General features: G+C 39.4%; 2 protein-coding genes across 9 annotated transcripts; both read right to left on the reverse strand.

Annotated features, from left to right (window-relative positions):
- Positions 1–20,855: 20,855 nt before the first annotated feature.
- LOC106577443 (uncharacterized) lies at positions 20,856–55,145 on the reverse strand. Of its 8 annotated transcripts, none has more exons than XM_045701270.1 (4): positions 54,392–54,833; positions 37,547–37,637; positions 31,986–32,038; positions 20,856–22,045 (listed from the first exon to the last, which is right to left on the reverse strand). In XM_045701270.1, exons 3-4 carry the CDS (start codon positions 32,015–32,017, stop codon positions 21,256–21,258), a joined length of 822 nt encoding a protein of 273 aa, XP_045557226.1. In that variant the 5' UTR covers positions 32,018–32,038; positions 37,547–37,637; positions 54,392–54,833; the 3' UTR covers positions 20,856–21,255. The 8 variants fall into 8 exon arrangements, with proteins under 8 accessions (XP_045557226.1, XP_045557228.1, XP_045557227.1 ...); XM_014155418.2 differs by having other exon boundaries at positions 20,857–22,051; positions 54,392–54,832; XM_045701272.1 differs by lacking the exons at positions 37,547–37,637; positions 54,392–54,833 and adding an exon at positions 54,873–55,145.
- A 17,930-nt stretch (positions 55,146–73,075) lies between these two features.
- Positions 73,076–95,529, reverse strand: LOC106577465 (NACHT and WD repeat domain-containing protein 2-like). The gene is given in 5 exon segments (XM_014155477.2): positions 73,076–77,878; positions 85,260–85,849; positions 92,477–92,627; positions 95,031–95,234; positions 95,509–95,529. Coding segments are annotated over 5 exon segments (4,866 nt in total). The 3' UTR covers positions 73,076–73,978.
- Between the last annotated feature and the right edge of the window lie 48,650 nt (positions 95,530–144,179).

The raw sequence follows: 144,179 nt of genomic DNA on the forward strand, positions 1-144,179 counted from the left end.
CTTACCTCTTCTCTATAGGCTGACTCGTCGTTGTTGGTTATCAGGCCTACGACCGTGGTGTCGTCAGCAAACTTAACGATGGAGTTGGTGTCTTGAAAAGCCACGCAGTCGTGGGTGAACAGGGAGTACTGCAGAGGACTGAGGACACACCTCTGGGGGGCTCCTACATTAACCTCTATGGGCTACGTGGTGCACTCCATCAACAGCAGGTGCATTTCAAGAGCGGCAAATTTGAATCCAAATAAATGTCAAAATTCAAACTATTTTACACCCTTTGAAAGATAAACATCTCCTTAATCTAACCACGTTTTACGATTTCAAAAAGGTTTTACGGCGAAAGCATAAATTTAGAGTATGTTAGGACAGTACATTTACAAGAGTTGTGTGTAATGTTTTGTCAATTCAAAGACAGGGTCACCAAAACCATAAAACCAGCTAAAATGATGCACTAACCTTTTACAATCTCCATCAGATGACACTCCTAGGACATTATGTTAGACAATGCATGCATTTTTAGTTCTATCAAGTTCATATTTATATCCAAAAACAGCGTTTTACTATGGCATTGATGTTGAGGAAATCGTTTCCCTCCAATAACCGGCAGTCAAGTCAGTACCACAAATTAAATAATTAAAATTAGAAAACATTGGTAAAATATTATATTGTCATTTAAAGAATTATAGATTTACATCTCTTGAACGCAATCAACTTGCCAGATTTAAAAATAACCTTACTGGGAAATCACACTTTGCAATAATCTGAGCACTGCGCCCAGAAAAATACGCGTTGCGATACAGACTAGACGTCATGTTGGGGAGATCTAAAATCGAAAATACTATGTAAATAATCCATTACCTTTGATTCTCTTCATCAGATGTCACTTCCAGGTATCACAGGTCCATAACGAATGTAGTTTTGTTCAAAAAAGCTCATTATTTATGTCCAAAAATCTCCGTCTTGTTAGCACATGATCTAAGCCAGCCGGACTTCTCGTCATGAACGAGGGGAAAAAATATATTTACGTTCGTTCAAACATGTCAAACGTTGTATAGCATAAATCATTAGGGCCTTTTTTAACCAGAACATGAATAATATTCAAGGTGGACGAATGCATTCTCTTCTATAACGTATTGGAACGAGGGTACCCAACATGAACTCGCGCGCCAGGTGTCTAATGGGCCATCATCGTTCCATGGCTCTTGTTCGGTCAGATCTCCCTCCAGAAGACTCAAAACACTTTGTAAAGGCTGGTGACATCTAGTGGAAGCAATAGGAAGTGCCAAAATATTCCTCAGCCCCTGTGTTTTTCAATGGCATAGGTTTAAAGGTATCCACTTCCTGTCAGAAAATGTCTCAGGGTTTTGCCTGCCAAATGAGTTCTGTTATACTCACAGACACCATTCAAACAGTTTTAGAAACTTTAGAGTGTTTTCTATCCATATATAATAAGTATATGCATATTCTCGTTACTGGGTAGGATTAGTAACCAGATTAAATCGGGTAAATTTTTTTTATCCAGCCGTGCAAATACTGCCCCCTAGCCCTAACAGGTTAAGAGTCAGTGTGGAGGAGGTGTTATTTGCAATCCTCACAGCCTGTGGTCAGCCCGTCAGGAAGTCCAGGATCCAGGTGCAGAGGGTGGTGTCCAGACTCAGGGATCTAAGCTTGGTGTCGAGCTAGGTGGCAACAATAATGATGAATGCTGAACTGTAGTCAATGAACAGCATTCTCACATAGGTGTTCCTCTTGTCCAGCTGTGTTACGGAAATTGCATTGTCAGTGGATCTGTTGCAGCGGTAGGTAAATTAAAGTGGGTCCAGTGTGCCTGGCATGCTGGCGTTGATGTGGGCCATGAGCAGCCTCCGTGAGCACTTCATGATGACCAAGGTGAGTGTGACGGGGTGATAGTCATTTTGGCATGTCACCTTGTTTTTCTTGGGCACTGGTACGATGGTGGTCTCTTTAAATCTTTGCCTAAAATGACATACCCAAATCTAACTGCCTGTAGCTCAGGACCTGAAGCAAGGATATGCATGTTCTTGATACCATTTGAAAGGTAACACTTTGAAATTTGTGGAAATATGAAAGTATTGTAGGAAATGATAACACATTAGATCTGGTGAAATATAATAAAAAGAAAAAAACATGTTTTTTATATTTTTTAGCATCTTTGAAATGCAAGAGATAGGCCACAATGTATTATTCCAGTTTAGGCGCAATTTAGATTTTGGAAACTACACAGCAGCAGTGTATGTGCAATGTTTTAGACTGATGCCTAATCAAATCAAATCAAAGTTTATTTGTCATGTGCGCCGAATACAACAGGTGTACACCTTACAGTGAATTGCTTACTTACAGGCTCTAACCAATAGTGCGAGAAAAAAAAGGTGTGTGTGTGTGTGTGTGTGTGTGTGTGTGTGTGTGTGTGTGTGTGTGTGTGTGTGTGTGTGTGTGTGTGTGTGTGTGTGTGTGTAGGTAAGTAAAGAAACAAAACAACAGTAAAAAGACATTTGAAAATAAGCAGACACCGGTTAGTCAGGCTTATTGAGGTAGAATGTACATGTGGGTATGGTTAAAGTGACTATGCATATATGATGAACAGAGAGTAGCAGTAGCGTAAAAAGAAGGGTTGGCGGGTGGTGGGACACAATGCAGATAGCCCGGTTAGCCAATGTGCGGGAGCACTGGTTGGTCGGGCCAATTGAGGTAGTATGTACATGAATGTATAGTTAAAGTGACTATGCATATAAGATAAACAGAGAGTAGCAGCAGCGTAAAAGAGGGGTTGGGGGGGCACACAATGCAAATAGTCTGGGGGGTAGAAACTGTTGAGAAGCCTTTTTGTCCTAGACTTGGCACTCCGGTACCGCTTGCCATGCGGTAATAGAGAGAACAGTCTATGACGGGGGTGGCTGGGGTCTTTGACAATTTTCAGGGCCTTCCTCTGACATCGCCTGGTGTAGAGGTCCTGAATGGCAGGCAGCATTGCTCCAGTGATGTACTGGGCCGTACGCACTACCCTCTGAAGTGCCTTGCGGTCGGAGGCCAAGCAATTGCCATACCAGGCAGTGATGCAACCGGTCAGGATGCTCTCGATGTTGCAGCTGTAGAACCTTTTGAGGATCTCAGGACCCATGCCAAATATTTTTAGTTTCCTGAGGGGGAATAGGCTTTGTCGTGCCCTCTTCACGACTGTCTTGGTGTGTTTGGAACATTCTAGTTTGTTGTTGATGTGGACACCAAGGAACTTGAAGCTCTCAACCTTCTCCACTACAGCCCCATCGATGAGAATGGGGGCGTGCTCGGTCCTTCTTTTCCTATAGTCCACAATCATCTCCTTAGTCTTGGTTACGTTGAGGGATAGGCTGTTATTCTGGCACCACCCAACCAGGTCTCTGACCACCTCCCTATAGGCTGTCTCATTGTTGTAGGTGATCTGGCACTGTTGTGTCATCAGCAAACTTAATGATGGTGTTGGAGTCGTGCCTGGCCATGCAGTCGTGGGTGAACAGGAGGGGACTGAGCACGCACCCCTGGGGAGCTCTAGTGTTGAGGATCAGCGTGGCAGTTGTGTTGCTACCTACCCTCACCACCTGGGGGCGGCCCATCAGGAAGTCCAGGATCCAGCTGCAGAGGGAGGTGTTTAGTCCCAGGTTCCTTAGCTTAGTGATGAGCTTTGAGGGTACTATGGTGTTGAACGCTGAGCTGTAGTCAATGAATAGCATTCTCACATAGGTGTTCCTTTTGTCCAGGTGGGAAAGGGCAGTGTGGAGTGCAATAGAGATTGCATCATCTGTGGATCTGTTTGGGCGGTATGCAAAATGGAGTGGGTCTAGGGTTTCTGGGATAATGGTGTTGATGTGAGTCATTACCAACCTTTCAAAGCACTTTATGGCTACGGACGTGAATGCTACGGGTCTGTAGTCATTTAGGCAGGTTGCCTTTGTGTTCTTGGGCACAGGGACTATGGTGGTCTGCTTGAAACATGTTGGTATTACAGACTCAATCAGGGACATGTTGAAAATGTCAGTGAAGACACCTGCCAGTTGGTCAGCACATGCCCGGAGCACACGTCCTGGTAATCCATCTGGCCCGCAGCCTTGTGAATGTTGACCTGTTTAAAGGTCTTACTCACGTCGGCTATGGAGAGCGTGATCACACAGTCGTCCAGAACAGCTGATGCTCTCATGCATGCCTCAGTGTTACTTGCCTCGAAGCGAGCATAGAAGTGATTTAGCTCGTCTGGTAGGCTCGTGTTACTGGGCAAATCGCGGCTGTGCTTCCCTTTGTAGTCTGTACTAGACGAGCGTCGGAGCCGGTGTAGTATGATTCAATCTTAGCCCTGTATTGACACTTTGCCTGTTTGATGGTTCGTCGCAGGGCATAGCGGGATTTCTTGTAAGCTTCCGGGTTAGATTCCCGCACCTTGAAAGCGGCAGCTCTACCCTTTAGCTCAGTGCAATGGTTGCCTGTAATCCATGGCTTCTGGTTGGGGACGACATCCTCAATGCACTTATTGATAAAGCCAGTGACTGATGTGATGTATTCCTCAATGTCATCGGAAGAATCCCGGAACATGTTCCAGTCTGTGATCGCAAAACAGTCCTGTAGTTTAGCATCTGCTTCATCTGACCACTTTTTTATAGACCGAGTCACTGGTGCTTCCTGCTTTAATTTTTGCTTGTAAGCAGGAATCAGGTGGGTAGAGTTGTGGTCGGATTTACCAAATGGAGGGCGAGGGAGAGCTTTGTGTGGAGTACCGTTGATCTATAATTTTTTTCCCTCTGGTTGCACATTTAACATGAACGAAATTTGGTATAACTGATTTAAGTTTCCCTGCATTAAAGTCTCCGGCCACTAGGAGTGCCGCCTCTGGGTGAGTGGTTTCCTGTTTGCTTATTTCCTTATACAGATGGCTGAGTGCGGTCTTAGTGCCGGCATCTGTCTGTGGTGGTAAATAAACAGCCACGAAAAGTATAGCTGAGAACTCTCTAGGCAAGTAGTGTGGCCTGCTATTTATCACAATATACTCTACTTCAGGCGAGCAAAATCTAGAGACTTCCTTAGATTTTGTGCACCAGCTGTTGTTTACAAATATGCACAGACCGCCCCCCCTCGTCTTACCGGAGTGTGCTGTTCTATCCTGCCGGTGCAGCGTGTATCCCGCTTGCTGAATATCCATGTCGTCATTCAGCCACCATTCCGTGAAACATAGGATATTACAGTTTTTGATGTCCCGTTGGTAGGATATTCGTGATTGTACCTCGTCTAGTTTATTGTTCAATAAATTGCACGTTGGCGAGTAATATTGACGGTAACGGCAGCTTTCCTAGTTGCCTTCTGCAGGTCCGGACGAGACATCCGGCTCTTCTTCCTCCGCGTCGCTTCCTTTTGCGAATAATTGGGATGTCTGCCCTGTGGGGTGTTCGGAGAATATCGTGTGAGTCCCGCTTGCTGCTGCTGTTGTTGTTGTTGTTGTTGAAAAAATCTTTGTCTAATCCGAGGTAAGTGATCGCTGTCCTGATATCTAGAAGCTCTTTTCTGCCGTAAGATACGGTTGCAGAAACATTATGTAAAAAATTATTTACAAATATTGCGAAAAAAACACATAATAGCACAATTGGTTAGGAGACCGTAAAACAGCGGCCCACTCCTCCTGCGCCATTTTTGATTGGTTTATTGATACATTTTCAAGTTCATAACTGTGCACTCTCCTCAAACAATAGCATGGTATTATTTCACTGTAATAGCTACTGTAAATTGGACAGTGCAGTTAGATTAACAAGAATTTAAGTTTTCTGCCCACATCAAATATGTCTATGTCCTGGGAAATGTTCTTGTTACTTACAACCACATTAACCACAATCACATTAGCTCACGTTAGCTCAACCGTCCTGCGGGGGGACACCGATCCTGTAGAGGTTAAAACCTCTTTGGACTAGGGGGCGGTAAACACTCTAAAGTTCCTAAAACTGTTAAAATTATGTCTGTGAGTATAGCAGAACTGAAATGGCAGGCGAAACCCAGAGGACAAACCACCCAGGAAACCATCCTTTTTTTGAGGTGGTTTTCTATGTGAATCTAGATTTCTGAGGCATCTGGTTGCAGTACCTACGGATTCCACTAGATGTCAACAGTCTTTAGAAATTGGTTGATGTTTTTCTTTTGATTAATGAAGAAGTAACCCTTTCCTTTCTGGGTGTCAAGCCTAGTTTACTCTTTTGTCTGGGGCGCACGACCTGGGGCTCGCTCCACTTTCAGTTTATCCGCTATTGAACACAGTTTATTCCGTCTTAAATTTTATCGATTATTTACGTTTTAAAATACCTAAAGTTGGATTAGGAAAGTTGTTTGAAATGTTTGGACAAAGTTTACAGGTAACTTATTAGATCATTTCTAGTCATGTTGGGCGAGTTGGAACCGGTCTTTTTCTGAATGAAACGCGCCAAATAAATGGACATTTTGTAGATATAACGACGGAATTTATCGAACAAAAGGACCATTTGTGATGTTTATGGGACATTTTGGAGTGCCAACAGAAGAAGATCTTCAAAGGTAAGGCATGAATTATATGGTTATTTCTGAGTTTTGTGTCGCGCCTGGCAGGTTGAAATATAATTGTCATGTGTTTGTATGATGGGGTGCTGTCCTCAGATAATCGCATGGTTTGCTTTTGTCGTAAAGCCTTTTTGAAATCTGACACGGTTGCTGGATTAACGAGAAGTTAAGCTTTAATTTGGTGTATTGCACTTGTGACTGTATGAAAGTAAAATATTTCTAATCATTTTATTTGAATATCGCGCTCTGCAATTTCACCGGATGTTGTCGAAACGTTCTCCCTATTCTCTCTTCTCTCTCTTTTTCTTTCTGTTCAATGAACTAAGTTCACATGATATGTTATGGTACATAATTGCAATGGAAGTAGAAATAGGATACTATTAAAGGCCCAGTGCAGTCAAACGTGATTTCCTGTTTTTTATATTTCCACACTGAGGTTGGAATAATACTGTGAAAATGTGAAAATTATGATAATGTCCTTTCAGTGTAAAATCTGTTTGATCTAGAGTTCCAAACCTCTCTGCCAATACGTTTTCAGTTTTCCCCTCCCCACTCATATCTCTCCGAGGCAGTCCTAGCAAAATTCTTCCTGGAGAAATTGCTCTTTGCTGAGAAGCAATTTTTTGTTTGTTTTTGACCATTTTAATTGAAAATAATCCCATTAATTTACTTAACTGTTACCCGGAAATTATTTAATATTGACATAAATATGGCTGCATTAGACCTTTTAAATGAACAACATTGAAATAATGTTAGGAATAATGTCTTTCGTTCTCTCTCCAGTGCTGCCTGCTGTGTTACTACAGAACATGTGGTTCCTGTTGAGATGCCATGTTGTGTTACCCAAGGGGAAGAGGTTTTCATCCCCCGGGGGGGACTTTAAAGGTCCAATGCAGCAGTTTTTATCTTAATATCAAATCATTTCTGGGTAACCATTAAGTACCTTGTGCGTGGCCACCTAGTCGCACTCAACCGACCCCTGTGTTGAGGGTCAGCGTGGCAGATGTGTTGTTTCCTGTGCTCACCACCTGGAAGCATCCGGTCAGGAAGTCTAGGATCCAGTTGCAGAGGGAGGTGTTCAGTCCCAGGGTCCTTAGCCTAGTGATGAGCTTGAAGGGCACTATGGCGTTGAATGCTGAGCTGTAGTCAATGAACAGCATTGATGTTCCCTTCATCCATGTGAGAAAGGGCAGTGTGGAGTGCAATAAAGATAGCATCATCTGTGGATCTGTTTGGCGGTATGCAAATTGGAGTGATGTCACCAGGCAAGCCAACCCTCCATCCCACCAAAACTGGCTGAAATTTCTGGCAATCTTTTCAAACAGCTCTACACTAAATGGACATTATCATAATTGTCACAATTTCAAAGTATTATTCCAACAGTGTGGAAGTATATATAAAACACTGGGAAATCATGTTTTTGAATGCACTGGGCCTTTAAACTTTAGAAAAACTTGTCTTGTTTGATTAACACCTTGCTAAAAGTGTCACAACAGCAACCCTAATGACCTTGTAGTGCAACGGAGGTGGTTCAGTGAAGCACGCTCACTTGATGAAGGTAGTTTATCTGAGACCTGAATACTTGTGTTCCAGATACTGTACGTGCTTAACAAACTCCTATAGCCTACAACAAGGATAGGCAAAGAAGTTGGCACATGTGCAGATCTGGGACCAGGCTCACAACTCTACCATTTTGTTTGAATCCCAAACATAGACATTGTATGAAAAGTTAATCTCAAATCATACAGCCTCAGTGCATACATGGTTCATAGGACTGAAAGTTAATGACTCATAAGTTAAAATAACAAATGTACACTGTGTTTATTTCTCAGGCAGTATTAATAGTTCACTTCCTTAACTGATACCCTCCTCTAAGTGTTGTGTATTTAACTCTGGTGTGAAACATTAATCTGTAAATACAAAATAAATGCTTTTCCTGGTTCCTCGTGTGCTGTTCACACTATATCTCCCAGAGGGAAGTTTACCAGGGATGTCATGTAGGTCACATGACTAGGGAAGTGTAACTCATCCTTAGGCAGAGCTTCAATGGTTATAGTGGTTACTTTCTGTTGTTAAAAACTGATTTCAGATCAGCTCTCCTCTAAATAATATATTCTTAATATACAATGCCTTCGGAAAGTATTCAGACGCCTTTACTTTTTCAAAATGTTGTGAGGAGTTTCTCCCATTCTTCTCTGCAGATCCTCTCAAGCTCTCTCAGGTTGGATGGGGAGCGTTGCTGCACAGCTATTTTCAGGTTTCTCCAGATATGTTAGGTTGGGTCAAGTCCGGGCTCTGGCTGGGCCACTCAAGGACATTTAGAGATTTGTTCTGAAGCCACTCCTGCTTTGTCGTTGCTGTGTGCTTAGGGTTGTTGTCCTGTTGGAAGGTCAACCGTCGCACCAGTCTGAGGACCTGAGCGCTACGGAGCAGGTTTTCATCAAGGATCTCTCCGAACTTTGCTCCGTTCATCTTTGCCTAAATCCTGACTAGTCTCCCAGTCCCTGCCACTGAAAAACATCCCCACAACATGATGCTGCCACCACCATGCTTCATCGTAGGGGTAGTGCCAGGTTTCCTCCAGATGTGACGCTTGGCATTCAGGCCAAAGAATTCATCCTTGGTTTCATCAGACCAGAGAATCTTATTTCTCATGGTCTGAGGGTCTTTAGGTGCCTTTTAGCAAACTCCAAGCGGGCTCTCATATGCCTTTTACTGAGGAGTGGCTTCCATCTGACCACTCTACCTTAAATACCTGATTGGTGGAGTGCTGCAGAGATGGTTGTCCTTCTGGAGGGTTCTCATCTCCTTAGAGGAATTCTAGAGCTCTGTCAGAGTGACCATTGAGTTATTGGTCACCTCCCTGACCAAGGCCCTTCTCCCCCGATTGCTCAGTTTGGCCCGGAGGCCAGCTCTAAGAAGAGTCTTGGTGTTTCCAAACTTCTTCCATTTAATAATGATGGAGGCCACTGTGTTCTTGGGGACCTTCAATGCTGCAGACATTTTTTGGTACCCTTCCCCTGATCTGTGCCTCGACACAATGCTGTCTCGCAGCTCTACGGACAATTCCTTTGACCTCATGGCTTGATTTTTGCTCTGAAATGCACTGTCAACCTTATATAGACAGGTATGTGCCTTTCCAAATCATGTCCAATCATTTGAATTTACCACAGATGGACTCCAATGAAGTTGTAGAAACATCTCAAGGATGATCCATGGAAACAGAATGCCCCTGAGCTCAATTTCAAATCTCATAGCAAAGGGTCTGAATACTTATGTAAATAAGGTATTTCTTTTTTTTTTTTAATACATGTGCAAAAATTTCTAAAAACTTCTTTTCACTTTTTCATTATGGGATATTGTGTGTAGATTGCTGAGGATTTATTTATATTTAATCAATTTTATAAGTAGGCTGCAACGTAACAAAATGTGGAAAAAGTCAAAGGGTCTGAATACTTCCCGAAGGCAAATATCCCATTTGCAGACTCTTATTCAAAACAGTCATGCATGCATACATTTTAGGTATAGGTTGTGCAATGAATCAATCCTACTATCCTGGTGTAGACTACCAGGGTATTTAAGTTATGTGAGCTATCCCTTTAAGTAACCACACCATAATTATTGATGACACCACTCCAAACCCAACAGCCTTGAGAAAAACAAGCATTTTTAAATGTACACCCCACACCTCTCTAACCCAATGTACATAAGGAACTAAGAACTAATTAAAACACCATACATGGAAATCAACCATATACCACCAGTGCCAACAGTTATTTTCATGGCCATTTTATTTATGCAAATTTTACAGAGACCGTACAATGTACACACATTTGAAAGAAGAACCCTTTATTTATCCACTGAAATCTGTCTTTCTTCACAATGTGTGCTTCATCTCAAGGATACTGTTTTGTTTATAATGGGAAGTAGACAATCTGCTGTACAGGTTGGACAGAGAAAGCTCCATTCACTCTTCAACATACAGATTTCTGTCTGACCTTCAACCCCAGGTATCAGAGTTGAAACTGTACACCTCTGTCTACTGTTCATACACACACAAACATACACCTAAAGTAAGATCCCAAGATGGTTGAAGGGGTAGTAGCTAGTTTATTCCACTGTGTGTGACATTGCAGTCAATTATGAAGCCCATACTGTCTGTCATTCAGTAGTAAGATGAAGTTTTTGGTTCTGTTGTGTGAGATGTGTAATAACAGCCTCCACATCATGTGATCTCTCTCTGGGAGGATTTAGTAGTTAAGTCACATTTCAGTTTTCCTTCTAATAAAACAAGCAACTTTACACTTCAATCACCAGATGAGATGATAACCTGTCTGTCTGAGCAGTCACTTTGAGCACTTTGAAAAAGGAGTTGAGCCAGTAAGCTGCTTCACTTTGTTTCAGTAATTAATTACCAGCCAAGAGAGAGGACTTCCGGTCACAACTTGCAGACTTGTTTACGCTGCTGTGCGTTTTTGTTGCCGATCTTACTTTGATACCTGACGGTTTTTTACTTTTTCATTACCGTATATTTTTACTTTTTCCCTCACTCAACTTTTTTCCTCACTCAACTTTTTTCATTCATCCCCGGAGGTTTTATCTGGACATGGTTCGTCAGGACTTCAAACAGCCGAAGCTAAGTAACATTAACATGATGCCTTCTAATTGCAGTCGTTGTACTTATAATATACAGGAGAACGATCGCCTTACGGCAAGGATAGCTGTGCTGCAAGCCCAGCTTCAGACGCGATCGTTAGGCAAGGGTAATTTCAGTGTAGGAAAGGATGAAACAGCGTCTGTGCCACCAGTAAGTACAGATAGTAACGTTAGTATAAACCCCCTCGCACGGTCCCCGCGGCCGGACATCTTTCTCATGGCTTCTGGAGGGAAACGCTGTAGGAATGCTCAACCGGTGTCGCTTATTCAGCCGACAGAAACTTTCAACCGGTTCTCCCCATTAAGCGAGTCGGAGTCGGAGGCCGAGACTTCTCTGGTCTCTACTCCTCCCGTTGTGGGGTCTGAGACGCCCGACGGCTCCCACCATTAGCTCTGACAAATTGAAAACCCTAGTCATTGGCGACTCCATTACCCGCAGTATTAGACTTAAAACTAATCATCCAGCGATCATACACTGTTTACCAGGGGGCAGGGCTACCGACGTTAAGGCTAATCTAAAGACGGTGCTGGCTAAAGCTAAAACTGGCGAGTGTAGAGAGTATAGAGATATTGTTATCCACGTCGGCACCAACGATGTTAGGATGAAACAGTCAGAGGTCACCAAGCGCAACATAGCTTCAGCGTGTAAATCAGCTAGAAAGATGTGTCGGCATCGATTAATTGTCTCTGGCCCCCTCCCAGTTAGGGGAGTGATGAGCTCTACAGCAGAGTCTCACAACTCAATCGCTGGTTGAAAACTGTTTTCTGCCCCTCCCAAAAGATAGAATTTGTAGATAATTGGCCCTCTTTCTGGGACTCACCCACAAACAGGACCAAGCCTGGCCTGTTGAGGAGTGACGGACTCCATCCTAGCTGGAGGGGTGCTCTCATCTTATCTACGAACATAGACAGGGCTCTAACTCCTCTAGCTCCACAATGAAATAGGGTGCAGGCCAGGCAGCAGGCTGTTAGCCAGCCTGCCAGCTTAGTGGAGTCTGCCACTAGCACAGTCAGTGTAGTCAGCTCAGCTTCCCCCATTGAGACCGTGTCTGTGCCTCGATCTAGGTTGGGCAAAATTAAAAATGGCGGTGTTCGCTTTAGCAATCTCACTAGTATAAAGACCTCCTCCATTCCTGCCATTATTGAAAGAGATTGTGATACCTCACATCTCAAAATTGGGTTACTTAATGTTAGATCCCTCACTTCCAAGGCAGTTATAGTCAATGAACTAATCACTGATAATAATCTTGATGTGATTGGCCTGACTGAAACATGGCTTAAGCCTGATGAATTTACTGTGTTAAATGAGGCCTCACCCCCAGGTTACATTAGTGACCATACCCCCCGTGCATCCGGCAAAGGCGGAGGTGTTGCTAACATTTACGATAGCAAATTTCAATTTACAAAAAAAACAACAACAATGACGTTTTCGTCTTTTGAGCTTCTAGTCATGAAATCTTTGCAGCCTACTCACTCACTTTTTATAGCTACTGTTTATAGGCCTCCTGGGCCATATGCAGTGTTCCTCACTGAGTTCCCTGAATTCCTATCGGATCTTGTAGTCATAGCAGATAATATTCTAATTTTTGGTGACTTTAACATTCACATGGAAAAGTCCACAGACCCACTCCAAAAGGCTTTCGGAGCCATCATCGACTCAGTGGGTTTTGTCCAACATGTCTCTGGACCTACTCACTGCCACAGTCATACTCTGGACCTAGTTTTGTCCCATGGAATAAATGTTGTGGATCTAAATGTTTTTCCTCATAATCCTGGACTATCGGACCACCATTTTATTACGTTTGCAATTGCAACAAATAATCTGCTCAGACCCCAACCAAGGAGCATTAAAAGTCGTGCTATAAATTCTCAGACAACCCAAAGATTCCTTGATGCCCTTCCAGACTGCCTCTGCCTACCCAAGGACGTCAGAGGACAAAAATCAGTTAACCACCTAACCGAGGAACTCAATTTAACCTTGCGCAATACCCTAGATGCAGTTGCACCCCTAAAAACTAAAAACATCTGTCATAAGAAACTAGCTCCCTGGTATACAGAAAATACACGAGCTCTGAAGCAAGCTTCCAGAAAATTGGAACGGAAATGGCGCCACACCAAACTGGAAGTCTTCCGACTAGCTTGGAAAGACAGTACCGTGCAGTATCGAAGAGCCCTTACTGCTGCTCGATCATCCTATTTTTCCAACTTAATTGAGGAAAATAAGAACAATCCGAAATTTCTTTTTGATACTGTCGCAAAGCTAACTAAAAAGCAGCCTTCGCAAATGGAGGATGGCTTTCACTTCAGCAGTAATAAATTTATGAACTTCTTTGAGGAAAAGATCATGATCATTAGAAAGCAAATTACAGACTCCTCTTTAAATCTGGGTATTCCTCCAAAGCTCCATTGTCCTGAGTCTGCACAACTCTGCCAGGACCTAGGATCAAGGGAGATACTAAAGTGTTTTAGTACTATATCTCTTGACGCAATGATGAAAATAATCATGGCCTCCAAACCCTCAAGCTGCATACTGGACCCTATTCCAACTAAACTACTGAAAGAGCTGCTTCCTGTGCTTGGCCCTCCTATGTTGAACATAATAAACGGCTCTCTATCCACCGGATGTGTACCAAGCTCACTAAAAGTGGCAGTAATAAAGCCTCTCTTGAAAAAGCCGAATCTTGATCCAGAAATTATAAAAAACTATCGGCCTATATCGAATCTTCCATTCCTCTCCAAAATTTTAGAAAAAGCTGTTGCACAGCAACTGACTGCCTTCCTGAAGACAAACAATGTATACGAAACGCTTCAGTCTGGTTTTAGACCCCATCATAGCACTGAGACTGCACTTGTGAAGGTGGTAAATGACCTTTTAATGACGTCAGACCGAGGCTCTGCATCTGTCCTCGTGCTCCTAGATCTTAGTGCCGCTTTTGATACCATCGATCACCACATTCTTTTGGAGAGATTGGAAACCCAAATTGGTCTACATGGACAAGTTCTGGCCTGGTTTAGATCTTATCTGTCGGAAAGATATCAGTTTGTCTCTGTGAATGGTTTGTCCTCTGACAAATCAATTGTAAATTTCGGTGTTCCTCAAGGTTCCGTTTTAGGACCACTATTGTTTTCATTATATATTTTACCTCTTGGGGATGTCATTCGAAAACATAATGTTAAATTTCACTGCTATGCAGACGACACACAGCTGTACATTTCAATGAAACATGGTGAAGCCCCAAAATTGCCCTCGCTAGAAGCCTGTGTTTCAGACATAAAGAAGTGGATGGCTGCAAACTTTCTACTTTTAAACTCGGACAAAACAGAGATGCTTGTTCTAGGTCCCAAGAAACAAAGAGATCTTCTGTTGAATCTGACAATTAATCTGGATGGTTGTACAGTCGTCTCAAATAAAACTGTGAAGGACCTCGGCGTTACTCTGGACCCTGATCTCTCTTTTGAAGAACATATCAAGACTGTTTCAAGGACAGCTTTTTTCCATCTACGTAACATTGCAAAAATCAGAAATTTTCTGTCCAAAAATGACGCAGAAAAATTAATCCATGCTTTTGTTACTTCTAGGCTGGACTACTGCAATGCTCTACTTTCCGGCTACCCGGATAAAGCACTAAATAAACTTCAGTTAGTGCTAAATACGGCTGCTAGAATCCTGACTAGAACCAAAAAATTTGATCATATTACTCCAGTGTTAGCCTCCCTACACTGGCTTCCTGTTAAGGCAAGGGCTGATTTCAAGGTTTTACTGCTAACCTACAAAGCATTACATGGGCTTGCTCCTACCTATCTTTCCGATTTGGTCCTACCGTACATACCTACACGTACGCTACGGTCACAAGCGCAGAGGCCTCCTAATTGTCCCTAGAATTTCTAAGCAAACGGCTGGAGGTAGGGCTTTCTCCTATAGAGCTCCATTTTTATGGAATGGTCTGCCTACCAATGTGAGAGACGCAGACTCAGTCTCAACCTTTAAGTCTTTACTGAAGACTTATCTCTTCAGTAGGTCCTATGATTAAGTATAGTCTGGCCCAGGAGTGTGAAGGTGAACGGAAAGGCTGGAGCAACGAACCGCCCTTGCTGTCTCTGCCTTGCCGGTTCCCCTCTTTCCACTGGGATTCTCTGCCTCTAACCCTTTTACAGAGGCTGAGTCACTGGCCTACTGGTGTTCTTCCATGCCGTCCATGGGAGGGGGTGCGTCACTTGAGTGGGTTGAGTCACTGACGTGGTCTTCCTGTCTGGGTTGGTGCCCCCCCCCTTGGGTTGTGCCATGGCGGAGATCGTTGTGGGCTATACTCGGCCTTGTCTTAGGACGGTAAGTTGGTGGTTGGAGACATCCCTCTAGTGGTGTGGGGGCTGTGCTTTGGCAAAATGGGTGGGGTTATATCCTGCCTGTTTGGCCCTGTCCGGGGGTATCATCGGATGGGGCCACAGTGTCTTCTGATCCCTCCTGTCTCAGCCTCCAGTATTTATGCTGCAGTAGTTTATGTGTCGGGGGGCTAGGGTCAGTCTGTTACATCTGGAGTATTTCTCTTGTCTTATCCGGTGTCCTGTGTGTATTTAAATATGCTCTCTCTAATTCTCTCTTTCTCTCTTTCTGTCTTTCTCTCGGAGGACCTGAGCCCTAGGACCATGCCTCAGGACTACCTGGTATGATGACTCCTTGCTGTCCCCAGTCCACCTGGCCGTGCTGCTGCTCCAGTTTCAACTGTTCTGCCTGCGGCTATGGAACCCTGACCTGTTCACCGGACGTGCTTGTTGCACCCTCGACAACTACTATGATTATTATTATTTGACCATGCTGGTCATTTATGAACATTTTAACATTTTAACATTTTGACCATGTTCTGTTTTAATATCCACCCTGCACAGCCAGAAGAGGACTGGCCACCCCTCATAGCCTGGTTCCTCTCTAGGTTTCTTCCTAGGTTTTTGGCCTTTCTAGGGAGTTTTTCCTAGGGAGTTTTTCCTAGCCACCGTGCTTCTTTCACATGCTTTGCTTGCTGTTTGGGGTTTTAGGCTGGGTTTCTGTACAGCACTTTGAGAATATCAGCTGATGTACGAAGGGCTATATAAAAATAAATTTGATTTGATTTGATTTGATATTGTGAAGGAGTTGATATGAAGGCAATATTAAGGGCTTGATTCAATCCGTAGCACTGAAGATCTGCATTGTAGCGCGATTGAAATAAAATTGTAATTTCAATTGAGCCGACATATGCAACGTTTACCAGGAATGCAGTTGCCTTTAAATTACAATCACGCTATAGCGCAGATCTTCAGCGATACACATTGAATCAAGCCCTAAGAGGAAGGCCACTGGCAGAAGCAATCACTTTACACCTTAAAGACCTGGCAAAAAGCACATGACCCTGTAATGCCACAGAAACAAAGATAGGTTGGAGGGTAGATGCTCCATTTAAACTTACCTCCCCAACCCCCCAAAACAACGTCTAATGGTGAGAGAGATGGTGTGTGATTATACCAAGACAGAGACACAACTTGAGGAAGAAAATCAAAAAGGGATTGGCAAGATAAAGCAGCTAAAAAATAAACATTACAAGATCTACTAAAAAGCTCTCCTCGTCTACTGCAAGGGGACATTGGGAGAGACACACTAACAGCTATCATGTGGTCAGCCAAAGTTAGCATGTTATCCGCCTTAGCCGGGTGTTGTACTTAAGTGGGTGTTTGTGAGTCCCTGGCGTCTTCTTTTGGCCTGTTTAATGCTCTGTGGCCTTCGTTAAGCCTGGCCCTAAGGCTCTGCCTGCAAGGCACATCAGAGGATTGTCAGCGGAACATTTCAGCTACCATCACCTAAACACACACTCCACATTCAGACCTCAGAGAACAAATGAATGAGGGAAGGAATAAAAGAACACAGGCACACACGCACACATTTGCACATACTCACATACACTGTCTACACAGGTGTTACAAGCTGGGTTTTGTCTTTATTGGAAACTGGGATGGAAAGAGATGAAGAAAGAAAGCAAGCAAGCAAGAAAGACAGAATGGAAAAAAGAAAGAGTTTGAGAATAAGGAGAGGGGTGTGTACGAGCTGAATTTAGGGATTTTTGAGCAACAATATAAACATGACCAATTATTTTCCATTAAAATATTGTTCCCCTGAAAATGTCTGTGTTTTGATGAAAAATGAAAAAATTATTTAAGGCTACTTTGCAGTACATATCATAGAAAATTAAACATCTAAATATATTATGTATATATACACATTGGAATATAAATGATTTTGGCAAACAAACAATGACTTTAAAAGGATCGTCCTGATAAAAAAAAGAATGTTCCTTCATTGAAACAAAGACCCTTCACAAATGTATAATGTTTACAAACAATATGCACAGATGCTAAGTATATCAGTGATATAATTCCTTCTTTTCATAGGGTCTTATGTAATCATCTCCGCCCTCGGTCAACTCAGTATGCTTCACAATGGGAGGTTTTAAGCTGATCTAATGTCACTGGTCAGACAACAGACAGGAACAACAAACAACCCCTGTGGTTACCTCTCACTATGGTCTTTTTCTTCACATGTCTAATTATTTTCTCAACACTTTGGGCAATGCCTCTGAAAGGTCTGGGCCAACCAGTCAGGATATAAATAACATAGGAAAAACTGGTAAAAAAATAACAACAACATGGATACAATACAAAAATAGATAGCTGGAGATGACCAATCAATGTGTGTTCATAAAATGAAGCACAGCAAGCTCTCTGAAGACAAAGCCATGGCAATAACCTATCTAGAACCTAAAAGGGCTCTTTGGCTGTACCCATACGAGAACCCTTTGAAAAACATTTTTGGTTCCATGGAGAACCCTATCCACAGTGGGTTCAGCCAAAGAAACCTTTTTCTCTAAGAGTGTACTTAATGTACGTCCACTGAATAGAGCATGTAAAGAACAGAATATATAAATATAAATTATATAAGCACTGTAGAACTATGTTGGTGGAACATTGAAATGTAGAACCATACACTGAGTGTATAAAACATTAAGAACATCTGCCCTTTCCATTACATACTGAAAGGGCGATACCTAGTCAGTTGTACAACTGAATGCCTTCAACTGAAATGTGTCTTCCACATCTAACCCAATCCCTCTGAATCAGAGAGGTGCGGTGGCCTGCTTTAATCGACATCCACAGCGCCTGGGGAACATTGCTCAGGGGAAGAACAACAGATTTTTACCTTGTCAGCTCAGGGATTCGATCCAGCAACCTTTCAGTTACTGGCCCAACACTCTAACCAGTAGGCTACCTGCCGACTGCCCAGGTGTATCCAGGTGAAAGCTTCTGTAAGATCCCTTATTGATGTCACTTGTTAAATCCACTTCAATCAGTGTAGATGACGGGGATGAGACAGGTAAACAAATGCATTTTAAGCCTTGAGACACATGGATTGTGTATGTGTGCTATTCAGAGGGTGAATGGGCAAGACAAAGGATTTAAGTGCCTTTGAACGGTGTATAGTAGTAGGTGCCTGGTGCACCGGTTTGTGTCAAGAACTACAACCCTGCTGGGTTTTTCACACTCAGCAGTTTCCCGTGTGTTTCAAAAATGGTCCACAACCCAAAGAACATACAGCCAATTTGACACAACTGTGGGAAGCATTGGAGTCAACAAGGGCAGCATCCCTGTGGAACACTTTCGACACCTTGTAGAGTCCATGCCCTGACAAATTGAGGCTGTTCTAATGGGGGGGGGGGGTTACAACTCAATATTAGGAAGGTGTTCCTAATCTTATGTATACTCAGTGTAGACCAAAGAGTGTAAAACGTACTGTAGTTTAGGAATTAGGATTAAGACACTGGGAATATTCACATCGAGTGTCAAGAGTATTATTCTCTCTTGCTCCTGAGAGTACAACAAACATTGAGACAACAGACTACCATTATGTAACCCAATACTTGGCAAAATAGTCACACATACTGTACCAGTCAAAAGTTTGGACACACCTACTCATTCCAGGTTTTTCTTTATTTTTGCAATTTTCTACATTGTAGAATAATAGTGAAGACATCAAAACTATGAAATAACACATATGGAATCAGCTGGACACAGTCCATCTGTAAATAGCCCATCCAACTACGTACGTCATCCCCATATTTGTTTTTGTTTTTCTGCTCTTTTGCACACCTGTATTTCTACTTGCACATCCTCATCTGCACATCTATCACTCCAGTGTTAATTGCTAAATTGTAATTACTTCGCCACTATGGCCTATTTATTGCCTTACCTCCTTACTTCATTTGCACACACTGTATACAGATTTTTCTATTGTGTTATTGACTGTGCGTTTGTTTATCCCATGTGTAACTCTGTGTTGTTGTTTTTCTCGCATTGCTTTGCTTTATCTTGGCCAGGTCGCAGTTGTAAATGAGAACTTGTTCTCAACTGGCCTACCTGGTTAAATAAAGGTGAAATATATATATTTTTTAAAAGACAGCTTTGCACACTTTTGGCATTCTTTCAACGAGCATCATGAGGTGGTCACCTGGAATGCATTTCAATGAACAAGTTGTTAAAAGTACATTTGTGGAATTTCTTTCCTTAATGCGTTTGAGCCAAGCAGTTGTTTTGTGACAAGGTAGGGGTGATAAACAGAAGATCGCCCTATTTGGTAAAAGACCAAGTCTATATTATGGCAAGAACAGCTCAAATAAGCAAAGAGAAATGACAGTCCATCATTACTTTATGACATGAAGGTCAGTCAATCCAGAAAACGTCAGGAACTTTGAAAGTTTCTTAAACTGCAGTCTCAAAAACCAAGATGAAACTGGCTCTCATTAGGCCTGCCACAGGAAAGGAAGACCCAGAGTTACCTCTGCTGCAGAGGATAAGTTCATTAGAGCTCTCTGCACCTCAGATTGCAGCCCAAATAAATGCTTCACAGAGTTCAAGTAACAGACACATCTCAACATCAACTGTTCAGAGACTGCGTGAATCAGGCCTTCATGGTCAAATTGCTGCAAAGAAACCACAACTAAAGGACACCAATAAGAAGAAGAGACAAGCTTTGGCCAAGAAACACAATCAATGGACATTAGACAGATGGAAATCTGTCCTTTAGTCTGATGAGTCCAAATTTGAGATTTTTGGTTCCAACCGCCATGTCTTTGTGAGACGTGGAGTAGGTGAACGGATGATCTCCGCATGTATGGTTCCCACCGTGGAGGAGGAGGTGGGATGGTGTGGGTGTGCTTTGGTGGTGACACTGTCAGTGATTTATTTAGAATTCAAGGCACACTTAACCAGCATGGCTACCACTACATTCTGCAGCGATACGCCATCCCATCTGGCTTGCACTTAGTAGGACTATCATTTGTTTGGGACAATGACCCAAAACACACCTCCAGGCTGTGTAAGGGCTATTTGACCAAGGAGAGTGATGGAGTGCTGCATCAGATGACCTGAAATCCACAATCACCCAACCTCAACCCAATTGAGATAGTTTGGGATGAGTTGGACCATAGAGTGAAAGAAAAGTAGTCAACAAGTGCTCAGCATATGTGTGAATTCCTTCAAGAATGTTGGAAAAGCATTCTTAATTTTATCTTTTTAATTTAAACTTTATTTAACTAGGCAAGTCAATTAAGGACAAATTCTTATTTACAATGACGGCTGGTTGAGAGAATGCCAAGAGTGTGCAAAGCTGTCATCAAGGCAAAGAGGAATCTAAAATATATTTTGATTTGTTTAACACTTTTTTGGTTACTACATGATTCCATATGTGTTATTTCATAGTTTTGATGTCTACACTATTATTCTATAATTTAGAAAATAGTACAAATAAATACACTTTTGACTGGTACTGTATGCCCATGTGACTCACTAGACAAATATGCATGATCTACAGTATGTTAAAAAATAAATCCATATTGTAGTTAAAAAAAAAATCTCCTTCTTTTCACCCCAGCAGATATTGAAGCTGAATAGATATCGAAGTTAGATTGTGCTTTTTGGAAAAGCAAGAGGCCTTGTAGAAAATATTTAAGAGTTTTTAAAGAATTAGTCCTCATAATCCTCCCCGGCGGTTGCTGCATCTAGAGCCGCTAGAGCTTCCGCCACCATAGAGTCTGTGACGTGATGCATGTCATCTTCTTCCCGTCCCTCATCTTCGCTCTTCGTCACCGAGATCCCGATCCCACTCTCTATGGTAGTGGCGTCCGGCGCCTTCCTATCATCCTTCGTGTCTGCCGAGGACAGGCTAGTTGTACTAGTTGGAATATCCGCAGACAGGACGCTCTCCTCATCCCCTGTGTCGCACAGGTACTCAGGTGTGCCCCCCACCCCCTCATCCAGCTCATCCGTCAACGAGGTGTAGCACTGCACACTGGGCCAGGAGGGGTCCGAGCTATTTCGGAACATTCTAATCTTGTGGGAGTCATTGTCACCCAAATCTGTCAGATGGTGACTATGATCCAGGGAGAGTGTGTTAGGGTAGATTGGGACTTGGCTGGGGCCCTTAGATGGATCTCGCTTTGGAACCTGGCCCTCTGGATGGAGGATATACAGACCCTCACCACCACCACCACCACCCTCCCCTGCCCAAGGCTTGACTCCCTGCCCCCTCCCCTGCCCCCACTCTGGGTTGGCGGGCACGGCGTGAAGCCTGTTGATCTGGTTGTTGTCGATCTCCAGCTTGAGGCCTCGTCCTCCTCCATCTTCTCCATCATTGTACTTGTTGCTGTTGCTGAAGCCCAGGTTGTGGAAGTCCTGCTTCTGCTTGTTGTTGGACTGGTCCCCGTCGTCTGCTGGAAGGTGGTGGGGCTGGTAGAGAGAGCTCTCCGCTGGGTCCCTATTCCTGCCGTGGACGTCCACCGGAACAGTCGGATCATAGATGTAACACGGAGAAGGGAAGAAGAGAGGAAAACATTTTGAGCGATAGAGAAAGGGGAGAGAGAGACCATTAGATATAGACAAAGACAAACAAATAAATGGCATGTTTAGTTAATCCAGCAGTTCACATTTATTTACAAATGTGAATAAATGAAATAGCAATTAAATAACAATATTTATTATTCCCCATCTTGTCAGCGGTCCCTGTGTTCTATAGAAAAATGTAAACTTTCAATAACCAGTCACACATGACTTTCGTTGTTTCTCTAATACACAGAGAAGAAATACGACAGGCGGACTATTTAGGCGCATTGACACAGTAGTCTCAGGGTGTCAGCTTTGCCTGAGAATCGATTAAACACCCACACACACTCCCTTGCACACTGTCAAAACAAGGACAGCTCTCCTGGTAGCAGTCACAGAGTGAAATACACTACGAGGGAGACAGAGAATGACAAAGAGGGAGAGCGACAGAGAGAGTGACAGAAAGAGAGAGAGATCAACAGAGAGAGAGCAGAGAGTGAAAAAGGTAAACACTAACGCAGATAGTACAGGGGCAGAATAGATGGGGGCCTTTATTTGTGGACATTGTAACAGGCTGTCAGATACTTCCTGCTGTGAGCACCTTATGCTGATAACATACTTCCTCTTTCTTACACCATGCACTCCCTGAGCACTCCTCATACCCCACAAATCACACAACCCCCACACACCATCACACACCTCTAAAGGTGTCTCTTGCTTTACCTCTCCCCCTCGCTTCAACCTCACCCCTCTCTCCTCTCTGTGTTTGGGCACTCCTCCTCTCGCTGTATGATATTGACACCCACAACCTCTCCCTCTCTCCAGTCCTCTCCTCATTCCCTCACTAGAGTATCTTCCTTCAAGTTTTCCCCCACCTGCTCTCTCTCTCGCTTGCTCCCTCTTTCTTTTCCCTCCCTCCCTCCCTCCCTCCCTCCTCACATTTATGAGCTGAGAAAATAATGGTTAACCATTTTGTCTTTCCTCTAAGTTTAGTCTACAGCTGTGTCGTGTCTCTAGTATCCTTAATGTGATGACATGCTATTTTCAAATGAATTACCTAACGTTTCATTATTTGATTAAATTAATCAGGCAATAACTAACTCATTAGGAATCCGGGGCATCACGGAAGCATTAGTTTATATAGAGCGGCTATCTCCCGAATCCACTCTTAAAGATCTGAAGATCTTTTATATCAATAGCAGTCAATCATTAATTATTCTTTACCTTCTATCAGTCTCATCTGAACGTCGTAAAATTCTTGGTGAACCCTAGCATAAATTATGAGTCTGCAATATACAAATTGGCTTAATTATTTATTTACTAACTAATCAAATCACACAAATATACATAAAAAAAAGTAGATATTATACATTGGGTTTCTACATGATACAAAGTAAAGTCCCTAGTGGATGAAACCAATATGGCGGCTTGGTAGACAAAAGAAAAGGGGTGTGCAGTTCAAGAGCGGGAAACTCATCGAGGATTACTACACTCATAGAAATTGCTAATACTTTACATGAACGACCGCTCATTCGAAAAGAAATTGCAATTTATATTTACGCTTATATGTCATTGTTGTCTTCTCTGTTGGAATTCGGTCCGTCTGCTGGAGAGAGTTGACAGAAAAGCCTCTGGTTGTGTTTCCCTGAAGATCAAAGTCTTTCGTGAATTGTTAGAATTGATACTTCAGAGTACCATTCGGAAATGTTCTCATAGAATAGATGTTTCGGCGGTTGTCTGTATTCTCGTCCTTGGTTTAAGTAATTTCTAACTGCAGACTAGTAATTCGTGTCGTCTAGAATTTCTCACTTATTCTGTAGTGAATCGACAGTCTCAAAGTTTAACCATTTCCAGCCATATAGCCAATGCTCCACGTGGTATAGTCTTGTTCTTTGGTAGAGTTGTAGTTTAAACCACTTCACACACCAGCGTCACCTGGCATGTTTTGGTCTCAGGAATTCAATCATTTGCAACCTTAGCTTACACCGGGGTTTGCGTGGTCTGGTGTGAATTTCATCAGGAGTGGGTTTTAAACGTTTCAGTAGAAAAGGGGGGTCCATGATGCCTAATGTGATGCCTGGGGTCACGGGGGTGTGGCCAGTGACTAGTTAATCTTTATGTGAAAATCCATACTCTCATTTAGAAGGTTAATATCACATTACATCTTTTCACAAATAGTTTCATGTTTAATCACATACCTTTCAAAATATTTAGATGTAAACCTGACAGCTGGGAAATGTACACTTTAAGAGATACTGTTATGTGTGTTTCCTGTCCTTCATGAAATCACCAACTTAAACACACTCGTCATAATTGTCCCTTAAGTGTCCACAGACCATTCCCACATTCTCAAAAGTAGAAATGGTTTAATTCTCCCATTTTGGGGATTTAGGAGTTTGGCCAAGTGAAGTCCTTTGTTCTCTCTCTGTGCTCTCTCCCTCTCTTTTTGCATGACCAGGGGGAGAGAGTCTCTGCCAGGAATTTATGACCTGAGATAACAAAACCTGGGTTTAGGAGAGAGAGTGAGGAGGGAGCCACGATCTACACCCAGAAAGGGCCACGTCATGACAGCAGTGTCTGCCAAGATGGAATTTCAGGCTTCTTTCAAAAAGTGAGACAGAAGCTGTTCACAAAAATTAACAATTATGGGGTGTTTGTTGGAAATACCAGGGGAAAAGAGCTTAGGTAGAAAGTAAGGTATGATCCCCCCCCAAAAAAACCACAACAACCCAAATACTATTTCTTCACAAAACAGACAAATTGCCAAGTGTATTGCATGAGTCTTCTGTGAGTAAATAGAAAAAGCAACCCCAGTGGTTCCTATTCCGATACATTGTGTATTTCCTTTCTAATAAGGGCTGGGGAATTGGGTCTCATGGTGATAGGGTAAGGGAAAGGGGGAAAGCTAGTCAGTTGTACAACTGAATGAATTCAACTGAAATGTGTCTTCCGCATTTAACCCAACCCCTCTGAATCAGATAGCCTAGGCAGGGGGGAGAGAGGATGTGGAATGTCTGTGATGTAAATTGGCTGATTGGGTTAACATGGTGGAGATAACTAAACTCAGCAAAAAAAGAAACCTCCCTTTTTCAGGACCCTGTCTTTCAAAGATAATTCGTAAAAATCCAAATACTTCACAGATCTTCATTGTAAAGGGTTTAAACACTGCTCCCCATGCTTGTTCAATGAACCATAAACAAATAATGAACATGCACCTCAGGAACGGTCGTTAAGACTCTAACAACAGTTTTGAAAACTTAGGACACTAAAGAGGCCTTTCTACTGACTCTGAAAAACACCAAAAGAAAGATGACCAGGGTCCCTGCTCATCTGCGTGAACATGCCTTAGGCATGCTGCAAGGAAGCATGAGGACTGCAGATGTGGCCAGGGCAAAAAATTGCAATGTCCGTACAGTGAGACGCCTAAGACAGCGCTACAGGGAGACAGGATGGACAGCTGATCGTCCTCGCAGCGGCAGACCACGTGTAACAACACCTGCACAGGATCGGTACATCCGAACATCACACCTGCGGTACAGGTACAGGATGGAAACAACAACTGCCCGAGTTACACCAGGAATGTACAATCCCTCCATCAGTGCTCAAACTGGCAAACTGACATCACTGGCAACAACGTCACCTATGGGCACAAACCAGACAGGACTGGCAAAAAGTGCTCTTCACAGCCGCGGTTTTGTCTCACCAGGGGTGATGGTTGGATTTGCATTTATCGTCGAAGGAATGAGCGTTACACCGAGGCCTGTACCCTAGAGCGGGATTGATTTGGAGGTGGAGCCTCCATTGTCTGGGGTGGTATGTCACAGCAGCATCGAACTGAGCTTGTGGTCATTGCAGGCAATCTCAACGCTGTGCGTTACATGGAAGACATCTTCCTCCCTCATGTGGTACCCTTCCTGCAGGCTCACCCTGACATGACCCTTCAGCATTATAATGCCACCAGCCACACTGCTCGTTATGTGCGTGATTTCCTGCAAGACAGGAATGTCCGTGTTCTGCCATGGCCAGCAAAGAGCCCGGATCTCAATCCCATTGAGCACGTCTGGGACCTGTTGGATCAGAGGGTAAGGGCTAGGAACTTGCATGTGTTAAGTTTACTGAAAATAAACGCAGTTGACAGTGAGAGGACGTTTATTTTAGGTTGGAGTCATTAAAACTAGTTTTTCAACCACTCCACAAATTTCTTGTTAACAAACTATAGTTTTGGCAAGTCGGTAAGGACATCTACTTTGTGCATGACACAAGTCATTTTTACAACAACATATTATTTCACTTATAATTCACTGCATCACAATTCCAGTGGGTCAAAAGTTTACATACACTAAGTTGACTGTGTATGTAAATTCCAGAAAATGATGTCATGGCTTTAGAAGCTTCTGATAGGCTAATTGACATCATTTGAGTCAATTGAAGCTGTACCTGTGGATGTATTTCAAGGCCTACCTTCAAACTTGACATCATGGGAATATCAAAAGAAATCATCCAAGACCTCAGAAAAAAATTGTAGACCTCCACAAGTCTGGTTCATCCTTGGGAGCAATTTCCAAATGCCTGAAGGTACCAAGTTCATCTGTACAAACAATAGTACGCAAGTATAAACACCATGGGACCACACAGCCGTCATACCGCTCAGGAAGGAGACGCGTTCTGTCTCCTAGAGATGAACATACTTTGGTGCGAAAAGTGCAAATCAATCCCAGAACAACAGCAAAGGACCTTGTGAAGATGCTGGAGGAAAGAAGTATAAAAGTATCTATATCCACAGTAAAAGGAGTCCTATATCGACATAACCTGAAAGGCCACTCAGCAAGGAAGAAGCCACTGCTCCAAAACCACCATAAAAAAGCCAGACTACGGTTTGCAATTGCACATGGGGACAAATATCGTACTTTTAGGAGAAATGTCCTCTGGTCTGATGAAACAAAAATAGAACTGTTTGGCCATAATGACCATTGTTATGTTTGGAGGAAAAAGGGGGAGGCTTGCAAGCTGAAGAACACCATCCCAACCGTGAAGTACGGTGGTGGCAGCATCATGTTGTGGGCGTGCTTTGCTGCAGGAGGGACTGGTGCACTTCACAAAATAGTCGGCACCATGAGGCAGGAAATGTATATGGATATATTGAAGCAACAGGGAATTTTTTATTGGATTAAATGTCAGGAATTGTGAAAAACTGAGTTTAAATGTATTTGGCTAAGGTGTATGTAAACTTCCGACTTCAACTGTAGATGAGATGCCACAACAATACACAAGACACCACTCCGGATGTGACTACAATACAAAGAAGTGCCAGTCTACTGCTAAATAGGAAAGGCAATCAAGTCCCTGAAAAAAGGAATGCAAAAAAAGGATAAGTCATACAGATGTCTACAAGTTTTTTTAAGCAAACCCAAAAGCTATCCATCTACTACTGCTAGCTACTATTCTAATCCATGTGGTTCTAGCCAAGTGTTATAGCAATAAAAGGTGGAGTAATTTATTTGGTCTTCTATAACAGCTTTGATAGATTTCACAGGAGTCCTGTGTGATTTGTGATCAGGCATGAGAAGGTCTGAGAGACTGGAGAGAGTTGGCATGCAGTCAAAGTGGGAACTGACCCAGTAACCTACAGGACAGTCCCACCCAGCCAATCTGTTTAATATGCTCAGGAAACAGCTAAGCCAAGAAATGTGACACAGAACAATTAAGGGGAGGTTTGTGTGTGTGTGTGTGTGTGCACATGCATTTTAAAGTGTGAGAAACAGAGAGGTTGTTTGTGTGTGTCTATCTACCTTCATGTACATGGGAAAGAGAGGTGTGTGTGTGTGTGGGAGGGATTACAGACTACGGTATGTGAATCGGTGTAAACCCTTTTATTTATATTCAATCAAAAAGTATTACTCCTTTCCCCTTTCCTCTTACATTCATACTTACAGCAAAGTAAGCTGAGAGGAGGGTGATGAGATAAGTATTGGCATATTGACTGGATGTTTATACGGAAAGCCAATGTTAGAGGTCACTGTGAGTGACACTACAAGGAATACTGTAGCTGTAGCTCGTGATAGTAAGAATAAGGACTGGATTTTGAAAACCATCTAACAAATTTTGTTTAGCAGTGTGACCTTCGCTTAGAGATGGAGAGCTGCTGTCAATATGTAAACCTTCTCCCTCCCCTCACACAAACATAAAAGCAATGGGTTCATACAAACAAACTTCAGAAGCCCTCATGCAAGCACACACACACCAGGGTTTCCGTTAGGAAAATGACCGGGAAGTTACCAGGAAGATTTTAATTTACCGGCCATTTGAGAATTATGGTAATTCTTCTAAACAGAACTCTAAACAGAACTCCTGTAATGAAACATTTGCCAAAATATAATTCTGAGAAAACGCCATTCTAAACAGCACACCTGATGTGAGTGGTTACATATGTGACAGATATGAACATTTCAGTTCGAAACTTAGAAAGAGGGGGAATCTAAAGATGCAACAACTAGCATTGTGCCTTTGGTTTCTGGACAAAAAACTAAATTGTATTCGAAAACCAATAGAACAGGAGAGAAATCCTGGTTTCAATGGCATATGAAGAAAGTCTTTATAAAATAATTGCCTCCAAGATTCTAATGGTTGGATTTTACCTAGGCTACATTGAAGCAAGGTAAGACATGCCTCATAACACGAAGTAAATCATTCAGGTTTCAAACAATTAAATAGATGTTTTGAAAATGCATTCTGCCTCCAGCTCACATTGCAAAGTGGTGGATGACGTGCTGAGTCTGCCTACCGTTGCCTATGCACTTGAATGGCGAATGACAGGAACGCTTCAATTACCAGTTGAGAAACAAAAATATTAGCTCTTTTTAATCGTGGCAATCAAAACTTTTTTTAACATGCGATTGCATTTACAATTGTTGGTTAAGTGAGCCTTGAATTCAAAATGAATCACAGACAGTGTCACCAGCAAAGCACCCCCACACCATCACACCACCTCCTCCATGCTTCACCGTGGGAACCACACATGTGATGATCATCCGTTCACCTACTCTGCGTCTCACAAAGACACGGCAGTTGGAACTAAAAATCTCAAATTTGGACTCAAAGGACAGATTTCCACCGGTCTAATGTCCATTGCTCGTATTTCTTGGCATCCTTTAGTAGTGGTTTCGTTGCAGCAATGTGACCATGAAGGCCTGATTCATGCAGTCTCTGAACAGTTGATGTTAAGATGTGTCTGTTACTTGAACTCTGTGAAGCATTTATTTGGGCTGCAATCTGAGATGCAGTTAAGTCTAATGAATGTATCATCTGCAGCAGAGGTAACTCTGGGTCTTCCTTTCCTGTAGTGGTCCTCATGAGAGCCAGTTTCATCATAGCGCTTGATGGGTTTTGTGACTGCACTTGAAGAAACGTTCTTGAAATTTTCCGCATTGACTGACCATGTCTTAAAGTAATGATGGACTGTCGTTTCTCTTTGCTTATTTGAGCTGTTCTTGCCATAATATGGACTTGGTATTTTACCAAATAAGGTTATCTTCTGTATACCACCCCTACCTTGTCACAACACAACTGATTGGCTGAAACGCATTAAGGAAAGAAATTCCACAAATGTACTTTTAACAAGGCACACCTGTTAATTGAAATGCATTCCAGGTGACTACTTCATGAAGCTGGTTGAGAGAATGCCAAGAGTGTGCAAAGCTGTCATCAAGGCAAAGGGTGACAACTTTGAAGAATCTCAAACATAAAAAATATTTTGATTTGTTTAACACTTTTTTGGTTACTATATGATTCCATATGTGTTATTTTATAGTTTTGACGTCTTCACTGCTATTCAACAATGTAGATAATAGTAAAGAATAAAGAAAAACCCTTGAATGAGTGGAACCACCACTTAGGGGTGGCAGGTAGCCTAGTGGTCAGAGCGTTGGGCCAGTAACCGAAAGGTTGCTGGATTGAGTCCCTGAGCTGACAATGTAAAAATCTGTCGTTCTACCACTGAACCCACTGTTCCCTGGTAGGCTGTCATTGTAAATAAGAATTTGTTCTTAACTGACTTGCCTAGTTAAATAAAGGTTAAGTAAAAAAAAAATAGTAGGTATGTCCAAACCTTTGACTGGTACTATACAGTACATGATGACTAATGAAAATACACATACCCCAATTTAATAAAAAAAAATGTTTTAATTAACCTATATACCAATAAGCATGCCGATCAAATGTATTTATGTCGACAGATATTTCTATCAATTAACCTGTTAGGGCTAGGGGGCAGTATTGACACGGCTGGATAAAAAACATACCCGATTTAATCTGGTTACCACTCCTACCCAGTAACTAGAATATGCATATACTTATTACATATGGATAGAAAACACCCTAAATTTTCTAAAACTGTTTGAATGGTGTCTGTGAGTATAACAGAACTCAAATGGCAGGTCAAAACCTGAGAGATTCCTTTACAGGAAGTGGCCTGTCTGACCATTTCTTGAACTTCTTTTCCATCTCTATCATTTACTAAGGATCTCTGCTCTAACGTGACACTTCCCACGTCGTCCATAGGCGCTCAGAGCCCGGGAAAAAACAGAATGTCGTCATTCCAGCCCCAGGCTGAAACACATTATCGCCTTTCTCAAGTGGCCGATCAAGGGACACTGGGCTTAGGCGCATGACCCGACCGCCCCCGCCTTTGGGATTTTTTTCCTCTGTTTGCCGAAAAGGAGATTCCCTGTCGGAATATTATCGCTTTTCTACGAGAAAAATGTCGTAAAAATTGATTTTAAACAGCGGTTGACATGCTTCGAAGTACGGTAATGGAATATTTAGAATTTTATTGTCACGAATTGCGCCATGCGCGCGACACTTCTTTACTATTTCGGATAGTGTCTGGAACGCATACGAACAAAACGCCGCTATTCGGATATAACGATGGATTATTTTGGACCAAACCAACATTTGTTATTGAAGTAGCAGTCCTGGGTGTGCATTCTGACGAAGACAACAAAAGGTAATCAAACTTTTATAATAGTAAATATGATTATGGTGAGTGCTAAACTTGCCGGGTGTCTAAATAGCGAGCCCGTGATGCCTGGGCTATGTACTTAGAATATTGCAAAATGTGCTTTCACCAAAAAGCTATTTTAAAATCGGACATATCGAGTGCATAGAGGAGGTTTGTATCTATAATTCTTAAAATAATTGTTATGCTTTTTGTGAACGTTTATCGTGAGTAATTTAGTAAAATGTTAGCGAATTCCCCGGAAGTTTGCGGGGGTATGCTAGTTCTGAACGTCACATGCTAATGTAAAAAGCTGGTTTTTGATATAAATATGAACTTGATTGAACAAAACATGCATGTATTGTATAACATAATGTCCTAGGGTTGTCATCTGATGAAGATCATCAAAGGTGAGTGCTGCATTTAGCTGTCTTCTGGGTTTTGGTGACATTATATGCTGGCTTGAAAAATGGGTGTCTGATTATTTCTGGCTTAGTACTCTGCTGACATAATCTAATGTTTTGCTTTCGTTGTAAAGCCTTTTTGAAATCGGACAGTGTGGTTAGATTAACGAGAGTCTTGTCTTTAAATAGCTGTAAAATAGTCATATGTTTGAGAAATTGAAGTAATAGGATTTTTAACGTTTTGAAAAAATCGCGCCACAGGCTGCCAGTGGCTGTTACGTAGGTGGGACGCAAGCGTCCCACCTAGCCCATAGAGGTTTTAATAAAAAGCATTATTTTGCGATGGGATTGTTTTTTCTCCTGGTCAAATTGGCCAGCAACAATTTATCATCTTTCATCTTTTTTAATCTGCCAAAACCCGTCTACTGGAAACCCTGACCCACACAAACACACACACACACAAAAATGCTCCTACTCACATTTTAATCATCTTACAGCATTGGCATCCCATCTGGCCAGCTGGGCAGTGAAGCTGTGAAAGGACAAAAAGCATTTTGTTACTAAAATAGAAAACTTAAAATTATAAATAACCACTATAATGTAGAAAACACAGAGAAAGGTTACGGCTGCCACACATCAATAACTCTAATGACAAGCAAAGTCCCATCAAATTTGGTGACATTTTCAATCAGTGACATTTTCTTTAAGACCCAGATGATAGAAAGGTTGAGACTGACACTCCAAGACTGTCTGAGCAACAAACGTTGTGACACACACTTTCAAGAAGTGTCAATTTATTTATCCAAGAGTTCTCTACTCACATGTCCTGTGACATAGAGGTAGCCTTGTTGAAGGCTTTTCTAAACTATCGGGAGGATTTGAACCTCTTAAGTCAGGGTTAGACTTGGCTTGCCCTCTGTGTCCATGGTGACGCCTGAGCGCTGTGTTCAGGGATGATGTAGTGTGTCTGTCTGAAGCGCTGATAAAGCTTTGGTATTCATCCATCCCAATTTATATGTGTGTGTGAAAGAAAGAGTCTAACAGCATGCTTACTGTAGGTATTATGTTTGTTTGTGTGTGTGTGTGTGTGTGTGTGTGTGTGTGTGTGTGTGTGTGTGTGTGTGTGTGTGTGTGTGTGTGTGTAGAGGATGGGGTTGATCTTTTCTCTCCTGGCTGTGTGTGTGTGTGTTTCCCTAAGCTTTGGCATTTCTTTGCCTGGATAAATAATTAACAAGAGATGCTCGAATGGGTCTGTCTGCTAGCAAGAGAGAGAGAGAAGCAAGGACACAGTATCTTTCTCCCCCAGCTTTGGTCTTTACTGAGAAACAGAAAAAAGTGTAGCCGCAATGAAAAGCCAATGACCCCTTGCACATCTTAAAGGGACAAACTTTTTTTCTTTCACAGAGACAATGTGGTGCTTACGGACAGCATTATGACATAAATAAACATTACTGTGAAATAAGAAATGATTAAGATATAAAGACAGTGAATTTTCAGCATTCACTTTCAATGTAACAGTAAATGTCACATTGACATTCACTGCAACTCTGAAACAAGTAACAATATCTGTTACAGAGTTATGTTTACCTATCCAATAACACAGAAATCCATTTTTCCCCTGTTGCATCATGTTTTCCTACAATATTTCCTACTGAACATGACCCAGGACTGATAGGTCAGGGGCACAGCAGGTTTAAATTGGCTTTGGACCGTTTGATAGAGAGATCCGGTAAAATGCCAGGGATGGACGTGTCTATCACTTAGCTAATGGCTTCGATTGGGTCATTAGTGCACAGCTTCAGCCAATCCCCTCAATGCCACCTGTTGGGTTGACGGAAAGGAGAGTTCTCTTGATCGTCTACACAATTTTTTATGTAGCTTCCTTCTGCATGTCCTCTAGATATTTAGTGTTTTGAAAACATTTGGGAGATATGAGAATCCCTACTAGATTTTTTATTTACATCCAGATCTCTGAAGTCAGTGCAGGAAAAGAAACAAGCAACCTTGCTCTGGGCTTTGGGAGATAAGAAGTCAAAATTCCCATGTGATTTAGGTATGGCATAAACAGCCCATTCTGCGATTCGACCCTCCTTAAATAACCGCCAAGATCACACTAAATCAGTACTAAATCAGCACCGAAAACATATAGGGCTCTATTTTAGGCTGCCGTTAAGACAGCGCAATTGTCAAACGCACGCTCATTTGCCATTTCAACCTGTTAAAGCCGGCACTCTTCTATTTGTTAAACATAGCACCATAATTGGTAATTTACCTGTCTTAAATGAGTTTGCTTGCGCTGAGGTTGGAAGGGTGTCAATATCTGAGGTGTGTCCTTAAAAATGTGTGGCTGTGGTCATTTCAGTATGTGCTGGTGGGGATATTTAAGACCAACCAAAAGCTGATTTTAGCAGTAACGCAGTTGGTTATGGCATGGATTTTGACAATGGAAGTGCATCATATCCAGTCGTGATGCACAGTGCCCATATGTACATGGCACAAGAGAGATGTCATTTTTGTGTCCGTAAACCTCGTATTTAGAAATATAAAAAAGGTATGTTTTTTCCCATTTAATTTAATTTGATTTAAAAACCAAGCATAGCCTCCCCTCTTATTAATGAAGGCAGTTTGTTTTGTCATGCCCAATGCATTCACCAAGTAGTCAAGACTATCGATAAAGTGTTTGGCTTTAAAAAAAATATTAATCACCAAAGCTTTATTAAAAGATCAAGTTTGGCAACAGCAAAACAGTGAGCGGACATTTCCTTTTTATCTATGTAGGTTGTTACATTATTTTAGACAGCTCCTGTTATTATTTGGATGTGTGTAAAAACCCCTCCATGATGTCGGCTATATGCACATTGAACGAGAGATGAGATAATTCGGTGACACACACAACATTTATCCCGTACATACAACTAACAAAAACTTGAAACTACTTTCCTGTAATGATTAATTTGCTTCTGTTTCGTTTGATTAAATGCAATGCATCTGGTGTCTTTCTTATCCTGGCGATGCACAAGTAGCCTATTCATAAATGGTTTCTCAATGGTCTACTAGTGACACTTTTGGCACATGCTTTTGCATTATTCACAACTCACACACCGTAGGCCTACATGCAGTCAGGGCCGGCATTATTGGTGAGCCTTAGTGGGCCTGGCCCGCCTCCTACCATACCTCCTTGCCCTTCCAAATAAAATATTAAAATATTGATAATTTATTTGACCGAGATGCGCGCAGACAGAAAGACGCATCAATCTCAGATAAAGCAACAGAACGAGCGAAACAGCACCCCTCTGTCTCAGTATGTGTAGCCCAAGTATCTGATGCTGTCTGGACAAAAATAATATGGCATGTCATACTCTTTATGTCCAGAGGGAGAGGCACTGTTTCGCTTGCTCAGATGCTTTCTCCGGTGAGATAGTTTCGTCCACTTGCGAATTGAACTAGGATGTAGTGCTGCCGTAGCGCAGGGGAGCGGTGCAGAATGAAGCTGGTAAAAATATTTATAGAAAATGTATTTGGATAAATTCTAAATTCATTATTTAATTGCTACTAAAATTCCATGAAAATTATAGAATGACAAAGTAAATAAATATGTAGGCTATAGCAGCCTATATGTAGGTAAATGGTGGTTGCTTCCCTATCTTTTAACTCTCCGATAGACCTATACCTGGAAATGATTGTCAGGATATGTTCGAGACAATGCTTGTTGTTCCCATTGAAATGAGATAGGGATGGGTGATATTTTCAAAGCAAAACCTGTTTTAGGAACATTGAGGAATATACATCTTCAGTCACAGGCTTCATTAGGAAATGTGGTGATGTTGTACCCACAATAACAATTCGGACACACCCCAACCAAAAACCTTGGATGAACGGAGATATCAGTACCATTTATATTGAAATGTCAAATAATCAGTGAATTAACTTTTTCAAAGTATTTGGTATGATGTCAATGATAAAAAGGCACATAGCAGCTTTGTATCTTAGCAGCAATAAATGTTAGCAGAACGAACCCCAGTGACTCTGTGGCGCGCAATGTGTACAAGGCAAGCAGGTACAAGCTCTGCAAATCAAATCAAATTCAAATTTATTTTTATATAGCCCTTCGTACATCAGCTGATATTCTCAAAGTGCTGTACAGAAACCCAGCCTAAAACCCCAAACAGCAAGCAAAGCATGTGAAAGAAGCACGGTGGCTAGGAAAAACTCCCTAGGAAAAACTCCCTAGAAAGGCCAAAAACCTAGGAAGAAACCTAGAGAGGAACCAGGCTATGAGGGGTGGCCAGTCCTCTTCTGGCTGTGCAGGGTGGATATTAAAACAGAACATGGTCAAAATGTTAAAATGTTAAAATGTTCATAAATGACCAGCATGGTCAAATAATAATAATCATAGTAGTTGTCGAGGGTGCAACAAGCACGTCCGGTGAACAGGTCAGGGTTCCATAGCCGCAGGCAGAACAGTTGAAACTGGAGCAGCAGCACGGCCAGGTGGACTGGGGACAGCAAGGAGTCATCATACCAGGTAGTCCTGAGGCATGGTCCTAGGGCTCAGGTCCTCCGAGAGAAAGACAAAAAGAGAGAAAGAGAGAATTAGAGAGAGCATATTTAAATACACACAGGACACCGGATAAGACAAGAGAAATACTCCAGATGTAACAGACTGACCCTAGCCCCCGACACATAAACTACTGCAGCATAAATACTGGAGGCTGAGACAGGAGGGATCAGAAGACACTGTGGCCCCATCCGATGATACCCCGGACAGGGCCAAACAGGCAGGATATAACCCCACCCACTTTGCCAAAGCACAGCCCCCACACCACTAGAGGGATGTCTCCAACCACCAACTTACCGTCCTAAGACAAGGCCGAGTATAGCCCACAACGATCTCCGCCATGGCACAACCCAAGGGGGCGCCAACCCAGACAGGAAGACCACGTCAGTGACTCAACCCACTCAAGTGACGCACCCCTCCCATGGACGGCATGGAAGAACACCAGTAGGCCAGTGACTCAGCCTCTGTAAAAGGGTTAGAGGCAGAGAATCCCAGTGGAAAGAGGGGAACCGGCAAGGCAGAGACAGCAAGGGCGGTTCGTTGCTCCAGCCTTTCCGTTCACCTTCACACTCCTGGGCCAGACTATACTTAATCATAGGACCTACTGAAGAGATAAGTCTTCAGTAAAGACTTAAAGGTTGAGACTGAGTCTGCGTCTCTCACATTGGTAGGCAGACCATTCCATAAAAATGGAGCTCTATAGGAGAAAGCCCTACCTCCAGCCGTTTGCTTAGAAATTCTAGGGACAATTAGGAGGCCTGCGTCTTGTGACCGTAGCGTACGTGTAGGTATGTACGGCAGGACCAAATCGGAAAGATAGGTAGGAGCAAGCCCATGTAATGCTTTGTAGGTTAGCAGTAAAACCTTGAAATCAGCCCTTGCCTTAACAGGAAGCCAGTGTAGGGAGGCTAACACTGGAGTAATATGATCAAATTTTTTGGTTCTAGTCAGGATTCTAGCAGCCGTATTTAGCACTAACTGAAGTTTATTTAGTGCTTTATCCGGGTAGCCGGAAAGTAGAGCATTGCAGTAGTCCAGCCTAGAAGTAACAAAAGCATGGATTAATTTTTCTGCGTCATTTTTGGACAGAAAATTTCTGATTTTTGCAATGTTACGTAGATGGAAAAAAGCTGTCCTTGAAACAGTCTTGATATGTTCTTCAAAAGAGAGATCAGGGTCCAGAGTAACGCCGAGGTCCTTCACAGTTTTATTTGAGACGACTGTACAACCATCCAGATTAAATCCATTAGGGATGCAAAAAGATAATACAGACTCAAACTTGAATTGATGTCTGGCAACTCAGACTATAATGGACTTTAAAGACATATCCAGCTGTGTGGTGCCCAACGAAGCCTCCCTCTCAGACGAGCTTAAAACATTTTATGCTCGCTTCCAGGCAAACAATACCGAGCCATCTAGGAAGACTCTCACTCTCTGAGGCTGATGTGAATACTCACAAAGCCCCTGGAACAGATTGCATACCTTGGCTAGTCCTCAGAGTGTGTGGTGACCAGCTGGCGGGTGTCTTCTCGAACATCTTCATTCTCTCTCTGTCCCAGGCTGTAGTCCTGACCTGCTTCAAGGAGACCACCATCGTCTCAGTGCCCAAGAAAAACAAGGTGACATGCCCAAATGACTATCGCCCCCGTCGCACTCACCCTGGTCATCATGAAGTGCTTCGAGAAGCTGGTCATGGCCCACATCAAGGCCAACATGCCAGGCACACTGGACCGAATCCTATTTTCCTACCACTCCAACAGATCCACGGAAGATACAATTTCCATTGTTATTCACATGGCCATAACACATCTGGACAAGAGGAACACCTATATGAGAATGCTGTTCATTGACTACAGTTCAGCATTCAACTCAACCTGGGTCTGGACACCACCCTCTGCAACTGGAGAGTAGTTTCTTACGGGCAGACCACAGGCTGTGTGGATTGGCAACCTCCTCCACACTGACTCTTAACACAGGTGCCCACAAGGGGTGTGTCCTCAGCCCTCTGCTGTACTCCCTGTTCACCCATGACTGCATGGCTTTTCAAAACAGCAACTCCATCATCAAGTTTGCTGACAAGACCACGGTTGTAGGTCTGATCAACAACAATGAGTAAGCCTATAGGGAGGAAGTAAGTGAACTGGCATTGTGGTGCCAAGACAACAACCTGTCCCTCAACATCAGCAAAACAAAGGAGTTGATTGTTGACTTCAGGAAGCAGAGGAGGGAACATTCCCCAATCCACATCAACAGGACTGCAGTAGAGAGAGTCAGCAGTTTTAAATTCCTCTGCGTCCACATTTTGACACAGACCAACAACACCACCACTCTTGTCAAGAGGGTGCCCTCCAAGTACTCCCACTGCACCATCGAGAGCGCCCTGACAAGTTGTATCACAGCCTGGTACGTGAATTGCTCTGTCCACGACCGCAAGACCCTCCAGCAGGTGGCGGAGATGGCCCAGTACATCACTGGGACCATACTCCCCACCCATAAAGGACATCTACTCGAAACGGTGCCTGAGGAAGGCCCACAGTATCATCAAGGACCCCACACATCCCAGCCACATTCCGTTCACTCCCTTACCATCGGGCAAACGCTATCGGGGCATGAGATCTGATACCAACTCACGCACAAAACCACACAGATATACACTCATCCATACACACATGCATGCGCACACACACACACAAACACACATATACATTCATGCTATACACACACATCACAACGTATACAACTTATACACGTATACAACGGTGTATACCATGTGTATCCTGTACATTCGACAAATACAACTTGTAACTTCAACTGTGCTTGATTGAACTTGCCTGCCTAAATGGAACCAAAAGAAATGTTCCCAAAGAGCAAACTCAACCCACCTTGCACTCCAGGCGGGCTTAAAGCAAATGCTGAAAGTATCTGAATGTTTTCAAATAGTATTTGAAACCAGGTCTGCCTTGCTCCGCTTGCTCCGCTGAGCAAGAGAGAGACCCTAAAAATATCAGTAGCATATTAGCCTAAACAGTAGCCTATTAGCATTTAGAGTACCTGGACCACTCCAAAGCATGCACACTGTGGTAATTGTTGAAGGAAGCAAAACTAAAATACCTGCTTGTACTTCAGGCCTCTAGGTGTGAGAAGATATGAGTTACTTCTGTTACCTGAGGTTGACTATAAGTAGGCTACAGTTCACATCCAACTCCAGACCTTGGGGGCCAGAGAATGGCTGGTTTTGGATTGAATCTTTATAACTCAGAGATGGTTACTACTACACCTGGTTACTACTGTAACACAGTCTAATACTGAAAGGGAAGGATTAATATCAGCAAATACTGTAAGCCCTTAAGTACTACAGTTGTGCACCACTGACCTAAAAGATAAAGACTGACAGACTGACAGACAGTACAGCAAGTAGACCAGAAGAAGGAGAACTAGGGAGGGATGAGTGAGAGACAGTCACTACTGTCAATAAAGAGCATATTATTACATCACATCAATACTCCCTCTTCATAGGTCCCTTGGTAACCAATAACAGCAGCATTGGAGTTACATCAGAACATCAAAATGACCAATCATTGTTCTCTACTGGAGAACTTCCAACAGCATAATAAGCTTCAATCTGTGTGTCAGATACAGTTGGAAGTCGGAAGTTTACATACACCTTAGCCAAATACGTTTAAACTCAGTTTTTCACAATTCCAGACATTTAATCCTCGTAAAGATTCCCTGTCTTAGGTCAGTTAGGATCACCACTTTATTTTAAGTGTCAGAATAATAGTAGAGAGAATGATTTATTTCAGCTTTTATTTCTTTCATCACATTCTCAGTGGGTCAGAAGTTTACATACACTCAATTAGTATTCGGTAGCATTGCCTTTAAATTGTTTAATTTGGGTCAAATGTTTCGGGTAGCTTTCCACAAGCTTCCCACAATAAGTTGGGTGAATGTTGGCCCATTCCTCCTGACAGAGCTGGTGTAACTGAGTCAGGTTTGTAGGCCTCCTTGCTCGCACACGCTTTTTCAGATCTGCCCACAAATTGTCTATAGGATTGAGGTCAGGGCTTTGTGATGGCCACTCCAATACCTTGACTTTGTTGTCCTTAAGCCATTTTGCCACAATTTTGGAAGTATGCTTGGGGTGATTGTCCATTTGGAAGACCCATTTGCAACCAAGCTTTAACTTCCTGACTGATGTCTTGAGATGTTGCTTCAATATATCCACATAATTTTCCTGCCTCATGAAGCCATCTATTTTGTGAAGTGCACCAGTCCCTCATGCAGCAAAGCACGCCCACAACACGATGCTGCCACCCCCGTGCTTCACGGTTGGGATGGTGTTCTTCGGCTTGCAAGCCTCCCACTTTTTCCTTCAAACATAACGATGGTCATTATGGCCAAACAGTTCAATTTTTTTTTCATCAGACCAGAGGACATTTCTCCAAAAAGTATGATATTTGTCCCCATGTGCAGTTGCAAACCGTAGTCTGGCTTTTTTATGGTGGTTTTGGAGCAGTGGCGTCTTCCGTGCTGAGCGGCCATTCAGGTTATGTCGATATAGGACTCCTTTTACTGTGGATATAGATACTTTTGTACTTGCTTCCTCCAGCATCTTCACAAGGTCCTTTGCTGTTGTTCTGGGATTGATTTGCACTTTTCGCACCAAAGTACGTTCATCTCTAGGAGATAGAACGTGTCTCCTTCCTGAGTGGTATGACGGCTGCATGGTCCCATGGTGTTTATACTTGCGTACTATTGTTTGTACAGATGAACGTGGTACCTTCAGGCGTTTGGAAATTGCTCCCAAGGATGAACCAGACTTGTGGAGGTCAACAATTTCTTTCTGAGGTCTTGGCTGACTTCTTTTGATTTTCCCATGATGTCAAGCAAAGAGACACTAAGTATGAAGGTAGGCCTTGAAATACATCCACAGGTACATCTCCAAATGCCTGAAATGATGTCATTGATGCCTATCAGAAGCTTCTAAAGCCATGACATAATTTTCTGGAATTGTCCAAGCTGTTTAAAGGCACAGTCAACTTAGTGTATGTAAACTCCTGACCCACTGGAATTGTGATACAGTGAATTATAAGTGAAATAATCTATCTGTAAACAATTGTTGGAAAGATTACTTGTGTCACGCACAAAGTAAATGTCCTAACTGACTTGCCAAAACTATAGTTTGTTAACAAGAAAGGAGTGGTTGAAAAACGAGTTTTAATGACTCAACCTAAGTGTATGTAAACTTACGACTTCAACTGTACCTATCATTGATTCCAATATTGGTCATTATTCTTTGGCGGTAATAACATTTTATGTGAATTTTATGATTGTGTTGCCTAGTACTGTTTCTTAGGATCTGAGATGATAGGAAGAAGATTACAAAAGAGGGTGATAAAAAACTCCAGGCCTATCACTTTGGCAGAGCCCATGCTCCGAGTCATTTTCCTTGGGAGGAAATTGAAATGTTCCATCTTGGAAAAGAAGGCAATAAAAGTTGGATTGCTGCAGATTGTTCCCTAAATGTGAATCCGATTAGAATTGGGGGCAAGCCATCGCATTGCCAGTCAGATCCATTTGAGAAAAGCCATGGGGAAGGTTTTTTATTATGGCCTGAAGCTAGGTTTTAGCCCAAAGTATTGAGCTGAAAAGGCACTAGCCGGTTTAATCTTTAGATGAAACATGAGTATTACATCTCTCATATCTAGAGATGCCAACCTGCTGATGGTCTCTCTTGTTACAAAAATACTGCAGGCAAAGTGACGTAAGACATATACACTGTAGTTATGTCCTTTGTGGATAGTTTGATTACCTTTGATTGCATGTGTAGTTTAACCTCTTGGGGCTAGGTGGGACGCTAGCGTGCCACCTGTGGTGCACTCCATCAACAGCAGGTGCATTTCAAGAGCGGCAAATTTGAATCCAAATAAATGTCAAAATTCAAATTTTTCAAAAATACAACTATGTTACACCATTTGAAAGATAAACATCTCCTTAATCTAACCACGTTTTACGATTTCAAAAAGGTTTTACGGCGAAAGCATAAATTTAGAGTATGTTAGGACAGTACATTTACAAGAGTTGTGTGTAATGTTTTGTCAAGTCAAAGACAGGGTCACCAAAACCATAAAACCAGCTAAAATGATACACTAACCTTTTACAATCTCCATCAGATGACACTCCTAGGACATTATGTTAGACAATGCATGCATTTTTAGTTCTGTCAAGTTCATATTTATATACAAAAACAGCGTTTTACTATGGCATTGATGTTGAGGAAATCGTTTCCCTCCAATAACCGGCAGTCAAGTCAGCGTCACAAATTAAATAATTAAAATTAGAAAACATTGGTAAAATATTATATTGTCATTTAAAGAATTATAGATTTACATCTTTTGAACGCAATCAACTTGCCAGATTTAAAAATAACCTTACTGGGAAATCACACTTTGCAATAATCTGAGCACTGTGCCCAGAAAAATACGCGTTGCGATACAGACTAGACGTCATGTTGGGGAGATCTAAAATCGAAAATACTATGTAAATAATCCATTACCTTTGATTCTCTTCATCAGATGTCACTTCCAGGTATCACAGGTCCATAACGAATGTAGTTTTGTTCAAAAAAGCTCATCATTTATGTCCAAAAATCTCTGTCTCGTTAGCACATGATGTAAGCCAGCCGGACTTCTCGTCATGAACGAGGGGAAAAAATATATTTCCGTTCGTTCAAACATGTCAAACGTTGTATAGCATAAATCATTAGGGCCTTTTTAACCAGAACATGAATAATATTCAAGGTGGACGAATGCATAGCCTTTTATAACGTATTGGAACGAGGACCCCCTGACCCAACATGATAGTTGTTGACTTCAAGTTGATGTCGAGTTGTTGATTTAACATTTCCATAAGTGTGCCTCGTACAACCAAAACCATGACAATCCTCAGTCCCTTGGAGATAATTCAATGTTTTCCGTTTTGTAGTAACCTGGTATATTTATGTTTACCAATAGATGGCAGTATTGACTCAAGACGGGGGTTTGGTTTGCTTCCCGCTATCCGTAGCTATTTCCTATGTCTGCCTATATAACCAGGATTAAGAAAGCTTCAGGTAGCTTAACCTGTTGGGTCTAGGGGGCAGCATTTGCACGTCTGGATAAAAAAAATGTACCCGATTTAATCTGGTTACTAATCCTACCCAGTAACTACAATATGCATATACTTATTATATATGGATAGAAAACACTCTAAAGTTTCCAAAACTGTTTGAATGGTGTCTGTGAGTATAACAGAACTCATTTGGCAGGCAAAACCCTGAGACATTTTCTGACAGGAAGTGGATACCTGATGTGTTGTATTGACTTTAAACCTATCCCATTGAAAAACACAGGGGTTTAGGAATATTTTGGCACTTCCTATTGCTTCCACTAGATGTCACCAGCCTTTACAAAGTGTTTTGAGTCTTCTGGAGGGAGATCTGACCGAACAAGAGCCATGGAACGATGATGGCCCATTAGACACCTTGCGCGCGAGTTGATGTTGGGTACCCTCGTTCCAATACGTTATAAAAGAGTATGCATTCGTCCACCTTGAATATTATTCATGTTCTGGTTAAAAAGGCCCTAATGATTTATGCTATACAACGTTTGACATGTTTGAACGAACGGAAATATATTTTTTCCCCTCGTTCATGACGAGAAGTCCGGCTGGCTTACATCATGTGCTAACGAGACGGAGATTTTTGGACATAAATGATGAGCTTTTTTGAACAAAACTACATTCGTTATGGACCTGTGATACCTGGAAGTGACATCTGATGAAGAGAATCAAAGGTAATGGATTATTTACATAGTATTTTCGATTTTAGATCTCCCCAACATGACGTCTAGTCTGTATCGCAACGCGTATTTTTCTGGGCGCAGTGCTCAGATTATTGCAAAGTGTGATTTCCCAGTAAGGTTATTTTTAAATCTGGCAAGTTGATTGCGTTCAAAAGATGTAAATCTATAATTCTTTAAATGACAATATAATATTTTACCAATGTTTTCTAATTTTAATTATTTAATTTGTGACGCTGTCTTGACTGCCGGTTATTGGAGGGAAACGATTTCCTCAACATCAATGCCATAGTAAAACGCTGTTTTTGGATATAAATATCAACTTGATAGAACTAGAAATGCATGCATTGTCTAACATAATGTCCTAGGAGTGTCATCTGATGGAGATTGTAAAAGGTTAGTGTATCATTTTAGCTGGTTTTATGGTTTTGGTGACCCTGTCTTTGACTTGACAAAACATTACACACAACTCTTGTAAATGTACTGTCCTAACATACTCTAAATTTATGCTTTCGCCGTAAAACCTTTTTGAAATCGTAAAACGTGGTTAGATTAAGGAGATGTTTATCTTTCAAATGGTGTAACATAGTTGTATTTTTGAAAAATTTGAATTTTGACATTTATTTGGATTCAAATTTGCCGCTCTTGAAATGCACCTGCTGTTGATGGAGTGCACCACGGGTGGCACGCTAGCGTCCCACCTAGCCCCAAGAGGTTAAGCCAGGTGCATTAGAGAATGTAATTCTAAGTTACAATTAAATACTAAACCGTACTTACGTCTCATGAGTCATCAACCTTAGAAGTCTCTAAGGATACTACACGTTTTGTGAGTTCAAATCACATTTTATTTGTCACGTGCGCTGAATACAACAGGTGCAGACCTTACAGTGAAATGCTTACTTACAGGCTCTAACCAATAGTGCTAAAAAGGTATTAGGTGAACAATAGGTAGGTAAAGAAATAAAACAACAGTAAAAAGACAGGCTATATACAGTAGCGAGACAATACAAGTAGCGAGGCTACATACAGACACATGTTAGTCAGGCAGATTGAGGTAGTATGTACATGTAGTATTGTTAAAGTGACTATGCACTTATGATGAACAGAGAGTAGCAGTAGCGTAAAAGACGGGTTGGCGGGTGGTGGGTGGGACACAATGCAGAAAGCCCGGTTAGCCAATGTGCGGGAGCACTGGTTGGATAGCCCAATTGAGGTATATGAACATGAATGCATAGTTAAAGTGACTATGCATACATGATAAACAGAGAGTAGCAGCAGCGTAAAAAGAGGGGTTGGGGGGGCACACAATGCAAATAGGCCGGGTAGCCATTTGATTACCTGTTCAGGAGTCTTATGGCTTGGGAGTAAAAACTGTTGCGAAGCCTTTTTGTCCTAGACTTGGCACTCCGGTACTGCTTGCCGTGCGGTAGTAGAGAGAACAGTCTATGACTGGGGTGGCTGGGGTCTTTGACAATTTTTAGGTCCTTCCTCTGACACCGCCTGATGGCAGGCAGCTTAGCCCCAGTGATGTACTGGGCCGTACACACTACCCTCTGTAGTGCCTTGTGGTCAGAGGCCGAGCAATTGCCGTACCAGGCAGTGATGCAACCAGTCAGGATGCTCTCGATGTTGCAGCTGTAGAACCTTTTGAGGATCTCAGGACCCATGCCAAATATTTTTTGTTTCCTGAGGGGGAATAGGCTTTGTCGTGCCCTGTTCACGACTGTCTTGGTGTGTTTGGAACATTCTAGTTTGTTGTTGATGTGGACACCAAGGAACTTGAAGCTCTCAACCTGCTCCACTACAGCCCCGTCGATGAGAATGGGGGCGTGCTCAGTCCTCCTTTTTCTGTAGTCCACAATAATCTCCTTAGTCTTGGTTACGCTTGAGGGATAGGTTGTTATTCTGGCACCACCCGGCCACCCGGCCAGGTCTCTGACCTCCTCCCTATAGGCTGTCTCGTCATTGTCGTTGTCAGCTGTTGTGTCGTCAGCAAACTTAATGATGGTGTTGGAGTCATGCTTGGCCATGCAGTCGTGGGTGAACAGGGAGTACAGGATGGGACTGAGCACGCACCCCTGGAGAGCTCCAGTGTTGAGCTGAAACTGGCGAGTGTAGAGAGTATAGGGATTTAACAATATCCACGTCGGCACGAACAATGTTAGGATGAAACAGTCAGAGGTCACCAAGCGCAACATAGCTTCAGCGTGTAAATCAGCTATAAAGATGTGTCGGCATCGAGTAATTGTCTCTGGCCCCCTCCCAGTTAGGGGGAGAGATGAGCTCTACAGCAGAGTCTCACAACTCAATCGCTGGTTGAAAACTGTTTTCTGCCCCTCCCAAAAGATGGAATTTGTAGATAATTGGCCCTCTTTCTGGGACTCACCCACAAACAGGACCAAGCCTGGTCTGTTGAGGAGTGACAGACTCCATCCTAGCTGGAGGAGTGCACTCATCTTATCTACAAACATAGACAGGGCTCTAACTCCCCTAGCTCCACAATGAAATAGGGTGCAGGCCATGCTGCAAGCTGTTAGCCAGCCTGCCAGCTTAGTGGAGTCTGCCACTAGCACAGTCAGTGTAGTCAGCTCAGCTATCCCCATTGAGACCGTGTCTGTACCTCGACCTAGGTTGGGCAGAACTAAACATAGCGGTGTTCGCCTTAGCAATCTAACTAGAATAAAGACCTCCTCCATTCCTGCCATTATTGAAAGAGATCGTGATACCTCACATCTCAAAATAGGGCTACTTAATGTAAGATCCCTCACTTCCAAGGCAGTTATAGTCAATGAACTAATCACTGATCATAATCTTGATGTGACTAGCCTGACTGAAACATGGCTTAAGCCTGATGAATTTACTGTGTTAAATGAGGCCTCACCTCCTGATTACACTAGTGACTATATCCCCCCCACATCCCACAAAGGTGGAGGTGTTGCTAACATTTCCGATAGCAAATTTCAATTTACAAAAACCCCCAACGTTTTCGTCTTTTGAGCTTCTAGTCATGAAATCTATGCAGCCTACTCAATCACTTTTTATAGCTACTGTTTACAGGCCTCCTGGGCCATATACAGCGTTCATCACTGAGTTCCCTGAATTCCTATCGGACCTTGAAGGCATAGCAGATAATATTCTAATTTTTTGGTGACTTTAATATTCACATGGAAAAGTCCACAGACCCACTCCAAAAGGCTTTCGGAGCCATCATCGACTCAGTGGGTTTTGTCCAACATGTCTCCGGACCTACTCACTGCCACAGTCATACTCTGGACCTAGTTTTGTCCCATGGAATAAATGTTGTGGATCTTAATGTTTTTCCTCATAATCCTGGACTATTGGACCACCATTTTATTATGTTTGCAATCGCAACAAATAATCTGCTCAGACCCCAACCAAGGAGCATCAAATGTCATGCTATAAATTCTCAGACAACCCAAAGATTCCTTGATGCCCTTCCAGACTCCCTCTGCCTACCCAAGGATGTCAGAGGTAAAAAATCAGTTAACCACCTAACTGAGGAACTCAATTTAACCTTGCGCAATACCCTAGATGCAGTCGCACCCCTAAAAACTAAAAATATTTGGCATAAGAAACTAGCTCCCTGGTATACAGAAAATACCCGAGCTCTGAAGCAAGCTTCCAGAAAATTGGAACGGAAATGGCGCCACACCAAACTGGAAGTCTTCTGACTAGCTTGGAAAGACAGTACCGAAGAGCCCTCACTGCTGCTCGATCATCCTATTTTTCCAACTTAATTGAGGAAAATAAGAACAATCCAAAATGTATTTTTGATACTGTCGCAAAGCTAACTAAAAAGCAGCATTCCCCAAGAGAGGATGGCTTTCACTTCAGCAGTAATACATTCATGAACTTCTTTGGAGGAAAAGATCATGATCATTAGAAAGCAAATTACGGACTCCTCTTTAAATCTGCGTATTCCTCCAAAGCTCAGTTGACCTGAGTCTGCACAACTCTGCCAGGACCTAGGATCAAGGGAGACAGTCAAGTGTTTTAGTACTATATCTCTTGACACAATGATGAAAATAATCATGGCCTCTAAACCTTCAAGCTGCATACTGGACCCTATTCAAACTAAACTACTGAAAGAGCTGCTTTCTGTGCTTGGCCCTCCTATGTTGAACATAATAAACGGCTCTCTATCCACCGGATGTGTACCAAACTCACTAAAAGTGGCAGTAATAAAGCCTCTCTTGAAAAAGCCAAACCTTGACCCAGAAAATATAAAAAAAACTATCGGCCTATATCGAATCTCCCATTCCTCTCAAAACATTTTGAAAAAGCTGTTAAGCAGCAACTCACTGCCTTCCTGAAGACAAACAATGTATACGAAATGCTTCAGTCTGGTTTTAGACCCCATCATAGCACTGAGACTGCACTTGTGAAGGTGGTAAATCACCTTTTAATGGCGTCAGACCGAGGCTCTGCATGTCCTTGTGCTCCTAGACCTTAGTGCTGCTTTTGATACCATCGATCACCAGTCTTTTGGAGAGATTGGAAACCCAAATTGGTCAACACGGACAAGTTCTGGCCTAGTTTAGATCTTATCTGTCGGAAAGATATCAGTTTGTCTCTGTGAATGGTTTGTCCTCTGACAAATCAACTGTACATTTCGGTGTTCCTCAAGGTTCCGTTTTAGGACCACTATTGTTTTCACTATATATTTTACCTCTTGGGGATGTCATTAGAAAACATAATGTTAACTTTCACTGCTATGCGGATGACACACAGCTAGCTGTACATTTCAATGAAACATGGTGAAGCCCCAAAATTGCCCTCGCTGGAAACCTGTGTTTCAGACATAAGGAAGTGGATGGCTGCAAACGTTCTACTTTTAAACTCGGACAAAACAGAGATGCTTGTTCTAGGTCCCAAGAAACAAAGAGATCTTCTGTTGAATCTGACAATTAATCTTGATGGTTGTACAGTCGTCTCAAATAAAACTGTGAAGGACCTCGGCGTTACTCTGGACCCTGATCTCTCTTTTGACGAATATATCAAGACTGTTTCAAGGACAGCTCCATTTACGTAACATTGCAAAAATCTGACTTTTTCTGTCCAAAAATGATGCAGAAAAATTCATCCATGCTTTGTTACTTCTAGGTTAGACTACTGCAATGCTCTACTTTCCGGCTGTCCCTAGAATTATTTCTAAGCAAACAGCTGGAGGCAGGGCTTTCTCCTATAGAGCTCCATTTTTATACAATGGTCTGCCTACCCATGTGAGAGACGCAGACTTGGTCTCAACCTTCATGTCTTTATTGAAGACTCATCTCTTCAGTAGGTCCTATGATTGAGTGTAGTCTGGCCCAGGAGTGTGAAGGTGAACGGAAAGGCACTGGAGCAACGAACCGCCCTTGCTGTCTCTGCCTGGCCGGTTCCCCTCTCTCCACTGGGATTCTCTGCCTCTAACCCTATTACAGGCGCTGAGTCACTGGCTTACTGGTGCTCTTCCATGCCGTCCCTAGGAGGGATGCGTCACTTGAGTGGGTTGAGTCACTGACATGGTCTTCCTGTCTGGGTTGGCGCCCCCCCTTAGGTTGTGCCGTGGCGGAGATCTTTGTGGGCTATACTCGGCCTTGTCTCAGGATGGTAAGTTGGTGATTGAAGATATCCCTCTAGTGGTGTGGGGGCTGTGCTTTGGCAAAGTGGGTGGGGTTATATCCTGCTTGTTTGGCCCTGTCCGGGGGTGTCATCGGATGGGGCCACAGTGTCTCCTGACCCCTCCTGTCTCAGCCTCCAGTATTTATGCTGCAGTAGTTTATGTGTCGGGGGGCTAGGGTCAGTCTGTTATATCTGGAGTATTTCTTCTGTCTTAATTAACCGGTGTCCTGTGTGAATTTAAATATGCTCTCTCTAACTCTCTCTTTCAATCTTTCTCTCTCTCGGAGGACCTGAGCCCTAGGACCATGCCTCAGGACTACCTGGCATGATGACTCCTTGTTGTCCCCAGTCCACCTGGCCGTGCTGCTGCTCCAGTTTCAATTGTTTTGCTTGCGGCTATGGAACCCTGACCTGTTCACTGTGATTACTATTATTTTACCATGCTGGTCATTTATGAACATTTGAAGATCTTGGCCATGTTCTGTTATAATCTCCACCCGGCACAGCCAGAAGAGGACTGGCCACCCCTCATAGCCTGGTTCCTCTCTAGGTTTCTTCCAAGGTTCCGGCCTTTCTAGGTAGTTTTTCCTAGCCGCCACCGTGCTTCTACACCTGCATTGCTTGCTGTTTGGGGTTTTAGGCTGGGTTTCTGTACAGCACTTTGATATATCAGCTGATGTAAGAAGGGCTATATAAATACATTTGATTTGATTTGATTTTGAGGATCAGCGTGGCAGATGTGTTGCTACCTACCCTCACCACCTGGGGGCGGTCTGTCAGGAAGTCCAGGATCCAGTTGCAGAGGGAGGTGTTTAGTCCCAGGATCCTTAGCTTAGTGATGAGCTTTGAGGGTACTATGGTGTTGAACGCTGAGCTGTAGGCAATGAATAGCATTCTCACATAAGTGTTCTTTTTGTCCAGGTGGGAAAGGGCAGTGTGGAGTGCAATAGAGATTGCATCATCTGTTGATCTGTTTGGGCGGTATGCAAATTGGAGTGGGTCTAGGGTTTCTGGGATAATGGTGTTGATGTGAGCCATTACCAACCTTTCAAAGCACTTCATGGCTATGGACGTGAGTGTGACGGGTCTGTAGTCATTTAGGCAGGTTGCCTTTGTGTTCTAGGGCACAAGGACTATGGTGGTCTGCTTGAAACATGTTGGTATTACAGACTCGATCAGAGACATGTTGAAAATGTCAGTGAAGACACCTGCCAGGTGGTCACCACATGCCCGGAGCACATGTCCTGGTAATCCGTCTGGCCCCGCAGCCTTTTGTATGTTGACCTGTTTAAAGGTCTTACTCACGTCGGCTACGGAGAGCGTGATCACACAGTCGTCCGGAACAGCTGACGCGCTCATGCATGCCTCAGTGTTGCTTGCCTCGAAGCGAGCATAGAAGTGATTTAGCTTGTCTGGTAGGCTCGTGTCACTGGGCAGCTCGCCGCTGTGCTTACCTTTGTAGTCTGTAATAGTTTGCAAGCCCTGCCACATAAGACGAGCGTCGAAGCCAGTGTAGTATGATTCAATCTTAGCCCTGTATTGACGCTTTGCCTGTTTGACAGTTCGTCGCAGGGCATAGCTGCGTTGATTGAAGTTTTTATCTTAAATAGCTGAACACCACCCACCATATCTGTTACACAGCAGGTTCGTGTTGATAGTCCAAACATTTCACCATACCAAATAAGACAAAATACAGGTAGCATAATGTACAAAACACAGGGCTATAACATTTACTTTCATGTTATAATTATTAATCAGAATATTTTCCCTGAGAGATCGACGTTGAATATCAGTCTCTGAAACTCTCCTCTGAGAGCTTGTTTAATTAGACGCTGGGGATCTGCTAGCATTTTGCCAATAATGGGAAATAATATAAGCTGTAAAAAGTTTCATGTGAAATATCTCTTCACTGTAAAAGGCCCCCAGCAAGCTACAGTATCAAACAAAAAATATGGGCCCTTTGACTATTCACACAAAGAGATAGAAGACAAGAACAGAATGCCACCACCTGGTGACTCCTGTAGACCTTTAGAAAGGTCAGCTTGTGGTAATACATTTAAAATATATACTGTAACTTAACAGTTTTTTTTCAACACAATGTAGTGTGTGTGTGTGTGCAAGCAGGAGTGCATGTGTGGATAGTGTGTTTTTATAGAACAGCCCATATTTTCTTCATAGGAGGGCCATTTTGGACCCCTCTTATCAACTTTGTGGCATTTAAGACCCTATGAAATGATTCAAAATCCATGCCACTCACCCGTTCATTCACTCTTATTCTTCTGTATATGGCATTTGGCAGTTAGAAGTGTGTGAGAGCTTATCAAGCCTATACTTCCTTGCCACAAGCTTTGGGTAGATTTATCTCGCTCTTGATAACCAAAGCACTTTCATAGAAAAGCTGATACTGTGACTGAATTAAATAAACACAATATAGTAGTTTGCGATGCCATCATAATACGTTTCACAGATATAATGCTTCAGTCTAAAAGTCGTCAGCCTACAGATTTTTTGCGAAGCGAAATGCAAGCCATGAACACACAATGACGCAGCATTAAAAGTGGGTTCATTTGAATAAGGCCAGATGGGTTACCCTGGTGCCCGTAGCCATGGTGATATGTCATGACGACTAAAGTACACACAATGTGGTCTCATGAGATTGCAATAGGACCTCATTAGATTATCAAATACACACAATACATAACGAACACACACATCAGTATTGACTTCCAGGATACTGGAATTGGTCTATAAAAAAAAAAAAAATCCTGTAAAAAGCTGTGTCAAGTACAATTGGTGACTTTTAACATGATGTAAGCTATTTGACACTGACACAGCCCATGTAAAACTCACTGTCACTGAAATGTTACCAATGGCCATAATCATGCAAAACACACTGGGTGATACCCATATGAAAAAAGTATACTATGCTATACTATGCTCTAAATGCTGTAGTATTACCATATTTATATACTATAGTATTCACTGTAGTGTTTTTACGGACATTACTGTAGTATACTGTAGTAAAGTGTATTATAGTATAAATACTGTAGTATTACTATAGTACAAACTATAGTATATACTATAATAATTACTGGTGTGTTTTTGCAACAGTGTTTTTACAACAGTGTTTTTTCTTTTACTATCTTTGACATAGAAGTGGGGGGTTTCTCCTTGAGGAAACCTACTAGGCACATACTAAGAGGAAATTATCCATAACCTGTAGGAATGTATGACTGGAGTCTGACCAGATAGTTCAGCACTTCTGCTTTTTTCTATAACCTGTAGGAAACACAATATGTGGTCTATACTATACATGTAGGTTTTTCACTCATGGCTGCATATGGGGGATGGGAATAGGTGCAGCATATGCAAATTAGATAATGTAGTATTACTATAGTTTAAAAAACTACACAATCAAGGGATACTACAGAGTGTAGTATAGAATTCTACAGTGTACTACAGTTTACTACAGAATACTATAGAATTCTATAGTACGTACTATAGTATTAAATAGTAAACTGTTGTATTTTTTTAATGTGGGTAGGGGTGGGGAGGTCATATAGACACAATGTTTGTGTGTGTGTGTGTGTGTGTGTGTGTGTGTGTATTCCCCAAACACCCTTTTTAAATGGCCTTGGGCATTAGCTAAAAACAAACTCTCTTTCCTCTCTCTCGCTCTCTCTGTGAAACTCTTATCAGCATTTCTTATCACCCAACCCCACTACCCCCATAGTGCCAACAAACCGGCTGTTGGTCTCAATACTGAGCCACTTAATAGGAAGTTACTGATCTAATGTCACTTCCTGGTGGTCACTAGGTTACAAGAGGGGTAGGATGGGCACTAGGACACTTCTTCTTCTTCTTATTATTATTCAACGTAAGGTGTTCTTAGGCAGGAGAGAGCCACACTGATCAACATTGCACTGATGCGTAGCCTTTACCAATAACATTATGTCGCAGAGTATTTTCAACAACACCCGCACCTATGAGGTCAGTTCTATGTGTGTACAGCAGCCTCACTACCTGTGAAACACACAATAGTGTTGTACTGAATGATCCACATATAGAAATAGCTAGGCCTACATTTGGCAAATTGATGAGATTTGTAACAGCTGATAGATATGAAGTTCACAAGGCATTAGACACACATCAGAAAGTGCAAACAGTGCCCAAGGCCAAGCAAACAGCTTTTAGCTGATTTCAATGGACCATTACTGTTAAATCATTAACTTAATTAACTGCTATAATTTTAACTGCTATTGCCAACATTAAATAAGACCTGCCCATTCATCACTGTTATGGGGGGTGAGCTCTGCATATTTTAATATCATATAAGACTACCATATGTCACACAACCATCTATCCCTCCCTGTCTCTTTTCAGTCTCCAACTGAATGGCATTCAACAGGTCAATACACATTTTTGGCATATAGTTAAAAGGAAAATCCATTTTAGACTCACACAGCACACCCACACACACAGTTTAAACCAATAGCCATAATTACATTCTTAATTCTTTGACATCCCTCATTCTCTTGTGTTAGTGGAGTACTTACTAAAACAAAACGCATTTTATTTTCAATAACTGCATTTCCAAAGTTGATCTTATAAATTATATACATGCAAATATTGTTCAATGATTTACATTTATCCATGGAAATGCGATGGGAAGCCTTTGAAACTCGCGCAACATGTGTGCAAACCTGCTTTGTGCGTCTTTGTAAATAGCCATATTCCTGTCATAACAACAACTACTGAACTCCTACAACTTTCTACTGTTGTTGTTGTCAATACGTGACTTATAAACGTGTAAAAACATTTTTCTATTCTTCTACTATTTGGCAGAGATGGAGAAAGACTTTACCTGTCGCGCTAACTGAAGGTGTGGACACCCTTTCGCTGTAGTATCAACAATTCACAGATAAAAGCTCAAACCATCCGAAAAGTGAAGGTAGCATATTCTGTTCATATTTGACTATGATATTTCCTTTCTTTGTAGTGTTTGTTGCCGTCTGTCGTTGTGAAGGAAAAGTCCCCCGTGACTGCTATGTCCCATGTCTCTGGCAAAGCACGGATATTTGAATGTTTGATGTTAGTCTAAGCAGGGCCTGGACTTGGGCTGCCTAGAGTTTGCATGGCGTTAATGAGCGATCATGTGAGTTCGAAGTCGCTACTGCACATAAACATTTACATAAGGTCCTATTAGGCGCTAAAAGAGTGTGCATTTTTTTTTGTTCAATCTCATTTATGCACAGATAGACAATTGACACCTTTTACATGACAGTGACACAGCCATCCCCTGTCACCTGTGACTTAAAACCTGTTCCAGCACACATACATCTCACCGACGTCGGCCTGACAGCTGTATCTCGTCAGTTGATCGTGTTTCATTTAGAACGTCGGCGAGAGGGCGGCTGTGAGTGTAGTTGGTCGAAATGCATGCTTTCTGCACTGTCACATTGCCGCTCACAGAGTCCACCGTAGATCGTGTAGACGTCGAAATTGGGACGAGTGTCACAATCTTGTATAGCGCTTTCTCTCAATGCATAATCATTCTTCACCTGCGGGGGGCACGTTTAAAATATTTTAGGAATAGCCTACCCATGGACAGTAAAACATTTTCGTGTCATGGTTGGCAAACATTTTTATCAGAAGTTTGTGTCTGTGATTGGTCCGATCCGGACCAACCAAGATATGGTCTTATTTGGGGGCAGGGCTCAATAGAATAATAGCCAGTGTGTAGAATAATACTCAACCATGCAAAGGAGAATATTAAATGTTTCTACCTTTGTGAACCTATTCAGGACACATCACCATAAAGAGAATGTCATGCATAATTATGCATTTATGTGTAGTACAGATCAGGGACTCATGATGTCATTCTGTTGCAGTTATTCTGTAAATGTTTCAGTGATTATTCCATAATCTACTGTGTTTGTAAAATTAAACTACCTTGCGAAAGTATTCACCCCCTTGGCATTTTTCCTATTTTGTTTTCTTACAACCTGGAATTAAAATCGATTTTTGGTGGGTTTGTATCATATGATTTACACATGTCTACCACTTTGAAGATGCACAATATTTTTTGTGAAACAAGCAAGAACTAAGACAAAAAAACAGAAAACTTGAGTGTGCATAAATATTAACCCCCCCAAAGTCAATACTTTGTAGAGCCACATTTTGCAGCAATTACAGCTGCAAGTTTCTTGGGGTATGTCTCTATAAGCTTGGCACATCTAGCCACTGGGATTTTTGCCCATTCTTCAAGGCAAAACTGCTCCAAAACCATAGAAATACAAAACAAGAACATTACCCAAAAACACCGGAACACATAAATCAAACACCCCTCTTACATAAATACATATCCCATAAACCCCGAACCACATAAAACAAATACCCCCTGCCACGTCCTGACCAAACTATAATAACCAATAACCCCTTATACTGGTCAGGACGTGACAACAACTTTGTCCCTGATCTGTTTGGAGAGGTCCTTGGTCTACATGATGCCGCTTGCTTGGTGATGCCCCTTGCTTAGTGGTGTTACAGGCTCTGGGGCCTCTCAGAACAGGTGTATATATACTGAGATCATGTGACAGATCATGTGACACTTAAATAAAGTCCACCTGTGTGCAATCTAACTAATGATGTCACTTCTGAAGGTAGTAATTGGTTGTACCAGATCTTATTTAGGGGCTTCATAGCCAAGGGGTGAATTCATACACACCACTTTTCCATTTGTATTTTTTTATTTTTTTAAAGTTATTTATTTTATTTCACTTCACCAATTTGGACTATTTTCTGTATGTCCGTTACTTGAAATCCAAATAATAATCAATTTAAATTACTGTTTGTAATGCAACAAAATAGGAAAAGTGCCAAGTGGGATGAATACTTTGGCAAGGCACTGTAGCACTACCAAAATGGATTAATTTAAGACAATGTAAAAATGTCAATATTGATTATTTCATTGATGACTTGATATCTATAAACTGGCAAAGATTCCAACTAATCCCAACAGTCCAAAATACATGGGATTATTTTATTTTACTTTCTTCTTGTAATAAAATTTGTAACTGAAGGTAGTAAACTTCCAGTGGATGTGCGAGTAAGTGAAAATGTTGTTACTCTTGTAGCTAGACTAGTACTTTTGTAGGTAGTTTTTTCAAGTCTATTTAGCTGACGTGGGCCAGTATTGTAGGTTATTTCTCAGCTCTTGATAAGCTTTGGTCCACCTCAAAATAGTGTATAAATACCATAAAATTATAGGCCTACTGATGCTGACATGGATCTCCATGCTTTCCTATGGCTCTGTAACATTCTATTTTAATGTTTGTCTCCAGATGCTGTTTACATTGTGACACAATTGACTTTACCTGCCTTGTAGTGTTGATCCTTAAGTTAACCAAGGGTAGAAGGCTAATTTAGCACAATCAACTGCCAGCTATATTGGATAACATGATTGTATATTTAATTATTATTGAATTAATTTGATGTTTTATTTTTGCAGTTTGGATGAAAAAAAGGAATCGATGTGGGCTCAACATATAGAAATGAGAGGCCAAAGAGTTTATGCACCATATTGCAGAGGTGGAGAGAAACAATATCAGAGAGAATCTGAAAAACACCAAATTTCTCTCCATCATGTCAGATGGCGCCACAGACAGTTCTGTGAAAGAGGAGGAGTTAGTTTATGTCAGATTCTGTCATAAGGGCAAGATCGAGTCGAAGTTTGTTGGCATCAAGTCAGTGGAAAAGGCAGACACGGCACACATAAGCAACGCCATCAGTGCCATCATGGAGTGAGTGTGTGATGAGTGGGGGAGCAAGTTGGTCGCTCTGGGAACAGATGGAGCTGCTGTGATGACCGGAGCCAAGAATGGTGTGGAAGGGGGATAGGGCCTACATCATCGGCATCCACTGTATGGCATACCGCCTTGAAATGACCTTTTCTGATGCCATCCAGTCCAACGTGATGTTTCAGAAAGTAGAAGACCTCAGTGGGCTCTACACCTTCTACCACACCAGTCCACTGAGCAGGGCAAACCTGGTAAACAGCTTCCAAGCTCTTGGGCACACACCACTGGTGCCCACCAGATTTGGCGGGCTCCGATGGGTAGGACACCTATTGCGTGCACTGGACCACTTCCTGCAAAGTTACCAGGGGCTTGTCCAGCACCTGGAACAGGTAGTGGCTCTAGATTGCTATGCTAAGTACTCTAAAAGTCATCATCACTATGTAATCTCCAGTAAATAACAACAAACACGGTTACAATTGGTAACTGATCAAATGTGTCATATCTAATTATTTTTTTTTGGACAGCAATTAATTGTCTATTTGTATGTCTTTGTTCTTTATGTATTTCAGATTCAATCTGCTGATGCCCACCATCACCATAGCAAAAGCCCACAGCTTCCTTGTGCTCATCACAGAAAGTACAAAACCGGGTATGTTTATTTAAGCTGCAATAAGAAATACTTACCTTAAGAGAATTAAGAGAAAGGATTACGCCAATAAAAGAGGGAGAGAGAGTGTGAGTGAGAGTGCGTTGTAAAGGAAAATTCTGAAAGGATGGTCAAGTTAGCCTTTTATTATCAGAGAAGGCCCCATGATGAAGGCCACAATGGCCAACAGATATGAGGGAATTTCGCTGACCAGAGGTGACAGTAAGACCCTCGTCACCTCACACCTCACAAAATGCTTGACAGGCTAGTCGAGAGTCCAGGACGCCAGTGTAGGGGTCCTGTGTGCCACCAAGCTGGTCAGCTTCACCAACTGGGGATGGGGATGCAGCAGCAGGTTACTTTATGTTTTGTATTACAGGGCAGTCAGGTTAGGTTCAGGTTCATGATCATATTTTTATAATTTCAGAATTAAAACAGCATGACGCTTGTTGTAATGTATACAATTATTCTAGATTTTGGTGATACTGAACTGGAAACCCTGGTGGACCACTTCAAGCATGTCTTGGAGACCTCTGGCATCCATGTTGAAAGGATCCCTGACCAGTGGACTGTCCTGAAGGTGCTGATGTACCAAGAGCCCCAGTCCCTGCAGAAGATGTTCTGGTTCCGTGTCAACAGGAGCCATCAGCATTCCTGCCCTGATTTGCTGGCATTGGTTGACCTGGTCTTGTCCTTCCCTGCCTCCACAGCTGAATGTGAAAGAGGTTTTAATACCATGAAACGGGTAAATACTGATTGTCGGTCTAACCTAAAGTCTGATACACTGTCAGATCTCCTTATGGTCCAGCTGTTCACTCCAGAGATCAGGGAGTATGATCCGATAAAATCTGTAATGCTGTGGCAACAGGACTCTGTCAGGAGCAGGAGGCCAGACTTTATGGACCGTGCAAAGAGGGTGATTGTGGTAGAGAGTGAGGAGTCTGATGTGGAGGTTTAAGTTGATTAAAATGTACATTTAATAGCAAAAACGTCAGAAGTTTGAGTTCAATACTTCTTCAGTTGTATTCAGGCTGGGAAATTAATTCTAGCCACAGCCAGAATTAACCAGCATCTGATAAGTCTCTATTTTACTGTATTTTATATGGGTATTTCTTCTCAAAGTAAAGGATTTGTAGACTTGCTTCCCCTGTTCCCCTTTGTATCAGGAGAGCACCAGTTCTATGTCCACTGCACTTCTCATAATTGTATCTTACCATTGTTGTTGCCCTGTTTTGACTTCTATGTACTCTTACTCATTGTATTTGATATGTTTTGTATATTTCATTGTGTGCCCACTGTTTGGCATTTTTGCAATTTGTACAGCACTTTTGGTCAACTACGGTGGTTTTTAAATGTGCTCTACAAATACACTTGATTTGATTAATAAAATAATTTTGTTTCAAATTTTGCTATGACCTCTAATTTGCGTTTGTTTTCAACATAATACCTAATTATCTCAATGAAATGAATGTACAGTTGAAGTCAGAAGTTTACATACACTTAGGTTGGAGTCATTAAAACTCGTTTTTCAACCACCACAAATTTCTTGTTAACAAAATATAGTTTTGGCAAGTCAGTTTGGACATCTACTTGGTGTATGACAAGTAATTTTCCCAACAATTGTTTGCAGACAGATTATTTGACTTATAATTCACTGCATCACAATTCCAGTGGGTCAGAAGTTTACATACACTAAGTTGACTGTGCCTTTAAAAAGCTTGAAAAATTCCAGAAAATGATGTTATGGCTGTAGAAGCTTCTGATAGGCATCATTGACATAATTTGAGTCAATTGGAGGTGTACCTGTGGATGTATTTCAAGGCCTACCTTCAAACTCAGTGCCTCTTTGCTTGACATCATGGGAAAATCAAAAGAAATCAGCAAAGACCTCACAAAAACAATTGTAGACCTCCACAAGTCTGGTTCATCCTTGGGAGCAATTCCCAAACGCCTGAATGTACCACATTCATCTGTACAAATGATAGTACGCAAGTATAAACACCATGGAACACGCATCCATCATACCGCTCAGGAAGGAGACGTGTTCTGTCTCCTAAAGATGAACGTACTTTGGTGCAAAAAGTGCAAATCAATCCCAGAACAACAGCAAAGGACCTTGTGAAGATGCTGGAGGAAACAGGTAAAAAGGTATCTATATCCACAGTAAAACGAGTCCTATTTTGACATAACCTGAAAGGTCGCTCAGCAAGGAAGAAGCCACTGCTCCAAAACCACCGCAAAAAAGCCAGACTACGATTTGCAACTGCACATGGGGACAAAGATCCCATTTTGTGGAGAAATGTCCTCTGGTCTGATGAAACAAAAATAGAACTGTTTGGCTATAATGACCATTGTTATGTTTGGGGGAAAAAGGGGGAAGCTTGCAAGCCGAAGAGCACCATCCCAAAAGTGAAGCACGGGGGTGGCAGCATCATGTTGTGGGGGTGCTTTGCTGCAGGAGGGACTAGTGCACTTCACAAAATAGATGGCATCATGAGGCAGGAAAATTATGTGGATATATTGAAGCAACATCTCAAAACATCAGTCAGGAAGTTTAAGCTTGGTCGCAAATGTGTCTTCCAAATGGACAATGACCCCAAGCATACTTCCAAAGTTGTGGCAAAATGGCTTAAGGACAACAAAGTCAATGTATTGGAGTGGCCATCACAAAGCCCTGACCCCAATCCCATATAAAATGTGTGGGCAGAACTGAAAAAGCGTGTGGGAGCAAGGAGGTCTACAAACCTGACTCAGTTACACCAGCTCTGTCAGGAGGAATTGGCCAAAATTCACCCAACTTATTGTGGGAAGCTTGTGGAAGGCTACCCGACACATTTGACCCAAGTTAAACAATTTAACCTTTTGGGGCTAGGGGGCAGTATTTTCACGGCTGGATAAAAAAACGTACCCGATTTAATCTGGTTACTAATCCTACCCAGTAACTAGAATATGCATATACTTATTATATATGGATAGAAAACACCCTAAAGTTTCTTTAGCCTGTTAAACTGTCTTCTGTCGTTCTTCGTTTTTGTTGTTTTTGGTGTTCACTTTATTTAATAAATTAATCAAGATGAGCATCCACATTCCTGCTGCGTTTTGGTCGTCTCTACCCAACGACACCCGTGACAGCAGGTACTTTCCCGAAACGGATGACACAAACAGCTGGATTCGTTATCCCTTTCATGCCCTGCCTCCAGTCCACTTACCGATATCTGAATAAGAGAGCCTCATCAAAATTGCAACAAGCGGTTCTGTGAAAATGGAATTTAATCAGAAGCTGCTGCCAGATTTCTGGATTGGGCTGCGCTCAGAGTATCCTGCCTTGTCAAATCACCCTTTGCAACGACGTACCTATGTGAGAGTGGATTCTCGGCCCTCACTAGCATGAAAACTAAATGCAGGCACACTCTTTCCAATACAATCCAACATTGCAGAGTTATGTGCATCCTTTCAAGCACACCCTTCTCATTAACCTGTGGTGAGTTATTCACAATTTTCGATTAACAAACAATGTTTTATATGTAAGATGGCTAAATAAAGAGCAACATTTTTGATTATTATTACATTATTATTTGTGCCCTGGTCCTATAAGAGCTTTTTGTTACTTCCCACGAGCCTGGGTGTTACAAAAACTCACACTCATTCTTATGTTTAATAAATGTAGCTTATAGTGTGTGTGTGGCAGGCTTACAACGATGGCAAAAAAACTATATTTGAGAGTGCGCTGACCCGGGTGCTAGAGGAGGTACGCAGCTGGAGGTTGAATGTTTGGAGGGGTACGGGTAGTGTCCGAAATGAACTTTTTGGCTCACCTACCAAGGGGACTGGTAGATGACAAAAATCCAACAGCCAAGCATATTTTTTACCGCCCAACATAAGAAATTGCCTTTTTGTGTCACATATACAGCTGAAGTCGGAAGTTTACATACACCTTAGCCAAATACATTTAAACTCAGTTTTTCACAATTCCTGACATTGAATCTGAGTAAAAATGCCCTGTCTTATGTCAGTTAGGATGACCACTTTTTTTTTAAGAATGTGAAATGTCAGAATAAAAGTAGAGAGAATGATTTATTTCAGCTTTTATTTCTTTCATCACATTCCCAGTGGGTCAGAAGTTTACATACACTGAATTTGTATTTGGTAGCACTGCCTTTAAGCCATTTTGCCACAACTTTGGAAGTATGCTTGGAGTGATTGTCCATTTGGAAGACCCATTTGCGACTAAGCTTTAATTTTCCCAATTCATGATGCCATCTATTTTGTGAAATGCACCAGTCCCTCCTGCAGCAAAGCATCCCCACAGCATGATGATGACAGCCCTGTGCTTCACGGTTGGGATGGTGTTCTTTGGCTTCCAAGCCTCCCCTTTTTCCTCCAAATATAGCGATGTTCATTATGACCAAACAGTTATTTTTTTTCCATCAGACCAGAGGACATTTCCCCAAAAATACGGTCTTTGTCCCCATGTGCAGTTGCACACCGTAGTCTGGCTTTTTTTATGGTGGTTTTGGAGCAGTGGCTTCTTTCTTGCTGAGCGGCCTTTCAGGTTATGTCGAAATAGGACTAGTTTTACTGTGGATATAGATACTTTTTCACAAGGTCCTTTGCTGTTGTTCTGGGATTGATTTGCATTTTTCGCACCAAAGTACATTCATCTCTAGGATACAGAATGGGTCTCCTTCCTGAGCGGTATGATGGGTGCGTGGTCCAATGGTGTTTACATTTGCGTACTATTGCTTTTACAGATGGACGTGGTACCTTCAGGTGTTTGGAAATTGCTCCCAAGGATGAACCAGACTTGTGGAGGTCTACAATTGTTTTTGTGAGGTCTTTGCTGATTTCTTTTGATTTTCCCATGATGTCAAGCAAAGAGGCACTGAGATTGAAGGTAGGCCTCGAAATACATCCACAGGTACACCTCCAATTGACTCAAATGATGTCACTGATGGCTATCAGGAGCTTCTACAGCCATGACATCATTTTCTGGAATTTTCCAAGCTGTTTAACCTGTTGGGGCTACAGGTTAGCAATGAACCCCGAGCCGGGATTGCTAACAAGGCTGGAAATTCAAAACATCAAAAATCTAATAATTTCAATTTCTCAAACAATCAACTATTTTACACAATTTAAATGATAAACATCTTCTTAATCTAACCACATTGTTCGATTTTCAAAGAGGCTTTACGGCAAAAGCATAAAGTTAGATTATGTTAGGACAGTACATAACCACAAAAGTACAAACATCCATTTTCAATTCAAGGTCAGGCGTCACCAAAAGCAGAAACCAGCTTGAATTATGCACTAACTTTTGTCAATCTCCATCAGATGACACTCCTAGGACATTATGTTATACAATACATGCATTTTTTGTTCCATCAAGTTCATATTTATATCCAAAAACAGCATTTTACAGTAGCGTGAAATTCAGATTTTTTTCTTCTCTGAAATGCTTCCGGTGAACATAACAAAATTACTATTCGACAACATTGGTAAATTATAATATTGTCATTCAAAGAATAATATATTATCATCTCGTAATTGCTACCAAATGGCCAGATCTCAAAATAACTTTACTGGGAAATCACATTTTGCAATAAACGGGGTGCTATGCTAAGAACAACAGGCTATGCTATACAGTTAGCATCATCTAAAATCGATAATAACATTGTAAATATCCCCTTACCTTTGATTATCTCCATCAGAAGACAGGCATCCCAGGTCCGGAAGGCATCCCAGGTCCGGAACAAATGTGGTTTCTTTTGACAAAGTTCATAATTTATGTCCAAATAACACCAAGTACTTAGCGTTCATTATGCTCCCACAAAACGTGGTTGGGGGACTGTAAAATCACGCCGAAAAGCTAAAAAAACCTAGTAAATAATCTATTTATGTTCGTTCAAACATGTCAAATGTTGTTTAGCATTAATCTTTTGGTCCATTTTTAACGTTAAACATCAGTAATATTTTCACACAACCTATCCTATGTCGAGATAAACAATGAAGACAAAACTCACGTTTCTCAGATTTATGCGCAGGCGCAAAAAAATGAAGTGATGACTTGTCAACTTCCTTGGATTCTAATTTGCTCTCTGTTTATCATAGACGCTTCAAACAACTTTATAAAGATCGTTGACATCTAGTGGAAGCCGTAGGTGTTGCGAAATGAATCCTTTCTCACTATGGTATCTATAAAACAATGACACTAAATAGTACAGTCACAAAATTCACATTTTTTTGGATCTATTTTTCACAGGTTTTTGCCTGCAATATGAGTTTTGTTATACTTACAGACACCATTCAAACTGTTTTAGAAAATTCAGAGTGTTTTCTATCCGAATGTGTTAATAATATGCATATCCTAGCTTCTGAGTTGGTGTAGGAGGCAGTTAAAAATGGGCACATATTTTTTTCAAAATGTCTCAATACTGCCCCCGAGCCCCAACAGGTTTTTAAAGGCACAGTCAACTTAGTGTATGTAAACTTCTGACCCACTGGAAATGTGATACTGTGAATTATAAGTGAAATAATCTGTCTGTAAACAATTGTTGGAAAAATTACTTGTTTCATGCACAAAGTAGATGTCCTAACTGACTTGCCAAAACTATAGTTTGTTAACAAGAAATTTGTGGAGTGGTTGAAAAACAAGATTTAATGACTCCAACCTAAGTGTATGTAAACTTCTGACTTCAACTGTATATATAAACATGAATTCATATACACATACATATACATACATACAAATACTCATAATATAAAATATATTTCCTGCAAACCCTACCACCCCTCCCCTAGTTGGAGTAAACTAACAAACAATAACACTTAGGCTTATACTTCCAGCTTATACGTACTACAGTGGGGGAAAAAAGTATTTGATCCCCTGCTGATTTTGTACGTTTGCACACTTACAAAGAAATGATCAGTCTATAATTTCAATGGTCGGTTTATTTGAACAGTGAGACAGAATAACAACAAAAAAATCCAGAAAAACGCCTGTCAAAAATGTTACAAAATGATTAGCATTTTAATGAGGGAAATAAGTATTTGACCCCTCTGCAAAACATGACTTAGTACTTGGTGGCAAAACCCTTGTTGGCAATCACAGAGGTCAGACATTTCTTGTAGTTGGCCACCAGGTTTGCACACATCTCAGGAGGGATTTTGTCCCACTCCTCTTTGCAGATCTTCTCCAAGTCATTAAGGTTTCGAGGCTGACGTTTGGCAACTCCAACCTTCAGCTCCCGCCACAGATTTTCTATGGGATTAAGGTCTGGAGACTGGCAAGGCCACTCCAGGACCTTAATGTGCTTCTTCTTGAGCCACTCCTTTGTTGCCTTGGCCGTGTGTTTTGGGTCATTGTCATGCTGGAATACCCATCCACGACCCATTTTCAATGCCCTGGCTGAGGGAAGGAGGTTCTCATCCAAGATTTGACAGTACATGGCCCCGTCCATTGTCCCTTTGATGCGGTGAAGTTGTCCTGTCCCCTTAGCAGAAAAACACCCCCAAAGCATAATGTTTCCACCTCCATGTTTGACGGTGGAGATGGTGTTCTTGGGGTCATAGGCAGCATTCCTCCTCCTCCAAACACGGCGAGTTGAGTAGATGTCAAAGAGCTCCATTTTGCTCTCATCTGACCACAACTCTTTCACCAGTTGTCCTCTGAGTCATTCAGATGTTCATTGGCAAACTTCAGACGGGCATGTATATGTATTCTTGAGCAGGGGGACCTTGCGGGCGCTGCAGGATTTCAGTCCTTCATGGCGTAGTGTGTTACCAATTGTTTTCTTGGTGACTATGGTACCAGCTGCTTTGAGATCATTGACAAGATCCTCCTGTGTAGTTCTGGGCTGATTCCTCACCATTCTCATGATCATTGTGTCTCCACGAGGTGAGATCTTGCATGGAGCCCCAGGCCGAGGGATATTGACAGTTCTTTTGTGTTTTTTCCATTTGCGAATAATCGCACCAAATATTGTCACCTTCTCACCAAGCTGCTTGGCGATGGTCTTGTAGCCCATTCCAGCCTTGTGCAGGTTTACAATCTTGTCCCTGACATCCTTAGAGAGCTCTTTGGTTTGGCCATGGTGGAGAGTTTGGAATCTGATTGATTGATTGCTTCTGTGGACAGGTGTCTTTTTTACAGGTAACAAGCTGCGGTTAGGAGCACTCCCTTTAAGAGTGTGCTCCTAATCTCAGCTTGTTACCTGTATAAAAGACACCTGGGAGCCAGAAATCTTTCTCATTGAGAGGGGACAAATACTTATTTCCCTCATTAAAATGCAAATCAATTTATTACATTTTTGACATGCGTTTTTCTGGATTTTTTTGTTGTTATTCTGTCTCTCACTGTTCAAATAAACCTACCATTAAAATTATAGACTGGTCCTTTCTTTGTCATTGGGCAAACGTACAAAATCAGCAGGGGATCAAATACTTTTTTCCCCCACTGTATATACATTTTACGGACACAGTATATTTTACATTTGTTATCTTGATGTTATTAGTCCCACCCTTCAGCTCCATTCAACCCTCCCATCTATCTTGAAACACCTTCCATATTGGATTTCTATTTGCCATATATTTTTCAACTGTGCTGCTTCACAAAAGTTCTGAACCTTTCTATTCTCATAGTTTCTACAGGTTGTAAATTAAAGATAAACATTTTTGATGAAAGTATTATTATATTATTGATCGACTGACTAGGACTTTTCAAATCACCCATTATTGCTATCTGCAGCATTATCTCCAGGTAAATGTTGCAAATCTTCAGCCATTCCTGGACCTGTGACCAAAAACGAGCTATGTATGGACAGTACCCAAATAAATGATCTACTGACTCTGCCTCCCCACAGCAAAATCTGCAGAGCTGGGAAGGTTGTATCCCCATATACATAACATTCTATCGGTTGCAAGAATTTTGTACAATAATTTTAATTTAAAAAAATCAAAGTTTTGAATCCGGTGTTGTATTGCGTGTCAATTCATAAACCAAGTGCCATGGAATCGGTACATTGAAAATCTCTTCCCAACTATTTTGCAGTCTATATGGCACAGCTGTAAATTTTTGGTCCTTAATATGAAGCTGCTATATATTTTAATTATCACAATTTTCTTCAACCAATGTTGGACTTTAATGCAGGGCCGACAGACAAGTTCCTTACTTTTCCCCCTTCCACTTGCCTCTTCCATTTTTGCGGTAATGCTGCAATTAGTTGGTTGTAATTTTGGGTAGAGCAGACATTTCCATATATTTGAGATAGCTGCATGTGTGACATAACTCCACCAGTCCTATTTATGATATAATTTACAAAGATTTTATTTATTTCAAGATTAAGGGTTTACAGGGTAGCCTTCATTAGGTCTGAATGCCTTATATGGAATACAGTACAACAAAAGGAGTCTGTGTTGAAAACATGCCCACGTCAGGGGAGACATCTGCTAGGCTGCTCAGTCCTGGCCCTGGGGGTCTGCCATCCTGTGGGTTGTTACCCTGGCTAACAAACCCCAAAACCAATAATGAATGTTTCACTAAGATTCTCAAGCTGAGTGGGGTGTGTTGGTTTGGAATGCTGCAGGGCGGTGGATCCCTAGGGACAGGATGGGGCTCTCCAGCTATATTGTGTGCAAGTAAAAAGAGCTCTACAGGACTATTAGGCCTAAGATATGAATTATACTGAACAAAATATAAATGCAACATGCAACAATTTCAAAGATTTTCCTGAGTCCAAGGGAAAGGTGGGATGAAAATTGTTTTGGGAGAGAGTTGAGTTATATACCAGACTGGTGGAGGTTGGGTGTTACGCCCTGGCCATAGAGAGGGTTTTATTCTCTATTTTGGTTAGGCCAGGGTGTGACTAGGGTGGGCATTCTATGTCCTTTTTTCTATGTTTTGTATTTCTTTGTTTTGGCCGGGTATGGTTCTCAATCAGGGACAGCTGTATATCATTGTCTCTGATTGGGAGCCATATTTAGGCAGCCTGTTTTCCTTTGGGTTTTGTGGGTGGTTACTTTCTGTTTAGTTCATGTTCCTGACAGAACTGTTTGGCTGTCGTTCTTGTTTTGTTGAAAGTGTTCTATTAAAAGTTAATGATGAGCACTCACCACGCTGCGCCTTGGTCTACTCCCTGCAGCAGCCGTTACATTGGGAATGCAGGTGGCTTGGGCTGGCTGGGCAGTCTGGCTGTAATTTGACATGGAGGATGTCTTAATAAAGACAATCAAAAGTCTTTGTATTTTGTTAAGAGTTGTTTATTTGATAGGCTATTGGTTAAATGTTCCACACAATATTGATTATTTAATTACATTTGATCTAGTTCAGTCTCATCAATCACTTAAACATTTTTAATAATGATCTCTTACTTAGCTTGATGACTGTGGGTTTGTTTGCTTCTAAATAGACACATTGAATTGTGTAGAAATGCAGGAAATGTGCTTTAGATGGCCAAAAAATGTCCCCCCCTATTCCAACTAAACTACTGAATGAGCTTCTTCCTGTGCTTGTTGAACATAATAAACAGCTCCCTAAACGGCTCTGGATGTGTACCAAACTCACTAAAAGTAGCAGTAAGTAGCAGTCTCCTGGCAAAGCACCAATTCCTCAATTTTTTTGGGGACAAGCTGTTGCTCAGCAACTCACTGCCTTCCTGAAGACAAATAATGTATACGAAATGCTCCAGTCTGGTTTTAGACCCGATCATAGTAAGGAGACCGCACTCGTGAAGGTGATAAATTACCTTTTAATGGCGTCAGACCAAGGCTCTGCATCTATTTTCGTGTTCCTAGTCCTTAGTGCCGCTTTTGACACCATTGATCACCACATTCTTTTGGAGAGATTGGAAACTGTAATTGGTCTACGCGGACAAGTTCTTGCCTGGTTTAGATCTTATCTGTTGGAAAGATATCAGTTCGTATTTCTGGATGGTTTGTCCTCTGACAAATCAAAGGTAAGTTTTGGTGTTTCTCAAGGTTCCATTCTAGGACCACTATTCTTTTCACTATATATGCTACCTTTTGATGATGTCATTTGGAAAACACGATGGATGTACAGTCGTCTCAAATAAAACTGAATGACCTCTGCTACTCTGGACCCTGATCTTTATTTTGACGTATCATATCAAAAATATTTAAAGAGCAGTAAGGGCTTTATGAATACATTTGATTGATTGATATAGAATGTTGTAGTATACTGTAGAATACTATTGTAAATACATAGTATAATATAGTATTTTTTATATGGGTGGCTCTGATTTGCCATATCTATACAAGGATGTAGGGGATTGTTTTTCGGAACAGCGAAGCGGCTAGCTAGGGAGTGACGAGCTTTCATAAAAATTTCGGCCCACCTCATGATTAATATATTGTATGTAGTCTTGGGTGGTTTAATCTTATAGTACTCGACAGAGAGAGAGGTAAGAAGAGAGATAGAGAGAGATGAGGGTGGTGAGGGTGAGTCACAGTCAAACCCTTCTGATCACAGGTTGTATAATGAAAGATGGAAAAAGAGGGTGATGACAAAAGAAGGCCCCTATGCTCAAGTGTCAATACGACTACACAATAAGGCAGTTATTTTGGGCTGAGTAAATAAAGATAATGTCATACTGTACATAGCCTACTGTAAAGACACACACAGGTTAGATTTGTGGTCTAGCGAGCCCTCCCGGTTTGAAAAACTGTAATTATTGTGTGTTTGTGTGTGGAGATGTCTGCTGCTGTCTGTGGTGTATGAGTGATGTGCTTGCTGCATCCAGCTCATTCTGTTTTCAGAGGGATTTATCGTGGACGCCATAAGACATGAGCTCACCCTCTGTCATTACAATGGAAGGCATGGCCACTTGCTCACTTGGCACACAGCAGATCAGACACCGACCTCAGATAATTAAATTGGTAGCCCAAAGCAAAAGGCTTCAGCCGTCCAATCACTAGGCCTGAATGCGTTTACCTGTGTGTGTGTGTGTGTGTGTGTGTGTGTGTGTGTGTGTGTGTGTGTGTGTGTGTGTGTGTGTGTGTGTGTGTGTGTGTGTGTGTGTGTGTGTGTTGCAGGGCAGTGGCAGAGAGCTCCAGGTGCTCTGTACATAACCTAATGATAATGACGCTGTCCAACAGTGTTTGGAAAATTTTCAGCAAGCTTGTCTGGAGCTGAGCGCAGAATGGGCAGGGCATTACTTTACCCATCAACTAATGTTACATCTCTGTTTGTGTGTGTGTGTAATGTTTATCCAAATGAGAGAGAGAGAGAGAGAGAGAGAGAGAGAGAGAGAGAGAGAGAGAGAGAGAGAGAGAGAGAGAGAGAGAGAGAGAGAGAGAGAGAGAGAGAGAGAGAGAGAGAGAGAGAGAGAGAGAGAGAGAGAGAGAGAGAGAGAGAGAGGGAGAGGGGTATCAGTTCAGGTTCAATGAGTACACATATGCACCTGTGTGTGGCTGTTTGAAGCCAAGAACAGCAAGAAAATATGTTCTTTACCAACCAGAGGGGGAAAAACCCTATTTCAGGTTGTCTAGACTGGAACTTTTTCACTCAGGCCCACCTTCCAGCATTGGGGAACATCAAGCGGCGTTGAGCTAGACGTTTCTAACAAGTTATAAATAGCTCTCTAAGGTATGCAATGACTGACATGACAAGATGAAAATTGATGATGTACTACCCAATTTCGAAATTGCACCTTGTGCATTCTACTATTACAACCTTCAAGAGTAAGTTGAAAGCCAGACTGAGTTCATTAAAAATACATCGTTTTTGATGGGGAGGGTGGGGCGCATAGTTTGGGGAACACTGGTCTAGACAATCAGTAATGACCTCAGACTGCTGTAATGAGAAGCATGACGAAGGTCTGGAGGCGAAAAGTTAACAATTTTATTACATTAAAATGTTCCATACAAACAATGCATACACACTATTTCATATTGCTTCAGATATAAGTTTATTTTTTCTGTTAGAATAATTCCAGTTAAACAACTCTGTAACAAAATGCAAGTACAACATTTATGAAAATATAAATATCTCTAAACAGGTAAGTCAGTCCTGACCATACAAAGAATACCGTAGAAACATTCATTACCAGTATGTCAACTGTGTCGCAAACATGCACGTTTTTAAAAGTAATTCAAGTTACATGACATACAATAATAGCATATACTGGCTTCCATATGGACACATTCAAATATACTCTTAAACTGGCATTCCAATATATTATAAGTGAACTTACTTAAACGTCTTCTTAAGGAAAGACAATACATTTTCTCTATAATTCTTCAACATAATCACAGTAAAACAATCAAACAATTCGGTCATGATGTAAGTTATACAAGCCTTATAACAAATTGACCATTGTCAACAGAACAAAACATCAAACTAGTATTGGAACTTTGGCAAATAGAATGTTTGCTTTGAGAGCAATGAAATATGTTAAAGCTTAATACTGCTTCTTAAGTTACCTTTGGGCCAGCGTCTCAACTGCTGAAAAGAAGTAAACATACAATTAGACAGAATAGCCCTTAAAATGTTTTATGGAAGAAAAAAAGCTAGGTCTCTCTCTCTCTCTCTCTCTCTCTCTCTCTCTCTCTCTCTCTCTCTCTCTCTAAAAATAAAGGGAACACTTAAACAACACAATGTAACTCCAAGTCAATCACACTTCTGTGAAATCAAACTGTCCACTTAGGAAGGAACACTGATTGACAATAAATTTCACATGCTGTTGTGCAAATGGAATAGACAACAGGTGGAAATTATAGGCAATTAGCAAGACACCCCCAATAAAGGAGTGGTTCTGCAGGTGGTAACCACAGACCACTTCTCAGTTCCTATGCTTCCTGGCTGATGTTTTGGTCACTTTTGAATGCTGGCGTTGCTTTCACTCTAGTGATCGCATGAGACGGAGTCTACAACCCACACAAGTGGCTCAGGTAGTGCAGCTCATCCAGGATGGCACATCAATGCGAGCTGTGGCAAGAAGGTTCGCTGTGTCTCTCAGCGTAGTGTCCAGAGCATGGAGGCGCTACCAGGAGACAGGCCAGGAGACGTGGAGGAGGCCGTAGGAGGGCAACAACCCAGCAGCAGGACCGCTACCTCCGCCTTTGTGCAAGGAGGAGCAGGAGGAGCACTGCCAGAGCCCTGCAAAATGACCTCCAGCAGGCCACAAATGTGCATGTGTCTGCTCAAACGGTCAGAAACAGACTCCATGAGGGTGGTATGAGGGCCCGACATCCACAGGTGGGGGTTGTGCTTACAGCCCAACACCGTGCAGGACGTTTGGCATTTGCCAGAGAACACCAAGATTGGCAAATTCGCTACTGGCGCCCTGTGCTCTTCACAGATGAAAGCAGGTTCACACTGAGCACATGTGACAGACGTGACAGTCTGGAGACGCCGTGGAGAACGTTCTGCTGCCTGCAACATCCTCCAGCATGACAGGTTTGGCGGTGGGTTAGTCATGGTGTGGGGTGACATTTCTTTGGGGGGCCGCACAGCCCTCCATGTGCTCGCCAGAGGTAGCCTGACTGCCATTAGGTACCGAGATGAGATCCTCAGACCCCTTGTGAGACCAAATGCTGGTGCGGTTGGCCCTGGGTTCCTCCTAATGCAAGACAATGCTAGACCTCATGTGGCTGGAGTGTGTCAGCAGTTCCTGCAAGAGGAAGGCATTGATGCTATGGACTGACCCGCCCGTTCCCCAGACCTGAATCCAATTGAGCACATCTGGGACATCATGTCTCGCTCCATCCACCAACACCACGTTGCACCACAGACTGTCCAGGAGTTGGCGGATGCTTTAGTCCAGGTCTGGGAGGAGATCCCTCAGGAGACCATCCGCCACCTCATCAGGAGCATGCCCAGGCATTGTAGGGAGGTCATACAGGCACGTGGAGGCCACACACACTACTGAGCCTCATTTTGACTTATTTTAAGGACATTACATCAAAGTTGGATCAGCCTGTAGTGTGGTTTTCCACTTTAATTTTGAGTGTGACTCCAAATCCAGACCTCCATGGGTTGATAAATTGGATTTCCATTTATTATTTTTGTGTGATTTTGTTGTTAGCACATTCAACTATGTAAAGAAAAAGTATTTAATAAGATTATTTCATTCATTCAGATCTAGGATGTGTTATTTTAGTGTTCCCTTTATTTTTTTGAGCAGTGTAGTAAGATGCTACATTATGCTCAATAGTGGTGTCCGCTTAAAAACAAAGAATTCATGAACCAGAAATTGCAGGTAAACTTAGACCAGCTGTTAATAGATGTTTATACCTGTTAATAAATCTCATCCTCAAATTCAACACTGCCACTAAAGTACCTTAACTCTCAATAATTGTTCTTTGATCATTTCAATCAATAAAATTGATGTTGTATGCTAGTATATGTATCTCTGCATATACTGTGTTTACAAATTCCCTGCATCTTCGTAATTCTCAGTAGTATGCATGAAAATGAAATACATTTTAAAATCCAGGCACTCACTTTGATTGCATTAAGCAAAACATATATATATTTTTAAGGAGTTGCACAAATTGCAGCAGCCAAAAGAGATTTATAGTTCTTATTTTTTTTGTACAGTACCAGTAGATGTAAATAAAACAAAAATACATATTTCTTAAGAAAAGCATGTATAAGGAAGAGTATTCAAGCTCACTGGAATGGCTTTGGATATGTAAATAGAGAAATGTAAATACCAACTTTGTTCTTCAAATGCAAAAGGACACAATGGCAAAACAATAGATTAAATATATTTTCTTTATATTTCTTCTAGTTTTCAAACCATAAAAACAACTTGAATTCTAAAAGTCATCATGCGAAGAAAAAAACTAAAATGATACCATAAAGGTTGTAATACATGACTTAAGTGCAGCGTTATAATAGCAGTCAGTTCGTACCCAGAGGACTGACATCTGCAGCTGTTTCAGGTGGCTGTAAACAAGAGTAAACTGCAACCCCCCCGAGAAACATCATACATCCACCTCAATCCCACCTACCTAGCATCTTCGCCCATTGCTCCACTCTCCCACACTCTCACTGCAACAGTTCGCTATTTTTGGTGGGGGTGGTGGTCTTAGCCTCCCCAGAGTCAGACACGTTGATGGGGCTATCCCTGGAGAAGACCTCGGTGGACTCCCTCCACAAGCAGTCTGCAATGGTCTTGAAGGTGTGGTTGCCACACTTGGGCCTTATCTTTTGTGAGGCATTGTTGACGATCTGCCGACTGTTGGATGTGGCAATCTTGATCTTGAGCGCGGCATCCACCCTGTCCACCACCGTATAGGTGCCGATGCTGCCATCCTCAAAGCCAATGATGATGTTGAGCGCTCGCTGGGACAGGCAGAGGAAGGTGGGCGTCTTGTAGAGGGAGCATGTCCCGATGCTCTTTCCGTCTGCCAGACGCATCACGATCAGGTTGGACACCACGCCCGCCTCGTCATCCTCATCACTGTTCCGGAAGGAGACATAGACCAGGTAGCGCCCGTCCCTCGACAGCTTCTGCCGCCAGATGATACCGGCGGCGTGGACAAGCCTCAGCTTCCCGCTATGAAGATCCAACATGTTAATGTTCTCGTCACCTTTGGAGATGATGCCCAGTTTACCATTTGGTGAAATTTGGAACTCCTCCAGATTTTTTAGGAAGTTAGTAGGCAGCTGGACCCGTCTGCAGACAGACTCATCTGCCACACTCCATATAAACACAGTCTCTGTAGATGTGATGAATACAACAAAGTCTGGGCAGTCGGGAATGAGTTTGAAGTTGATAATGCTAATGCCATCGTCACAGACAAACTTCTTGGAAATACTGCCTGACCAGAGGCTAACAGCGAGCAGCTTGTTTTTGGTGATCCCCACTAGGAAGGTGTTTGCAGTGGTGATCAGTGCATTCTGTAGGGTCACCAGGATGTTGCACACCTTGTGTCCAGTGGCCAGCCTCCAGACTCGGGAGCAGTTCTGTTCGCAGAGAGAAACCACAAACTGGTCATTGTGTGTTATCAGGAGCTGAGATATCTTCTGTCCGTTGATGCGAAAGATGTTTTCGCCAGTGGCCGTCTGCCAGATGTACTGGCTGCACTTGTCATCCGATGTCACCATGAGATCCCCAGAGGATGTCAGGACACAGTTTTCCACCAAGCCCTCATGCTTGAAGACAGTCTCTATGAAGCCTGTGCTGAAGTTCCACTTGTGGATGGCTTCAGAGCCGTCCATGGTGAACACAAAGTCCTCCCTGCCAGAAAGCTGTAAACTCTGGATCCTCTTGCCTGTTTTGTCGATGTTGGACATGGCTGTAATGATGTCAATGTCCCAGACTGATAGCACTCCACTGCTGGCCACAGACAGGAGCAGGTTGTGGTGGATGGATTTGATGAGTTTGATGATGGCCCCAGAGATCTCAATCAGGCTGGCCATGCACTGCCCACTGTCCCTCCTCCACACAAATATGGATGACGTGTTCTCCATGGAGGCCACAATACTTTGGCCATTTTTTGAGAGGACTGCAGCCACGAATCGCTCAGCATGCTTGGCCTTGAACTTCTCTGCCATCTTCCACAACTTGGTGTCCAGGACCTCAATGCTCTTGTCTTTACAGATGAGGATGGAGCGCTGGTCTTCTGACAGCTCAATGCCTACAACCTCATTCTCATCACCCCGGCAGTCATAATCTTCCATCAGTCTGGGGTTGGTGATCTCTTTGGTGTTCCACACCGACAGGCTCCCCTCATTATCGATCATCACCATCTGGTGACTGGTGTCCAGGACCAAGATGGACTTGACAAATCCCCCGGAGAACTCCTACGTGACCGTAGCTAGCTTGTCCCCAGTCCCCAGATGGAAGATGGACATGGTGTTGAGGTACTGACCACAGAAGGCGTACATTCCATCCGGGGAGCATTGGACACAGGTGACCTCATACCAGCAGTGGAACTGGTAGAGGGGCCAGCCGTAGAGCAGATCGATGACATTGACATCTTTACTGGCCTCTAGCCAGGCCAAGGCATGATGGCTGGACAGGGTGAACCCATTGATGAAGGCCACCCCTCCTGTGATACCACAGTGCTTGGAGCTCTTGATGTCCACTTCGGACAGCAAGCAAGACTTATGGTTGTCATATATGAGTAGCGTGTTCTTGGTGGTTGCCACAACCAGGTACTTCTCATCGCTGGTTAACCTGATTCCCAGGACAACTGAATGGGCCGTGTCTATCTGCCGGAGGAGCTGCCTGCTCTCCACATCCCATGTGCTCACAGACCCATCCTCCAGGGCCACAAGTACGATGTTGGGGGCTAGGGTGGGCAGGATCTCCACGATCTGCATGTAGTTGGAGCACAGCGGCAGCCTTTCAGGGCTGTAGGTGACATCCATGGAGGAGTGGAGGGGCACAATGGAGCAGTATTTGGGGCCGTCCTTGTCGCATTCCAGGAGGAGGTGTTGGAGCTTGGGTAAAGAGGTGACCACAGGGAGGAGCCTCTGCTGCAGCTCTGCGGACAGGGACGCCGGGTTCTTCATCACTTTGATCTTGATGCTGCGCAGCGTGGTGGCCAAAAACTTGAGTTCTTTCTCCTGGGAGTAGTTGTAGGCTACATCTATGTCGGTCAGTGCCTTCTCAAACTGCCCTATCTTGATCATTGTGTAGAGCCAGCTGAAGTTCATGATAACACCGTACATGAGGTCGTCCATGCGGCCGCTCTGAGTTAGATGGTAGAGGAGCTCCGTCATCTTCCTGTGGTTGACAAAGAAGATATCAGGCTCCAGGAGGTTGCACTGGAACACCCAGGGCTGCTCGGGGGTCTGCCTGTCATATGAGTACTTCTCGGCGGATGCTTCTTTGTGGGACGGCTGCTGGGAGTGTGGATTCTTGTGTTGGGAGATGTTAAGCGAGGCAAAGTGGTTGTTGTCACAGTGGAAGATCTTTTTCCTGCCTCCCGACCATGCCCCCAGGAAGTATTCGGCCAGGAGGCTGTGCATCTGGTGCACATCCTCCTCATTGCTAAGATACAGCTTCTGGGCGATGAGTTGCAGGTGTCTGTTGGCCCACACCATCAGGGTAACATTATGCACCTGCCTTTCCAGCAGGTAACCCTCCAGTTCCTCTTTCAGCCTCGCCACCAGGTCATAAGAGATCCTCAGCGGGTTTTTTAGATTTGAACTCACCATGATATCTCCCAACACACTGTTATCCAATGACAGAATATCTTCCAGCTCTACCTCCGTTAACCCCACATTGGCCATGGTGATGTATCCCAGCGCCCTGAACACGAACCGCTGCCCCAGCTTGTTCTCCACAGAGTAGAAGAGCTGCTCGATGCTCTCGTGCACTGTGGAGCACAGTGACCGGTCGTCCACATCCTTGTGCGAGCGCCAATGCACCACCTCCTGGTAAATGAGGTTGACAAACATTGGAAGCGTGCACTTGGCCAGAGCTTCATTGACGTAGATCTGCTGTCCCGAAGTCACCTTTCTCTTCAACCCCAGCAGCTGCTGCTTCAGTATCTGACTACAGGCCTTACGGTCTCGCTGCACCAGCTCTACGTAGCGCCCTTCATCATGAATCAAACAGCGGAGCTTCTGGAGGATTCCGTGTTTGTTGGGTAAAGTGGAGACCACGATGCGGACAGTGTGAGGCAGGTGGGTGGGGAGCCACCACAGCTTGCGGGCCTCGTCGGCCTCCGAGAGCTGCTCCAGGGCATCCAAGATGATGACCAGGGGCCGATGGAAAGAGGGCTCCCCCAGCAGGTTGACTAGCAGCTCCCTCATCTCCTGGATCTTGTTCGGCAAGAAGTGGATCAGGCAACGGTAGTTGATGGCTATCTGCTCACAGATGCTCTGGAGGAGGGTGCGCAGGTTTGTGGCGAACTCGGAGGAGCCCACAAAGCGGACAATGACAACCGGGTCTGTCTCAGGGCCCATCTCCGTCTGGAGCCACGTGTAGGCCTGGAAACAACAAAGAGAGAGAAAATAGATTTTGTAACTTTCCCAAGGTTGGGTGTCTTTCATGAAAGAGCTCTGTGACACACCACAGAGAAATAACAGAGACCAGACCATGTTTTCAATAATGGATTGCATTTATAAAAACAGTTTTCAATGTCTCAAAACATCTCAAAGTGCTCTCCATTTTGAGGAAATGGTTATCTAACTTGAGAAAGGACTTTTGTGAAAGGAGTAACTACACTGCTCAAAAAAATAAAGGGAACACAAACAACACAATGTAACTCCAAGTCAATCACACTTCTGTGAAATCAAACTGTCCACTTAGGAAGCAACACTGATTGACAATAAATTTCACATGCTGTTGTGCAAATGGAATAGACAACAGGTGGAAATTATAGGCAATTAGCAAGACACCCCCAATAAAGGAGTGGTTCTGCAGGTGGTAACCACAGACCACTTCTCAGTTCCTATGCTTCCTGGCTGATGTTTTGGACACTTTTGAATGCTGGCGGTGCTTTCACTCTAGTGGTAGCATGAGACGGAGTCTACAACCCACAACCCAACCCAGTGGCTCAGGTAGTGTAGCTCATCCAGGATGGCACATCAATGTGAGCTGTGGCAAGAAGATTTGCTGTGTCTGTCAGCGTAGTGTCCAGAGCATGGAGGCGCTACCAGGAGACAGGCCAGTACATCAGGAGACGTGGAGGAGGCCGTAGGAGGGCAACAACCCAGCAGCAGCTACCTCCGCCTTTGTGCAAGGAGGAGCAGGAGGAGCACTGCCAGAGCCCTGCAAAATAACCTCCAGCAGGCCACAAATGTGCATGTGTCTGCTCAAACGGTCAGAAACAGACTCCATGAGGGTGGTATGAGGGCCCGACGTCCACAGGTGGGGGTTGTGCTTACAGCCCAACACCGTGCAGGACGTTTGGCATTTGCCAGAGAACACCAAGATTGGCAAATTTGCCACTGGCGCCCTGTGCTCTTCACAGATGAAAGCAGGTTCACACTGAGCACATGTGACAGAGTCTGGAGACGCCGTGGAGAACGTTCTGCTGCCTGCAACATCCTCCAGCATGACCGGTTTGGCGGTGGGTCAGTCATGGTGTGGGGTGGCATTTCTTTGGGGGGCCGCACAGCCCTCCATGTGCTCCCCAGAGGTAGCCTGACTGCCATTAGGTACCGAGATGAGATCCTCAGACCCCTTGTGAGACCATATGCTGGTGCGGTTGGCCCTGGGTTCCTCCTAATGCAAGACAATGCTAGACCTCATGTGGCTGGAGTGTGTCAGCAGTTCCTGCAAGAGGAAGGCATTGATGCTATGGACTGGCCCGCCCGTTCCCCAGACCTGAATCCAACTGAGCACATCTGGGACATCATGTCTCATTCCATCCACCAACGCCACGTTGCACCACAGACTGTCCAGGAGTTGGCGGATGCTTTAGTCCAGGTCTGGGAGGAGATCCCTCAGGAGACCATCCGCCACCTCATCAGGAGCATGCCCAGGCATTGTAGGGAGGTCATACAGGCACGTGGAGGCCACACACACTACTGAGCCTCATTTTGACTTATTTTAAGGACATTACATCAAAGTTGGATCAGCCTGTAGTGTGGTTTTCCACTTTAATTTTGAGTGTGACTCCAAATCCAGACCTCCATGGGTTGATAAATTGGATTTCCATTTATTATTTTTGTGTGATTTTGTTGTCAGCACATTCAACTATGTAAAGAAAAAAGTATTTAATAAGATTTTTTCTTTCATTCAGATCTAGGATGTGTTGTTTAAGTGTTCCCTTTATTTTTTTGAGCAGTATATTTATCATTGAAATAAAACTTAAAAGATCTGAAATATTTGGAGAAGAAAATATCCCAAAATTCTAAACAGTTTCAGATAATTCCCTATTATGGCAGAAAATGTTGGATCATGACAGGATAGTTTTTTACTAGGATCTCAACGTATGGTGGCATGGAGATAATCAGAACAGATGGATAATATTGAGGTGATGGCCTATGGAATGTTGTCCCACTCCTCTTCAATGGCTGTGAGAAATTTCTGGATATTGGCAGGAACTGGAAAAGCTGTCGTACACTTTGATCCACCGCATCCAAAACTTACTCAATAGGTGACATATCTGGTGAGTATGCAGGCCATGGAAGAATTGGGACATTTTCATCTTACAGGAATTGTATACAGATCCTTGCGGCATGCGGCTGTGCATTATCATGCTGAAATATGTGATGTGATGGCGACGAATGATAATGGGCCTCAGGATTTTGTCATGGTATCTCTGTGCATTCAAATTGCCATGCATTTGTGTTTGATGTCCGTAGCTTATGCCTTCCTATGCCATAACCCACCGCCACCATGGGGCATTCTGTTTACAACACTGACATCAGCAAATCGCTTGCCCACTCAACGCAATACTGCCTTCTTCTCAGTATAGTTGAAACCGCGATTCATCCATAAAGAGCACACTTCTCCAACATGCGAGTGGCCATCAAAGGTGAGCATTTTCCGACTGGAGTTGGTTACGACTCCAAATTGCAATCATGCCAAGACCCTGGTGAGGACGACAAGCACGCAGATGAGCTTCCCTGAGACGGTTTCTGACAGTTTGTGCAGAAATTATTTGATTGTGCAAGCCCACGTTGGAGGCACCTTATGGTAGAGAAATTAACATTTCATTATTTGGCAACAGGTAAGGTGGATATTCCTGCAGTCAGCATGCCAATTGCACGCTCCCCCAAAACTTGACACATCTGTGGCATTGTATTGTGTGACAAAACTGCACATTTTAGTGTGGCCTTTTATTGTCCCCAGCACAAGATGCACCTGTATAATGATTATTCCATTTAATCAGCTTCTTGGTATGCCAGAAATGTCAGGTGAATGGATTATCTTGGCAAAGGAGAAATGCTCACTAACAAGGATGTAAACAAATTTGTGCCAAACATTTTTGAGAAATGACCTTTTGGGGCCTTTGGAAAATGTCTGGGATCTTTTATTTCAGCTCATGATACATGGGACCAACACTTTACATGTTGTGAATAAATTAAGAATTTTTTGCAGAATTGCCAGAATATTACCAGCTTATTGAAACAATCTGAATTTCTCATGCTTTTTAACATTAAATAAGAATGACAGAAAGTGTGTGACTCGCAGCATGGATATAATAAAGTAAAACAAAAAGATAAAGAAAAAAATTGGTATATGTGAAGGAGCTTTGTGTTTTAAAACTCCAACCAATATCTGCGATGTAAAGTGACCCTCGCCGTAAAATGTTCTCGAGGAGACACATAGAAATCTATAAGAAATCAAGATAATGGCATTAATTTACCAAATAATTAATATCCGGTTATCTTGCAGACAGATTAGAGGGGTGGTGTTATGGGACCGTCAGATTACTTTCTGATCAAGTCATATGAAAAACAAACCGATTTTAGATATTCAAGTTTTGTCCGCCTTATGAATATTGAAGATTTTGTTCTACCTTTTTTTTCTTCAGTACAACTGATAATATCACAAAATGATGTCTGAGCCCCTGGTGGGAAAAGTAATGACATTATGAATATGTAAACCAACGTCAGAGAGACAGTGATAAATGTTGTGGTATTTCTACGACTTATGGCTCTGTCAACAAGAACAACTCTCTAAAGACAAAGAAATCATGGCTTGTGGATTAGTGCACAAAATATTAGCTCTGTTATCCTCTTGACGGTCGCCTAGGATAGGGGGCGCTACAGCGATTTTAGAAAAAAATTCGTGCCCATTTTAAACGGCCTCCTACTCAAACTCAGAATCTAGGATATGCATATAATTAATACTTGTGGATAGAAAACACCCTAAAGTTTCTAAAACTGTTTGAATGGTGTCTGTGAGTATAACAGAACTCATATGGCAGTCAACACCCCGAGACAGATCGTAACAGGAAGTGGAATTCTGAATTGCGGACTCAACTTCATCACTTTGCCTATAAATCACACCATGAGCAATGGTTCATTGAGCGTTTCCTATTACTTCCACTAGATGTCCCCAGTCTTTACAAAGTGGTTTGAGTCTCCTACTGTGAAAACTGACAGAATGAGAGGCTGTGGAAAGTGGTCACATGAGGAGGGCCATCACCATTATGACGCCGGCGCCCCTGGCTACCCTCCCCTTTCGAAACGTTTAGAAAGACAATGCAATCGTCCCCCTTGAATGTTATTGGAGCTCTGGTTGAAAAAGGCCCTAAAGATTTATGTTATACAACGTTTGACATGTTTGAACGAACCTAAATAAAATAAAAAATGCATTTTGTTGAAAGAGGAGTCCTGCGCACAACGGCACTTTTGGAGCAGCCTTCAGAACGCGCTAACAAGAACAAGCTATTGGAACATAAAGGATTAACTTTTTCGAACGAAAATACATTTGTTGTGGACCTGGAATTCCTGGAAGTGCCTTCTGATGAAGATAATCAAAGGTAAGGGATTATTGACAATAGTATGTAAAATGGGCTTGGTGGGACGTAATCGTCCCACCTACGTAACAGCCAGTGTAATCCAGTGGCGCGATTTTCAAATACCTTAAAAATCCTATTACTTCAATTTCTCAAACATATGACTATTTTACAGCTATTTAAAGACAAGACTCTCGTTAATCTAACCACACTGTCCGATTTCAAAAAGGCTTTACAACGAAAGCAAAACATTAGATTATGTCAGCAGAGTACCCAGCCAGAAATAATCAGACACCCATTTTTCAAGCTAGCATATAATGTCACAAAAACCCAGAAGACAGCTAAATGCAGCACTAACCTTTGATGATCTTCATCAGATGACAACCCTAGGACATTATGTTATACAATACATGCATGTTTTGTTCTATCAAGTTCATTTTTATATCAAAAAACAGCTTTTTACATTAGCATGTGACATTCAGAACTAGCATACCCCCCGCAAACTTCCGGGGAATTTATTAACAATTTACTAAATTACTCACGATAAACGTTCACAAAAAGCATAACAATTATTTTAAGAATTATAGATACAGAACTCCTCTATGCACTCGATATGTCCAATTTTAAAATAGCTTTTTGGTGAAAGCACATTTTGCAATATTCTAAGTACATAGCCCAGCCATCACGGGCTAGCTATTTAGACACCCGGCAAGTTTAGCCTTCACCAAAATCAGATTTACTATAACAAAAATGTTATTACCTTTGTTGTCTTCGTCAGAATGCACTCCCAGGACTTCTACTTCAATAACAAATGTTGGTTTGGTCCCAAATAATCCATCGTTATATCCAAATAGCGGCGTTTTGTTCGTGCGTTCCAGACACTATCCTAAAGGGTAAATCAGGGTTACGAGCATGGCGCAATTCTTGACAAAAAATGTCTAAATATTCCATTACCATACTTCGAAGCATGTCAACCGCTGTTTAAAATCAATTTTTATGCAATTTATCTCGTAAAAAAGCGATAATATTCCGACCGGGAATCTCCTTTTCGGTAAACAGAGGAAAAAACACAAAGACGGGGGCGGCCAGTGCACGCGCCTAAGCCCACAGTCCCTTGATCGGCCACTTGACAAAGGCGATAATGTGTTTCAGCCTGGGGCTGGAATGACGACATTCAGGTTTTTCCCGGGCTCTGAGAGCCTATTGGAGCCGTGGGAAGTGTCACGTTACCGCGGAGATCCTTTGTTTTGGAATGAGATGTCAAAGAAAGACAATAAATGGTCAGACAGGCCACTTCCTGTAAAGGAATCTCTCAGGTTTTGACCTGCCATTTGAGTTCTGTTATACTCACAGACACCATTCAAACCGTTTTAGAAACTTTGGAGTGTTTTCTATCCAAAGCCAATAATTATATGCATATTCTAGTTACTGGGCAGGAGTAGTAACCAGATTAAATCGGGTACGTTTTTTATCCAGCCGTGTCAATACTGCCCCCTAGCCCTAACAGGTTTTAATTCCAGAAATTAACGAAGGCCCCCTGCTGTGATTCCTAGAATCATTCAACATAATTTGACACTTTCGGAGCAGTTCTTGAGGCTCTGAGATAAGCTACAGAAGTGTGGGTGTGTGAGAGTGTGTGAGAGAGCCAATGTGTGTGTGTGTGCGTGTGTGTGCCTGTATGTGGGACAAATATGTATGTGCATATGTGAGTTGGTTTGTGTATCTCTGTGTGTGTGACGTGTGTGAGCAAATATGTGAGCACGTGTGTGTGTGGAGTGCATGGCAACTCCAAGGAGTGTACGGCAGGTCTCAGAGCGCATCATGGCAGAATTAGCGGTAGTGACTAAAATTTGTGAGTCTGCTCAGGGCGATATGCTGTGTCAACAGACCCATCATTCCATACCTGCCTCCATTCCCCCATCACTCCTCTTATCCAAAAACACAGACCACCTCCCCACTCATCCTGGCAATGTATAACTCCTGAAGGCCACAGAAGCAGCAAGACAAAGCAAATAAAGAAAAACAGGGGCATCCCACTTTAATATCTAGCACTGATCTCTATGACAACTGCTGGAGTTATGTATTTGAAGCAACGATCTGAACAATCTATTTCACCTATGATAAATTATTTGTCAACCGTGATATATTAGAGGTGAAATAATCTTACTGTGTGTGTACACAACTATGATAGTGTAGCCTACCACAGTCCTGTAACTCCTATCATCCCTCTCCTCTCCACCGTTGTTCTGTCTCAATCTATAAACAGCATGTTTCATCCCTGTCTCCGCAGCACTCATCTTGCCTGCCTTTCAGTGAATTTTGAGAGAAATATTTAACACAACGGAGCAGCAGAATGACACTGTGAGAGTTTGGCTTTGTGCCCAAATATGTGTGGCTTAGTCAAGCGTTGCTCCGTGCCTGTATTTCATAAAGTAAATCACTTTATCTTACAAGAAGGAAATTTCATGGCATCCATTATAAAGGTTGAAGAGAGAAGCAGGGTAGAGCCCCCCCCGGGTGACTGCACTGTGGGCTCCCTGCAACATGACCCTAATGGGCCCGACTGGCTGGGCAGCCAGATGGCCCAGCAACAGACAGGCCAGTGAGTGAACACTGACTTGACACACACACACACGTATGGGCACACAGGCATACAGGCACATATCCATGCATACACAAACATAGGACTCGTATGTAGCAAACAAACACATACAGATGGATAATGCATGTGTAGTGAGCACACGCACACACTTGCATACTCTCGCACACAGAAGGAGGCACTCACACAGATGGACACACTCACATGGACAAACACAGAGAGAATGAATGACTGTTGTGCTAGCTAAAGCCTTCGTTTTATTTCTTAATCAACATTTATCTAAACCAGGAAGTCCCATTAAGTCCCAAAGACCAAAAGTCACCTCCCCACAGTACATTGGCATGACTCTCACCTGTTTGGCCACCTCCGCTAGCAACAGTGTCTTCCCCGTGCATGGCCCGCCGTAAACAACCAGAGGGCTCATCCTACTCTCCTTAGATGGTAGCAGATACTCCTGCACCAGGTCCAGTGTCTCACTCTTATAATCGTAGAACGCAGAGAAGTTCTTACACAGGGACAGGTGCTGGAGGATCTCATCATACAGGGGGTCCGTCTCTGTGTCAAAGTTCTGCTGGACCGTGGCCTGGATGATGTCCACCATATCCTCGTAGAACTGTTTACACAAGCCTTCGACGTAGTGGCTCTCCACCTCCTGGGAGTAGCCTAGCTTCATGTCGCAGTGTGTCACAGAGGAGTAGACGCGGAGGTTTGACGAGGCCACCAATGTTGGGATAAACTCATCCCGCACTTTTAAGAGACGTTCGTAGGCTTCCTGGTTACGCATGACACGGTCCTCAGCGACGACGATGTCCATGTACTTGGCCATCTCCTGGAGCTTGGCATGTCGGTCGAAGTTGGAGATCTTGCGGATGTAGCAGACACACTTCTTGAGGAAAGCTGGCGTTTGTTTGCCCAAGGCGAAGTCCAGTTCATCCTCCAAGGCTGAAAAATGGGAGAAAAACAAACATACAATCAATCAATTCAAAGTTTGAAAGTTTTGTCCATAAAGAAATTTGCTATATAATGTTTCTGAGGAGTTAGGCTAACCTTGTGCTTCCAATGCCATTATATAAAACCCACGGATGATTTGGAGTCCTAATATTGGTCAAAGTTATTTGAAAATGTGTTCCTGAAGTAGCCAGGCTACTAACATGCCTACCCCTTTTCTAACCTCTATGGGCTAGGTGGTCCCACCTACTCAACAGCCAGTGTAATCCCGTGGCGCGATATTCAAATACCTTAGAAATGCTATTACTTCAATTTCTCAAACATATGACTATTTTACACCATTTTAAAGACAAGACTCTCGTTAATCTAACCACACTGTCCGATTTCAAAAAGGCTTTACAACGAAAGCAAAACATTAGATTATGTCAGCAGAGTACCCAGCCAGAAATAATCAGACACCCATTTTTCAAGCTAGCATATAATGTCACATAAACCCAACCCACAGCTAAATGCAGCACTAACCTTTGATGATCTTCATCAGATGACAATCCTAGGACATTATGTTATACAATACATGCATGTTTTGTTCAATCAAGTTCATATTTCTATCAAAAACCAGCTTTTTACATTAGCATGTGACTAGCATGTGACTAGCATTCCCACCGAACACTTCCGGTGAATTTACTAAATTACTCACGATAAACGTTCACAAAAAACATAACAATTATTTTAAGAATTATAGATACGGAACTCCAGAACTCCTATGTCCGATTTTAAAATAGCTTTTCGGTGAAAGCACATTTTGCAATATTCTGAGTAAAAATTATCAAAGACTCCAGCCACCCTAGTCATAGATTGCTCTCTCTGCTACCACATGGCAAGTGGTACCGGAGCGCCAAGTCTAGATCCAAAAGGCTTCTTAACAGCTCCTACCCCCAATTCATAAGACTCCTGAACAGCTAATCAAAGGCTATCCAGACCCCTCTTTTATGCTGCTGCTACTCTCTGTTTATTATCTATGCATGGTCACTTTAACTCCTGGGCGAAAAATCCTATCGCCATTAGCATAACATTTTTATTTTTTTTCAAATACAGGACTATGTTATATCGTTTTATAGATACACCTCTCCTGAATCGAACCACGTTGTCCGATTTCAAAAAGGCTTTACAGCAAAAGCAAAACATTAGATTATGTTAGAGGAGTATATCATAAAAGTAGCCACATTGCCATTTTCCGACCAACCACATGCATCACAAATAACCAAAAAACAGCTAAATGCAGCTAAATGCAGCTAAATGCACCTTTGACAATCTTCATCAGATGACACTCCTAGGACATCATGTTACACAATACATGCATTCTTTTGTTCGATAAAGTTCATATTTATATATAAAAACAGCATTTTACATCGGCGCGTGACGTTGACTAACTATTTTCCCTCAAATGCATCCGGTGAAACAGCGCTACAATTTACTAAATTACTATTCGAAAACATTTTAAAAATGTAATATTGTCATTCAAAGATTTATAGATGAATATCTCTTGAAAGCACCTGTAATGCCAGATTTAAAAATAACTTTACTGGGTAATCACACTTTGCGATAAAAGGGGATGCGATACTCAGAAAAATAGGCTACCGTTACAGGTCAGCGCCATCTTGGAACAATCACATATCAAATCTACTCTTGTATACTATTGTCAATAATCCCTTACCTTTGATTATCTTCTTCAGAAGGCACTTCCAGGAATCCCAGGTCCACAACAAATGTATTTTCGTTCGAAAAAGTTAATCCTTTATGTTCCAATAGCTTGTTCTTGTTAGCGCGTTCTGAAGGCTGCTCCAAAAGTGCCGTCGTGCGCAGGACTCCTCTTTCAACAAAATGCATTTTTTTTTATTTAGGTTCGTTCAAACATGTCAAACGTTGTATAACATAAATCTTTAGGGCCTTTTTCAACCAGAGCTCCAATAAGATTCAAGGGGGACGATTGCATTGTCTTTCTAAACGTTTCGAAAGGGGAGGGTAGCCAGGGGCGCCGGCGTCATAATGGTGATGGCCCACCTCATGTGACCACTTTCCACAGCCTCTCATTCTGTCAGTTTTCACAGTAGGAGACTCAAACCACTTTGTAAAGACTGGGGACATCTAGTGGAAGTAATAGGAAGTGCTCAATGAACCATTGCTCACGGTGTGATTTACAGGCAAAGTGATGAAGTTGAGTCCGCAATTCAGAATTCCACTTCCTGTTACGATCGGTCTCGGGGTTTTGACTGCCATATGAGTTCTGTTATACTCACAGACACCATTCAAACAGTTTTAGAAACTTTAGGGTGTTTTCTATCCACAAGTATTAATTATATGCATATCCTAGCTTCTGAGTTTGAGTAGGAGGCCGTTTAAAATGGGCACGAATTGTTTTCAAAAATCACTGTAGCGCCCCCTATCCTAGGCGACCGTCAAGAGGTTAAATCATTGTTGGATACTTAAGGATAGGGGGCAGTATTGACAATTTCGGAATAAATATGTGCCCATATTATACTGCCTCCTACTCAAACTCAGAAGCTAGGATATGCATGTTATTAGTAGATTTGCATAGAAACCACTCTGAAGTTTCTAAAACCGATTGAAAGGTGTAACAGAACTCATATGGCAAGCAAAAACCTGAGAGAAATCCTACCAGGAAGTGGAAATCTGGATGCATGGGCTCTCTTCACATTGTTTCCTATTGAATACACAGTGACGTAGTCAAAATTGTGCACTTCCTATGGCTTCCACTAGATGTCAACAGTCTTTACAAAGTTGTTTGAAGCGTCTACGATGAACAGAGACCGAATGAGAAGGAGGGGAACTTGTTGAGGCAGAGAATGACATCACTTCTTAGAGCGCGTTCATGAGGATGGATCCTCCCGTTCCAAAACCTTTTTCAAGACACAGGAACCGTCCGGTTGAAATATTACTGAATCTTCACGTTCTGAAGGCCCTAAAGATTGATGTTTTACAATGTTTGACATGTTTGAACGAACGTAAATATAACATTTTTTTACTTTTCGTCGCGATGTCGTCCGCGCGCTTTCTACATTTGGAGTAGCTTACTGAACGCGCTAACAACAAGGAGTTATTTGGACATAAATTATGGACTTTATCAAACAAAACAACATTTGTGTGGACCTGGGATTCCTGGAAGTGCCTTCTGTTGAAGATCATCAAAGGTAAGGGAATATTTCTAATGCAAATTATGATTTTAGATGACTCCAAGATGGCGGCTATCTGTACAGCCTAGTGTATTTTTCTGAGCTCAGTACTCAGATTATTGCAAAGAGTGCTTCTCGTGAAGCTTTTTTGAAATCTTTCATAGCGTTTGCATAAACGAGATGTTCATCTATAATTCTTTGAATGACAGTTTAATTTTGTATCAACGTTTATGACAAGTATTTTTGTAAATTGTGGCGCTGATTCACCGGCAGTATTTGAGGGAAAATATTTTCTGAACGTCACGCGCCGATGTAAAATGCTGTTTTTATATATAAATATGAACTTTATCGAACCAAAAATTCATGTATTGTGTAACATGATGTCCTAGGAGTGTTATCTGATGAAGATCGTCAAAGGTTAGTTCTGCATTTAGCTGTGTTTTGGGTATTTGTGATGCATGCTAGTTGCTTGGAAAATGGCTTTGTGGTTATTTTTGTCGATGTACTCTCCTAACATAATCTAATGTTTTGCTTTCGCTGTGAAGCCTTTTTGAAATCGGACAACGTGGTTTGATTCAGGAGAAGTGTATCTATAAAATGGTGTAAAATAGTCCTATGTTTCAGAAATAGAAATGATTAGATTTGGTTTTGAATATGGCCCTCTGATTTTTTCACTGGCTGTTGATCCCGCTAACGGGATCCGTGCGGCAAGAGGTTTTAAGGGCTTGTAAAGTAAGCATTTCACTGTAAGATCTACACCTGTTGTATTCATGTGACAAATAAGATTTGATTTGGTAATTAGGTCAAATGACTTTGTGTGAATTTGTAATGTCCACAGCGTATATGGCTCAGCAGGGGAAAATAGTTAGAAACAACTTCGAAACTCCACATATATTAATTAAAAATTAGGCTGCCACGAGCAGTGTTGCTGCTTTCTCTCTAGGTACAAATACCTGGCCTACAAAGAAACCCAGCGGGAACCCATGATGCCAAGTTCCCACAAAACTCAAGAAACCTTGCACAGTACATCAGTCAAAAAAGCTACAGAGAGATACCAGAGAAACACCTTGCAGATACCTGGAATATACTTATTTTTATCTCATCCTCAAAATGGATGATATTTTTAAAAGTTATATTTGTAAGTTTTATTTTACTAGGCAAGTCAGTTAAGAACAATATCTTATTTACAATGACGACCTACCCCCCCAGAAGATGCTGGACCAATTGTGCACTGCCTGTCACGATCGTTATATAAATAATCGGACCAAGGCCCAGCGTGAGTAGAGTTCCACATTTAATTGATCGTGAAACTTCAAAAAGAAATAACGAACGTCAAAATTGGTAGCGCACATAGGCACTAACACAAAACAATATCCCACATTGCAGGTGGGAAAAGGAACACACTAAGTATGATCCCCAATTAGAGGCAACGATTATCAGCTGCCTCCAATTGGGAACCATACACCAACATAGAAACACAATCCCTAGAACCCCCCTAGTCATGCCCGGACCTAAAACACCATAGAGAACCCCGAGGGCTCTCTATGGTCAGGGCGTGACAGTACCCACCCACAAAGGTGCGGACTCCGACCGCAAAACCTGAAAATAGATGGGGAGGGTTAGGGTTGGCAACTAGTGTCGGTGGCGGTTCCGGTGCGGGACGTAGCACCCGCTCAGACCACGGATCCGGCCATGAAGCCGGGCTGAACGCCGTGCGTGGACTGGGCACTGGCACAGAGGAAGGCTCCGGCCATGGAGCGGGACTGGACGCCGTGCCTGGACTGGGCACCGGTGCAAAGGAAGGCTCCGGCCATGGAGCAGGACTGGACGCCGTGCCTGGACTGGGCACAGGCGCAGGGGAAGGCTCCCGCCATGGAGCGGGACTGGACGCCATGCCTGGACTGGGCACCGGCGCAGAGGAAGGCTCCGGCCATGGCACTGGCGCAGGAAGGTCCGGGCCGTGGACCGTCACTGGAAGCTCCGGGCTGTGGACCATCACTGGAAGCTCTGAACTGTGAACCGTCGCTGGAAGCTCTGGACTGTGAACCGTCGGTGGAGGTTCCAGGGCTGTAGACCGTCGCTGGAGACTCCGGACTGTACACACGCACTGGTGGATGAGTGCGGGGAGCCGGCACAGGACGTACCGGGCTGGGGAGGCGCACTGGATACCTGGTGCGTGGAGCCGGCACAGGTTGCACCGGGCTGATGACACACTCTTCAGGGTGAATGCGGGGAGCCGGCACAGGATGAACCGGCTGGGGAGGCGCACTGGAGGCCTGGTGCGTGGAGCCGGCACAGGTTTCACAGGACTGATGACAGGCTCTTCAGGGCGTGTGCGGGGAGCTGGCACAGGACGTACCGGGCTGGGAAGGCGCACTGGAAGCCTGGTGCGTGGAGCCGGCACAGGTTTCACCGGACTGATGACACGCTCCTCAGGGAGCGGCACCGGCACAGGTTTCACCGAAGTTCCACATATTATTGATTGTGAAACTTCAAAAAAACAACAAAGAAGAAATAAAATACATAGCGCACATAGGTACTAAAACAATATCCCACATCGCAGGTGGGAAAAGGAACACACTAAGTATGATCCCCAATTAGAGGCAACAATTATCAGCTGCCTCCAATTGGGAACCATACACATACACCAACAAAGAAACACAATACCTAGAACCCTCCATAGTCATGCCTTGACCTAAAACACCATAGAGAACTGGACGCCGTCAGGGCGTGACACCGCCCTATGGTACTCCCAATCACGGCCGGTTGTGATACAGCCTGGAATCAAACCAGGGTCTGTAGTGACGCATCAAGCACTGAGATGCAGTGCCTTAAACTGCTGCGCCACTCGGGAGCCCCCCAAAATGATAGTGCCCAATTAGATCAGTGCTTATTAGACTAGCCCAAATAGAGTGACTTTTAGTCCAATTAGACCCAATTTGGAAGACTTTTGGAGCACTCTAGGGCATACATGCTTTAAATTGTAAACACAGAGGGTGACAATGAATATTCAGATACGTCTGTTTAGGGTTATATCTGGGCTGTATAAGAAGGCTTATCTGTATTTTTCTTTAAACCGAAGATGCTCTGATAGTACATTCGCATTGGCTCATGAAGAAAACTGATTGCTAGCATGAAATAATCATAATAATTAATTACTTAACTGATTTAACTAAAGCCTGAGAACTACTCTCCCAGTTAAATGTTCTCGGCACAATTAATGGACCCACAAACATATATTGGTTATACAGTATACCTCAATTAACATTATTATGTAAGCAAGAGAACACCACAGAACTGAATAACACAAGATACAACACCCAGTAGAAGAAGAAGAAGAAGGAAAAAGCTAAGAAGAAAACAGACGAAGAAGAACATTGAATAAACACAGAAGAAGGAGAAGAAGAGAAGACAGGAGTAGCCTACATACCAGAGCAGAGGAATTTCTTGGCTTGAGGGGGCTTCATGGTGCCCTTCTCCTGGAGCTGCAGGACAGACCTACGGAAGATCCTCTTGATCTCGTCAGACACGTTCCTCCACGCCTTGTCGTTCTTCATCTTGGCTGTACTACTCGACTCCATCTGTAGAAGAGAGGGAGAGAAAGGGAGTTTTTAATATTGAAATTGGCACACCGTTCCGCTTTTTTGAACATACACTATACAGAAGTATATGGACACATCTTCAAATTGGTGGATTCGGCTATTTCAGCCACACTCGTTACTGACAGGTGTATAAAATCGAGCACACAGCCATGCAATCTCCATAGACAAACATTGTCAGTAGAATGGCTTTACTGAAGAGCTCAGTGACTTTCAACGTGGCACTATAATAAGAGTCCACCTTTCCAACAAGACAGTTTGTCAAATTTCGGCCCTGTTAGAGCTGCCCCGGTCAACTGTAAGTGCTGTTATTGTGAATTGGAAACGTTGCCACATTCACTGCCACACACTCGGTTGCCACATTCACTACCGAGTTCCAAACTGCCTCTTGAAGCAACGTCATCACAAGAACTGTTCGTCAAGATCTTCATGAAAAGGGTTTCCATGGCCTAGCAGCCGCACACAAGCCTAATATCACCATGTGCAATGGCAAGTGTCGGCTGGAGTGGTGTAAAGCTAGCTGACTCTGAAGCAGTGGAAACGCGTTGTCTGGAGTGATGAATCACGCTTCACCATCTGGCAGTTCGACGGACGAATCTGGGTTTGTCAGATGCCAGGAGGACGGCTACTTGCCTGAATGTATAGTTCCAACTGAAATTTGGTGGAGGAGGAATCATGGTTTGGGGCTGTTTTTTGTGGTTCGGCTAGGCCCCTTAGTTCCAGTGAAGGGAAATCTTAACAGTACAGCATACAATGACATTTTAGACGATTCTGTGCTTCCAACTTTGTGGCAAAAGTTTAGGGAAAGACCTGTCCTGTTTCAGCATGACAATGCCCCCGTGCACAAAGTGAAGTCCATACAGAAATGGTTTGTTGAGATCGGTGTGGAAGAACTTGACTGGCCTGCACAGAGCCCTGACCTCAACTCCATAGAACACCTTTGGGATGAATTGGAAAGAGAACCAGGCCTAATCGCCCAACATAAGTGCCTGACCTCACTAATGCTCTTGTGGCTGAATAGAAGCAAGTCCCCGCAGCAATGTTCCAACATCTAGTGGAATGCCTTCCCAGAAGAGTCAACGCTGTTATAGCAGCAAAGGGGGGACCAACTCCATATTAATTCCCATACATTTGGAATGAGATGTTCGATGTGCAGTTGTCCACATACTCCTTGTTATGTAGTGTATATAGTAGATTAAAGAATACATAGCTATCTCAATTGGTAAGCTATTGATGTTGGTTTTGGATGATAGTTTTAACAAAGCCAGAGACCTATAGAAGTTAGCAAAAGGAAGAAAGTTGAGTTGGTAAATAGTAGAAACTGTTGGAGTTGTTTTGGTCCACGGCAAACCGATGCAAAGTAGTGCATTATCTCCACAAGCTGAACTGGACCACAGAGACACACTATAGTGGAAATGCAATCTATACCTGCTGATCCTATTGTGTTTGTTTTTGTGTGGAGAGAGGAAGTCAATGATATTCATGAGAGAAGATTCCAGGACGCCAACCCTGCTGTTTTTCTCATTTCCCTCCAACCTCCATCCAAGAGGAAGAGCTGCATTGAGTGACAAAAGCCATATGTTTAGCTAGCTTTCACAGCATGCTAACCTAGCACACAGTGACACAGGCACTAACATTTAGTTAGACAAAGCAGCTGTAGTTACATGGTGACTGTTACACAGGTATACACAAACGTTTAGCTAGCCACTACAGCATATGTAATATGCTTACCTTAAAACTAACTTGCCTAGCACTGTAGTTAAATGGATAGGTGGATATCTGCGGATATGTTTACTGGTAGTCCCAACTCACAGTAAGATTACCAAGCTTTTGAGTCTTTTAAGAAAATAAAGGGGGCATCTTTATTGCTCTCATAAACTTTCCACGAGGCCAACAAATTCTAATGGGGGCAGAAAGTTGAAGTTTAACATTTTGTATAAAAAAGGGTTGATAGTTGTTGACAAATGACTTTTACTAGCTAATTTTACTGCTGCTTTAAAAAGCTTTTTGTGACTGTGAACCCAAGGACATGTGTTCAAGCATAACAGTTGGCTTAGACAAAAACACAACAGAAAAGTTCTCTATTCCAATGTGAATATGATACTGAAGAAAGTTTTGGCTGTCCGTAAGGATGTTTCAGTATCTTGGGTAAGTCTAAACTGAGACCTACTCAGTTAGTCTTTGCCATGATCAAAGTGAAACTGGCCACGGCCCACTCAACTACCGTTCCAGAACAACTGGGTTAGGATCTTGGCATAACGTTCTATTGGTTTATGGTCGAAGGGTTCAGGGTTCATCTTACTGAGTTTTTGTAGTTCAGGCTTTGGGTTTAAAGTAGTAGGGTTTGGTGTGGCAGGGTTTGAGGTAGAATGGTTCAAATGTTACTGAGTTCTGGTAGTTCTTCAACATCTGGGCTTTGGGTTTGAGGTAGTAGGCTGGTGGCACGGCATTCTCGTCTCGGCAGTACCACTCCTCCAGGATGTGTGTGTCTAGCCCTGCCTCCACCGCCGCATCCAGGATCATCTCAAACTCTGGAGCTTCCACTTCCCCTGGAACGCGGATACTGCCATACTTCTCCCCCACCAGCCCCTATGAGTAAGGAAAGAACAAGGAATGAGGGTAGGAGGAAAGAAAGATGGAGAGAGGTAGAACGGTCATCATCATCACCACTTGACTGTCTATTATCATTGGGTTCAAGGTTCATAGTTAGTCTCAAAGATACTCCGAGATTGAGTGTATGATTATGACTTTCTGCACAGCCTTTTGCCTTGAAGTGCTTATTGTGTGAAGGCATCCAGGCAAACAGGGAGACAATGACGGTATTTCATTAGTGTGTCTTGTGTGTACCGGTCTGCTCTGTCACCCGAGGCTTGGAGTTCATCATTTTTTCTGTTTTCTTTTCTTCCTTTTAGAATGTGAATTCACAGTACACGGCTAGACTGAAAGGCAAACAACTGGGCAAAGTAAATGGTCATGGCGAAGTGCTGAGTGTATCAGCAATTGCTTTTGCTATTAATTTGTCTGTGGTCTTTGTCAGTGTGTGGGTAGCTGCTTTGAATGTAAATTAATTGTATGGAATGGAACAATGGAGTATGGATATGCCTGTTGGTACAGAGTGGAAGACAGCTTGGTGATTAAGAGCATTGGGCCAGTAACCGAAGATTAAAGGTGTACTGTTGTCATGTATAGCATAATCTTCATCATTATCATCTTCAACAGCAACACCGCCATTATCACGATCATCACCATGGTCTCCCTATAATAGTATGGCCAGGGATACAAAAGTATTTAAAGCCACACTGCTCACACATGCTTGATAGAATAAAAATGTTTTATTTAATCTTACTTTCTTTGCCTATCACACTGAAAGAATCTGCACTAGCTCATTCTCTTTCTTATCACACAGAACCACACTTCTCAATATGCTTTTGAGCGACGACTAATTCATTACCATTACCATTATTAGGAACAATTACCAGTCGAGGCTTGATGTGCAGAATCACACGCATGCGAGGAGAATGGGAGCAAAAGCAGAACATCACTGGAAAGCATAGCAAATATCCAGCTGATCCCTACTACAGTACTACGACATGAGTAGGAACCACACACTGATACCCGCGGGGCAGAGAGAAGGGATGGAGATGACTGTGAACTCTCTCAAGCAAACTCTCTCAAGCCGTCGGCAAAGGCACATCAATGCCAGAATGCGACTTTGCAATCCTGGCATAGTGTAAGATCAGCTCTATCTCTGACAAATGCCTTTTTGAGGGAAAAAACGAATCGATATCAAATTAGTGGCTTTTCTATGTGTTGTCCATATATGTGACTTATCGTACAATCAAGTCTTTTTGATGAAAAAGACTGACCAAGATCAAATTAGTGGCTTGTATTTGGGTTTGTGTCCTGTCTTTTCTTGGGGAAACAAGTTGGAGGTACAGCAAAAGACAAATGAATAGGGTTTGCTAGCTATTTTTTCTACCCAAACCAATTTTGATTTGGGGCCTGCTGAACAAAATGGAGGCAGTTCCCCTGAAATTGCTTGGCAGGAGATCTGAGGGAGAGAGTTGAGGTATGTCAGCTGTTTCAAGACATGAAAAAAAGTGACAGTCGTACATAGACGCTGACCGAGATCACAACAAACTCCCTGACATAAAGGGAATGGAAAGTTTCAAAAAACAGGTTGAGATGAGATACATTCTCCTTATTAGGAACTAATGACAGTTCCAATCAAAACCCTCCATCAGCTGTTTTCTTTAACAGAGCCAGAGTACGGCAGAGCTTTTTGTGGGAACTGCAGATCAGTTTGTCATTGGGGGATGGAGACATCTGGAAAAGAGCTGAACTAAGCCTAGACAGAGTGAGAGAGATGGAAAGAGAGAGCATGAGATAGAAGGAGAGAGAGAGGGAGAGTCATTCTCTGAGCTGCTGACAAAGTCTCTGTCAGCTTGCCTTGCAGGGACAGCAGGAAAGGACAGGATGGGTGAGTGACTGCAATTGTGTGTCTGTGTCATTGGTGGGTGGGTGGATTGATGTGTGAGAGAGATTAGAGAAAGTTTACACATACAATGTCAGCAAAAACACTACAGCAAATATTACAATATATTACAGTCCACAATATATTACAGCACACTACAGTATATACAGCAAATATTACAATATATTACAGTCCACAATATATTACAGCACACTACAGTATATACTATAGTATTTGCTGTAGTGTTTTTGCAGACTTTAGTCCTCAAAAACAATACAGTGAATACTACAGTTAAGTCTGCAAAAACACTACAGTGAATACTACAGTAAAGTCCACACAACCACTACAGTGAATACCATAGTATTTTTTCATGTGGGTTGGCCCTTTATGTACTGTACTGTCCTGTCACACACACTTGCACAGATGCCAGATGCAATCCCCTCTCCCTTTCTCCGTCCCCCTCTCTCTTCCCTCGCTGTCGCTCACTTGTACCTATCTCTATGTACATTGGCTTCAGAAAGTATTCACATCCATGATTCTTTCCACATTTTGTTGTGCTACAGCCTGAATTTAAAATTAATTCAATTAAAGAAGAAAACATGTCACCGGCCTTCACAAAATACTCCATAATGTCAAAATTAGTATAATTTTTTAAAAAATGAGTCAATAAGTATTCAACCCCTTTGTTGTGGCAAGCCTAAATAACTTAAGGAGTAAAAATATGCTTTACAAGTCACACAATAAGTTGCATGGACTCACTCTGAGTACAATACTAGAGTTTAACATGATTTTTCAATGACTAAAACCAAAGGTGTTTTTCCAATGCCTCGCAAAGGGCAACTATTGGTAAAAAACAGACATTGAATATCCGTTTGAGCATGGAGAAGTTATTTATTACACTTTGGATGGTGTATCAATACTCCCAGTCACTACAAAGATAAAGGTGTCCTTCCTAACTCAGTTGCCAGAGAGGAAGGAAACCAGTCAGGGATTTCTCCATGAGGCCAATGGTGACTTTAAATAGTTAGAGTTTAACCTATTGGGGCTAGGGGGCAGTATTTGCACGGCCGGATAAAAAACGTACCCGATTTAAACTGGTTTCTACTCTTGCCCAGAAACGAGAATATGCATATAATTAGTAGATTTGGATAGAAAACACTCTAAAGTTTCTAAAACTGTTTGAATGGTGTCTGTGAGTATAACAGAACTCATATGGCAGGCCAAAACCTGAGAAGATTCCATACATGAAGTGCCCTGTCTGACAATTTGTTGTCCTTCTGTTGCATCTCTATCGAAAATACAGCATCTCTGCTGTAACGTGACATTTTCTAAGGCTTCCATTGGCTCTCAGAAGGCGCCAGAAAGTGTAATGGGGTGTCTGCTGTCTCTGGGCGAAGAACAGCAGGAGAATTTGTGAGTGGTCAGCCTGGGGACAGTGACACTGGAGATGCGCGTTCATGAGAATTCGCCATTTTTTTGTTTCAGCCTTTGAATAAATACAACGTCGCCCAGTTGGAATATTATCGCTATTTTACGAGAAAAATAGCATAAAAATTGATTTTAAACAGCGTTTGACATGCTTCGAAGTACGGTAATGGAATATTTTGAAATGTTTTGTCACGAAATGCGCTCGTGCGTCACCCTTCAGATAATGACCTGAACGCACAAACAAAACAGAGCTATTTGAATATAACTATGGATTATTTGGAACCAAAACAACATTTGTTGTTGAAGTAGAAGTCCTGGGAGTGCATTCTGATGAAGAACAGCAAAGGTAATCCAATTTTTCTAATAGTAATTCTGAGTTTAGGTTGTCCCAAACTTGGTGGGTGTCAAAATAGCTAGCCGTGATGGCCGGGCTATGTACTCAGAATATTGTAAAATGTGCTTTCGCCGAAAAGCTATTTTAAAATCTGTCACCGCGATTGCATAAAGGAGTTCTGTATCAATAATTCTTAAAATAAACATGTATTTTGTGAACGTTTATCGTGAGTAATTTAGTAAATTCACCGGAAGTTTGCAATGGGTATGCTAGTTCTGAACATCACATGCTAATGTCAAAAGCTGTTTTTTGATATAAATATGAACTTGATTGAACAAAACATGCATGTATTGTATAACATAATGTCCTAGGAGTGTCATCTGATGAAGATCATCAAAGGTTAGTGCTGCATTTAGCTGTGGTTTTGGTTTTTGTGACATATATGTTTGCTTTGAAAATGGCTGTGTGATTATTTTTGGCAGGGTACTCTCCTGACATAATCTAATGTTTTGCTTTCGCTGTAAAGCCTTTTTGAAATCGGACAGTGTTTAGATTAACGAGAGTCTTGTCTTTAAAATGGTGTAAAATAGTCATATGTTTGAGAAATTGAAGTTATAGAATTTTTGAGGTATTTGAATTTCACGCCACGCGATTCCACTGGCTGTTGACTAGGGTGGGACGCAAGCAGGGAAGTTAATGGCTGTGATAGGATAAAACTGAAGATGGATCAACAACGTTGTAGTTACTCCACAATACTAACCTAATTGACAGAGTGAAAAGAAGGAAGCCTGTACAGAATAAAAAATATTCTAAAACATGAATCTTGTTTGCAACAAAGCACTAATCTAATACTGCATAAAATGTGGCAAAGAAATTCACTTTTTGTCCTGAATACTAAGTGTTATGTTTGGGAAAAATCCAAAACAACACTTTATTTAGTACCACTCTCCAGATTTTCAAGCATAGTGGTGGTTGCATCATGTAAGGGAAAACCCCCCTAATTTGGCCAAAATAACATGGGAACATATTGGCATAGCACGAATCATACACACGATTGTAAATACCACCGAAAGCGGTCCATCTCTGGGCCAATCATATGGCAATTTTCCGATGGCAATTGCCAATTGTAACACCCCAAATTTACTTTAGATGGCGAGCGCGCTCCACCGTGGTTTTTCATACAGCAAATGATACCCAAGTCTACACCCAAAGGTCAGATTTTGATAATATGATATTTTTTTTAAAAACTTATCAACCCTTAAAAAAGTTGTTTCTGGACCGTTTTTCAATTTTTTTTTCGATTGTTATGTCAATTACACATGTATAAGAGCTGTATGAACATGCTAATGACGTTTTTTTATTGACGTCGTTTTTTGGGTTGCTTTTGCTTGTGCACAAGGCATATGTTTTGTGCATTTTGAATATGATTTCATAGGAAAAAAGTGACATTTAAAAAAAAAAAATTTGCAAAATGACATGTCCAATGCTTTTTTTTGTCAATTATGAAAGTATTGAATGTGCCAAATCACAGCAAATATCCAATAGATGGCTAGAGCTCTCCGCTGTGAATTTTCATATTGCAAATGTAACACAATTCAAGAAACAAGAGTCAAATTTTGAAAAAATGACATATTTTTTGAAAACTTTTCAACCCCTTAAAGAGTGGTTTCTGGACCGTTTTTCAATTTTTTTTCGATTGTTATGTCAATTACACATGTATAAGAGCTGTATGAACATGCTAATGACGTTTTTTATTGACGTCGTTTTTTGGGTTGCTTTTGCTTGTGCACAAGGCATATGTTTTGTGCATTTTGAATATGATTTCATAGGAAAAAAGTGACTTTTTTTTCTTTTTTTTGCAAAATGACATGTCCAATGCTTTTTTTTGTCAATTATGAAAGTATTGAATGTGCCAAATCACAGCAAATATCCAATAGATGGCTAGAGCTCTCCGCAGTGAATTTTCATATTGCAAATGTAACACAATTCAAGACCCAAGAGTCAAATTTGGAAAAAATGACATATTTTTTTGAAAACTTTTCAACCCCTTAAAAAGTGGTTTCTGGACCGTTTTTCGATTTTTTTTCGATTGTTATGTCAATTACACATGTATAAGAGCTGTATGAACATGCTAATGACGTTTTTTATTGACGTCGTTTTTTGGGTTGCTTTTGCTTGTGCACAAGGCATATGTTTTGTGCATTTTGAATATGATTTCATAGGAAAAAAGTGACTTTTTTTTGTCTTTTTTTTGCAAAATGACATGTCCAATGCTTTTTTTTGTCAATTATGAAAGTATTGAATGTGCCAAATCACAGCAAATATCCAATAGATGGCTAGAGCTCTCCGCTGTGAATTTTCATATTGCAAATGTAACACAATTCAAGACCCAAGAGTCAAATTTAGAAAAAATGACATATTTTTTGAAAACTTTTCAACCCCTTAAAGAGTGGTTTCTGGACCGTTTTTCAATTTTTTTTCGATTGTTATGTCAATTACACATGTATAAGAGCTGTATGAACATGCTAATGACGTTTTTTATTGACGTCGTTTTTTGGGTTGCTTTTGCTTCTGCACAAGGCATATGTTTTGTGCATTTTGAATATGATTTCATAGGAAAAAAGTGACATTTTTTGTAAATTTTTTTTGCAAAATGACATGTCCAATGCTTTTTTTTGTCAATTATGAAAGTATTGAATGTGCCAAATCACAGCAAATATCCAATAGATGGCTAGAGCTCTCTGCAGTGAATTTTCATATTGCAAATGTAACACAATTCAAGACCCAAGAGTCAAATTTGGAAAAAATGACATATTTTTTAAAAACTTTTCAACCCCTTAAAGAGTGGTTTCTGGACGTTTTTCAATTTTTTTTCGATTGTTATGTCAATTACACATGTATAAGAGCTGTATGAACATGCTAATGACGTTTTTTATTGACGTCGGTTTTTGGGTTGCTTTTGCTTCTGCACAAGGCATATGTTTTGTGCATTTTGAATATGATTTCATAGGAAAAAAGTGACATTTTTTGTAATTTTTTTTTGCAAAATGACATGTCCAATGCTTTTTTTTGTCAATTATGAAAGTATTGAATGTGCCAAATCACAGCAAATATCCAATAGATGGCTAGAGCTCTCCGCTGTGAATTTTCATATTGCAAATGTAACACAATTCAAGACCCAAGAGTCAAATTTAGAAAAAATGACATATTTTTTGAAAACTTTTCAACCCCTTAAAGAGTGGTTTCTGGACCGTTTTTCAATTTTTTTCGATTGTTATGTCAATTACACATGTATAAGAGCTGTATGAACATGCTAATGACGTTTTTTATTGACGTCGTTTTTTGGGTTGCTTTTGCTTGTGCACAAGGCATATGTTTTGTGCATTTTGAATATGATTTCATAGGAAAAAAGTGACTTTTTTTTGTCTTTTTTTTTGCAAAATGACATGTCCAATGCTTTTTTTTGTCAATTATGAAAGTATTGAATGTGCCAAATCACAGCAAATATCCAATAGATGGCTAGAGCTCTCCGCAGTGAATTTTCATATTGCAAATGTAACACAATTCAAGACCCAAGAGTCAAATTTGGAAAAAATGACATATTTTTTGAAAACTTTTCAACCCCTTAAAAAGTGGTTTCTGGACCGTTTGTCGATTTTTTTTCGATTGTTATGTCAATTACACATGTATAAGAGCTGTATGAACATGCTAATGACGTTTTTTATTGACGTCGTTTTTTGGGTTGCTTTTGCTTGTGCACAAGGCATATGTTTTGTGCATTTTGAATATGATTTCATAGGAAAAAAGTGACATTTCTTTTTTCTTTTTTTTTGCAAAATGACATGTCCAATGCTTTTTTTTGTCAATTATGAAAGTATTGAATGTGCCAAATCACAGCAAATATCCAATAGATGGCTAGAGCTCTCCGCTGTGAATTTTCATATTGCAAATGTAACACAATTCAAGACCCAAGAGTCAAATTTTGAAAAAATGACATATTTTTTGAAAACTTTTCAACCCCTTAAAGAGTGGTTTCTGGACCGTTTTTCAATTTTTTTTCGATTGTTATGTCAATTACACATGTATAAGAGCTGTATGAACATGCTAATGACGTTTTTTATTGACGTCGTTTTTTGGGTTGCTTTTGCTTCTGCACAAGGCATATGTTTTGTGCATTTTGAATATGATTTCATAGGAAAAAAGTGACATTTTTAGTAATTTTTTTTGCAAAATGACATGTCCAATGCTTTTTTTTGTCAATTATGAAAGTATTGAATGTGCCAAATCACAGCAAATATCCAATAGATGGCTAGAGCTCTCTGCAGTGAATTTTCATATTGCAAATGTAACACAATTCAAGACCCAAGAGTCAAATTTGGAAAAAATGACATATTTTTTAAAAACTTTTCAACCCCTTAAAGAGTGGTTTCTGGACCGTTTTTCAATTTTTTTTCGATTGTTATGTCAATTACACATGTATAAGAGCTGTATGAACATGCTAATGACGTTTTTTATTGACGTCGTTTTTTGGGTTGCTTTTGCTTCTGCACAAGGCATATGTTTTGTGCATTTTGAATATGATTTCATAGGAAAAAAGTGACATTTTTTGTCATTTTTTTTGCAAAATGACATGTCCAATGCTTTTTTTGTCAATTATGAAAGTATTGAATGTGCCAAATCACAGCAAATATCCAATAGATGGCTAGAGCTCTCCGCTGTGAATTTTCATATTGCAAATGTAACACAATTCAAGACCCAAGAGTCAAATTTAGAAAAAATGACATATTTTTTAGAAAACTTTTCAACCCCTTAAAAAGTGGTTTCTGGCCCGTTTTTCAATTTTTTTTCGATTGTTATGTCAATTACACATGTATAAGAGCTGTATGAACATGCTAATGACGTTTTTTATTGACGTCGTTTTTTGGGTTGCTTTTGCTTGTGCACAAGGCATATGTTTTGTGCATTTTGAATATGATTTCATAGGAAAAAAGTGACTTTTTTTTGTCTTTTTTTTTGCAAAATGACATGTCCAATGCTTTTTTTGTCAATTATGAAAGTATTGAATGTGCCAAATCACAGCAAATATCCAATAGATGGCTAGAGCTCTCCGCAGTGAATTTTCATATTGCAAATGTAACACAATTCAAGACCCAAGAGTCAAATTTTGAAAAAATGACATATTTTTTTGAAAACTTTTCAACCCCTTAAAAAGTGGTTTCTGGACCGTTTGTCGATTTTTTTTCGATTGTTATGTCAATTACACATGTATAAGAGCTGTATGAACATGCTAATGACGTTTTTTATTGACGTCGTTTTTTGGGTTGCTTTTGCTTGTGCACAAGGCATATGTTTTGTGCATTTTGAATATGATTTCATAGGAAAAAAGTGACATTTGTTTTTTCATTTTTTTTGCAAAATGACATGTCCAATGCTTTTTTTGTCAATTATGAAAGTATTGAATGTGCCAAATCACAGCAAATATCCAATAGATGGCTAGAGCTCTCCGCTGTGAATTTTCATATTGCAAATGTAACACAATTCAAGACCCAAGAGTCAAATTTTGAAAAAATGACATATTTTTTGAAAACTTTTCAACCCCTTAAAGAGTGGTTTCTGGACCGTTTTTCAATTTTTTTTCGATTGTTATGTCAATTACACATGTATAAGAGCTGTATGAACATGCTAATGACGTTTTTTATTGACGTCGTTTTTTGGGTTGCTTTTGCTTCTGCACAAGGCATATGTTTTGTGCATTTTGAATATGATTTCATAGGAAAAAAGTGACATTTTTTGTAATTTTTTTTTGCAAAATGACATGTCCAATGCTTTTTTTTGTCAATTATGAAAGTATTGAATGTGCCAAATCACAGCAAATATCCAATAGATGGCTAGAGCTCTCTGCAGTGAATTTTCATATTGCAAATGTAACACAATTCAAGACCCAAGAGTCAAATTTGGAAAAAATGACATATTTTTTAAAAACTTTTCAACCCCTTAAAGAGTGGTTTCTGGACGTTTTTCAATTTTTTTTCGATTGTTATGTCAATTACACATGTATAAGAGCTGTATGAACATGCTAATGACGTTTTTTATTGACGTCGTTTTTTGGGTTGCTTTTGCTTCTGCACAAGGCATATGTTTTGTGCATTTTGAATATGATTTCATAGGAAAAAAGTGACATTTTTTGTAATTTTTTTTTGCAAAATGACATGTCCAATGCTTTTTTTTGTCAATTATGAAAGTATTGAATGTGCCAAATCACAGCAAATATCCAATAGATGGCTAGAGCTCTCCGCTGTGAATTTTCATATTGCAAATGTAACACAATTCAAGACCCAAGAGTCAAATTTAGAAAAAATGACATATTTTTTGAAAACTTTTCAACCCCTTAAAGAGTGGTTTCTGGACCGTTTTTCAATTTTTTTTTCGATTGTTATGTCAATTACACATGTATAAGAGCTGTATGAACATGCTAATGACGTTTTTTATTGACGTCGTTTTTTGGGTTGCTTTTGCTTGTGCACAAGGCATATGTTTTGTGCATTTTGAATATGATTTCATAGGAAAAAAGTGACTTTTTTTGTCTTTTTTTTGCAAAATGACATGTCCAATGCTTTTTTTGTCAATTATGAAAGTATTGAATGTGCCAAATCACAGCAAATATCCAATAGATGGCTAGAGCTCTCCGCAGTGAATTTTCATATTGCAAATGTAACACAATTCAAGACCCAAGAGTCAAATTTGGAAAAAATGACATATTTTTTTGAAAACTTTTCAACCCCTTAAAAAGTGGTTTCTGGACCGTTTGTCGATTTTTTTTCGATTGTTATGTCAATTACACATGTATAAGAGCTGTATGAACATGCTAATGACGTTTTTTATTGACGTCGTTTTTTGGGTTGCTTTTGCTTGTGCACAAGGCATATGTTTTGTGCATTTTGAATATGATTTCATAGGAAAAAAGTGACATTTGTTTTTTCATTTTTTTTGCAAAATGACATGTCCAATGCTTTTTTTTGTCAATTATGAAAGTATTGAATGTGCCAAATCACAGCAAATATCCAATAGATGGCTAGAGCTCTCCGCTGTGAATTTTCATATTGCAAATGTAACACAATTCAAGACCCAAGAGTCAAATTTTGAAAAAATGACATATTTTTTGAAAACTTTTCAACCCCTTAAAGAGTGGTTTCTGGACCGTTTTTAAAATTTTTTTCGATTGTTATGTCAATTACACATGTATAAGAGCTGTATGAACATGCTAATGACGTTTTTTATTGACGTCGTTTTTTGGGTTGCTTTTGCTTCTGCACAAGGCATATGTTTTGTGCATTTTGAATATGATTTCATAGGAAAAAAGTGACATTTTTTGTAATTTTTTTTTGCAAAATGACATGTCCAATGCTTTTTTTTGTCAATTATGAAAGTATTGAATGTGCCAAATCACAGCAAATATCCAATAGATGGCTAGAGCTCTCCGCTGTGAATTTTCATATTGCAAATGTAACACAATTCAAGACCCAAGAGTCAAATTTTGAAAAAATGACATATTTTTTGAAAACTTTTCAACCCCTTAAAGAGTGGTTTCTGGACCGTTTTTCAATTTTTTTTCGATTGTTATGTCAATTACACATGTATAAGAGCTGTATGAACATGCTAATGACGTTTTTTATTGACGTCGTTTTTTGGGTTGCTTTTGCTTGTGCACAAGGCATATGTTTTGTGCATTTTGAATATGATTTCATAGGAAAAAAGTGACTTTTTTTTGTCTTTTTTTTTGCTAAATGACATGTCCAATGCTTTTTTTTGTCAATTATGAAAGTATTGAATGTGCCAAATCACAGCAAATATCCAATAGATGGCTAGAGCTCTCCGCAGTGAATTTTCATATTGCAAATGTAACACAATTCAAGACCCAAGAGTCAAATTTGGAAAAAATGACATATTTTTTTGAAAACTTTTCAACCCCTTAAAACCTGTTAGGGCTAGGGGGCAGCATTGACACGGCTGGATAAAAAACATACCCGATTTAATCTGGTTACCACTCCTACTCAGTAACTAGAATATGCACATACTTATTACATATGGATAGAAAACACCCTAAATTTTCTAAAACTGTTTGAATGGTGTCTGTGAGTATAACAGAACTCAAATGGCAGGTCAAAACCTGAGAGATTCCTTTACAGGAAGTGGCCTGTCTGACCATTTCTGGAACTTCTTTGCCATCTCTATCATTTACTAAGGATCTCTGCTCTAACGTGACACTTCCCACGTCGTCCATAGGCTCTCATAGCCCGGGAAAAAAGAGAATGTCGTCATTCCAGCCCCAGGCTGAAACACATTATCGCCTTTCTCAAGTGGCCCATCAAGAGACACTAGCTTATGCGCGTGACCCCGACCGCCCCCGCCTTTGGGATTTTTTTCCTCTGTTTGCCGAAAAGGAGATTCCCTGTCGGAATTTTACCGCTTTTCTACGAGAAAAATGACGTAAAAATTGATTTTAAACAGCGGTTGACATGCTTCGACGTACGGCAATTGAATACTTTGAATTTTATTGTCAGGAATTGCGCCAAGCGCGCGACACTTCTTTACTATTTCGGATAGTGTCTGGAACGCACGAACAAAACGCCGCTATTCGGATATAACGATGGATTATTTTGGACCAAACCAACATTTGTTATTGAAGTAGACGTCCTGGGTGTGCATTCTGACGAAGACAACAAAAGGTAATGACATTTTTATAATAGTAAATATGATTATGGTGAGTGCTAAACTTGCCGGGTGTCTAAATAGCGAGCCCGTGATGCCTGGGCTATATACTTAGAATATTGCAAAATGTGCTTTCACCAAAAAGCTATTTTAAAATCGGACATATCGAGTGCATAGAGGAGGTCTGTATCTATAATTCTTAAAATAATTGTTATGCTTTTTGTGAACGTTTATCGTGAGTAATTTAGTAAAATGTTAGCGAATTCCCCGTAAGTTTGCGGGGGTATGCTAGTTCTGAACGTCACATGCTAATGTAAAAAGCTGGTTTTTGATATAAATATGAACTTGATTGAACAAAACATGCATGTATTGTATAACATAATGTCCTAGGGTTGTCATCTGATGAAGATCATCAAAGGTGAGTGCTGCATTTAGCTGTCTTCTGGGTTTTGGTGACATTATATGCTGGCTTGAAAAATGGGTGTCTGATTATTTCTGGCTTGGTACTCTGCTGACATAATCTAATGTTTTGCTTTCGTTGTAAAGCCTTTTTGAAATCGGACAGTGTGGTTAGATTAACGAGAGTCTTATCTTTAAATGGCTGTAAAATAGTCATATGTTTGAGAAATTGAAGTAATAGGATTTTGAAGATTTTGAAAATCGCGCCACAGGCTGGCAGTGGATGTTACGTAGGTGGGACGAATTCGTCCCGCCGGTCCCATAGAGGTTAAAAAGTGGTTTCTGGACCGTTTGTCGATTTTTTTTCGATTGTTATGTCAATTACACATGTATAAGAGCTGTATGAACATGCTAATGACGTTTTTTATTGACGTCGTTTTTTGGGTTGCTTTTGCTTGTGCACAAGGCATATGTTTTGTGCATTTTGAATATGATTTCATAGGAAAAAAGTGACATTTGTTTTTTCATTTTTTTTGCAAAATGACATGTCCAATGCTTTTTTTTGTCAATTATGAAAGTATTGAATGTGCCAAATCACAGCAAATATCCAATAGATGGCTAGAGCTCTCCGCTGTGAATTTTCATATTGCAAATGTAACACAATTCAAGACCCAAGAGTCAAATTTTGAAAAAATGACATATTTTTTGAAAACTTTTCAACCCCTTAAAGAGTGGTTTCTGGACCGTTTTTCAATTTTTTTTCGATTGTTATGTCAATTACACATGTATAAGAGCTGTATGAACATGCTAATGACGTTTTTTATTGACGTCGTTTTTTGGGTTGCTTTTGCTTGTGGCATGTGACATATGTTTTGTGCATTTTGAATATGATTTCATAGGAAAAAAGTGACATTTTTTTTAAAAAATTTTGCAAAATGACATGTCCAATGCTTTTTTGGTCAATTATGAAAGTATTGAATGTGCCAAATCACAGCAAATATCCAATAGATGGCTAGAGCTCTCCGCAGTGAATTTTCATATTGCAAATGTAACACAATTCAAGACCCAAGAGTCAAATTTGGAAAAAATGACATATTTTTTTGAAAACTTTTCAACCCCTTAAAAAGTGGTTTCTGCACCGTTTTTCGAATTTTTTTCGATTGTTATGTCAATTACACATGTATAAGAGCTGTATGAACATGCTAATGACGTTTTTTATTGACGTCGTTTTTGGGTTGCTTTTGCTTGTGCACAAGGCATATGTTTTGTGCATTTTGAATATGATTTCATAGGAAAAAAGTGACTTTTTTTGTCTTTTTTTGCAAAATGACATGTCCAATGCTTTTTTTGTCAATTATGAAAGTATTGAATGTGCCAAATCACAGCAAATATCCAATAGATGGCTAGAGCTCTCCGCAGTGAATTTTCATATTGCAAATGTAACACAATTCAAGACCCAAGAGTCAAATTTTGAAAAAAATGACATATTTTTTGAAAACTTTTCAACCCCTTAAAGAGTGGTTTCTGGACCGTTTTTCAATTTTTTTTCGATTGTTATGTCAATTACACATGTATAAGAGCTGTATGAACATGCTAATGACGTTTTTTATTGACGTCGTTTTTTGGGTTGCTTTTGCTTGTGGCATGTGACATATGTTTTGTGCATTTTGAATATGATTTCATAGGAAAAAAGTGACATTTTTTTAAAAAAATTTGCAAAATGACATGTCCAATGCTTTTTTTGGTCAATTATGAAAGTATTGAATGTGCCAAATCACAGCAAATATCCAATAGATGGCTAGAGCTCTCCGCTGTGAATTTTCATATTGCAAATGTAACACAATTCAAGACCCAAGAGTCAAATTTGGAAAAAATGACATATTTTTTTGAAAACTTTTCAACCCCTTAAAAAGTGGTTTCTGCACCGTTTTTCGAATTTTTTTTCGATTGTTATGTCAATTACACATGTATAAGAGCTGTATGAACATGCTAATGACGTTTTTTATTGACGTCGTTTTTGGGTTGCTTTTGCTTGTGCACAAGGCATATGTTTTGTGCATTTTGAATATGATTTCATAGGAAAAAAGTTACTTTTTTTTTTAAAAAATTTGCAAAATGACATGTCCAATGCTTTTTTTTGTCAATTATGAAAGTATTGAATGTGCCAAATCACAGCAAATATCCAATAGATGGCTAGAGCTCTCCGCAGTGAATTTTCATATTGCAAATGTAACACAATTCAAGACCCAAGAGTCAAATTTTGAAAAAATGACATATTTTTTTGAAAACTTTTCAACCCCTTAAAAAGTGGTTTCTGGCCCGTTTTTCAATTTTTTTCGATTGTTATGTCAATTACACATGTATAAGAGCTGTATGAACATGCTAATGACGTTTTTTATTGACGTCGTTTTTTGGGTTGCTTTTGCTTGTGCACAAGGCATATGTTTTGTGCATTTTGAATATGATTTCATAGGAAAAAAGTGACTTTTTTTTGTCTTTTTTTTTGCAAAATGACATGTCCAATGCTTTTTTTTGTCAATTATGAAAGTATTGAATGTGCCAAATCACAGCAAATATCCAATAGATGGCTAGAGCTCTCCGCAGTGAATTTTCATATTGCAAATGTAACACAATTCAAGACCCAAGAGTCAAATTTTGAAAAAATGACATATTTTTTGAAAACTTTTCAACCCGAGAAAAAGTGGTTGCTGGCCCGTTTTAATTTTTTTTTTCGATTGTCATGTCAATTACACATGTATAAGAGCTGTATGAACATGCTAATGACGTTTTTTATTGAAGTCGTTTTTTGGGTTGCTTTTGCTTGTGCACAAGGCATATGTTTTGTGCATTTTGAATATGATTTCATAGGAAAAAAGTGACTTTTTTTGTCTTTTTTTTTGCAAAATGACATGTCCAATGCTTTTTTTTGTCAATTATGAAAGTATTGAATGTGCCAAATCACAGCAAATATCCAATAGATGGCTAGAGCTCTCCGCAGTGAATTTTCATATTGCAAATGTAACACAATTCAAGACCCAAGAGTCAAATTTTGAAAAAATGACATATTTTTTTGAAAACTTTTCAACCCCTTAAAAAGTGGTTTCTGCACCGTTTTTCGAATTTTTTTCGATTGTTATGTCAATTACACATGTATAAGAGCTGTATGAACATGCTAATGACGTTTTTTATTGACGTCGTTTTTTGGGTTGCTTTTGCTTGTGCACAAGGCATATGTTTTGTGCATTTTGAATATGATTTCATAGGAAAAAAGTTACTTTTTAAAAAAAAATTTGCAAAATGACATGTCCAATGCTTTTTTTTGTCAATTATGAAAGTATTGAATGTGCCAAATCACAGCAAATATCCAATAGATGGCTAGAGCTCTCCGCAGTGAATTTTCATATTGCAAATGTAACACAATTCAAGACCCAAGAGTCAAATTTTGAAAAAATGACATATTTTTTTGAAAACTTTTCAACCCCTTAAAAAGTGGTTTCTGGCCCGTTTTTCAATTTTTTTTCGATTGTTATGTCAATTACACATGTATAAGAGCTGTATGAACATGCTAATGACGTTTTTTATTGACGTCGTTTTTTGGGTTGCTTTTGCTTGTGCACAAGGCATATGTTTTGTGCATTTTGAATATGATTTCATAGGAAAAAAGTGACATTTTTTTGTCTTTTTTTGCGCAAAATGACATGTCCAATGCTTTTTTTTGTCAATTATGAAAGTATTGAATGTGCCAAATCACAGCAAATATCCAATAGATGGCTAGAGCTCTCCGCAGTGAATTTTCATATTGCAAATGTAACACAATTCAAGACCCAAGAGTCAAATTTTGAAAAAATGACATATTTTTTTGAAAACTTTTCAACCCGAGAAAAAGTGGTTGCTGGCCCGTTTTTAATTTTTTTTTCGATTGTCATGTCAATTACACATGTATAAGAGCTGTATGAACATGCTAATGACGTTTTTTATTGACGTCGTTTTTGGGTTGCTTTTGCTTGTGCACAAGGCATATGTTTTGTGCATTTTGAATATGATTTCATAGGAAAAAAGTGACTTTTTTGTCTTTTTTTTTGCAAAATGACATGTCCAATGCTTTTTTTTGTCAATTATGAAAGTATTGAATGTGCCAAATCACAGCAAATATCCAATAGATGGCTAGAGCTCTCCGCAGTGAATTTTCATATTGCAAATGTAACACAATTCAAGACCCAAGAGTCAAATTTTGAAAAAATGACATATTTTTTTGAAAACTTTTCAACCCCTTAAAAAGTGGTTTCTGGCCCGTTTTTCAATTTTTTTCGATTGTTATGTCAATTACACATGTATAAGAGCTGTATGAACATGCTAATGACGTTTTTTATTGACGTCGTTTTTTGGGTTGCTTTTGCTTGTGCACAAGGCATATGTTTTGTGCATTTTGAATATGATTTCATAGGAAAAAAGTGACTTTTTTTGTCTTTTTTTGCAAAATGACATGTCCAATGCTTTTTTTGTCAATTATGAAAGTATTGAATGTGCCAAATCACAGCAAATATCCAATAGATGGCTAGAGCTCTCCGCAGTGAATTTTCATATTGCAAATGTAACACAATTCAAGACCCAAGAGTCAAATTTGGAAAAAATGACATATTTTTTTGAAAACTTTTCAACCCCTTAAAACCTGTTAGGGCTAGGGGGGCAGCATTGACACGGCTGGATAAAAAACATACCCGATTTAATCTGGTTACCACTCCTACTCAGTAACTAGAATATGCACATACTTATTACATATGGATAGAAAACACCCTAAATTTTCTAAAACTGTTTGAATGGTGTCTGTGAGTATAACAGAACTCAAATGGCAGGTCAAAACCTGAGAGATTCCTTTACAGGAAGTGGCCTGTCTGACCATTTCTGGAACTTCTTTGCCATCTCTATCATTTACTAAGGATCTCTGCTCTAACGTGACACTTCCCACGTCGTCCATAGGCTCTCATAGCCCGGGAAAAAAGAGAATGTCGTCATTCCAGCCCCAGGCTGAAACACATTATCGCCTTTCTCAAGTGGCCCATCAAGAGACACTAGCTTATGCGCGTGACCCCGACCGCCCCGCCTTTGGGATTTTTTTCCTCTGTTTGCCGAAAAGGAGATTCCCTGTCGGAATTTTACCGCTTTTCTACGAGAAAAATGACGTAAAAATTGATTTTAAACAGCGGTTGACATGCTTCGACGTACGGCAATTGAATACTTTGAATTTTATTGTCAGGAATTGCGCCAAGCGCGACACTTCTTTACTATTTCGGATAGTGTCTGGAACGCATCGAACAAAACGCCGCTATTCGGATATAACGATGGATTATTTTGGACCAAACCAACATTTGTTATTGAAGTAGACGTCCTGGGTGTGCATTCTGACGAAGACAACAAAAGGTAATGACATTTTTATAATAGTAAATATGATTATGGTGAGTGCTAAACTTGCCGGGTGTCTAAATAAGCGAGCCCGTGATGCCTGGGCTATATACTTAGAATATTGCAAAATGTGCTTTCACCAAAAAGCTATTTTAAAATCGGACATATCGAGTGCATAGAGGAGGTCTGTATCTATAATTCTTAAAATAATTGTTATGCTTTTTGTGAACGTTTATCGTGAGTAATTTAGTAAAATGTTAGCGAATTCCCCGTAAGTTTGCGGGGGTATGCTAGTTCTGAACGTCACATGCTAATGTAAAAAGCTGGTTTTTGATATAAATATGAACTTGATTGAACAAAACATGCATGTATTGTATAACATAATGTCCTAGGGTTGTCATCTGATGAAGATCATCAAAGGTGAGTGCTGCATTTAGCTGTCTTCTGGGTTTTGGTGACATTATATGCTGGCTTGAAAAATGGGTGTCTGATTATTTCTGGCTTGGTACTCTGCTGACATAATCTAATGTTTTGCTTTCGTTGTAAAGCCTTTTTGAAATCGGACAGTGTGGTTAGATTAACGAGAGTCTTATCTTTAAATGGCTGTAAAATAGTCATATGTTTGAGAAATTGAAGTAATAGGATTTTGAAGATTTTGAAAATCGCGCCACAGGCTGGCAGTGGATGTTACGTAGGTGGGACGAATTCGTCCCGCCGGTCCCATAGAGGTTAAAAAGTGGTTTCTGGACCGTTTGTCGAATTTTTTTCGATTGTTATGTCAATTACACATGTATAAGAGCTGTATGAACATGCTAATGACGTTTTTTATTGACGTCGTTTTTTGGGTTGCTTTTGCTTGTGCACAAGGCATATGTTTTGTGCATTTTGAATATGATTTCATAGGAAAAAAGTGACTTTTTTTGTCTTTTTTTTTGCAAAATGACATGTCCAATGCTTTTTTTTGTCAATTATGAAAGTATTGAATGTGCCAAATCACAGCAAATATCCAATAGATGGCTAGAGCTCTCCGCAGTGAATTTTCATATTGCAAATGTAACACAATTCAAGACCCAAGAGTCAAATTTTGAAAAAATGACATATTTTTTGAAAACTTTTCAACCCCTTAAAGAGTGGTTTCTGGACCGTTTTTCAATTTTTTTTCGATTGTTATGTCAATTACACATGTATAAGAGCTGTATGAACATGCTAATGACGTTTTTTATTGACGTCGTTTTTTGGGTTGCTTTTGCTTGTGGCATGTGACATATGTTTTGTGCATTTTGAATATGATTTCATAGGAAAAAAGTGACATTTTTTTAAAAAAAATTTGCAAAATGACATGTCCAATGCTTTTTTTGGTCAATTATGAAAGTATTGAATGTGCCAAATCACAGCAAATATCCAATAGATGGCTAGAGCTCTCCGCTGTGAATTTTCATATTGCAAATGTAACACAATTCAAGACCCAAGAGTCAAATTTGGAAAAAATGACATATTTTTTTGAAAACTTTTCAACCCCTTAAAAAGTGGTTTCTGCACCGTTTTTCGAATTTTTTTCGATTGTTATGTCAATTACACATGTATAAGAGCTGTATGAACATGCTAATGACGTTTTTTATTGACGTCGTTTTTTGGGTTGCTTTTGCTTGTGCACAAGGCATATGTTTTGTGCATTTTGAATATGATTTCATAGTAAAAAAGTTACTTTTTTTTAAAAAAAATTTGCAAAATGACATGTCCAATGCTTTTTTTTGTCAATTATGAAAGTATTGAATGTGCCAAATCACAGCAAATATCCAATAGATGGCTAGAGCTCTCCGCAGTGAATTTTCATATTGCAAATGTAACACAATTCAAGACCCAAGAGTCAAATTTTGAAAAAATGACATATTTTTTTGAAAACTTTTCAACCCCTTAAAAAGTGGTTTCTGGCCCGTTTTTCAATTTTTTTTCGATTGTTATGTCAATTACACATGTATAAGAGCTGTATGAACATGCTAATGACGTTTTTTATTGACGTCGTTTTTTGGGTTGCTTTTGCTTGTGCACAAGGCATATGTTTTGTGCATTTTGAATATGATTTCATAGGAAAAAAGTGACTTTTTTTGTCTTTTTTTTTGCAAAATGACATGTCCAATGCTTTTTTTTGTCAATTATGAAAGTATTGAATGTGCCAAATCACAGCAAATATCCAATAGATGGCTAGAGCTCTCCGCAGTGAATTTTCATATTGCAAATGTAACACAATTCAAGACCCAAGAGTCAAATTTTGAAAAAATGACATATTTTTTTGAAAACTTTTCAACCCGAGAAAAAGTGGTTGCTGGCCCGTTTTAATTTTTTTTTTTCGATTGTCATGTCAATTACACATGTATAAGAGCTGTATGAACATGCTAATGACGTTTTTTATTGAAGTCGTTTTTTGGGTTGCTTTTGCTTGTGCACAAGGCATATGTTTTGTGCATTTTGAATATGATTTCATAGGAAAAAAGTTACTTTTTAATTTGCAAAATGACATGTCCAATGCTTTTTTTGTCAATTATGAAAGTATTGAATGTGCCAAATCACAGCAAATATCCAATAGATGGCTAGAGCTCTCCGCAGTGAATTTTCATATTGCAAATGTAACACAATTCAAGACCCAAGAGTCAAATTTTGAAAAAATGACATATTTTTTTGAAAACTTTTCAACCCCTTAAAAAGTGGTTTCTGGCCCGTTTTTCAATTTTTTTCGATTGTTATGTCAATTACACATGTATAAGAGCTGTATGAACATGCTAATGACGTTTTTTATTGACGTCGTTTTTTGGGTTGCTTTTGCTTGTGCACAAGGCATATGTTTTGTGCATTTTGAATATGATTTCATAGGAAAAAAGTGACTTTTTTTGTCTTTTTTTTTGCAAAATGACATGTCCAATGCTTTTTTTGTCAATTATGAAAGTATTGAATGTGCCAAATCACAGCAAATATCCAATAGATGGCTAGAGCTCTCCGCTGTGAATTTTCATATTGCAAATGTAACACAATTCAAGACCCAAGAGTCAAATTTTGAAAAAATGACATATTTTTTGAAAACTTTTCAACCCCTTAAAGAGTGGTTTCTGGACCGTTTTTCAATTTTTTTTCGATTGTTATGTCAATTACACATGTATAAGAGCTGTATGAACATGCTAATGACGTTTTTTATTGACGTCGTTTTTTGGGTTGCTTTTGCTTGTGCACAAGGCATATGTTTTGTGCATTTTGAATATGATTTCATAGGAAAAAAGTGACTTTTTTGTCTTTTTTTTGCAAAATGACATGTCCAATGCTTTTTTTTGTCAATTATGAAAGTATTGAATGTGCCAAATCACAGCAAATATCCAATAGATGGCTAGAGCTCTCCGCAGTGAATTTTCATATTGCAAATGTAACACAATTCAAGACCCAAGAGTCAAATTTTGAAAAAATGACATATTTTTTGAAAACTTTTCAACCCGTTAAAAAGTGGTTTCTGGCCCGTTTTTTGATTTTTTTTCGATTGTTATGTCAATTACACATGTATAAGAGCTGTATGAACATGCTAATGACGTTTTTTATTGACGTCGTTTTTTGGGTTGCTTTTGCTTGTGCACAAGGCATATGTTTTGTGCATTTTGAATATGATTTCATAGGAAAAAAGTGACTTTTTTTTTTTTTTTTGCAAAATGACATGTCCAATGCTTTTTTTTGTCAATTATGAAAGTATTGAATGTGCCAAATCACAGCAAATATCCAATAGATGGCTAGAGCTCTCCGCAGTGAATTTTCATATTGCAAATGTAACACAATTCAAGACCCAAGAGTCAAATTTTGAAAAAATGACATATTTTTTTGAAAACTTTTCAACCCCTTAAAAAGTGGTTTCTGGCCCGTTTTTCGATTTTTTTTCGATTGTTATGTCAATTACACATGTATAAGAGCTGTATGAACATGCTAATGACGTTTTTTATTGACGTCGTTTTTTGGGTTGCTTTTGCTTGTGCACAAGGCATATGTTTTGTGCATTTTGAATATGATTTCATAGGAAAAAAGTTACTTTTTTTTTTTTACATTTGCAAAATGACATGTCCAATGCTTTTTTTTGTCAATTATGAAAGTATTGAATGTGCCAAATCACAGCAAATATCCAATAGATGGCTAGAGCTCTCCGCAGTGAATTTTCATATTGCAAATGTAACACAATTCAAGACCCAAGAGTCAAATGTTGAAAAAATGACATATTTTTTTGAAAACTTTTCAACCCCTTAAAAAGTGGTTTCTGGCCCGTTTTTCAATTTTTTTCGATTGTTATGTCAATTACACATGTATAAGAGCTGTATGAACATGCTAATGACGTTTTTTATTGACGTCGTTTTTTGGGTTGCTTTTGCTTGTGCACAAGGCATATGTTTTGTGCATTTTGAATATGATTTCATAGGAAAAAAGTTACTTTTTTTTGTCTTTTTTTGCAAAATGACATGTCCAATGCTTTTTTTGTCAATTATGAAAGTATTGAATGTGCCAAATCACAGCAAATATCCAATAGATGGCTAGAGCTCTCCGCAGTGAATTTTCATATTGCAAATGTAACACAATTCAAGACCCAAGAGTCAAATTTTGAAAAAATGACATATTTTTTGAAAACTTTTCAACCCCTTAAAAAGTGGTTGCTGGCCCGTTTTTCAATTTTTTTTTCGATTGTTATGTCAATTACACATGTATAAGAGCTGTATGAACATGCTAATGACGTTTTTTATTGAAGTCGTTTTTTGGGTTGCTTTTGCTTGTGCACAAGGCATATGTTTTGTGCATTTTGAATATGATTTCATAGGAAAAAAGTGACTTTTTTTGTCTTTTTTTGCAAAATGACATGTCCAATGCTTTTTTTGTCAATTATGAAAGTATTGAATGTGCCAAATCACAGCAAATATCCAATAGATGGCTAGAGCTCTCCGCAGTGAATTTTCATATTGCAAATGTAACACAATTCAAGACCCAAGAGTCAAATTTTGAAAAAATGACATATTTTTTTGAAAACTTTTCAACCCGAAAAAAAGTGGTTGCTGGACCGTTTTAATTTTTTTTTTCGATTGTCATGTCAATTACACATGTATAAGAGCTGTATGAACATGCTAATGACGTTTTTTATTGACGTCGTTTTTTGGGTTGCTTTTGCTTGTGCACAAGGCATATGTTTTGTGCATTTTGAATATGATTTCATAGGAAAAAAGTGACTTTTTTTTTTTTTTTGCAAAATGACATGTCCAATGCTTTTTTTGTCAATTATGAAAGTATTGAATGTGCCAAATCACAGCAAATATCCAATAGATGGCTAGAGCTCTCCGCAGTGAATTTTCATATTGCAAATGTAACACAATTCAAGACCCAAGAGTCAAATTTTGAAAAAATGACATATTTTTTTGAAAACTTTTCAACCCCTTAAAAAGTGGTTTCTGGACCGTTTTTCGAATTTTTTTTCGATTGTTATGTCAATTACACATGTATAAGAGCTGTATGAACATGCTAATGACGTTTTTTATTGACGTCGTTTTTTGGGTTGCTTTTGCTTGTGGCATGTGGCATATGTTTTGTGCATTTTGAATATGATTTCATAGTAAAAAAGTCACATTTTTTTAAAAAAATTTTGCAAAATGACATGTCCAATGCTTTTTTTTGTCAATTATGAAAGTATTGAATGTGCCAAATCACAGCAAATATCCAATAGATGGCTAGAGCTCTCCGCAGTGAATTTTCATATTGCAAATGTAACACAATTCAAGACCCAAGAGTCAAATTTTGAAAAAATGACATATTTTTTTGAAAACTTTTCAACCCCTTAAAAAGTGGTTTCTGGCCCTTTTTCAATTTTTTTTCGATTGTTATGTCAATTACACATGTATAAGAGCTGTATGAACATGCTAATGACGTTTTTTATTGACGTCGTTTTTTGGGTTGCTTTTGCTTGTGGCATGTGGCATATGTTTTGTGCATTTTGAATATGATTTCATAGGAAAAAAGTGACATTTTTTAAAAAAAATTTTGCAAAATGACATGTCCAATGCTTTTTTTTGTCAATTATGAAAGTATTGAATGTGCCAAATCACAGCAAATATCCAATAGATGGCTAGAGCTCTCCGCAGTGAATTTTCATATTGCAAATGTAACACAATTCAAGACCCAAGAGTCAAATTTTGAAAAAATGACATATTTTTTTGAAAACTTTTCAACCCCTTAAAAAGTGGTTTCTGGCCCGTTTTTCGAATTTTTTTCGATTGTTATGTCAATTACACATGTATAAGAGCTGTATGAACATGCTAATGACGTTTTTTATTGACGTAGTTTTTTAGGTTGCTTTTTCTTGTGCACAAGGCATATGTTTTGTGCATTTTGAATATGATTTCATAGGAAAATAGTTACATTTTTTTTTTTATTTGCAAAATGACATGTCCAATGCTTTTTTTTGTCAATTATGAAAGTATTGAATGTGCCAAATCACAGCAAATATCCAATAGATGGCTAGAGCTCTCCGCAGTGAATTTTCATATTGCAAATGTAACACAATTCAAGACCCAAGAGTCAAATTTTGAAAAAATGACATATTTTTTTGAAAACTTTTCAACCCCTTAAAAAGTGGTTTCTGGCCCGTTTTTCGAATTTTTTTCGATTGTTATGTCAATTACACATGTATAAGAGCTGTATGAACATGCTAATGACGTTTTTTATTGACGTCGTTTTTTGGGTTGCTTTTGCTTGTGGCATGTGGCATATGTTTTGTGCATTTTGAATATGATTTCATAGGAAAAAAGTGACATTTTTGTAAAAAATTTTGCAAAATGACATGTCCAATGCTTTTTTTTGTCAATTATGAAAGTATTGAATGTGCCAAATCACAGCAAATATCCAATAGATGGCTAGACCTCTCCGCAGTGAATTTTCATATTGCAAATGTAACACAATTCAAGACCCAAGAGTCAAATTTTGAAAAAATGACATATTTTTTGAAAACTTTTCAACCCCTTAAAAAGTGGTTTCTGGCCGGTTTTTCGAATTTTTTTCAATTGTTATGTCAATTACACATGTATAAGAGCTGTATGAACATGCTAATGACGTTTTTTATTGACGTCGTTTTTTGGGTTGCTTTTGCTTGTGGCATGTGGCATATGTTTTGTGCATTTTGAATATGATTTCATAGGAAAAAAGTGACATTTAAAAAAAAAATTTTGCAAAATGACATGTCCAATGCTTTTTTTGTCAATTATGAAAGTATTGAATGTGCCAAATCACAGCAAATATCCAATAGATGGCTAGAGCTCTCCGCAGTGAATTTTCATATTGCAAATGTAACACAATTCAAGACCCAAGAGTCAAATTTTGAAAAAATGACATATTTTTTTGAAAACTTTTCAACCCCTTAAAAAGTGGTTTCTGGCCCGTTTTTCGAATTTTTTTCGATTGTTATGTCAATTACACATGTATAAGAGCTGTATGAACATGCTAATGACGTTTTTTATTGACGTCGTTTTTTGGGTTGCTTTTGCTTGTGCACAAGGCATATGTTTTGTGCATTTTGAATATGATTTCATAGGAAAAAAGTGACTTTTTTTTTGTCTTTTTTTGCAAAATGACATGTCCAATGCTTTTTTTTGTCAATTATGAAAGTATTGAATGTGCCAAATCACAGCAAATATCCAATAGATGGCTAGAGCTCTCCGCAGTGAATTTTCATATTGCAAATGTAACACAATTCAAGACCCAAGAGTCAAATTTTGAAAAAATGAAATATTTTTTTGAAAACTTTTCAACCCCTTAAAAAGTGGTTTCTGGCCCGTTTTTCGAATCTTTTTCGATTGTTATGTCAATTACACATGTATAAGAGCTGTATGAACATGCTAATGACGTTTTTTATTGACGTCGTTTTTTGGGTTGCTTTTGCTTGTGCACAAGGCATATGTTTTGTGCATTTTGAATATGATTTCATAGGAAAAAAGTGACTTTTTTTGTCTTTTTTTTTGCAAAATGACATGTCCAATGCTTTTTTTTGTCAATTATGAAAGTATTGAATGTGCCAAATCACAGCAAATATCCAATAGATGGCTAGAGCTCTCCGCAGTGAATTTTCATATTGCAAATGTAACACAATTCAAGACCCAAGAGTCAAATTTTGAAAAAATGACATATTTTTTTGAAAACTTTTCAACCCGAGAAAAAGTGGTTGCTGGCCCGTTTTAATTTTTTTTTTCGATTGTTATGTCAATTACACATGTATAAGAGCTGTATGAACATGCTAATGACGTTTTTTATTGACGTCGTTTTTTGGGTTGCTTTTGCTTGTGCACAAGGCATATGTTTTGTGCATTTTGAATATGATTTCATAGGAAAAAAGTGACTTTTTTTGGTCTTTTTTTTTGCAAAATGACATGTCCAATGCTTTTTTTTGTCAATTATGAAAGTATTGAATGTGCCAAATCACAGCAAATATCCAATAGATGGCTAGAGCTCTCCGCAGTGAATTTTCATATTGCAAATGTAACACAATTCAAGACCCGAGAGTCAAATTTTGAAAAAATGACATATTTTTTTGAAAACTTTTCAACCCCTTAAAAAGTGGTTTCTGGCCCGTTTTTCAATTTTTTTTCGATTGTTATGTCAATTACACATGTATAAGAGCTGTATGAACATGCTAATGACATTTTTTATTGACGTCGTTTTTTGGGTTGCTTTTGCTTGTGGCATGTGGCATATGTTTTGTGCATTTTGAATATGATTTCATAGGAAAAAAGTGACTTTTTTTAAAAAAATTGCAAAATGACATGTCCAATGCTTTTTTTTTTCAATTATGAAAGTATTGAATGTGCCAAATCACAGCAAATATCCAATAGATGGCTAGAGCTCTCCGCAGTGAATTTTCATATTGCAAATGTAACACAATTCAAGACCCAAGAGTCAAATTTTGAAAAAATGAAATATTTTTTTGAAAACTTTTCAACCCCTTAAAAAGTGGTTTCTGGCCCGTTTTTCGAATCTTTTTCGATTGTTATGTCAATTACACATGTATAAGAGCTGTATGAACATGCTAATGACGTTTTTTATTGACGTCGTTTTTTGGGTTGCTTTTGCTTGTGCACAAGGCATATGTTTTGTGCATTTTGAATATGATTTCATAGGAAAAAAGTGACTTTTCTTTGTCTTTTTTTTTGCAAAATGACATGTCCAATGCTTTTTTTTGTCAATTATGAAAGTATTGAATGTGCCAAATCACAGCAAATATCCAATAGATGGCTAGAGCTCTCCGCAGTGAATTTTCATATTGCAAATGTAACACAATTCAAGACCCAAGAGTCAAATTTTGAAAAAATGACATATTTTTTTGAAAACTTTTCAACCCCTTAAAAAGTGGTTTCTGGCCCGTTTTTCGAATTTTTTTCGATTGTTATGTCAATTACACATGTATAAGAGCTGTATGAACATGCTAATGACGTTTTTTATTGACGTCGTTTTTTGGGTTGCTTTTTCTTGTGCACAAGGCATATGTTTTGTGCATTTTGAATATGATTTCATAGGAAAATAGTTACATTTTTTTTTTTTATTTGCAAAATGACATGTCCAATGCTTTTTTTGTCAATTATGAAAGTATTGAATGTGCCAAATCACAGCAAATATCCAATAGATGGCTAGAGCTCTCCGCAGTGAATTTTCATATTGCAAATGTAACACAATTCAAGACCCAAGAGTCAAATTTTGAAAAAATGACATATTTTTTTGAAAACTTTTCAACCCCTTAAAAAGTGGTTTCTGGCCCGTTTTTCGAATTTTTTTCGATTGTTATGTCAATTACACATGTATAAGAGCTGTATGAACATGCTAATGACGTTTTTTATTGACGTCGTTTTTTGGGTTGCTTTTGCTTGTGGCATGTGGCATATGTTTTGTGCATTTTGAATATGATTTCATAGGAAAAAAGTGACATTTTTGTAAAAAATTTTTGCAAAATGACATGTCCAATGCTTTTTTTTGTCAATTATGAAAGTATTGAATGTGCCAAATCACAGCAAATATCCAATAGATGGCTAGACCTCTCCGCAGTGAATTTTCATATTGCAAATGTAACACAATTCAAGACCCAAGAGTCAAATTTTGAAAAAATGACATATTTTTTTGAAAACTTTTCAACCCCTTAAAAAGTGGTTTCTGGCCGGTTTTTCGAATTTTTTTCAATTGTTATGTCAATTACACATGTATAAGAGCTGTATGAACATGCTAATGACGTTTTTTATTGACGTCGTTTTTTGGGTTGCTTTTGCTTGTGGCATGTGGCATATGTTTTGTGCATTTTGAATATGATTTCATAGGAAAAAAGTGACATTTAAAAAAAAAAATTTTGCAAAATGACATGTCCAATGCTTTTTTTGTCAATTATGAAAGTATTGAATTTGCCAAATCACAGCAAATATCCAATAGATGGCTAGAGCTCTCCGCAGTGAATTTTCATATTGCAAATGTAACACAATTCAAGACCCAAGAGTCAAATTTTGAAAAAATGACATATTTTTTTGAAAACTTTTCAACCCCTTAAAAAGTGGTTTCTGGCCCGTTTTTCGAATTTTTTTCGATTGTTATGTCAATTACACATGTATAAGAGCTGTATGAACATGCTAATGACGTTTTTTATTGACGTCGTTTTTTGGGTTGCTTTTGCTTGTGCACAAGGCATATGTTTTGTGCATTTTGAATATGATTTCATAGGAAAAAAGTGACTTTTTTTTGTCTTTTTTTTTGCAAAATGACATGTCCAATGCTTTTTTTTGTCAATTATGAAAGTATTGAATGTGCCAAATCACAGCAAATATCCAATAGATGGCTAGAGCTCTCCGCAGTGAATTTTCATATTGCAAATGTAACACAATTCAAGACCCAAGAGTCAAATTTTGAAAAAATGAAATATTTTTTTGAAAACTTTTCAACCCCTTAAAAAGTGGTTTCTGGCCCGTTTTTCGAATCTTTTTCGATTGTTATGTCAATTACACATGTATAAGAGCTGTATGAACATGCTAATGACGTTTTTTATTGACGTCGTTTTTTGGGTTGCTTTTGCTTGTGCACAAGGCATATGTTTTGTGCATTTTGAATATGATTTCATAGGAAAAAAGTGACTTTTTTTTGTCTTTTTTTTTGCAAAATGACATGTCCAATGCTTTTTTTTGTCAATTATGAAAGTATTGAATGTGCCAAATCACAGCAAATATCCAATAGATGGCTAGAGCTCTCCGCAGTGAATTTTCATATTGCAAATGTAACACAATTCAAGACCCAAGAGTCAAATTTTGAAAAAATGACATATTTTTTTGAAAACTTTTCAACCCGAGAAAAAGTGGTTGCTGGCCCGTTTTAATTTTTTTTTCGATTGTTATGTCAATTACACATGTATAAGAGCTGTATGAACATGCTAATGACGTTTTTTATTGACGTCGTTTTTTGGGTTGCTTTTGCTTGTGCACAAGGCATATGTTTTGTGCATTTTGAATATGATTTCATAGGAAAAAAGTGACTTTTTTTTGTCTTTTTTTTTGCAAAATGACATGTCCAATGCTTTTTTTGTCAATTATGAAAGTATTGAATGTGCCAAATCACAGCAAATATCCAATAGATGGCTAGAGCTCTCCGCAGTGAATTTTCATATTGCAAATGTAACACAATTCAAGACCCAAGAGTCAAATTTTGAAAAAATGACATATTTTTTTGAAAACTTTTCAACCCCTTAAAAAGTGGTTTCTGGCCCGTTTTTCAATTTTTTTTCGATTGTTATGTCAATTACACATGTATAAGAGCTGTATGAACATGCTAATGACATTTTTTATTGACGTCGTTTTTTGGGTTGCTTTTGCTTGTGGCATGTGGCATATGTTTTGTGCATTTTGAATATGATTTCATAGGAAAAAAGTGACTTTTTTTAAAAAAATTTTGCAAAATGACATGTCCAATGCTTTTTTTTTCAATTATGAAAGTATTGAATGTGCCAAATCACAGCAAATATCCAATAGATGGCTAGAGCTCTCCGCAGTGAATTTTCATATTGCAAATGTAACACAATTCAAGACCCAAGAGTCAAATTTTGAAAAAATGAAATATTTTTTGAAAACTTTTCAACCCCTTAAAAAGTGGTTTCTGGCCCGTTTTTCGAATCTTTTTCGATTGTTATGTCAATTACACATGTATAAGAGCTGTATGAACATGCTAATGACGTTTTTTATTGACGTCGTTTTTTGGGTTGCTTTTGCTTGTGCACAAGGCATATGTTTTGTGCATTTTGAATATGATTTCATAGGAAAAAAGTGACTTTTCTTTGTCTTTTTTTTTGCAAAATGACATGTCCAATGCTTTTTTTTGTCAATTATGAAAGTATTGAATGTGCCAAATCACAGCAAATATCCAATAGATGGCTAGAGCTCTCCGCAGTGAATTTTCATATTGCAAATGTAACACAATTCAAGACCCAAGAGTCAAATTTTGAAAAAATGACATATTTTTTTGAAAACTTTTCAACCCCTTAAAAAGTGGTTTCTGGCCCGTTTTTCAATTTTTTTTCGATTGTTATGTCAATTACACATGTATAAGAGCTGTATGAACATGCTAATGACGTTTTTTATTGACGTCGTTTTTTGGGTTGCTTTTGCTTGTGCACAAGGCATATGTTTTGTGCATTTTGAATATGATTTCATAGGAAAAAAGTGACATTTTTTGTCTTTTTTTTGCAAAATGACATGTCCAATGCTTTTTTTGTCAATTATGAAAGTATTGAATGTGCCAAATCACAGCAAATATCCAATAGATGGCTAGAGCTCTCCGCAGTGAATTTTCATATTGCAAATGTAACACAATTCAAGACCCAAGAGTCAAATTTTGAAAAAATGACATATTTTTTTGAAAACTTTTCAACCCCTTAAAAAGTGGTTTCTGGCCCGTTTTTCAATTTTTTTTCGATTGTTATGTCAATTACACATGTATAAGAGCTGTATGAACATGCTAATGACGTTTTTTATTGACGTCGTTTTTTGGGTTGCTTTTGCTTGTGCACAAGGCATATGTTTTGTGCATTTTGAATATGATTTCATAGGAAAAAAGTTACTTTTTTTTTTTTTACATTTGCAAAATGACATGTCCAATGCTTTTTTTTGTCAATTATGAAAGTATTGAATGTGCCAAATCACAGCAAATATCCAATAGATGGCTAGAGCTCTCCGCAGTGAATTTTCATATTGCAAATGTAACACAATTCAAGACCCAAGAGTCAAATGTTGAAAAAATGACATATTTTTTTGAAAACTTTTCAACCCCTTAAAAAGTGGTTTCTGGCCCGTTTTTCAATTTTTTTTCGATTGTTATGTCAATTACACATGTATAAGAGCTGTATGAACATGCTAATGACGTTTTTTATTGACGTCGTTTTTTGGGTTGCTTTTGCTTGTGCACAAGGCATATGTTTTGTGCATTTTGAATATGATTTCATAGGAAAAAAGTGACTTTTTTTTGTCTTTTTTTTTGCAAAATGACATGTCCAATGCTTTTTTTTGTCAATTATGAAAGTATTGAATGTGCCAAATCACAGCAAATATCCAATAGATGGCTAGAGCTCTCCGCAGTGAATTTTCATATTGCAAATGTAACACAATTCAAGACCCAAGAGTCAAATTTTGAAAAAATGACATATTTTTTTGAAAACTTTTCAACCCGAGAAAAAGTGGTTGCTGGCCCGTTTTAATTTTTTTTTTCGATTGTCATGTCAATTACACATGTATAAGAGCTGTATGAACATGCTAATGACGTTTTTTATTGAAGTCGTTTTTTGGGTTGCTTTTGCTTGTGCAAAAGGCATATGTTTTGTGCATTTTGAATATGATTTCATAGGAAAAAAGTGACTTTTTTTTGTCTTTTTTTTTGCAAAATGACATGTCCAATGCTTTTTTTTGTCAATTATGAAAGTATTGAATGTGCCAAATCACAGCAAATATCCAATAGATGGCTAGAGCTCTCCGCAGTGAATTTTCATATTGCAAATGTAACACAATTCAAGACCCAAGAGTCAAATTTTGAAAAAATGACAAATTTTTTTGAAAACTTTTCAACCCCTTAAAAAGTGGTTTCTGGACCGTTTTTCGAATTTTTTTCGATTGTTATGTCAATTACACATGTATAAGAGCTGTATGAACATGCTAATGACGTTTTTTATTGACGTCGTTTTTTGGGTTGCTTTTGCTTGTGCACAAGGCATATGTTTTGTGCATTTTGAATATGATTTCATAGGAAAAAAGTTACTTTTTTTTTTTTTTTTTGCAAAATGACATGTCCAATGCTTTTTTTGTCAATTATGAAAGTATTGAATGTGCCAAATCACAGCAAATATCCAATAGATGGCTAGAGCTCTCCGCAGTGAATTTTCATATTGCAAATGTAACACAATTCAAGACCCAAGAGTCAAATTTTGAAAAAATGACATATTTTTTTGAAAACTTTTCAACCCCTTAAAAAGTGGTTTCTGGCCCTTTTTCAATTTTTTTTCGATTGTTATGTCAATTACACATGTATAAGAGCTGTATGAACATGCTAATGACGTTTTTTATTGACGTCGTTTTTTGGGTTGCTTTTGCTTGTGGCATGTGGCATATGTTTTGTGCATTTTGAATATGATTTCATAGGAAAAAAGTCACATTTTTTTAAAAAAATTTTGCAAAATGACATGTCCAATGCTTTTTTTTGTCAATTATGAAAGTATTGAATGTGCCAAATCACAGCAAATATCCAATAGATGGCTAGAGCTCTCCGCAGTGAATTTTCATATTGCAAATGTAACACAATTCAAGACCCAAGAGTCAAATTTGGAAAAAATGACATATTTTTTTGAAAACTTTTCAACCCCTTAAAAAGTGGTTTCTGGCCCTTTTTCAATTTTTTTTCGATTGTTATGTCAATTACACATGTATAAGAGCTGTATGAACATGCTAATGACGTTTTTTATTGACGTCGTTTTTTGGGTTGCTTTTGCTTGTGGCATGTGGCATATGTTTTGTGCATTTTGAATATGATTTCATAGGAAAAAAGTCACATTTTTTTAAAAATTTTTTGCAAAATGACATGTCCAATGCTTTTTTTTGTCAATTATGAAAGTATTGAATGTGCCAAATCACAGCAAATATCCAATAGATGGCTAGAGCTCTCCGCAGTGAATTTTCATATTGCAAATGTAACACAATTCAAGACCCAAGAGTCAAATTTTGAAAAAATGACATATTTTTTTGAAAACTTTTCAACCCCTTAAAAAGTGGTTTCTGGCCCGTTTTTCGAATTTTTTTCGATTGTTATGTCAATTACACATGTATAAGAGCTGTATGAACATGCTAATGACGTTTTTTATTGACGTAGTTTTTTAGGTTGCTTTTTCTTGTGCACAAGGCATATGTTTTGTGCATTTTGAATATGATTTCATAGGAAAATAGTTACATTTTTTTTTTTTATTTGCAAAATGACATGTCCAATGCTTTTTTTTGTCAATTATGAAAGTATTGAATGTGCCAAATCACAGCAAATATCCAATAGATGGCTAGAGCTCTCCGCAGTGAATTTTCATATTGCAAATGTAACACAATTCAAGACCCAAGAGTCAAATTTTGAAAAAATGACATATTTTTTGAAAACTTTTCAACCCCTTAAAAAGTGGTTTCTGGCCCTTTTTCAATTTTTTTCGATTGTTATGTCAATTACACATGTATAAGAGCTGTATGAACATGCTAATGACGTTTTTTATTGACGTCGTTTTTTGGGTTGCTTTTGCTTGTGGCATGTGGCATATGTTTTGTGCATTTTGAATATGATTTCATAGGAAAAAAGTGACATTTTTGTAAAAATTTTTGCAAAATGACATGTCCAATGCTTTTTTTTGTCAATTATGAAAGTATTGAATGTGCCAAATCACAGCAAATATCCAATAGATGGCTAGACCTCTCCGCAGTGAATTTTCATATTGCAAATGTAACACAATTCAAGACCCAAGAGTCAAATTTTGAAAAAATGACATATTTTTTTGAAAACTTTTCAACCCCTTAAAAAGTGGTTTCTGGCCGGTTTTTCGAATTTTTTTCAATTGTTATGTCAATTACACATGTATAAGAGCTGTATGAACATGCTAATGACGTTTTTTATTGACGTCGTTTTTTGGGTTGCTTTTGCTTGTGGCATGTGGCATATGTTTTGTGCATTTTGAATATGATTTCATAGGAAAAAAGTGACATTTAAAAAATTTTTTTTTGCAAAATGACATGTCCAATGCTTTTTTTGTCAATTATGAAAGTATTGAATGTGCCAAATCACAGCAAATATCCAATAGATGGCTAGAGCTCTCCGCAGTGAATTTTCATATTGCAAATGTAACACAATTCAAGACCCAAGAGTCAAATTTTGAAAAAATGACATATTTTTTTGAAAACTTTTCAACCCCTTAAAAAGTGGTTTCTGGCCGGTTTTTCGAATTTTTTTCAATTGTTATGTCAATTACACATGTATAAGAGCTGTATGAACATGCTAATGACGTTTTTTATTGACGTCGTTTTTTGGGTTGCTTTTGCTTGTGCACAAGGCATATGTTTTGTGCATTTTGAATATGATTTCATAGGAAAAAAGTGACTTTTTTTTGTCTTTTTTTGCAAAATGACATGTCCAATGCTTTTTTTGTCAATTATGAAAGTATTGAATGTGCCAAATCACAGCAAATATCCAATAGATGGCTAGAGCTCTCCGCAGTGAATTTTCATATTGCAAATGTAACACAATTCAAGACCCAAGAGTCAAATTTTGAAAAAATGACATATTTTTTGAAAACTTTTCAACCCCTTAAAAAGTGGTTTCTGGCCCGTTTTTCGAATTTTTTTTCGATTGTTATGTCAATTACACATGTATAAGAGCTGTATGAACATGCTAATGACGTTTTTTATTGACGTCGTTTTTTGGGTTGCTTTTGCTTGTGCACAAGGCATATGTTTTGTGCATTTTGAATATGATTTCATAGGAAAAAAGTTACTTTTTTTTTTTAAAAATTTGCAAAATGACATGTCCAATGCTTTTTTTTGTCAATTATGAAAGTATTGAATGTGCCAAATCACAGCAAATATCCAATAGATGGCTAGAGCTCTCCGCAGTGAATTTTCATATTGCAAATGTAACACAATTCAAGACCCAAGAGTCAAATTTTGAAAAAATGACATATTTTTTTGAAAACTTTTCAACCCCTTAAAAAGTGGTTTCTGGCCCGTTTTTCAATTTTTTTCGATTGTTATGTCAATTACACATGTATAAGAGCTGTATGAACATGCTAATGACGTTTTTTATTGACGTCGTTTTTGGGTTGCTTTTGCTTGTGCACAAGGCATATGTTTTGTGCATTTTGAATATGATTTCATAGGAAAAAAGTGACTTTTTTTGTCTTTTTTTGCAAAATGACATGTCCAATGCTTTTTTTGTCAATTATGAAAGTATTGAATGTGCCAAATCACAGCAAATATCCAATAGATGGCTAGAGCTCTCCGCAGTGAATTTTCATATTGCAAATGTAACACAATTCAAGACCCAAGAGTCAAATTTTGAAAAAATGACATATTTTTTTGAAAACTTTTCAACCCGTAAAAAGTGGTTTCTGGCCCGTTTTTCAATTTTTTTTTCGATTGTTATGTCAATTACACATGTATAAGAGCTGTATGAACATGCTAATGACGTTTTTTATTGACGTCGTTTTTTGGGTTGCTTTTGCTTGTGCACAAGGCATATGTTTTGTGCATTTTGAATATGATTTCATAGGAAAAAAGTGACTTTTTTTGTCTTTTTTGCAAAATGACATGTCCAATGCTTTTTTTGTCAATTATGAAAGTATTGAATGTGCCAAATCACAGCAAATATCCAATAGATGGCTAGAGCTCTCCGCAGTGAATTTTCATATTGCAAATGTAACACAATTCAAGACCCAAGAGTCAAATTTTGAAAAAATGACATATTTTTTTGAAAACTTTTCAACCCCTTAAAAAGTGGTTTCTGGCCCGTTTTTCAATTTTTTTCGATTGTTATGTCAATTACACATGTATAAGAGCTGTATGAACATGCTAATGACGTTTTTTATTGACGTCGTTTTTTGGGTTGCTTTTGCTTGTGCACAAGGCATATGTTTTGTGCATTTTGAATATGATTTCATAGGAAAAAAGTGACTTTTTTTGTCTTTTTTTGCAAAATGACATGTCCAATGCTTTTTTTTGTCAATTATGAAAGTATTGAATGTGCCAAATCACAGCAAATATCCAATAGATGGCTAGAGCTCTCCGCAGTGAATTTTCATATTGCAAATGTAACACAATTCAAGACCCAAGAGTCAAATTTTGAAAAAATGACATATTTTTTGAAAACTTTTCAACCCCTTAAAAAGTGGTTTCTGGCCCGTTTTTCAATTTTTTTTCGATTGTTATGTCAATTACACATGTATAAGAGCTGTATGAACATGCTAATGACGTTTTTTATTGACGTCGTTTTTGGGTTGCTTTTGCTTGTGCACAAGGCATATGTTTTGTGCATTTTGAATATGATTTCATAGGAAAAAAGTGACTTTTTTTGTCTTTTTTTTTGCAAAATGACATGTCCAATGCTTTTTTTTGTCAATTATGAAAGTATTGAATGTGCCAAATCACAGCAAATATCCAATAGATGGCTAGAGCTCTCCGCAGTGAATTTTCATATTGCAAATGTAACACAATTCAAGACCCAAGAGTCAAATTTTGAAAAAATGACATATTTTTTTGAAAACTTTTCAACCCCTTAAAAAGTGGTTTCTGGCCCGTTTTTCAATTTTTTTCGATTGTTATGTCAATTACACATGTATAAGAGCTGTATGAACATGCTAATGACGTTTTTTATTGACGTCGTTTTTTGGGTTGCTTTTGCTTGTGCACAAGGCATATGTTTTGTGCATTTTGAATATGATTTCATAGGAAAAAAGTGACTTTTTTTTGTCTTTTTTTTTGCAAAATGACATGTCCAATGCTTTTTTTTGTCAATTATGAAAGTATTGAATGTGCCAAATCACAGCAAATATCCAATAGATGGCTAGAGCTCTCCGCAGTGAATTTTCATATTGCAAATGTAACACAATTCAAGACCCAAGAGTCAAATTTTGAAAAAATGACATATTTTTTTGAAAACTTTTCAACCCCTTAAAAAGTGGTTTCTGGCCCGTTTTTCAATTTTTTTTCGATTGTTATGTCAATTACACATGTATAAGAGCTGTATGAACATGCTAATGACGTTTTTTATTGACGTCGTTTTTTGGGTTGCTTTTGCTTGTGCACAAGGCATATGTTTTGTGCATTTTGAATATGATTTCATAGGAAAAAAGTGACTTTTTTTGTCTTTTTTTGCAAAATGACATGTCCAATGCTTTTTTTTGTCAATTATGAAAGTATTGAATGTGCCAAATCACAGCAAATATCCAATAGATGGCTAGAGCTCTCCGCAGTGAATTTTCATATTGCAAATGTAACACAATTCAAGACCCAAGAGTCAAATTTTGAAAAAATGACATATTTTTTTGAAAACTTTTCAACCCGAGAAAAAGTGGTTGCTGGCCCGTTTTTTTTTTTTTTTTCGATTGTCATGTCAATTACACATGTATAAGAGCTGTATGAACATGCTAATGACGTTTTTTATTGAAGTCGTTTTTTGGGTTGCTTTTGCTTGTGCACAAGGCATATGTTTTGTGCATTTTGAATATGATTTCATAGGAAAAAAGTGACTTTTTTTGTCTTTTTTTTTGCAAAATGACATGTCCAATGCTTTTTTTGTCAATTATGAAAGTATTGAATGTGCCAAATCACAGCAAATATCCAATAGATGGCTAGAGCTCTCCGCAGTGAATTTTCATATTGCAAATGTAACACAATTCAAGACCCAAGAGTCAAATTTTGAAAAAATGACATATTTTTTTGAAAACTTTTCAACCCCTTAAAAAGTGGTTTCTGGACCGTTTTTCGAATTTTTTTCGATTGTTATGTCAATTACACATGTATAAGAGCTGTATGAACATGCTAATGACGTTTTTTATTGACGTCGTTTTTTGGGTTGCTTTTGCTTGTGCACAAGGCATATGTTTTGTGCATTTTGAATATGATTTCATAGGAAAAAAGTGACTTTTTTTTTCTTTTTTTGCAAAATGACATGTCCAATGCTTTTTTTGTCAATTATGAAAGTATTGAATGTGCCAAATCACAGCAAATATCCAATAGATGGCTAGAGCTCTCCGCTGTGAATTTTCATATTGTAAATGTAACACAATTCAAGACCCAAGAGTCAAATTTTGAAAAAATGACATATTTTTTGAAAACTTTTCAACCCCGAAAAAGTGGTTTCTGGCCCGTTTTTCAATTTTTTTTCGATTGTTATGTCAATTACACATGTATAAGAGCTGTATGAACATGCTAATGACGTTTTTTATTGACGTCGTTTTTTGGGTTGCTTTTGCTTGTGCACAAGGCATATGTTTTGTGCATTTTGAATATGATTTCATAGGAAAAAGTGACTTTTTTTGTCTTTTTTTTTGCAAAATGACATGTCCAATGCTTTTTTTGTCAATTATGAAAGTATTGAATGTGCCAAATCACAGCAAATATCCAATAGATGGCTAGAGCTCTCCGCAGTGAATTTTCATATTGCAAATGTAACACAATTCAAGACCCAAGAGTCAAATTTTGAAAAAATGACATATTTTTTTGAAAACTTTTCAACCCGAGAAAAAGTGGTTGCTGGCCCGTTTTTATTTTTTTTTTCGATTGTCATGTCAATTACACATGTATAAGAGCTGTATGAACATGCTAATGACGTTTTTTATTGAAGTCGTTTTTTGGGTTGCTTTTGCTTGTGCACAAGGCATATGTTTTGTGCATTTTGAATATGATTTCATAGGAAAAAAGTGACTTTTTTTGTCTTTTTTTTTGCAAAATGACATGTCCAATGCTTTTTTTTGTCAATTATGAAAGTATTGAATGTGCCAAATCACAGCAAATATCCAATAGATGGCTAGAGCTCTCCGCAGTGAATTTTCATATTGCAAATGTAACACAATTCAAGACCCAAGAGTCAAATTTTGAAAAAATGACATATTTTTTTGAAAACTTTTCAACCCCTTAAAAAGTGGTTTCTGGCCCGTTTTTCAATTTTTTTTTCGATTGTTATGTCAATTACACATGTATAAGAGCTGTATGAACATGCTAATGACGTTTTTTATTGACGTCGTTTTTTGGGTTGCTTTTGCTTGTGCACAAGGCATATGTTTTGTGCATTTTGAATATGATTTCATAGGAAAAAAGTGACTTTTTTTGTCTATTTTTGCAAAATGACATGTCCAATGCTTTTTTTGTCAATTATGAAAGTATTGAATGTGCCAAATCACAGCAAATATCCAATAGATGGCTAGAGCTCTCCGCAGTGAATTTTCATATTGCAAATGTAACACAATTCAAGACCCAAGAGTCAAATTTTGAAAAAATGACATATTTTTTGAAAACTTTTCAACCCCTTAAAAAGTGGTTTCTGGCCCGTTTTTCAATTTTTTTTCGATTGTTATGTCAATTACACATGTATAAGAGCTGTATGAACATGCTAATGACGTTTTTTATTGACGTCGTTTTTTGGGTTGCTTTTGCTTGTGCACAAGGCATATGTTTTGTGCATTTTGAATATGATTTCATAGGAAAAAAGTGACTTTTTTGTCTTTTTTTTTGCAAAATGACATGTCCAATGCTTTTTTTTGTCAATTATGAAAGTATTGAATGTGCCAAATCACAGCAAATATCCAATAGATGGCTAGAGCTCTCCGCAGTGAATTTTCATATTGCAAATGTAACACAATTCAAGACCCAAGAGTCAAATTTTGAAAAAATGACATATTTTTTTGAAAACTTTTCAACCCCTTAAAAAGTGGTTTCTGGCCCGTTTTTCGAATTTTTTTTCGATTGTTATGTCAATTACACATGTATAAGAGCTGTATGAACATGCTAATGACGTTTTTTATTGACGTCGTTTTTGGGTTGCTTTTGCTTGTGCACAAGGCATATGTTTTGTGCATTTTGAATATGATTTCATAGGAAAAAAGTGACTTTTTTTGTCTTTTTTTGCAAAATGACATGTCCAATGCTTTTTTTGTCAATTATGAAAGTATTGAATGTGCCAAATCACAGCAAATATCCAATAGATGGCTAGAGCTCTCCGCAGTGAATTTTCATATTGCAAATGTAACACAATTCAAGACCCAAGAGTCAAATTTTGAAAAAATGACATATTTTTTTGAAAACTTTTCAACCCCTTAAAAAGTGGTTTCTGGCCCGTTTTTCGAAATTTTTTCGATTGTTATGTCAATTACACATGTATAAGAGCTGTATGAACATGCTAATGACGTTTTTTATTGACGTCGTTTTTTGGGTTGCTTTTGCTTGTGCACAAGGCATATGTTTTGTGCATTTTGAATATGATTTCATAGGAAAAAAGTGACTTTTTTTGTTTTTTTGCAAAATGACATGTCCAATGCTTTTTTTGTCAATTATGAAAGTATTGAATGTGCCAAATCACAGCAAATATCCAATAGATGGCTAGAGCTCTCCGCAGTGAATTTTCATATTGCAAATGTAACACAATTCAAGACCCAAGAGTCAAATTTTGAAAAAATGACATATTTTTTTGAAAACTTTTCAACCCCTTAAAAAGTGGTTTCTGGCCCGTTTTTCGAAATTTTTTCGATTGTTATGTCAATTACACATGTATAAGAGCTGTATGAACATGCTAATGACGTTTTTTATTGACGTCGTTTTTTGGGTTGCTTTTGCTTGTGCACAAGGCATATGTTTTGTGCATTTTGAATATGATTTCATAGGAAAAAAGTGAATTTTTTTGTCTTTTTTTTTGCAAAATGACATGTCCAATGCTTTTTTATGTCAATTATGAAAGTATTGAATGTGCCAAATCACAGCAAATATCCAATAGATGGCTAGAGCTCTCCGCAGTGAATTTTCATATTGCAAATGTAACACAATTCAAGACCCAAGAGTCAAATTTTGAAAAAATGACATATTTTTTTGAAAACTTTTCAACCCCTTAAAAAGTGGTTTCTGGCCCGTTTTTTTTTTTTTTTTTCGATTGTCATGTCAATTACACATGTATAAGAGCTGTATGAACATGCTAATGACGTTTTTTATTGAAGTCGTTTTTGGGTTGCTTTTGCTTGTGCACAAGGCATATGTTTTGTGCATTTTGAATATGATTTCATAGGAAAAAAGTGACTTTTTTTGTCTTTTTTTGCAAAATGACATGTCCAATGCTTTTTTTGTCAATTATGAAAGTATTGAATGTGCCAAATCACAGCAAATATCCAATAGATGGCTAGAGCTCTCCGCAGTGAATTTTCATATTGCAAATGTAACACAATTCAAGACCCAAGAGTCAAATTTTGAAAAAATGACATATTTTTTTGAAAACTTTTCAACCCCTTAAAAAGTGGTTTCTGGCCCGTTTTTCAATTTTTTTTCGATTGTTATGTCAATTACACATGTATAAGAGCTGTATGAACATGCTAATGACGTTTTTTATTGACGTCGTTTTTTGGGTTGCTTTTGCTTGTGCACAAGGCATATGTTTTGTGCATTTTGAATATGATTTCATAGGAAAAAGTGACTTTTTTTGTCTTTTTTTTGCAAAATGACATGTCCAATGCTTTTTTTGTCAATTATGAAAGTATTGAATGTGCCAAATCACAGCAAATATCCAATAGATGGCTAGAGCTCTCCGCAGTGAATTTTCATATTGCAAATGTAACACAATTCAAGACCCAAGAGTCAAATTTTGAAAAAATGACATATTTTTTTGAAAACTTTTCAACCCCTTAAAAAGTGGTTTCTGGCCCGTTTTTCAATTTTTTTTCGATTGTTATGTCAATTACACATGTATAAGAGCTGTATGAACATGCTAATGACGTTTTTTATTGACGTCGTTTTTTGGGTTGCTTTTGCTTGTGCACAAGGCATATGTTTTGTGCATTTTGAATATGATTTCATAGGAAAAAAGTGACTTTTTTTGTCTTTTTTTGCAAAATGACATGTCCAATGCTTTTTTTGTCAATTATGAAAGTATTGAATGTGCCAAATCACAGCAAATATCCAATAGATGGCTAGAGCTCTCCGCAGTGAATTTTCATATTGCAAATGTAACACAATTCAAGACCCAAGAGTCAAATTTTGAAAAAATGACATATTTTTTTGAAAACTTTTCAACCCCTTAAAAAGTGGTTTCTGGCCCGTTTTTCAATTTTTTTTGATTGTTATGTCAATTACACATGTATAAGAGCTGTATGAACATGCTAATGATGTTTTTTATTGACGTCGTTTTTGGGTTGCTTTTGCTTGTGCACAAGGCATATGTTTTGTGCATTTTGAATATGATTTCATAGGAAAAAAGTGACTTTTTTTTGTCTTTTTTTGCAAAATGACATGTCCAATGCTTTTTTTTGTCAATTATGAAAGTATTGAATGTGCCAAATCACAGCAAATATCCAATAGATGGCTAGAGCTCTCCGCAGTGAATTTTCATATTGCAAATGTAACACAATTCAAGACCCAAGAGTCAAATTTTGAAAAAATGACATATTTTTTTGAAAACTTTTCAACCCCTTAAAAAGTGGTTTCTGGCCCGTTTTTAATTTTTTTTCGATTGTTATGTCAATTACACATGTATAAGAGCTGTATGAACATGCTAATGACGTTTTTTATTGACGTCGTTTTTTGGGTTGCTTTTGCTTGTGCACAAGGCATATGTTTTGTGCATTTTGAATATGATTTCATAGGAAAAAAGTGACTTTTTTTGTCTTTTTTTGCAAAATGACATGTCCAATGCTTTTTTTGTCAATTATGAAAGTATTGAATGTGCCAAATCACAGCAAATATCCAATAGATGGCTAGAGCTCTCCGCAGTGAATTTTCATATTGCAAATGTAACACAATTCAAGACCCAAGAGTCAAATTTTGAAAAAATGACATATTTTTTTGAAAACTTTTCAACCCCTTAAAAAGTGGTTTCTGGCCCGTTTTTCAATTTTTTTTCGATTGTTATGTCAATTACACATGTATAAGAGCTGTATGAACATGCTAATGACGTTTTTTATTGACGTCGTTTTTTGGGTTGCTTTTGCTTGTGCACAAGGCATATGTTTTGTGCATTTTGAATATGATTTCATAGGAAAAAAGTGACTTTTTTTGTCTTTTTTTGCAAAATGACATGTCCAATGCTTTTTTTTGTCAATTATGAAAGTATTGAATGTGCCAAATCACAGCAAATATCCAATAGATGGCTAGAGCTCTCCGCAGTGAATTTTCATATTGCAAATGTAACACAATTCAAGACCCAAGAGTCAAATTTTGAAAAAATGACATATTTTTTTGAAAACTTTTCAACCCCTTAAAAAGTGGTTTCTGGCCCGTTTTTCGAATTTTTTTTCGATTGTTATGTCAATTACACATGTATAAGAGCTGTATGAACATGCTAATGACGTTTTTTATTGACGTCGTTTTTTGGGTTGCTTTTGCTTGTGCACAAGGCATATGTTTTGTGCATTTTGAATATGATTTCATAGGAAAAAAGTGACTTTTTTTTGTCTTTTTTTTTGCAAAATGACATGTCCAATGCTTTTTTTTGTCAATTATGAAAGTATTGAATGTGCCAAATCACAGCAAATATCCAATAGATGGCTAGAGCTCTCCGCAGTGAATTTTCATATTGCAAATGTAACACAATTCAAGACCCAAGAGTCAAATTTTGAAAAAATGACATATTTTTTGAAAACTTTTCAACCCCTTAAAAAGTGGTTTCTGGCCCGTTTTTCAATTTTTTTTCGATTGTTATGTCAATTACACATGTATAAGAGCTGTATGAACATGCTAATGACGTTTTTTATTGACGTCGTTTTTTGGGTTGCTTTTGCTTGTGCACAAGGCATATGTTTTGTGCATTTTGAATATGATTTCATAGGAAAAAAGTGACTTTTTTTGTCTTTTTTTTTGCAAAATGACATGTCCAATGCTTTTTTTTGTCAATTATGAAAGTATTGAATGTGCCAAATCACAGCAAATATCCAATAGATGGCTAGAGCTCTCCGCAGTGAATTTTCATATTGCAAATGTAACACAATTCAAGACCCAAGAGTCAAATTTTGAAAAAATGACATATTTTTTTGAAAACTTTTCAACCCCGTAAAAAGTGGTTTCTGGCCCGTTTTTCGAATTTTTTTCGATTGTTATGTCAATTACACATGTATAAGAGCTGTATGAACATGCTAATGACGTTTTTTATTGAAGTCGTTTTTTGGGTTGCTTTTGCTTGTGCACAAGGCATATGTTTTGTGCATTTTGAATATGATTTCATAGGAAAAAAGTGACTTTTTTTGTCTTTTTTTTTGCAAAATGACATGTCCAATGCTTTTTTTTGTCAATTATGAAAGTATTGAATGTGCCAAATCACAGCAAATATCCAATAGATGGCTAGAGCTCTCCGCAGTGAATTTTCATATTGCAAATGTAACACAATTCAAGACCCAAGAGTCAAATTTTGAAAAAATGACATATTTTTTTGAAAACTTTTCAACCCCTTAAAAAGTGGTTTCTGGCCCGTTTTTCGAAATTTTTTCGATTGTTATGTCAATTACACATGTATAAGAGCTGTATGAACATGCTAATGACGTTTTTTATTGAAGTCGTTTTTTGGGTTGCTTTTGCTTGTGCACAAGGCATATGTTTTGTGCATTTTGAATATGATTTCATAGGAAAAAAGTGACTTTTTTTTCTTTTTTGCAAAATGACATGTCCAATGCTTTTTTTGTCAATTATGAAAGTATTGAATGTGCCAAATCACAGCAAATATCCAATAGATGGCTAGAGCTCTCCGCAGTGAATTTTCATATTGCAAATGTAACACAATTCAAGACCCAAGAGTCAAATTTTGAAAAAATGACATATTTTTTTGAAAACTTTTCAACCCCTTAAAAAGTGGTTTCTGGCCCGTTTTTCAATTTTTTTTCGATTGTTATGTCAATTACACATGTATAAGAGCTGTATGAACATGCTAATGACGTTTTTTATTGACGTCGTTTTTGGGTTGCTTTTGCTTGTGCACAAGGCATATGTTTTGTGCATTTTGAATATGATTTCATAGGAAAAAAGTGACTTTTTTTGTCTTTTTTTGCAAAATGACATGTCCAATGCTTTTTTTGTCAATTATGAAAGTATTGAATGTGCCAAATCACAGCAAATATCCAATAGATGGCTAGAGCTCTCCGCAGTGAATTTTCATATTGCAAATGTAACACAATTCAAGACCCAAGAGTCAAATTTTGAAAAAATGACATATTTTTTTGAAAACTTTTCAACCCCTTAAAAAGTGGTTTCTGGCCCGTTTTTCGAAATTTTTTCGATTGTTATGTCAATTACACATGTATAAGAGCTGTATGAACATGCTAATGACGTTTTTTATTGAAGTCGTTTTTTGGGTTGCTTTTGCTTGTGCACAAGGCATATGTTTTGTGCATTTTGAATATGATTTCATAGGAAAAAAGTGACTTTTTTTGTCTTTTTTTTTGCAAAATGACATGTCCAATGCTTTTTTTGTCAATTATGAAAGTATTGAATGTGCCAAATCACAGCAAATATCCAATAGATGGCTAGAGCTCTCCGCAGTGAATTTTCATATTGCAAATGTAACACAATTCAAGACCCAAGAGTCAAATTTTGAAAAAATGACATATTTTTTTGAAAACTTTTCAACCCCTTAAAAAGTGGTTTCTGGCCCGTTTTTCAATTTTTTTCGATTGTTATGTCAATTACACATGTATAAGAGCTGTATGAACATGCTAATGACGTTTTTTATTGACGTCGTTTTTTGGGTTGCTTTTGCTTGTGCACAAGGCATATGTTTTGTGCATTTTGAATATGATTTCATAGGAAAAAAGTGACTTTTTTTTGTCTTTTTTTTTGCAAAATGACATGTCCAATGCTTTTTTTGTCAATTATGAAAGTATTGAATGTGCCAAATCACAGCAAATATCCAATAGATGGCTAGAGCTCTCCGCAGTGAATTTTCATATTGCAAATGTAACACAATTCAAGACCCAAGAGTCAAATTTTGAAAAAATGACATATTTTTTTGAAAACTTTTCAACCCCTTAAAAAGTGGTTTCTGGCCCGTTTTTCAATTTTTTTCGATTGTTATGTCAATTACACATGTATAAGAGCTGTATGAACATGCTAATGACGTTTTTTATTGACGTCGTTTTTTGGGTTGCTTTTGCTTGTGCACAAGGCATATGTTTTGTGCATTTTGAATATGATTTCATAGGAAAAAAGTGACTTTTTTTTTGTCTTTTTTTTGCAAAATGACATGTCCAATGCTTTTTTTTGTCAATTATGAAAGTATTGAATGTGCCAAATCACAGCAAATATCCAATAGATGGCTAGAGCTCTCCGCAGTGAATTTTCATATTGCAAATGTAACACAATTCAAGACCCAAGAGTCAAATTTTGAAAAAATGACATATTTTTTTGAAAACTTTTCAACCCCTTAAAAAGTGGTTTCTGGCCCGTTTTTCAATTTTTTTTCGATTGTCATGTCAATTACACATGTATAAGAGCTGTATGAACATGCTAATGACGTTTTTTATTGAAGTCGTTTTTTGGGTTGCTTTTGCTTGTGCACAAGGCATATGTTTTGTGCATTTTGAATATGATTTCATAGGAAAAAAGTGACTTTTTTTGTCTTTTTTTTTGCAAAATGACATGTCCAATGCTTTTTTTGTCAATTATGAAAGTATTGAATGTGCCAAATCACAGCAAATATCCAATAGATGGCTAGAGCTCTCCGCAGTGAATTTTCATATTGCAAATGTAACACAATTCAAGACCCAAGAGTCAAATTTTGAAAAAATGACATATTTTTTTGAAAACTTTTCAACCCCTTAAAAAGTGGTTTCTGGCCCGTTTTTCGAATTTTTTTTCGATTGTTATGTCAATTACACATGTATAAGAGCTGTATGAACATGCTAATGACGTTTTTTATTGACGTCGTTTTTTGGGTTGCTTTTGCTTGTGCACAAGGCATATGTTTTGTGCATTTTGAATATGATTTCATAGGAAAAAAGTGACTTTTTTTTGTCTTTTTTTGCGCAAAATGACATGTCCAATGCTTTTTTTGTCAATTATGAAAGTATTGAATGTGCCAAATCACAGCAAATATCCAATAGATGGCTAGAGCTCTCCGCAGTGAATTTTCATATTGCAAATGTAACACAATTCAAGACCCAAGAGTCAAATTTTGAAAAAATGACATATTTTTTTGAAAACTTTTCAACCCCTTAAAAAGTGGTTTCTGGCCCGTTTTCAATTTTTTTTCGATTGTTATGTCAATTACACATGTATAAGAGCTGTATGAACATGCTAATGACGTTTTTTATTGACGTCGTTTTTGGGTTGCTTTTGCTTGTGCACAAGGCATATGTTTTGTGCATTTTGAATATGATTTCATAGGAAAAAAGTGACTTTTTTTGTCTTTTTTTTTGCAAAATGACATGTCCAATGCTTTTTTTTGTCAATTATGAAAGTATTGAATGTGCCAAATCACAGCAAATATCCAATAGATGGCTAGAGCTCTCCGCAGTGAATTTTCATATTGCAAATGTAACACAATTCAAGACCCAAGAGTCAAATTTTGAAAAAATGACATATTTTTTGAAAACTTTTCAACCCCTTAAAAAGTGGTTTCTGGCCCGTTTTTCAATTTTTTTCGATTGTTATGTCAATTACACATGTATAAGAGCTGTATGAACATGCTAATGACGTTTTTTATTGACGTCGTTTTTTGGGTTGCTTTTGCTTGTGCACAAGGCATATGTTTTGTGCATTTTGAATATGATTTCATAGGAAAAAAGTGACTTTTTTTGTCTTTTTTTTTGCAAAATGACATGTCCAATGCTTTTTTTTGTCAATTATGAAAGTATTGAATGTGCCAAATCACAGCAAATATCCAATAGATGGCTAGAGCTCTCCGCAGTGAATTTTCATATTGCAAATGTAACACAATTCAAGACCCAAGAGTCAAATTTTGAAAAAATGACATATTTTTTTGAAAACTTTTCAACCCCTTAAAAAGTGGTTTCTGGCCCGTTTTTCAATTTTTTTTCGATTGTTATGTCAATTACACATGTATAAGAGCTGTATGAACATGCTAATGACGTTTTTTATTGAAGTCGTTTTTGGGTTGCTTTTGCTTGTGCACAAGGCATATGTTTTGTGCATTTTGAATATGATTTCATAGGAAAAAAGTGACTTTTTTTTGTCTTTTTTTGCAAAATGACATGTCCAATGCTTTTTTTGTCAATTATGAAAGTATTGAATGTGCCAAATCACAGCAAATATCCAATAGATGGCTAGAGCTCTCCGCAGTGAATTTTCATATTGCAAATGTAACACAATTCAAGACCCAAGAGTCAAATTTTGAAAAAATGACATATTTTTTGAAAACTTTTCAACCCCTTAAAAAGTGGTTTCTGGCCCGTTTTTCAATTTTTTTTCGATTGTTATGTCAATTACACATGTATAAGAGCTGTATGAACATGCTAATGACGTTTTTTATTGACGTCGTTTTTTGGGTTGCTTTTGCTTGTGCACAAGGCATATGTTTTGTGCATTTT

The sequence above is a fragment of the Salmo salar genome, chromosome ssa18 (genome assembly GCF_905237065.1).
Source record: "Salmo salar chromosome ssa18, Ssal_v3.1, whole genome shotgun sequence".
NCBI lineage: Eukaryota > Metazoa > Chordata > Actinopteri > Salmoniformes > Salmonidae > Salmo > Salmo salar.

Coding starts and splice junctions, on each gene's coding strand:
- LOC106577443 (XM_014155419.2), bottom strand. CDS start 32,017: ATGGGATGCCAATGCTGTAAGATGATTAAAAT. Junction 22,052..31,985: donor TGCTGTAAGATGATTAAAAT/GTGAGTAGGAGC, acceptor CGTCCACGGCAG/GAATAGGGACCCAGCGGAGA.